The sequence below is a fragment of the Myxocyprinus asiaticus genome, chromosome 22, assembly GCF_019703515.2.
Source record: "Myxocyprinus asiaticus isolate MX2 ecotype Aquarium Trade chromosome 22, UBuf_Myxa_2, whole genome shotgun sequence".
Taxonomy (NCBI): domain Eukaryota; kingdom Metazoa; phylum Chordata; class Actinopteri; order Cypriniformes; family Catostomidae; genus Myxocyprinus; species Myxocyprinus asiaticus.
In genome coordinates, this window is record NC_059365.1 from 38,770,943 (window position 1) to 38,915,121 (window position 144,179).

Consider the following 144,179-nt stretch of genomic DNA (forward strand, 5'->3'; position numbering starts at 1 on the left):
ATTCAAACTTGTGATTCCAGGGGTGGTAGTGGCATTACATTATTCTGTCTGTCATTGACCTTTCTGAACTCTTTCCCCACCACCATGTAGGTGAGTATCTCTGTAAAATGTTTTACAACCTTGCATGACATGTCATTGTTATATTTCCTAACCATACATAGTTACTGAGTTTCTCTCTTTTCTTTCTTATTTTTCAATATACAGTATAAGGGAGACTATGTCAATGCCTATCAACTACCCTAATGGCTAGTAGGCATTGCCTTGTGCATGTGAATCAGTTGCATGGCCTTATGGTATCCCATTCCCATAGCATCAGCAACTGACGCAGCGTCAAAGTGACCAGCTTGAAAGGGAAAGTCTCGGTTGGCGACTGTGAACTTGGTTCCTTGAAAGGAGGGTACGAGACACTGCTTACTCTAGCCGCACAACTCATTTCTCGCAGTTAAGGGACAGAGAGATGCACTCTCTTCCCTTCAGTCGAAAAACCTTGATGAAATGGAGCTGTGCTCTGGTGTATATGCCTGCGATGATACACACATCAGGGGCGGAGAGATGTGTATGACCTTCTTTCTTCTGCTGAACACAAAGATTTTTTAGAAGCTCTTAAGGTCCATACAATGCAAGTCAACAGGGCCTAAAACACTGAAGCTCCAAAAAGCACATAAAGGCAGCATTAAAGTAAAAAGCAATACAAGAATACTTTGTGAATTGCTCAGCTCAGTGAGTGAAATTTTTTTAACAAGGTGAAATGTTCTTGACAAAAGTTTGAAATGGTAGATTTTTTTCATCAATGTTACACATGGGAAAGCCTTACCAATCCGTGATGTGGCTCTATTGAGGAGTTCATCTCTAAAGATAAAAGAAAAGACACATCACTGACACTGTTTTTCCAACAGCAGGTCTATAATATATTCCTAAAACATTTTTAGAAATATAATGTTTATCATTTTGAGAACTACACTCCCCCTAATGTTCATTTGAGTGAAACGCTGTGACGTTTAATGTGCGCGCCTGCTGCTGTTCAGTCACAGCCTCTTTCTCTCACCTCTACTGAAGCACCATGGCCGATAAAGCAGAGCTACAAGGTGCGATTAAAACACAGGGAGAGGTCGTCAGGAAGCTGAAAGCAGAGAAAGCAAGTAAAGAACAGGTTAGTGAGAGCTCTCTTGTGACCATAATTGTGTTTGGTAAAGCGTAGAGAAGTGAATACATGGTGTGATTAACAGCTACATGTTTCTTTCATATCAGACAACTAGATATCACTAATGTATTGATCTGAGCTGCATGGCATATTGCGGTGTGTTTTAGTGGATTTAATGGCTTGCAGTGTCATTATTGATGATTGAATTAGTTTTGTTTTATATTTCACATGTTGAATGATGCTAACTGTTAGCCATCTGATGCAACCTGTCAAGTCATGGTGGAAATCAGTACGGCATATACACCAAATCTGTACTGATCACTGGATCTTATGAAAGTGGTATTATTAGTGTTCGGTGACATCAATGAATGAAACCATATTTACTCATCCCGGATGACCATTTTATTTAATCCATGTGACTCTACCCTCCCTAGCAACCGGGCCAATTTGGTTGCTTAGGAGACCTGGAAAAAGTGAGTTTAAATTACCCTTATTTATTACCAATTAATCAGCCGATAGTTTTTAAAATCAATAATATGAATGAAAACATTCAACTGCAAAAATGTAAACTTTATTGCAAAATTAATAATGACTTAACCATGCAAATGAAAAAACCTAGATATACATCAAAACTTAACCAAAAGTAACACTTCAAATAACATAAACTCCAAATAGCATAAATATAAATTGTTATATACAAAATTAACCAAAGAATGCTCCAAATAGCATCATTGTAAATTTTAAGATTAATTTAAGAATTGAACAGGTGAAACTTGAACAGTCTAGTAAAAACTGCTACTTAACAACAAATGTATAACATTTCTGTAACAAATTACACCCACTTAACCCCTGAAAATAAAAACTTTAATGCATTGAATTGTCCTAAAACAGACAAAATACCTTAAAAAAAAAGAGAAGATTATCAGTAACTTTCGGCATTGATTTTTGCCATTAATAATAGTTACAAAAGCAACTAGAAGCACAGATTAATCGGTAAAACAGATATATCGGTCAACTGTTAGTCAGTAATAACATCCCTACATCTAATAATAATGATATTTTATATACTAAACAGTAATAAAATATTTTCTTTTGAGGAAAAAAAAAAATATATAAGATAATTTTCAACCGATTCACTCTGATGCTCGCAAGAGTATCAAAAGTCATTGTCACAATCTTAACAAATCCTCATTATACTCTCTTAACAATGACTTACTGTTCAGACGATTGCATTCTTGGGCTTAAACAGATGCAGTGCAATGCATAAAACAGAACGTCTCAAAACGCGTTTAAATGTTAAATATATTTTTTTTAATTGACACAGTGTCTAAAAAAATGCATCGTTGTTATACGAGACGCTAAAAAAAACAGTGAGACACGATGCAATGGTCAAAGACGTCCCTATAGCGCATGCTTATAGAAAAAGATAGTCACATTTCGCTGCAACAACTATATTTAATGAAAAACACTGAGGTACCACCAGTATTATGAAGCGAGAGTCCGAGGTAGTACTATGGCACTTTTATAGGCTAATGTGCAACACTAAGTTAACATTGAAGCTTTTCTTTTTTCGTTTAACTTTTTTTCTTAAGATTTGAGAATATGAACTGGCTAGACTAAATCTTTTGACGTTATCATTTTACACACATTTGTTAATAGCCAGATATTTTCTTTGCAATAAACAATCGCTACAACATGGTGCCGATTGGTTTATATTGACTCGTTGCATCCATTTGTGGATGTAGGAGACAATGTTGATTTAAAAATCAGGGCCCGTATTCACAAAATCTTAAGGCTAAAAGTCTCTCCTTATGTGGAAATGTAGGATATTTATAGAGATCTATACATGCACTCACTGGGTACTTTATTAGGAACACCTGTACACTTACTTACTCATGCGATTATCTAATCAGCCAATCATGTGGCTGCAGTGCATAAAATCATAAAGACACGGGTCAGGAGCTTCAGTTAATGTTCACAACAACCATCAGAATGGGGAAAAAATGTGATCTCTGTGATTTGGACCGTGGCATGATTGTTGGTGCCAGACGGGCTGGTTTGAGTATTTCTGTAACTGCTGATCTCCTGGGATTTTCACACACAACAGTCACTAGAATTTACTCAGAATGGTGCCAAAAACAAAAAACATCCAGTGAGTGGCGGTTCTACATATGGAAATGCCTTGTTGATGAGAGAGGTCAACAGAGAACGGCCAGACTGGTTTGAGCTGACAGAAAGGCTACAGTAACTCAGATGACTGCTCTGTACAATTGTAGTGAGAAGAATAGCATCTCAGAATGCACAACATTTTGAACGGCGGAAGGGCTTCAATAGTAGAAGACCATGTTGGGCACTTAATTAGGATCATAGTGTTCCTAATAAAGTGCTCAGTATATAAACTCAGCAAAAAAAAGAAACGTCCCTTTTTCAGGACACTGTATTTTAAAGATAATTTTGTAAAAATTCACATAACTTTACAGATCTTTATTGTAAAGGGTTTAAACAATGTTTTCCATGCTTTTTCAATGAACCATAAACAATTAATGAACATGCACCTGTGGAACGGTCGTTAAGACACTAACAGCCTACAGATGGTAGGCAATTAAGATCACAGTTATAAAAACTTAGGACACTAAAGAGTCCTTTCTACTGATGCCCAGGGTCCCTGCTCATCTGCGTGAACATGCCTTAGGCATGCTGCATGGAGGCATGAGGACTACAGATGTGGCCAGGGCAATAAATTGCAATGTCCGTACTGTGATACGCCTAAGACAGCACTACAGGGAGACAGGAAGGACAGCTGATCATCCTCACAGTGGCAGACCACGTGTAACAACACCTGCACAGGATCGGTACATCCAAATATCACACCTGCGGGACAGGTACAGGATGGCAACAACAACTGCCCGAGTTACACCAGTAATGCACAATCCCTCCATCAGTGCTCAGACTGTCTGCAGTAGGCTGAGAGAGGCTGGACTGAGGGCTTGTAGGCCTGTTGTAAAGCAGGTCCTTACCAGACATCACCAGCAACAACGTCGCCTATGGGCACAAATCCACCTTCGCTGGACCAGACAGGACTGGCAAAAAGTGCTCTTTACTGATGAGTCACAGTTTTGTCTCACCAGGGGTGATGGTCGGACTCGCGTTTATCGTCGAAGGAGTGAGTGTTACACCGAGGCCTGTACTCTGGAGCGGGATCGATTTGGAGGTGGAGGGTCCGTCATGGTCTGGGGCGATGTGTCACAGCATCATTGGACTGAGCTTGTTGTCTTTGCAGGCAATCTCAATGCTCTGCGTTACAGGGAAGACATCCTCCTCCCTCATGTGGTACCCTTCCTGCAGACTCATCCTGACATGACCCTCCAGCATGACAATGCCACCAGCCATACTGCTCGTTCTGTGCGTGATTTCCTGCAAGACAGGAATGTCGGTGTTCTGCCATGGCCAGCGAAGAGCCCGAATCTCAATCCCATTGAGCACGTCTGGGACCTGTTGTATCGGAGGGTGAGGCCTAGGGCCATTCCCCCCAGAAATGTCCAGGAACTTGCAAGTGCCTTGGTGGAAGAGTGGGGTAACATCTCACAGCAAGAACTGGCAAATCTGGTGCAGTCCATGAGGAGGAGATGCACTGCAGTACTTAATGCAGCTGGTGGCCACACCAGATACTGACTGTTACTTTTGATTTTGACCCCCCCTTTGTTCAGGGACACATTATTCCATTTCTGTTAGTCACATGTCTGTGAAACTTGTTCAGTTTATGTCTTAATTGTTGAATCTTTTTATGTTCATACAAATATTTACACATGTTAAGTTTGCTGAAAATAAAAGCAGTTGAAAGTGAGAGGACGTTTCTTTTTTGCTGAGTTTATATATCGTTGTCTGTCTTCACTGACAAATAGCGGGACTCTTTCTACCAATCATTGTGGCCTATTTAAAAGAGCACACCCGTAAAACGTGATGTCATCCATAGCAACGGGGTCAACTCCGCCTTAATCTTATATTAAGATTTCCTTAGTAAAACTTGCTCTAACTAAGGAACTCATTGGAAAACTCCTAGTGGTAAGGTAAAAATCTTTGTGAATACAGGCTCTGATTTCTTGCAGATTTTTCCTCCTACCTGAAATAATGTCTTTAAAATTTATATATATATAATATACTTTTCACTGAAATATTACCAACATTGAATTTAGTTTCTAAGCCCTGTTGGCACCCTAACAACAATGTTACATAGCAGAAATCTAAATGTTTGCGTTTGGAAGGCATGAAAACACATTGGATGTAGGATGCAGTGACAACACAGTACTGACCCTAAATGGGTTTGATCTGCTTTACTAAGAGGTGTGCTGTGAGATATCCATCATTTAGGGGATGCTGGTTGATTTTGACGGCCTCCTCTCATGTTTTGCCTCCTCGTTGCTGTGATGCCTCTCTTGTGGTGCCATAGTGACAGGGTTGCTCATCACTTTTCTCCTGTTCTTCCTGCTTGTTGCCACGGATACCACCATCCTCTTCATCATTTTCCCATCATTGCACACCTGGAATATTGCTCCTGTTCGTGGGATGTCATTGGATGATTCCCTTATGGTCATGTGGATGCACTATTGGACTCTTTTGGACTGTGTGGTATTGTGACCTTGAACTTTTCTGTGTGTGTGTTGGGATTGGACTCTGATTGCATAATGAACACTTTGGGGCTGGTCTTCATGCGATTTTGTGCTGGAATCCGCACTACTCTACATCTGCGATCACTGCGCTGCTCTTCTGGGATGTCTTTATCACAGGTAAAAAAGGTCATTTTTTTATTTTGAACACAGTCCAGTTACTGCTTATCTTCTGTCTTTTCGCTTTTCTTTTGCTTAGCAATCCATCAAGTGTTCTTATACTGTCGTAAAAAATAAATGGCTTATTTAGAAAACATAAAAACTTATTAAACACAAAAGGAATTGGAATAGCAATTTAGTAAATGCTGAGATTCTGAGAAATGTAATTTCGTATATTAGGGATGATTAATCGTGCAGTTTTCTGTCATTAATCGTGTTTAATCATGGTACATTGTACATTACAACAAACATTAAAAATATATAATCATAAATATATTTACTTTATACTGTCTCAAAGAAATCAGTCATCATTTATTTAATTATTTAAATATGAACATGAAATTAGTGCTGTCAGCCGATTAAAGTCGCATAATTTTTCATAGTTAATCACGATTAATTGCAGATTTTGAAAGTGCTGAAATTTGACAATATATACTTTTATTTTTGTCAAAATGCATCATTCCTTTTTTAGGGAAGAAAACAAAAAATATGTAGCAATATAATGCTTTCTTAACATTTTCCAGCTTCCACAGTATAAAGATAGAAATGCACTAAAATTAAATTCAAGATACATTAAACGTTTCCCAAAGTCTAAGTGTTTCACTAATTGAAAGAACTATTCCCCACATAGGTTGCATATTCAACCTATATTCAATGGGCATTAAATCTCTTAAACTGTCATTCTCCACAATATTAATCTGCTGGTAGATTGTGTCTATCCGCTTTGTTACAGCAATCGTGCAGCTGTGTTCATGATTCGTGTCAGGGCGTTTAAAGATGGATTCAGTAACTTTTTGTTTGCATCATCTAAAGGGGGTCGCACAATGGATGCGTCTGGTAGACAACATGGTGCGTTCTAAAATTCTAAATATAAAATTTCTATGAATGTACGCACACCGCCGCCACCACTCAGCGTCTGTTGGCGGAGCCCACCTACAACTCCGGAGGCTGTTAAAATTTCAGCCGCACCACAGAGCGCAACTCGAAAATCTTCCATTTAAATTCAACCCAAATCATTATCAATGAACATATAGTATTTACTTTAGCCTTGTTCATTCTTTAAGAAGGGAAAAACCATGCTAAATTTTGTGTGTACTGTCTTCCACGTGAACCTCATCGACATACCCTGTGTTTGATACCTGTGTCATTTCCTAGCCGTGATGCAGCGTGGTGCTTCTCGTCTGGTGTGCGACTGCCTTTAGACTTACACTGACCCCTAGTGGTATGGATGCTGCATCATTCAAAATCAAAACTTTTCCATTACAAATGCCACTGTAGAAATTCACTATTCAGAGTCAGCCATGAATAATTAAATCCAAGAAGGAAAGTGTCCAATAACTGGGTGGTGACTGAGATTAAGTGAGTAGTATTCGGCTGGTCATGTGATCTGAACATGGCAGCCCCCATGAGGGGACCCTCTCTATGTAAAATAAAACAGCTTTTATTAGGTTACTGATATGACTGGAGTCTTCATCTCATGTGAGTGGTCAAAATTTTAAACATTTTTCAAAATTACAATTCATTTCTTTCAAGTCAATTCTAATAAGGAAAAAAGCTTGCCTGTATCTCTCCCACACCTGTCTCACCACTTGCGGGTGAAGTCTCCATTCTTTGCTCCAGTGTTTATTATGCCCGGGACATGCGCCACACGTAATAAGCGTGCACTGTGCCACACAATCAGTTTCTGTGCTAGTATGTGCAGTCGAGTCGAGCATGTACCTCCAGGAAATGTATATATGCCAATTTTAGCCTCAGGAAGTGGGGGGGAAAAAACTTAAGTGAAGTGCAAAAAACATATACTGCATTAATTGCTTAAATTGTTTTTAACACATTAAATGGAGAACTATTAATCACAGAAATTAAAACATTACATTTCTCAGCCCATATGTAAAGAAAATCAAACAGATTTTTTTGGACCATTATAAGAATATTCTGGTTTCAATACAAGTGAAGCTAAATTAACAGTATGTGTGGCCTAATGTTTTACTAAATTGATTACTACAAAAAAGAATGGACTTAACCTTCATTTCTTAAAAGAGTTTACAGTAAAACAATTACAGTGGTAGTAAATGGGGCCAGTCTATAAACATGAAAATACACACCATTTCAAAAATATAGCAACATGACAGATATTATAAATGTTTTCATTGTCAAGGCAGCGAAGTTGTAATATTGAATTCAACTTTACACAGATAAGATCATACATGCCAACACTCCCGATTTTACCAGTTTTCTCCCGTTTTTCCACCCCTCCTCCCACTGTAATCCCGATTTACAATTTCTCCCGATAAACTCACGATTTTCCGCATCCACACTTTGCTTATGAGAATTTATTAGACCTCCAGGTAGAGTTGGTTGCCACCCATCCCGTAAAATACAGGATCAACCCGTATTTATATTTGAAATTATGCGTCCTGTAATCTACAGGAAGCTGGTCAGTCCCGTAAGCTGGTCAGATAGCGTCACGCCGGAATTGTTCCAGGTTGTTAAATTAACATTGATATAAGTTGGACATTTTTCATACGTTGAGAAAGGGACTGTCTGAAAAGTCCACACATTGTGCTGAAATGGTGTTTTTATTGAAAAAGGTTAAATGTTCAATAAGATGTACAAAATTACACAGATCCAACAATGTCTCAATACAATCACTAAGTCATAAAGACAAGAAATACAGATGAAGGTAAATAATCGAAGAAATAAAAATAATTGGTATTTTGTAAAAGTCACTGGTCAGGACCGTTCTCAGCATATAAGAAAGGATATACACTTTTTATAATTAATAACTCAAAAAGCATTTATTGCGAAAACTGTCAAGGATGTGGAAAGGGACTATCTGAATACATTTCTTAGTATTATTCATCTTCAATGTGGTATTACTGACTGGTACTGCCACTTCCTATGTGCATATTACGCAGTATGCATAGTGCACCTACTCCCTACAGTATGTAATACGATGTTGGCAGGTATGGATAAGATTTGTAAGCAATTTTATAATGGCAAAATCATGTGAACATATATTGTTTACGTCTTGTGGCTACACTTTTAAAACCATGTGTATTTTAATGTTTATGGATTGGCCCCATTCACTTCCATTGTAAGTACCTCACTGTAACCGCAATTTAGCTTTCTTTTTTTTTATAAATGAGGAACAAGTCTAAATAATTTTTTGTGGTAATCAACATTATGCCACAAATGCTGTTAATTGAACTTCACTTGTATTGAACCCAGAATATTCCTTTAAGATTTTTTCGCACTGTGACATTTTCCCAAAAATTCACATTACTGTGATGCTTAAGTGTTACTGTAACACAGGATAAAACAATGACCAGACAAAATGTTTTTAAAAAATAAAAATAAAATCAGCATAACTAAAATTTTGTACAACAAATATTACCATAATGTAATTCTGTTATTTTTTTAATTTTTAGATTGATGAGGAAGTTGCCAAATTGTTGGAGCTCAAAGCTCAGCTGGGAGGAGATGAGGGCAAACACACATTTGTCCTCAAAACAGCCAAGGTAATGCAAAAAAAGCAAATTTTTGGGACATTTCAAACACACAAGTTTGTTTAGTAAAACAGGTGCTTGTATTACCATGTAGTGACCTGTTTCCATCTCTCTCCCTCCATAGGGGACCAGGGACTATAACCCCAAGCAGATGGCTATAAGAGAAAAGGTTTTCAACATCATCATCAACTGTTTTAAACGCCATGGTGCTGAAACCATCGATACCCCCGTCTTTGAACTGAAGGTCTTTTGCAGAGTTTATGTATTACATAATTTCTACTTTAGTTAACTAGTAGGGAACAGTGATTAATAAGTCTGTTTATTTGGGCTTGTGTAGGACACATTGACAGGGAAGTATGGAGAGGACTCCAAACTCATCTACGATCTGAAGGACCAGGGTGGAGAACTTTTGTCGCTGAGATATGATCTCACTGTATCCATGATGACAACTGCATTTTTTCATTAGTTTTACTCTGTACCTGTTGGGTTGATTTACTGTTAGTTTGCTTGATTTAAATCTATATTTATATTCTGAGCTGTCGCCAAAGTGAAGGTCATGGTCAAATGAAGGGGCATGTAATTATACCGGCCTGTAGTATCATGCAAGGACAGTTAGAAATGAAAGAATCCTATGGACAGTCTCATCAAATATGCAAATAATATTTTTGGGTGATTTTTTCACTTCTGACAATGTATAGATTACTGTTTGCAGTTCCTTCCTTGACTTGTTACTCCTAAGGTCCCATTTGCTCGTTATCTTGCAATGAACAAAATCACCAACATCAAACGTTACCACATCGCCAAAGTGTACCGCAGAGACAACCCAGCCATGACGCGCGGTCGATACAGGGAGTTCTACCAGTGTGTGAGTACATCTCTTGATTCGTCAGTGTCTGTCAATGGCAAAAAGAAATGTCAATTTAAAACGTCTAAAAAAACACTTGTTTTGTGTTGCTGCAGGATTTTGACATTGCAGGTCAGTTTGATGCCATGATCCCTGACGCGGAGTGTCTGAAGATCGTCTACGAGATCCTGAGCGAATTAGATCTTGGAGATTTTCTTATCAAGGTTGGTTGCTGGTCAACACTGATTTTTACCAGAAAGTCGCAGTGAACGTTTGTGTATCGTGTTGCATTTTATCAGTTTGAGATGGTATAGTGTAGTCACACTGCTGTGCGGTTTCAGGTGAATGACAGACGCATTCTAGATGGAATGTTTGCCGTGTGCGGCGTTCCAGATGAGAAGTTCCGCACAATCTGTTCCACAGTGGACAAACTGGACAAGGTAAGAGACTTGAGCGATGTATTCGTTTGCAGTTATTTATTTAGCCGAAGCTTTTGTCCAGCGCGACTTGCGATACAACACAAGTCCATCCTGGGATGACGGTATCATGAGAAGTACTGCAATGCAAAGTTCTGAGAATGTTGACAAATGTATAAACTAGTGCAGAGATGTAGTTGTGACAGGCCCTGTTTACACCTAGTATTAAAGGGGTAGTTCACCAAAAACATTTTTATTATTTATTTGCATTTTTCGTGCATATCGCCACCTACTGGGCAGGGAGGAGAATTTATAACATGTAAAAATATATACTGATCAAAATATAGTCAAAATATTGATAACTACAGTCTTGACCAACACAAAATAGGTATCGTCTTAAAGCTTAGAAGCCTGCCGGCATTATGACCAAAACTAAACAAGTGCTTTGAAATTTGCAGACAAATCAAAAGTGTTTTCCGTTTGCGCTTTGGCTTATAACTTCACGAAAAATAAATCGAACATAAAATGTCACATACCATTACTTAGAGGAGGTGATTATCTCTCAAACGAACCCACACACAAGGTAATTGGATTCATAGATAATTCACACAAAGCACAGTGTGTACACAGCATCTGGCATCTTGCAATCTGGTTGAAAACCTGTTAGCTTTCCTGGTTCAGATGATGCCATCGGAAATTGTGTAGTGTCATGGAATGCTATAATCATCCATATTTGGGCAAAGAGACATGTGATTAGTCACTGTTACATATGGCCAACAGGAGATGGTGCCAAGTACATGACACAGACTTAATTTGGTGACTCAGATGGCACAGAATGAAACTCATGTGTAATTAGTTCTTCTGGACAGTTATGTTTTATTTGTTTGGAGAGGGGTTTTTCAGACTTTGAGACATTTTTGTGCACTAGGATAAATCATTTTTGTAGTGCTATAACAATTACAGTTGACATGATTGGAAACAAAACAAAAGCAGTTTTTCTGAGCCACCTTATTTATACCCTGAGGTATATAATGTCAAATCAGAAAAAAGTAAAAAGAAAAAAAAAATTCAGCAGTTTCTTAGGCTGATAGTCCCAGAATGTATTATAATTAGAGCTGTCAGAATTAAAGCGTTAATACATGCGATTAATTAAAAAAAAGTTTAACATTAATTTTTCTTAATTGCGATTAATGCATTTACCGTTACAGCATAAACGCTGGTGTGAAGGGCAGAACCTTTGTAATGTGTCCGCCCGTAGTCATTACACTGGCGCACGCACCAGAGCCCTTCTACCAAATGCAGCCTACAAGCTAAGCATAAAATAGCATTCTATGGGCGGTACTGTCGTAACCATGGAGCTAAAAAATACCGTCGTAACACGCTAGTTGACCGTTGTGCTCTTCTGTGATAGAGCCGTGGAGGTTGTTATCTCAGTAAATAAAAGAATCTCTGACAGCGCTTCCCTGTCAGTGATAAAATGACGGAGGAAGGAGCTCTTAACACTATTTGATGTACAAAACAAGTCCAGATGGGACTTGTGATTTAAATCAAGTATTTTTCAGCCTATGTAAGGCATGTTTTAATAACGACAGAAGCACATCAAATCTTAACTATCACCAAAACACAGAATGAGACCTTTTTGTTTGCAAGCGATTTTCATGGTGAGTTCAAAGTGGCACTGGCGTTGCTGCCCTGATGCAAATCATGAACGCTGTAACGAAGCGGAAAGCCACAGTCCACCGGCAGATTAACATTGTCGAGGATAAGAGATTAAGGGATTTAATGCCCATTGCAATGAATATGCAACCTATGTGGAGACTAGTTCTTTCAATTAGTCAAACTCCACTTAGACATTGGGAAATATTTAATATTACTTGAATTGGTGATATTTTAGTGCATTGTCTTATACAATGGAAGGCTTTGTTTGGAAATTGCATTATATTGCTACATATTATTTTGATTTCTTTCCTAAAATGGAAATAAATGAATTTTGACAAGAAAGGTAGATATAGTGTCACATTTTAGCACTTTTAAAATCTTTAATTAATCCTGATTATCTACAAAAAAATTATGCGATTAATCATGATTAAAAATTTTCAGCGACTGACAGCACTAATCATAATCTATATCATTAAAAAAATTTGAAAAGTTTTCTTTAAAATGATACCAAACACTTGACCCTCCTTGTTTTTTGTCTAGTTGTAAGCCTTTAATGTAGGTATGCAACTGAAACAGGAAATCTTTAAAAACACCCTCAGAGCTTAAAGGAATAAGATGCATTTTGAGAAACCACACCATGTATTGTAATATGTGTCTTTTTTTGGCCACTTGTGTTTGGATTTTGAGGGGAATACGTGTGATTTCACGATGGCAGTCATCAGTTACCATGTCAGTGTATTAAGGCATGATAATGAAGCACAAAAATTTGGCCGGAGAGGTGAAAGAGATTCGGCATGAATTGCTGAACATATCAGCAATGCTGGCAAAGATCGTTGCTGACTTGGAGGATCTTGCTGCAATACGTCAATCGATCACTGCCATGGAGACGAAATTCACTGATCTTGTGTTACGTGAGGCGAGGAGTAAAGGAAGGCTTTCTTGGAAGAACCACAACATTTTCTTGTTCCCAGGCTTTGCGAATTCGACGAGAGAAACACGATCGATTCAAGGAATGTAAGAAACTCTTACATCAACGGATGGTCGCTTTTGCACTGATGTTCCCGGCCAAATTGAGAATAGAAGCTAAGGATGACCGCAAAGTATTTACTTGTCCTCAACAAGCATTGTCCTTCATAAAGTCAATGGAGAAAGTCATTGTATGATTCTCACGTTGCAGCCGAGTGGGCCTGACTCGCTGAACATTCACTTGACAGTCCGAGCAATCTGGGCACCTTTTTGTTTGTTTTTGCATTGTCCTTCATAAAGTCAATGGAGTGAGTAAGTCATTGTGCGATTCTCACGTTGCAGCCGGAGTTTGTTTTGTATAGTAACGCTCCTTTGGGACAGTATTGTGGATGAATCTCCACGTTCTTTGTGTTTAACCCACAGTTGGCTGGAGTTTGTTTAATAGATTTTCTTCAGCTATGTAATTCTGTCTCAAATTTTTATAGAAACACCGGACTTGAGAAATCCAACAGCAAAGTTGTCGCGTGGGCTCTCGTAGGCGTACGTGGACTGTTTGAGTTTTGAGGGATGGACACCGGTTGGTGCTGTCGCGTGCGGGGTAAATGCGCACATTTTTCTTTTTTCTGTTTTTTTTTGGGGGGGGGGGGGGGGGGTCGTGGTTTGATTGTTGCACCAATGTTGGAATGTGGTCTTTATCATTTTGTTTTTGACACACAATCTATTTTTTCTCATGTCAAATGTTAACATGAGTGGATTGTCTCTCTCCACGTGGAATATGAATGGGTTGGGGCACCCCATATAAAGGTTATTTCTTTTCTTAAACATAAGAAATATGATATAGTGTTTCTTGAAGAAACGCATCTTTCCCTGCAGGAAGCAGAAAAATTTGTGAAGATATGGGGTGGACATGTTTTCTTTAGTGCTGGCTCAAGTAAGAGCAGGGGAGTCATTAGATTGATAAGTAAACATCTACAATTCAAATGTCTCAAACAGAGTAAAGATAAATTAGGAAGAGTCATTATAGTTTTTGCTGAAATTCAGGGACAAAGTCTTATTTTGGTAATATTTATGCACCTAACGCTGATGATCAGGGCTTTTTTATTGATCTTGAAGGGAAGCTGCAAGCCGCTGGCACCCCTCATGGTATAGTATTGGGAGGAGACTTTAATCTGTTGATTGACTCAGTCCTTGATCATAGTGAAGCAAAAGTGTGTAAGCTCCCTATAGCAACATTGACGCTTCACAGGATGTGTAAAAATCTGGATCTTACAGATATTTAGAGACTTTTGAACCTATCTGGTAGGGACTATAAAAAATTTCATCAGTTCATAAGATTTATTCTAGAATATATATAATTTATTTATTTATTTTTTGTATATCTAAGTCCCTCATTTCATCTGTTGTTGATTGCTCAGTTGGAAACATCTTAGTCTCAGATCACACCCTGGTGAGTTTAGAGGTGTTGACACATACGAAGAAAAGAAATCATTAAGTTGGTGTTTTAATGTATCCCTTTTGCAAAATCCTGAATTCCAACAAATGTTAAAGGCTGAAATCAGTGTTTATATGGAGACCAACTGGTCCTCAGTATCCTCTGTGGGCGTGGCTTGGGATGCACTTAAGGCGGTTCTTAGGGGTCAGATCATACAGTATGCCTCATTCACCAAAAAATCCAAAGCACGAGAACTCGTGGAATTGGAAGGGAATATTAAAAGTGCCGAGGCAGAGCTGAAGCGTCGAATGTTGTCTGATGGCCTCAGAGAATTGACACGATTGAAATACAGATATAATACTATTTTGTCACGGAAGGTGGAGTTTTTGCTATTCAGGGCAAGACTTTTGGGGAAGCTTTTGGCTAGATACAGCGGCTTGCAAAAGTTTGGGCACCCCTGGTTAAAATTTCTGTTGCTGTGAATAGTTGAGTAGAAGATGAACTGATCTCCAAAAGGCATAAAGTTAAAGATGAAACATTCTTTTCAACATTTTAAGCAATATTAGTGTATTATTTTTATTTTGTACAATTTTAGAATGAAAAAAAGGAAAGGAACACCATGCAAAAGTTTGGGCACCCCAAGAGATTTGAGCTCTCGGATAACTTTTACCAAGGTCTCAGACCTTAATTAGCTTGTTAGGGCTATGGCTTGTTCACAATCATTGTTTGGAAAGGCCAGGTGATGTAAATTTCAAGACTTTATACATACTCTGACTCCTCAAATCTTGTCCCAACAATCAGCAGCCATGGGCTCCTCTAAGCAGCTGCCTAGCACTCTGAAAATTAAAATAATTGATGCCCACAAAGCAGGAGAAGGTTATAAGAAGATAGCAAAGCATTTTCAGGTAGCCGTTTCCTCAGTTCGTAATGTAATTAAGAAATGGCAGTTAACAGGAATGATGGAGTTCAAGTTGAGGTCTGGAAGACCAAGAAAACTTTCAGAGAGAACTCCTCGTAGGATTGCTATAAAGGCAAATTAAAACCCCTGTTTGACTGCAAAAGACCTTAAGGAAGATTTAGCAGACTCTGGAGTAGTGGTGCACTGTTCTACTGTGCAGCGACACCTGCACAAATATGACCTTCATGGAAAAAACCTTTCCTGCATCCTCACCACAAATTTCAGCGTCAGAAGTTTGCAAATGAACGTCTAAACAAGCCTGATGTATTTTGGAAACAAGTCCTGCAGACTGATGAAGTTAAAATATAACTTTTTGGCCGCAGTGAGCAAAGGTATGTTTGGAGAAAAAAGGGTGCAGAATTTCATGAAAAGAACACCTCTCCAACTGTTAAGCACAGGGGTGGATCGATCATCCTTTGGGCTTGTGTTGATGCCAGTGGCACAGGGGAACATTTCACTGGTAGAGGAAAGAATGGATTAAATTAAATACTAGCAAATTCTGGAAGCAAACATCACACCATCTGTAAAAAAAAAAAAGCTGAAGATGAAAAGAGGATTGCTTCTGCAACAGGATAATGATCCTAAACACACCTCAAAATCCACAATGGACTACCTCAAGTGCCGCAAGCTGAAGGTTGTGCCATGGCCCTCACAGTCCCCTGACCTAAACATCATCGAAAGTCTCTGGATAGACCTCAAAAGAGCAGTGCATGCAAGACGGCCCAAGAATCTCACAGAACTAGAAGCCTTTTGCAAGGAAGAATGGGCGAAAATCCCCCAAACAAAAATTGAAAGACACTTAGCTGGCTACAAAAAGCTTTTAGAAGCTATGATACTTGCCAGGGGGTGTTACTAAGTACTGACCATGCAGGGTGCCCAAACTTTTGCTTCGGACACTTTTCCTTTTTTGTTATTTTGAAACTGTAAAAGATGAATATAAAAAAGTAAAATTGCTTAAAATATGAAAGAAATGTGTCATCTTTAACTTTAAGCCTTTTGTAAATCAGGCCATCTTTTGCTCACTTAACTATTCACAGCAACAGAAATTTTGATCAGGGGTGCCCAAACTTTTGCATGCCAATCTATATAAAGCAGAGAGAGTCTTTTTCTACCATTCCCTCAGTGAAATCTGCTGGTGGTGAAATATTTACCTCGGCCATTGATATGAATTAATGCTTTTAATAATAATAAAACTTTATTTTCTATAGCGCCTTTAAAAGTTGCATCTCAAAGCGCTTTACAACAGAAAAATAAAAATACATTGAAAATAATTAAAATACAAAAAAGAAAACATGCAATCAGAACAATTTAAAAAGAATACAATAATAATCACAGAAAAGCAACCCTAAAAAAGTTAGTGATTTTAAAGAATTCTATCTTGATCTCTATAGTTCCATGTCTTCGTCTACTGATGAAGATATTAGAAACTTTGTGGAACTATTAGAACTCCCTAAATTGACGACTGAGCAAAAAAATTATCTTGATTCTGAGATAACCTTGGAGGAGCTTGGCGAGGTAATTAAGGCCTTGCCTACAGGCAAGGCTCCAGGGCCAGACGGCTTTGCCACAAATTTTTTTAGATCTTATGCTACAGAACTGGCTCCACTTTTGTTCGAAATTTATACGGAATCATTAAAGAATGGAAAGCTTCTGCCAACCATGACACAAGCCCGGATCAGTCTGATTCTTAAAAAGGACAAAGATCAAAGCGAGTGTAAGAGTTACCGTCCAATTTCCCTGATCCAGCTTGATGTTAAAATATTGTCAAAAACTCTGGCTAACCGATTAAGTTATGACATCTCTAATACATATAGATCAGGTGGGGTTTATTTGGGGCCGCAGCTCTTCTGATAACATTAGGCATTTCATCAATATTATGTGGTCAGTGGGGAACGATCAGACTCCAGTCACTGCCATCTCACTTGAAGGCAAAAAGGTGTTTGATATGGTAGAATGGGATTATCTTTTTAAGATTTTGGAAATATACGGGTTCGGGAATACTTTTATCGGATGGATTAAGTTACTTTATAGACACCCGATAGCGGTGGTACAAACAAATGGATTAATTTCAGATTATTTTACTCTGGATAGGGACACCTAGCAGGGTTGCCCTCTTTCCCCATTATTGTTCTGTCTTGCCCTGGAACCATTAGCAGTTGCGATAAGAAAGGAAGATGATTTTCCAGGGGTGGTGTTGGCAGGAGGTATGGCGCATAAGCTTTTGCTTTACGCAGATGATATTTTATTATTCGTCTCCGACCCCACTAGATCTATGCCTTCCCTCCACAGAATTATTAATTCCTTTTCTAAGTTCTTAGGATACAGAGTCAATTGGTCTAAGCCAGGTGCCTTCAAGTGGCTCAAACAGGGCATTAAATATTTGGGCATTTTTTTCCCAGCAAATTTGTGTGATTTAGTTAGTTAATATTGACCCCTTAATAAAAAGGTTTGAGCGACGTGGGCAGGTGGGCTTCATTACATTTATCTATGATTGGGAAGGTTAATGTTATTAAAATGAATTGTATTCCAGATTCCAACTACCTGCTACAATGTCTCCCTGTAGATGTCCCCCTCTCTTATTTCAAGCAATTTGATAGCATAGCAAAGTCCTTCATTTGGAATGGTAAGCTTCCAAGATTACATTTCAGTAAGTTACATAGGCCGATAGACAAAGGTGGGCTAGGCCTACCCAAGATTTTGTTTATTATTATGCATTCAGTATCAGACATTTGGCTCATTGGTCGCTTCCATCTGAGAGAGCTCCTCCCTGGTTTTGTATTGAACAGGAAGTTCTTGCCCTTATTTTGCCATTGCAAAGCCTTTCTATTAAACTAATCAGAGAAGTTAAGTCACACGCGGTATGGACAAAAGTGTCTAGCGTGTTTAATTCGTACATTTATTTAAATGTTGCCTTGAGCATATGGCTGAATCCAAAATTACATATAAGTCCCCTTGAATAAGTGTTGAGATCTTTTGAAAATATGGTTCAGCATTTTAGGATTCCCAGATCTCAGTTGTTTAGGTATTTACAGCTGAGCCACCTGCTCTGTACTATTTTTGGGAGTAGCATACACCCCCCTAAAACGGCAGATATTCTGGTAGTGGTGATTATTGCTTTTGGAAAAGGTCATGAGGCATCTGTGTATTACTCCCTGCTGATTCAGAGTCTGGGGGATGGAGCTTTAACTTCTATCAAAAGATTATGGGAGAAAGATTTAAACTTGGTATTGGAGGAAGGAGTGTGGGCTAGGATTCTAAAAAATGTCGTCTACATCTAGAGATGCAAGGGTGCGCCTCATGCAATTCAAGATTTTACATTGATTCTATTGGACCCCCTCTAGATTGTATAGGCTTGGTCTTAAAGACACACCCACCTGCTGGCGATGTCAATTGGAAGATAGAGACACAACCCATGTCTTTTGGTGGTGTTAAGATCCAAGAGTTTTGGTTGAAGGTTCAGAGTATCATGTGTGACTTATTGGGATGTATTAGTGGGGGTTAAGTATTGATTCTGTTTGTATATGTTTCTTTGTTTAATGTATGAATCAATAAAAAAAAAAATTGCAAACAATTGGGTGCATGTTTCTCTTAATTATACTTCAATGTAATCTAGGCACAAGCTTGATGTTTAGAGCAGAATTCGCCATTATTTTAGTAGATCACCTCTTCTAACTGAGCTCTGCGTTTGTGTGCACTTCTCATCTGTTGATATCAAACACTAAAGAAGTGTTGTGGAGTTCTTATGAATGCACATCTATTTGCTTTTTCAAAAGTGTTTCCTTTTAAATCTGCATTTAACCAGCAAAGAACTCTTGTTTGACTTACAGGTGAATAGACAGGGCTTAGCTGATGGAAATCTGAGTTGTGTTTGTGTTTGCAGATGGCCTGGGAGGACGTGAAAAAGGAGATGATAAATGAAAAAGGTCTTTCGGAGGACATGGCGGATCAGATCGGGGAGTATGTCTGTATGCAGGGTGAGTGAACAGCAATCACACCCACATTTCACAATGAACTACAATCAATTTAGCAAAACATTTTGGATACATTGCCTGTGGCGTATTCAAATTCACCCCATCTGCTGATATTGGATCAGTTTGTCTCTCTTTAATGACATTTTTGACCTCTAGGTGGTATGGACCTGGCTGATTGTCTGCTTCAGGACCCCAAACTGTCCCAGAGCAAACAGGCGTGTGCTGGACTCACAGATATAAAACAACTCTTCAGCTATTTGCAGATCTTACAGGTCACAGACAAGGTGAGGTCAAAGGCAAAGGTCTTAAAGGTCAAAGGTTGGTATTAAAGGGAAAGTTCACCCAAAAATTAAAATTCTGTCATTTAAGGCCTTTTCACACAAGAGGTGACTCGATAATGCGAAACAAATGGCCCTTTCACATTAAAAGCAAGGCGAATGATTGCCATTAGCATGTTCACGACTTTACAAAAGGCGGCATTAATCGACAACCAATCGATTTTACCCCGGTATAGTGGCCTGCCCTCCGCTCATCGCGGATGAGAAGAACTTCTTGACAATAAACAACAAAGCAAATGAGTTCTCTAACAAGCATATCGAAAAAATAAAACAGAATTTTCTACAAACTGCAGCAGCGATGAAGAGTTTGTTGTTGATTTGCACAACGAGAAGGAAAACATTCGAAACTCTTCACAAGCTATTGCAATTCGCCTGCTAGATAAGTTGACTGACCATGTATACGGTCTGAGTAGTGATTAAAAAGAATCAAGTGTAAAAAAATAAAAATAATAATTATATTATCGACACAATTAAAAAATAAAAAAAACTCACTTTGTCGGCACACGGCTTCATAGGAATCCATTGTTTTTATTCAAAATGTTAATTGCGGCAAGAAATCACTGCAAAAATTCATATTTGGTGTGCAAAGACCTTTACTGACAATATTGTTTAATTCTGTGGTGGAAATGATGGTGAAGGGAAAGATATTTCAGTAAAATAAAAATGGATGACTCCTTTGACTTGAGACTAATTTCATAGCTAACAATTTTTGCATCCTAAATACACATGATTAAATAATATTTTCTCTAGAACTGTTGAAATTAACACATTAACACATGCGATTAAAAAAAAAAAAAAAGAAGTTAAACATTTGAATGAATTGTATTCAGCTCTGTGTGGGTGCTAAGAACTGGTTCAATAGGGGGAATATTTGCGATGTTTCCGGGACATTACATTGACGCACACACCTCAAACACACAACAGTGATTCAATGATCAAGTGATGGAGAAAGGACCTCTTAGTTGTAATTTTTTTTTGTATAAAACACACCCAGATGTGACTTGTAATAAGCCGAATTCAAACAACCCGCTTAAGTGAAGCATCAGCATTTCCCCATCATCGCGTTCCAGACAATTCGAATGAAGTATGATTAGACAGTGTCAGCGTTAAAGCAAAACAAGCTGTTCTCTGCAAGTGCTCTTCATGTGGAGTTCAAAGTGGCAAATCATGTAAATGTGGCTTCACGATTGCTTTAGGAAAGTGGATAGCCACTATTAAAATTGTGGAGGATGAGAGTTTAAGAGATTTGCTGCCCGTCGCAATGAAACCGCAAACTAGATATTTTAATTCGTTAACCTCCCACTTAGACTTTTTGAAACATTTAATGTTACTTAAATTGGTGCTATTTTAATTTATATCTGTCTTTATACTGTGGAATGCTTTGTTTGGAAAATGTAAATAAAACATTATTGTTACATATTCTTTTCTAAGAAGGAACTAAATGCATTGACAGAAAAAAATTATATATACAGTCAAATTTCAACACTTTCAAAATAATAAAAAATGTAATGGAAAGGTATGCAAAAAAATGTCCTACTCCCTGAAAGATGTTAATGACGTAAGTGTTGTGAGATATCTCACTGGTCTCCGTGTCAGCTCTAAACTCTGTAAACAGCAAACAAATATGCGTCCACGGACAATGATGCTTTCTCCCTGTCAATCATTTTGCGTGTTTTCATAGTATTGTAGTTTCAGCGAATTATTGAGGTATAATGCATTTTTATGCCATGTTGTTCATAACAGTTGTCAGTTGAGGGCACTATTTTACTACTGTTGTTTTTAACAACTGTTTCTGCTCAAAGCTCATGTTGGTATTTTTGGAGTTCGGGGTTTTTGGAAAGAGGGGGCATGGCTAATCCAACATCTCAGTCATGAAAGTAGAATGGCTGAAATCGCTTACGGCACCTTTAACTATGAAAATTAATGCGATTAATTACGATTAAATATTTTAATCAGATTACAGCAGTAATTTTCACACTTTTGTGTAATTTGGCAAATGTATAGCTTTATTGGAAATGACTCCCAAGAAAAATTTTCTGCTGACAAGTGATATTTACCTTGATTTTTCTGTTTTCTTTAAAAATCACTTGTCTTATATTTCATCTCAAGCATGCTCTTCACTGACACTTTTGTCGACTCAGTTAAAAAGTTCACAAAAAAATTATTCGGGGCAAATCTGTTTGGTTTATTTGTATTGTTTATTTGTTGTGAAATTATTGTAATTTCTGTAAAAAATGTATTGAAATTATTTTCACACAGTAAATGTTCAAATGGTATATACACTCACCGGCCACTTTATTAGCTTTATGCGCTTCTACTTATTCATGCGATTTATCTAATCAGCCAATCATGTGGCAGCAGTGTAATGTATAAAATCATGCAGATATGGGACAGGAGCTTCAATTAATGTTCACATCAACCATCAGAATGGGGAAAAATTTGATCTCAGTGATTTTGATTGTGGTATGATTGTTGGTGTCAGACGGGCTGGTTTGAGTATTTGTGCAACTGCTGATCTCCTGGGATTTTCACACACGACAGTCACTAGAGTGTAAAGAGATTGGTGCCAAAAACAAAAAACATCCAGTGAGCGGCAGTTCTGTGGGCGAAAACAGCTTGTTAATGACAGAGGTCAGAGGAGAATGGCCAGACTGGTCCAAGCTGACAGGAAGGTCACTGTAACACAAATAAACACGTGTTACAACAGTTCTATGCAGAAAAGCATTTCTGAACACACAACATGTCAAACATTGAGGCGGATGAGCTACAGCAGCAGAAGACCCCTACGGGTACCACTACTGTCAGCTTAGAACAGGAAACTGAGGCTGCAGTGGGCACAGGCTCACCAAAACTGGACAGTAGACGACTGTAAAAACATCGCCTGGTCTGACAAATCTGGATTTCTGTTGAGGTACACAAATGGTAGGCACACTGCAGCCTCAGTTTTCTGTTCCTGGCTGACAGAAGTGGAACCCAACATGGTCTTCTGCTGTTTTTGCCCATCCGCCTCAAGGTTTGACGTGTTATGCATTCTGAGATGCTATTCTGATCACTACAATTGTGCAGAGGGGTTATCTGAGTTACCGCAGACTTTCTGTCAGCTCAAACCAGTCTGATCTCTCTCATCAACAAGGCGGTTCCATCCACAGAACTGCTGCTCACTGGATGTTTTTTGTTTTTGGCACTATTCTGAGTAAATTCTAGAGACTGTTGTGTGTGAAAATCCCAGGAGATCAGCAGTTACAGAAATACTCAAACCAGCCCATCTGGCACCAACAATCATGCCACGGTCCAAATCACAGAGATCACATTTTTCCCCATTCTGATGGTTGTCAACATTAACTGAAGCTCCTGACCCATATCTGCATGATTTTATACATTACACTGCTGCCACACGATTGGCTGATTTGATAATCACATGAATAAGTATATGTACAGGTGTACCTAATAATGTGCCGGTGAGTGTATGTATTTTACTCTGTTTAGAATATCATAGTTTGACATGTAGTAATTAATATTTTCTAATGGATTTTTTTTAGAATTTAATATTGAAAGTCTGGGTCCAGGACAAGACTGACACAATAAAATCTATACATAAAAGGCATTTTAAAAAAGTACCAAGAATTATTGAAGGCCTGGTAAAAAGTTTTCAGGTCTGTTTTAATGAGACCTTCATATAACAAAAATAAAAATAGACATGAAAATGGGAAACAGGATTTTAGACCTACCAATCAAGGAAACTGTTTGTAACACAATGCTATTGATTGTTGTGGTAAGGTCAAAAAAATTGAAAGAGATGTGATTAATCACTTGTCATTTTATCATGTCATGACTGGTTATTTTTTATGCTTCAGTCTTGTTTTCTTAAATTTTATGATCAGTTGGATAAGAATTGCAGATAATATAGAACTTATTAGTACAGTTATGATTTCATGTTCATTATTTATTTAACACTCCTTGTTCTTTCTGTTTGCTCTCATTAATTTGAACCTTTTCTTTGTCTAGGTTGTGTTTGATCTGAGTCTGGCTCGAGGACTGGACTACTACACTGGAGTGATATTTGAAGCGTTGCTCTCCCAGACGGTTCCAGCACCAGTGTCCACACGCGTAGAGCAGAACATGGCTGCAGCGGGTGATGAGGCAGGTGTGAGTGTTGGCAGTGTGGCTGGTGGAGGGCGATACGATGGTTTGGTGGGCATGTTTGACCCCAAGGGCAGGAAAGTGCCTTGTGTGGGTGTCAGCATCGGCATCGAGAGAATCTTCTCCATCATGGAGCAGAAGGCAGAGGTGAGGGAAAAAGAGGGGCAGTTTGGTGGAAAAAGGGAAAAAAGATAAAAACATCGAGGGGTGGGACAATTGATCTATGATTAAAGCTGAAGTGTGTTATTGCTGTGCCATGAGTGCCATTTAAATGGAATTGCAAAAATAATCATAATTTAAAACTGATTTCCGGAATACAACATCTGTCTTCCATTGGTCGACAAACAGATAGTCCTGCCCCAAACATCATTGCTTGAGAGCCACAGTGTTTTCACTCTTCAGGGAAATCAACCTACAAATGGATTACTTCAACTTCTTGAAAATGTTACACACTTCAGATTTAACCAAAGCCTATTTTTGAAGCTTTTATTCTGTAATATTGTTAACAGAGTACAGTATTCACAACAAGTAGTGTGATATATTTGAGTGAAGGAGTAGAATATTTAGTGGAAATTAATGTATGGTGGGATATGATTGGATTGTAAAAAGCGGGCAATGGTATTATTGGTTAATATTATTTTTCCTAACCTGCATGGCCTTTGTTACATCAGCAGAAAAAAGGTCATTTTAGAGGCTTCAGAGAGAGTTATTGCATTTTAATGGAAAAATATATATTTATTCAAATTTGATCTCAAGAATGACCAATCATGCTTAATAAAACCAAGGACGTTTTTGTTGTCTTTATCACAGGAGGTTTGCGTTGTAGTTGAGTTCTCTTTTATTTTTTGCAATGTCTTTGTCTACATTGAGAAAATGTTTAGTACAGTGTCTTTGTGTTTTACTATGAAAAGTGTCTATATATTTATTATGGTCTGTCTCCTCCAGGCATCTTTAGAAAAGGTGCGTACGACTGAAACACAAGTGCTGGTCGCCTCCGCTCAGAAGAACCTTCTAGAAGAGAGATTCAAACTGATCAGCGAACTTTGGAACGCAGGAATCAAGGTGTGTGTGTGTGTGTGTGTGTGTGTGTGTGTGTGTGTGTGTGTGTGTGTGTGTGTGTGTGTGTGTGTGTGTGTGTGTGTGTGTGTGGGTGGCTCTACAAAGTTAGTAGATATGAAATACTTTTGGGAAGTGGACATGTCCTGCGGTGTGACATGCTCCACCTAAAATAACGAAGTTATTTATTATTCTCATAATTTACTCACCCTCGTGCCATGCCAGATGTGTATGACTTTCTTCTGCTGAACACAAACTTTTGGATTTTTAGAAGAATATTTCAGCTCTGTTGGCTATAAAATGCAAGTGAATGGTGACCAGAACGTTGAAGCTCCAATAAGCACATAAAGGCAGCATAAAAGTAATCCACAAAACTCTGTTAAATCTATATCTTCAGAAGCTATATGATAGGTGTGAGTGAGAAATACATCAATATTTAAGTCCTTTTTTACTATAAATTCTCCTCCTTGCCCAGTTGGTGGCGATATGCACAGAGAATGTGAAATGCCAAAAACAAAAGAAGAATGTGAAAGTGGAGATTTAGAGTAAAAAAGGACTTAAATATTGATCTGTTTCTCACCCACACCTATCATGTTGCATCTGAAGACATGGATCAATACACTGGAGTCGTATGGATTACTTTTATGCTGTCTTTATGTGATTTTGGAGCTTCAAAGTTTTGGTCACCATTTACTTGCATTGTATGGACCAACAGAGCTAAAATATTCCAAATGAAATATTAATGCTTTAAAAAATGTATTTATCAAACTGCAGAACTATTAAAAATTAACTAGTGAAGGTAAAATGGTGAGAAATGGTAAACAATCAGAGAACCTACCGTAAAAGCACATCAGCACGATTTTATGCATCAACTACTCGTACGTTTAGATGACTCGCACCAAGCTGTATCTTCCCACCTACAAAATGAAAGCAAGTTATCAGTAGTTTTGTTCTTTTTGACCTTGTGTGCTGTGGTTCTCTGACCTTTGTGCTGTAGGCCGAATTTTTATATAAGAAAAATCCTAAGCTGTTGAACCAGCTGCAGCAATGTGAGGAGAAGGGCATTCCACTGGTGGCCATTCTAGGAGAGCAGGAACTGAAAGATGGAGTTGTCAAACTGCGCAACGTCACCAGCCGAGAAGAGGTAAGACTACACTTTTTTGGTCTCTCTGATTCGGGATGCTGATTGGTAAATACAGCGTTCCAGCTGTGCTAAAAACAGCTATGACAGCTGCATGTTGCTTCTATTACTCACTATATTCACAGTTTAGCATGGCCTCTTGCACCATATTGCTTCAAAGAAAATAATGTGTCCATTAGAGGTAGACAGATATATCTTTTTTTTTTTTTTTTTTTTTATTAATCAGTGCCAATAGTTGCTTTTTGGAATCTGTCAGTAGTTGCCGATAGCTTTTCATCATTTAGTGATTTCAAAATAAGAGTCCCCAGTGTGTTTCGGGCTTGTTTATTCTTAAAAGTCCTGCATTTTTCTGGTTATTATTAAGATTTTGGTTGAACTATAAACTGCTTTTGGGATTTTATTCATTTTGGACTCTGTCTTTGCCCACCATAATAAAGAAAGAATAAGATTTTTTTTTTAAATTATATAGATCAATTTTAAAAACTATTGGCTGATAAATCTGTTATTGGCCTTTCCCACTACCTTAGTTATACGTATCGCAAAATCCATAATCAACCTCTAGTGTCCATAGAGATTTGATTAGATCACAAAGTTAGTCATTATTGATAAATGTTTCTCCCACACACATGGCCTTAATTATGTTAGCAGAAATGTTGTTTCAGAAGTGAAGAAAATCATTATGTTTTGATTTCATGTTGTCTTTAATCATAAAACACTGCTAGGAAATAATAGCACAGCATTTGTCATGTTTAATGTTTCTAAAGGAATAGTTCACACAAAAATGTATTCTGTAAGTTACTCGCCCTAATGTTGCTCTAAACCCGAATGACTTTTTTTTTTTTTTTTTCGTAGAACACAAATAGAAAACTTTGAAAATCTTCATGCAGCACTTTGCTATATAATGAAAGTAGAGAGTAGACTCTGGTCTGCTCCATAAAAGACAAAAAAAAAAAAAAACCCCGTAAAAATAGTAGTAAACTCCTGTTTTCAGAGCGCAAATCAAGCCTGCTGCGTAGTTGATATATTTGATCTGGCGGCTGAAAACAAGTGATCTTGTGGCTTCAGAAGACTTGGAATATAGGTCAACTATTACTGTAGTTTCTGTTTTAATTTGTTTTTGGATTTTGCAGCTGAGGGTTACTATTCACTTTCACAAGATTTTCAAACTTTCCTACTGTGTTGCACAGAAGTCATAAAGGTTTGGAGTGACATTAGTCTGGGTAAATAATTACTTTATTTTGGTTGAACTATTCCTCAAACATTCACAACTGGTCAATTGTCATTTTTATCATTGTAAACCATATTTGTGCAGAATATTTTTTTATTCCAAAATTGAAGCAAACCGATGTATTTTTGTGCTTTCCTATAGGTAGACGTGCCCAGAGCAGATCTGGTTGATGAGATCAAGAAACGAACCTTGTAGTCTTAATAGTCACCATTCAGGCGGAGAAGAGTGGACCCGTTTACCACACGCCAGTCAAAGTTGTCTGTCTGTCAAAAATGTATGTTAAGGAATAATATTCAACTCATTGCCTGCACTTTTAAAATGTGATTGGATTATATCAGCCCTCTCAATAAATATGAATAACTCTACCAAATACTTTTGGTTTTGTGTCAGTTTACTTAGTAAACACATGAATTAAACACATTAATCTTGAATTTTATAATAAATGACAGGGACATTAAAGACAATGCTGGTTTACTTTCCTGATAAGATATTCAATAAGAGAGACTTTAGGGTGGCAACTGATTCTATCCATCAGGAATTGATTGGATTGTGAAACATAGGCATTCCATACCTGAATGAGAATTTGTAGTCTATTTTTGGACTAATTGCAGTGTCAACTTATGGCACGATTTTAAAAAGGATAAATTACCTACAACAGTAGTCTAAATAGCTGTTTTGGCTATTTAGGTTAGATTAGCCAATAGTAATGTCACCTGAAAAGGAAAGTTGTTTCAGACTTGGAGCAAGAGACTTGGGGTAGGATCTCAGCATTCTAATGACACTTCTAGTCTTCTATATTGAGCTTCTAGTCCACTCAGAGGCCGAGATATTCGATGAAACAATGGGAGTGGTGCATGAACTGAAAATTAGACAATGTCTATGGACGAGCACATCTGTGAGGGCTAAAATGCGTTAGAGCGCCACCTACGTTTCAGATCGACATTTTGTGACAGAAGGTGATAGAGGAAACAAATCTTTTTTTCTAGTTCTTGCTCCCATCAAGTGGAATAAAATAAGACTGTTTGGAGGAAGATGGAGTGAACAGAACCACAATTACATGCTTACAAATTTAAGACAACAACAAAAGTTCTATTCATCATAAGATTGTAAACATACAATATTATATATGAATAATTGGAAAAACATAATCATGGTTACAGTGAGGCATTTACAATGGAAGTGAATGGGGCCAGTTAATATTAAGGTACACACCGTTTAAAAATTTTAGCCACAAGACAGTATATATAGTATATATGCTAATGTGATTCTAGTGTGTTATAAAGAAGAAAAAAAAAAAAAATCGCTTGGAGAGTATACAATTGGAAACAAATTTGTAATATTGGAAATAGCTTTACGCAGATAAGCGGTTTTATCACACTAAAATCATGTTTACTTGGATAATGTTTATGTCTTGTGCCTATACAGTTGAAGTCAGAAGTTCACATACACCTTAGCCAAATACATTTAAACTTTTTCACAATTCCTGACGTTTAATCAAAGAAATTATTCCCTGTCTTAGGTCAGTTAGGATCACTATTTTAAGAATGTGAAATGTCAGAATAATAGTAGAGAGAATGATTTATTTCAGCTTTTATTTCTTTCATCAAATTTCCAGTGGGTCAGAAGTTTACATACACTTTGTTAGTATTTGGTAGCATTGCCTTTAAATTGTTTAACTTGGGTCAAACTTTTTGGGTAGCCTTCCAAAAGCTTCTCGCAATAAGTTGCTGAACTTTGGTCCATTCCTCCAGACAGAACTGGTGTAACTGAGTCAGGTTTATAGGCCTCCTTACACACGCCATTTCAGTTCTGCCCACAAATTTTCTGGCGGATTGAGGTATGGGCTTTGAGATGGCCACTCCAATATCTTGACTTTGTTGCCCTTAAGCCATTTTGCCACAACTTTGGAGGTATGCTTGGGGTCATTGTCCATTTGGAAGACCCATTTTCGACCGAGCTTTAACTTCCTGGCTGATGTCTTGAGATGTTGCTTAAATATATCCACATAATTTTCCTTCCTCATGATGCCATCTATTTTGTGAAGTGCACCAGTCCCACCTGCAGCAAAGCACCCCCACAACATGATGCTGCCACCCCCATGCTTCACGGTTGGGATGGTGATCTTCGGCTTTTTCCTCCAAACATAACAACAGTCATTATGGCCAAACAGTTCAATTTTTGTTTAATCAGACAAGAGGACATTTCTCCAAAAAGTAATATCTTTGTCCCCATGTGCACTTGCAAACTGTAGTCTGGCTTTTTTTTATGGTGGTTTTGGAGCAGTGGCTTGCTGAGCTGCCTTTCAGGTTATGTCGATATAGGACTCCTTTTACTGTGGATATAGATACTTGTCTACCTGTTTCCTCTAGCATCTTCACAAGATCTTTCCCATGATGTCAAGCCAAGAGGCACTGAGTTTGAAGGTAGGCCTTAAAATACATCCACATGTACACCTCCAATTGCCTCCAATTAGCCTATCAGAAGCTAATTGGCTAATTGCGTAAAGGCTTGACATCATTTTCTGGAATTTTCCAAGCTGCTTAAAGGCACAGTTACCTTAGTGTATGAAAACTTCTGACCCACTGGAATTGTCATATAGTCAATTAAAAGTGAAACAATCTTTCTGTAAACAATTGTTGGAAATATTACTCGTGTCATGCACAAAGTAGATCTTAATATGAAATCTGTGTTTTAATGATTTCAACATAAGTGTATGTAAATTTCTGACTTCAACTGTAGGTTATAGCATTTAGATACGGATATTATGCATGTAAACTTCTGACTTCAACTATAGGTCTTAAACGGTGTGTACGGATGCATGTTTACGGTTTGGCCCCATTCACTTCCATTGTAAGTGCCTTATGTTAACCGTGTTTTTTTTTTTTCTTTTTAAGACAGGGATGTTTCTTTGGAGAAAGCCTGATATTATAGCCAAAGAGACGGAAGAAATAGCCTGCACACATATTTTTTGAACCAAAACATTCATCACTTATTTACTGCACAGAAGTTATTTATAGTCAATACAACCCATCAAACAAGGAAATACAGAGCACACCATGCAAATTCAAAAATTGTGAGAATCACACATCGTGAAAACAAACAGATCAAACATCACAAAAAACATGCAAATTAATACATTGCGAAAAACATGCAAGTCATCCAAATGTGATGGGGCTGACTGAAAAAAATAACATACAAATAAAATAGTTAAAATATTATAAAACATTATATCAAAAGAATAAGAGAACATAAGACTTCAAACCACTTTCATACCACTGAATTTAAGACTTTCATTCAGTCTTTACTGGTAAAATTAAATAATGGCAGGTTACATATCACTCCTTTTTTTTTCTCTAACAGTAAACAATACTTTCCGTTTAATACAAATTTCCACTCCTAAAACTGTAACCATTTCAACAGTACATGCTTTCAAACTGTAATACTGAACGTAAAACTGATAACATTTGCAATGGCAGCTCATACTTTAGAAAGGTAAACCGAAGACCTTGCAGATGGTTTTAATGACCTGCTCAGCAGTGGCCCGATAAACTTCCCCCTTCATTGCATGGGCGCTGGTGCCCGGCAGGATCTGGACGAATCCCTGCAGGGGCAAAGGGAGGCCTGGGATCAGCACTTTGTAGGTGAAGTACAGGAAGCCATCAGGACCGGTGTGATGGTAACATGCTTCGTATTGCGGAACGCCAAGTCTGTTGAGCTCGCAAAACCACTGCAGTTGAGACTCGACGTCGGGGGAAATGGGGGCTTGGGACATGACACCTTCACTCAACTGGGCAGTGGAGCCCCCTATAGACCGGGAGAAGGGCTGAAAGGGGGAGTTGCCTGGGATGTCATGACGGGACGGCTGAGGATGCAGGTGGGTAGGAGGGAGGGAGGGTTTGGGAGGGGGTTTCAGGCCTGGGGGGGAAAAGGGACCATGTTCTTGTCTTGTCTCCTCTACATGCTTGGATTTTGAGGTAAAGGACGTCCATCTTACAGTAACAGACATTCCGTACTGCTTCCTGAATGCTGACAAGATATCACAGCAATTAGCCACTTACAGAACTCTCAATTTAACTTGTTAATTTTAGCGCAATTGTTAAATTGACCTAAATTAATCATGCCCTGTGATCGCACATAAATCAGCACAAATTGTACTTGAAGTACCAGCACAGCCTCAGCTTACAGAGAGCAGGCATTCTCATAAGATGTATTCTAGCTTTCAAAACAGCTTAACAGAGTGCAATAGAATGAAACAATGCAGGGGTCTCCAGACAAGTTTTTTCGAAATTTACATGGCATCTTAAAAACACACCGTTCATAGCGTGAGACGCCAATAGTCCACTAGTAGAGCCGAAATGCTGAAAAACTGCAAGACATGATGCAACTGCCAGACATTTGCCTGATGCATGTGTACATACCACTTTTTCTCTCCCGATCCGATTCCAGTACCTGATCTCTCGGTATCGGCCGATACTGATCCAATACAAGTGTTCTATTTTTCTTAATCAGTTTAGAATATCTATACCTCACTGTGTTGAACTGATTGGGAGTTTTTTTATATGTAAAGAATCAAACAAACAAAAACAATTACATAAAAACTAGAGCTATCAATCGATAAAATTAAATTGAATTAACTGCATTATGTGCTGATTGATTTATGAAATTAAATCAATTAAAATTCGCAATAATAAATGCATACCACTATAAACGGTGGCGGGCCATGATGGAGCACGGCAGGCGCTGAATCAGCTGATCAGCGGGAGAGAGAGATAAAGGGCAGCTGGAGATGCCAGTTCGAGAGAGAGAGAGACACATGCGGCCGCGCTGCATGTGTTTTTTTTTTTTATGTTGAGTTTTACATTAAACATTGTTGACTGTTCAGCCGGTTCCCGCCTCCTCCTTGCCCGTCCTTTACCTGTTACAAATGCGTTAAATTTTCTTAATTGTGATTAACTCATTTACCATTAATTCAGCATAAACCAGCATAAACAGTGGTTGGGAGGGCGGAACTTTGTGATATGTCCGACCGGAGTCATTACACTGCACACCACAACAAACACATACACACAACAGCGCTTCCCTGTCAGTGATAAAGTGATGGAGAAAGGAGCTCTTAACACTATTCAATGTACAAAACAAGCCCAGATGGGACTTGTGATAGAAATCAAGTAATTTTAATTACCACAGAAGCAAGTCAAGTCTTAACTATCACCAAAACGCAGATTGAGACGATTTTGTCTACAAACGTGGAGTTCAAAGTGCCGTTTGATGATCAGTCCCTGTATCTTCCATTCATTCCATTTCCATTTTGAAATCAAAAAACGGATAACAAAAAAACAGGTGTTTTCATTAAGCATGTTTAACAATTTCTGGTGTCTTCTCTTGGCCAACATCCTCTTCAGACACTTGAATAACTTGTGAAACAACGAATGTTAAAGGGTTCACAGGTTGGACAGTGCAGATTCACTGGCTTTTTTACCAGCATGTCAGTTTGCACAGGATTATAACCAGGGGTTATTTTTACTGGGCGTTTTATAGAAGGTAAAATAGCCTACACTATAATCTTTATCCGTGCGGGAACGTGCAGTCCGTAAAAAATTACTGGCATGACCAATTCGCATTGGATTAAAATCAGGGTGAAACTCTGGTAATTATTACATTACCCCACGTCCCCATATAAAACTACGTTTCAGCATCTATGATCCTCACAGGAACAGTAGAACATAAAGTAAGTTAAAGGGTCAATCCTTGTTAGCCTTTACGCAAACTTCTGTGGGCATTTTCGGGAAATAACAGCCTATAAATGAGTTACAGATAATTGGAAAAACAAATGTACTAATTCAGTATTAAGGCCATGTTTCTAGAACTTAATTTTCCGAATGCATAATGCATTTTTTTTACCAAGGCATATCATTGCTAAATAATATAAATAATATTTTCTGTTTTTTTTTATTTCAAAATGGATATGGAATGAACAGAAGATACAGTACTGTGCAAAAGTTTTAGGCACTTGTAAAAAATGTTGCATAGTGAGGATGTCTTTAAAAATAATGCCATAAATAGTTTTCATTTATCACTTAATGTCATACAAAGTCCAGTAAACATAAAAAAGCTAAATCAATATTCGGTGTGACCAACTTTGCCTTCAAAACAGCCCCAATTCTCCTAGGTACACCTGGACACAGTTTTTCTTGGTTGTTGGCAGATAGGATGTTCCAAGCTTCTTGGAGAATTCACCACAGTTCTTCTATCTATTTAGGCTGTCTCAGTTACTTCTGTCTCTTCATGTAATCTCAGACTGACTCGATGTTCAGTGGGGGGCTCTGTGGGGGCCATGACATCTGTTGCAGGGCTCCCTGTTCTTCTATTCTAATCTTTTCTATTTGCAAAAGTAGTGTTTGGGAGTCTAACATTTATATTTCCTATCGACACACTAAAGCTGAAGATATAAATAACCATCTTAAGACAAATGTTTTTGTTAAACATCTTATGTGCCTAAGACTTTTGCACAGTACTGTACATGGATTACGCTCTGACGCGAATCATGAACGCAGTTTCTCGATTGCAGTAGCAAAGCAGATAGCCACTGTCTTCCGGCAGATTAATATTGTGGAGGATGACAGTTTAAGAGATTTAATGAGCATTGCAATGAAAATGCAACCTATGTGGGTACTAGTTCTTTCAATTAGTTAACCTCCTAGACTTTGGGAAACATTTAATGGTACTTGAATTGGTGATATTTTAGTGCACTTCTATCTTTATACTGTGGAAGGCTTTTTCTTTTTGGAGGGGGGGTGGGGGTGTTAATAAAGCATTATATTGTTACATATAGTTTTTCCTTTTCTAATTTGGAAATAAGTGAATTTTGACAGGAAAAGTATAGAGTACAATTTCAGCATTTCCAAAATCTGCGATTAATCACAATTAACTACAAAAAATTATTACATTTTAATTGACAGACAGCACTAGTTATACTTTAAAATGTCGAGAGCACATGCATGTCATGAGAGTGCATCCATTTACTGCTTGCACGATTCTATTCACTTTCACACAGACTTCCGTCGCTCTTGCACAAAACTGGACGTACTCTCTCAAATATACACTGCTCCCTTATGAAATCTCCCTGCTATCACTCTGAGAAGGTGTGTGTGTGTGCACTCAAAGTTTCCTGTGAATTCACAAATCTATTTAAACGCCATATAGCAATTTGCAAATTTCTTAACTCTGAAACCTGGGTCTTTTATTCTGATGGAACACTCAAGACCGACTTCTGTTTGTGAGCTAGTTCACAATAGTTTAATTCACTTCTCATTAAAAATCTGATGAAATGCTCCTTCTATGCATCCTATGCCATTGTCAAAGCATGTTATAGGCCAACCGAACTATCAAGCATCTACATCTGAGATGGACTTCCAATTCCCGATCTGTTTAAAAATGTCAGAATTGGAGCAGATATCGATCTAGGTATCAGATCGGTGTCAATGATATGTTCGATGATATTTCTTTAATCTGTGAGGGAGGGAGCAGGGAAAAACAAGAGTGGAATGTAAGAGTATGTTGTGTGTAACGAAAAACATTTCAATCAGTAGAATGCTACATCGTAACATGACCTCACTTCATTCAAGGTTCCCAAACTTTTTGACCAATGAATTTCCATGACTTTCAGTCATTTGTCATATCTGCAAAGTGAATTTAAAAAAAAATCATTTTGATAAGATGCTTCAGAACGATTTGTGAACCATTTCAACCAACAGACTCAAATTAAAGATGCACTCAGTAATTTGTTCCTTATTAAATAGTTTAGCTCAAAGACTTGAATTGTAATTTTGCAATATATGTATGAAATCATGAGCACTCGCATTGAAATGAAGACTCCAGTCATATCAGTAACCGTATAAAAGCTGTTTTATTCTACATGGAGAGGGTCCGCACATGGGGGCTGCCATGTTAGAATCACATGACCAGCCGAATACTACTCGCTTAATCTCAGTAACCGTCCTGTTGTTTGACACTTTCACTCATTGATTAAAGTAATCATGGCTGACTGTGAATACTACATTTCTACAGTGACATCTGAAACTGAAAACTATTGATTTTAAATGATGCTGCATCCAAACCACTAGGTGTCACTGTTAGACCAAGATGGCATCAACTAAAAAAAAAAGTTACTGAGTGCACCTTTAAGGATTCATTAACAGATCAGACATCAGAATGGCTTGCGAGCATGTTCTACTCTACACAAGCTTGAACCAAGAGCCATTTTTAGGTGATGAAATATTTGAGAGCAGAGTGTAACTAGAAACATTTATATTCAGTGTAGAAATTTCCATGACTTTTAAGATTTTGTTCATTTGCATGACTTTTCCAGACCAGGAAAACACAATTTTAAAATACCCTGATATTTTCAGGTTTTCCATGACAGTGGGAACCCTGTTCATTCCATGTGTAATTCAGCAAATGGCGCTACACTTATCTCAGAATAACTATAAAAAATTGGATTATAAAAATGCAAAATACACATGAAAATCATATCTTGTGGCAGTCTGATCACATAGTGTGTCAAATAAGAGATGTTAAAAGAGGTTGCAGTTTATACTGCTTCATTGGTTCAATCGTAACAATTATTTTAACCCATTACTTATATAATTAATTGCCCTAAATTAAAACATTAAAATCAACTGCCCTAATTTTTCCAGAGAATAGAATAAAAAATGCAAACTATATATATATATATATATTTAAATAGTAAGTAGTATGCCATTCCACAGAAATAAATATCCCAGCATACCTTGCACCAGAACTTTCTTTGCCATGGATGCAGCATAGTGGGAGGAGTAGTTCACTAGAGCCACGACCTCCCTCCCTTTAGGCCCAGCCAACTTCAGCATGACATCCTCCACCCCCTCCGAGAGCAGGCGGAGAACCATCAGAAGTTCTCCCTGTTTCACGTTGGTCGGCAGGTCACCAAGGCGCAACTGCCTTTTCTCCGTGCTCCTGCGTACGGTCAGTCGAATCCCCTCCGGCAGCCGGTACTGGTGGAGGGTCATTACGGCAGTGGAGGCAGTGACAGGGTCGCCGTACTTGGCGTAGGCGAAGCCGCGGTTCTGCCCGCTGAAGTTCATCATGAGTCGAAATTCGTACAGAGTGCCGATGCCCTGGAAGAGCGGGATCAGACGATCCTCAAACACATCTCGTGGGATCTGACAGATGAAGACCTCACAGCCGGGGCCAGGAGCAGGACCTTGCCAGCCTGGAGAAGGAGAAGAAACGATGAAGGAGATCAAAATGGAAAGAGAGATGGATGTGTTTTATCTTTGCTGAAAAAAATGAGGGCTGCATCACGAGGAATCAAATTGCCTCCGAATTTTAAAGGAATATTTCACCTAAAATTATAATTCTCTCCTAATTTACATACTCGTAAGACTTTCTTCTGCGGAACACAAACAAAGGTATTTTGATGGAGATGAGGCGATTATATCCATACAATGCAAGTCAATGGGGTCCAACACTTCTGAGCTCCAAAAGGACATAAAGTAAAGCACTCTGTGCATGTGTCAAGCGCAAGGAAGTGTATTTGAACTTCAAATCATGATTGCACTAAGGAGATTGCAGATGGCAAGATTTATAGTCAAAAAGGAGTTACATTTTAGTCTGTTGCTCACCCCAAACTGATTGTATCACTTCAGAAGAAATGAATTAAACCACTCGAGTCGTATTGGTTACCTATATGCTGCATTTATGTTCTTTTTGGAGCTTGAAAGTGTTAAACCCCATTGACTTGCAATTAGTTATCATTTTTGGGTGAACTATTCCTTTAAGCAATCCTAGCTGCGCTCCAATGTAATGGTTATTCTAAAATGTAGGCAACTTCATAGGCAGCATTTTATGTATCCTCAGCAGAATATAATCCCAGAATGCATTGTCATAACATACAACTTTTTGATTATAAATGTAATCAATTTATTCAATACCGATAATTATTATTTTAACATTTTCTATAAAAAAAATAGCACTATAGTTGCACTATACTAATAAAGGTACTCTTACTATACTATCTAAATACTGCTAGTATTTTACCCAAAATGTATTTGCCATGTATATTTTTGAGTCGGAGTTGTCATTTTTCAAGTCACCTGTATTAAAATTAACTGTGAGCGGATCAACAGAGTGCAACGGTCACATTTGAGGTTCCAGTTCAGTTAGGATTCTGCCATAGAAGGCAGAATGCAGCGCACTAGGTTTAAGAACAGACCCACTACTGTAATATACTGTAATCCTGCTTTATCCTTATTACCTCACCATGACTGGGCAGGCCAAGTTTCTGAACACCCAATAAGCATCATAGACGTGTAAACATGTATGGTCATGTGTTGATGCATTCATCCGTGTGACATCAAAGTTCAGAACGAGTCGTTTTTGCAGCTTAGTTTCAATAAATGCTCTTTTCGGACAGAGGAGAAAGTTTTGAGTTCTTAAAGATACAATATGTTTTCATAGTACAAGCTCTTTAATCTTAAAAAAAAAAAAAAAAATCAAGAAAATGTATTCCTCACATTTTTACCCCTTTAAAAAGTTGTATGGACTGAGCAATATTTAAGCAAAACTACTGAGGCGGCACTGAGAGCACACGATTTTTGCACTTTTAAAACAAAATCACATTTTACATATTTTATTAGACATAAAACAAGTATTTGTAATATAAAACAAATCCAACAAATATGCAACAAATATTTGTTTTATGTGCATGAGTGGAGACCAGGGCTAGTTCCTCAAATGAGTAAGTTGTCAAGGCTAACTGAACAAATTCCTGTTTTCTCTAGCAGAGATGTTAGATTCAAAATGGTCATAAATGGGTTAGTTTTTGTAAATTCTGTCCTCCAAAGTAAAATTCTATTAAATATTTTTGTAATAGTTGTTGGGTAAACAAGAAACACAATAACACCACAGAGGAATACAGATTAAACTATTGTCAAGTTTGTGTTTTACATGTGTTTTATATGTATATATTGGTCACTGGGCCTGTTTACCTGCACACCAATATGCTGATAACTCCCAAAAAAAATCAGCTTATTTAAGAAGTCCAACAAAACAAGATAGCCACATATACCTGAGATTTGAAATAATGGGGTGATTCTCTGCTTTGACGTTAAAAATTTAACCAGGCATGCGCACAACACTAGCGTACATTGAATAAACCAGTAAGAACGCCAGTAAAGATGTTTACATGCAATGCGAAATTGGGGTAATGGGCAAAAATCTACCAGTGTCAATCGGTTTACTCTTAAACTGTTTATGACCTTAAACTGATAAAGGACAGCCGTTTAATGCGTTTACATGAACACACACATTGTCAGCTTATTAAGGCCACTTCCACATTAATCTGGATACATTTGAAAATGCCGTTTTTGTTTTCGAAATGCTCTCAGTCCACACTGCCATTTTCAAACGTTTTACAGCAGTTGCTGGTCCACACTGAAACATACGAAAACGCTTAAATCCCCTTACTGCACATGCAAAACAAGCATAAGAAGCATGTCCCTGCGTCATTTACATTTATGGTCTGAAATGCGATTGTCCTTGTGTTCCGCCGCCGGACAGCCATTCCGAGTAAACTTCCGGTCACCTTTGAAGGAATGCAATGTGACGGTTTTACAAAGTAACATTTATCTTTAACAATGCTATCAAAGTACATAGCAGGCAAAACAACGCCGCTACAACATCTTGATTGTTTTGGGTTGAACGTAACACATGGCTGCGTCACATCACAAATAATACATCATCGTTTTCAGATATCTCCATTTCCCTGTCCACACTACAACGCGAAGACTGCATTTTCAAATTATCCACTTAATTTTAGAAAAGCTTAGTTTTCACTGGACAAAAACACTGTCTCAGTGTGGATGGAAGGCCAAAATGTTGCAACATTAATGCATTTTCAAACAAAAACTTAAGTGTGGACGTGGCCTAAGCATAATCGGTATAAGAATGTGCATGTAAACGCTCAATGACAAGACATTCATTTTTTGTAGAGATCTGTTATTAAAAAACAAATTGGCATTTTTATATTTTTCTGGGGCTAAATAGTGTAACCATCTGTAGACAGTCTAAAAAAATAAAAATAAGTCTGAAGTATGCCATTCTGAACTCAACCCATGAAACACACTTCATCGTTATCATCGGAAAGACTAGTCAATTACAAATAAACTGTTGTCATCAGAGCTTGTGCAGCTGCTTTGGGGCAACTGTCTGCTCCGGCTGTTCGCTTTAATGGCATACTTATGAAGGTAAATCTGTTGCAGAACTCGAGAGCTTGTAGATTTGAATTTGAGCTTGTACAATAAATATTTGTACTTGTAAGATGAAATTTACACTCTCAGCCCAATGTGAAAACTTGTAATATAAAAATCTGAAGTTGAATGTTGCAATCTACACTCATAGACGGTAATCAAAAACCTGTGTTCTGAATTCAAAAGTTGCAGACAAATAGTCACAAATGTGTAAAATGACATTTACATTAATACAACTACAGACACAAACTTGTATTACATATTTACTTTTGTACTTTAATTCATTTTCGCACTTACAACCTCTCAAATCTGCCAATGCAACTTTAAATTGTTGTGAAAAACCTGTAGCAAAACTCACTTGTGCATTTGTAAATCAAGATGTGAGAGAGCGGGGTCAATGAAGTTGTGACCAATCACAAGAGCTGGAACAACTGATGCCGGTCCAATCAAAATGGATCATCAATGATGTCACGCAACAGCACCAGTGCCGTTTTTGTAAGCAAAACAAGTCCAGCGGTGGCAATAGCTGGCTGATGCAGTGGCAGGATAAGTTAAATAACTTGACAATTAAATGATTAAGAGTGAGTTTATCACGTAACAAATAAAATTAGACTATTTGATCACATTGATCAACACAGAATTTGGCGTCAACAGACCACACATGTAATGTCTAAGGATGGCAATGAGAAATTCTCTGAGGAAATGTTTCTGCAGGATGTTTGTGTTCGGTAAAACTACATTGGATGCGTCAATCCAGCCAGCTGTCATATGCCACGAGTTCCATATTTCCATGAAAACATGAAATAGAGGTTAAATATAGGTTAGGTATAAGAGTGAAGAAAGAAAAATCTCTATCACCAGAAAACTGTGACAACAGATAAAATACAGTGAATTATTGACCACACCAGAGACATGATAGCTGGCAAATCCTTAAACTGTCAGAGTGCAGCATTTTGCTGTATTTCAAGTCATTTTCTGACATTTATCTATCTTCTGTATTATTCACATTTTTAAGTGAAAAACACAACTTGAGTGTTATTATTTTCACATGAATGGATAACTTTATTAATCACGCTTGCTGACTGTACTATCTATAGAAGATTAAATATCATGCCTTTATTATTTCATTATTAAATGACTTGCTTTAATCATGATTATTTGAGATTTCCCATCTAAATAAGGGAAAATAGCGAACACTAAAAACACCAGAAAATGCATATTTCTATATCTCTAGTTCAGGTGCAGTGGGAGCATATATTCAGCCAACAAGTAAGTACAATGATCCATTTTGATTGGTTCAGCATCAGTTGTTCCAGCTCTTGTGATTGGTCATGACTTCATTGGTCTCGCATCTTGATTTACAAGTGTACAAGTGAGTTTTGCTACAAGTTTATTGCAAAAGTATTTGCAAAAGTCAAGACGGGAAGATTTAAAGTTGCATTGGCAGGTTTGAGAGGTTGTAAGTGCCAATTTGTGGTTGTAATGCGAAAGTGAATTAAAGTACAAAAGTAAATATGTAATACAAGTTTGTCTCTGTCGTTGTATTTATGTAAATGTCATTTTACACATTTGTGACTATTTGTCTGCAACTTTGAATTCAAAACACAGGTTTTTGATTACTGTCTGTGAGTTTAGATTGCAACAGTCAACTTCAGATTTTTATTTTACAAGTTTTCACATCGGGCTGAGAGTGTAAATTTCAACTTACGAATACAAAAATGTATTGCACGAGTTCTCAAATTCAAATCTACAAGCACTTGAGTTTCGCAACATATGTACCTTCATACAAACTGTACGTCACGGTGACATGGCGATGGCGCTGACTTAAGCCGGACAAAATTTCTAACTGGCATGCGCCAATTGGTCCATGCAGCACTGCATGAAGTCGAACCCATATTCTGTTGTCATATGATACAATAAATAATAAAATAAATATAAAACAGAGAGGACTCCTTTAGATTCTCATGACAGTGTGCAAATTTCAGACATAGTGACATTTTTATTAAAAGGTACATTTTGTTCAGGTGATGTGGTGTAACCCTGAGAACACTTCTGGATATTTGTGACTCAAATTCATGATATTTGCAAACAAATATTTTTTACATTGAAAAAAATAAATAAAAAAAAAGTTATCAATGATTAAGTTATGTGCACTCTGAAGTATTCAAGGTGCAAGGAAAGTATTTTAATTCTTGATGGTTACACCAATTTTTTAAAGTCCTAATATATATATATATATATATATATATATATATATATATATATATATATATATATATTGTAATATTATACTATACTGCTAAAAAAAGTTCTTCAGAATTGTAGGAAGGATTACATTACTGTTAACTTGATACATGCGTATTAAACTAGATTTTTAAAAGTCTTTTTTTTTTTTTTTTTTTTTTATGATCTCAGACAACATTTTGCAACATCCCATATATCATGTTTGAATATTTTTGTTTTCATAATCGTTTAATTATTTTGCTAAACAGTCACTTAAAACATTTTAAATGCAGATGTTGTGGAAGATCTCTTATTTTAGCTACTTTAAAATAGTAAAACAAATCCACATATCTGAGCATTAACTTACTAAATTAGACTTGAAACCTGCCTCACTTAGACAATCAGTCACTTTAATAATCAGCCAATAAGCTCAAACTATCCAATAACAACAGACTGAACATTTGCAGACTGATTCATCTCCAGGTGTGCGTGTTTTACCAGAGGCTACAAGGTTTCATAAGATGGCTACAATGTACCATTCCCATGTGACAAGTTATTTTAAACCAACAATTAACGATCAAGTGATGGCGATTGATGAACGACTGCTTTCATCGATATGATATTTGTATCTCATACAAGAACAGTCCCGGGTTGTTCTAGGTGTGATCTCAGAGGGGATACAGTTCAACTCGAGTGCCTACCCGGAGGGGGACCTCCATATTTCCTCTGACCATTGACCTGTGTTAAAGTGATGGAGGTTTTCTGTAACCATTCCTCCAGTGACTTCAGCCTTTGAGGGTTCAAAACCTGCGAACAATAAAGTTAGTAGAGGTGATGTAATGTGTGTAAAAAAGACTTGAAACCGTTTACTTCATAGGGTAGAGTGCACATAAACTGACTTGCAGAGAAATACATTGTGTGTGAATGTGTCTTTTTATATATATATATATATATATATATATATATATATATATATATATAATAAAATTACACACATACACACAATTAAACGTGGGTAACATGCGAAAAAAGTCAAATCTTAAAAGCGCACGGTTTACGTTTCAGTAAACACAATGCGAGGAGAAACGAACTGTGTGAGGGTTTAAATGCTGTTTACAAATGTAATTTGTAAACTAAAACGGTCCATATCGCTCACCTGTCGCCGTTCCGCTTCCATTTCGTAGTCCATGTTGGCACACCTGCAAATTAGTGGAAAAGTCAAGCAGAGGTCATTAAGATAAACCTCATGATTTCTTTATAGAGGCCTATTGGACAATTTTAAGGAAAGTGGGCGTACTCCGCGAAAAGCACTCGAATTTCAGCCCCAAGAATGAGCAAAACAACAAATGAAACTGGGATACCAAAGAACAGGCCAACATGACATTTCATAAAGGGCAGATGTGTGTGTGTTTTTTTTTTTTTTTTAAACATTTATCTAGAGGAATCTGTTCCTGTTGTAAAACGGAATGGGCAGCTTCATCTTCCTTGCTTCTGCTTCTTGTTAATTGAGGGTCATAATTGGAGAAGTTTCACTTTTCACCAGCAGATGGCAGCATTGCATATGATTAGAATGTAAGGAGATCTGTTTATTTATTTATCCTACTGAAAAACAGTTAAATACTGTATATTACGTGTCCTACTACTATTTTCCACTGGTCATGACCCCTGTCTAATAAAGCTGTCTACTAAGAAAAACAGCAGTCAATTTTTGATTTTTGTTGGTTTTGGACTTTGGTTTTCTGTGTGTTTGTTATTTCCCTGCATGTTTATTATTCGTTTTGCATGTTTGTTTGTCTTTTGAAGGGGGTGGGGGTCAGGGTGATATTTTTATTTACACTTTATTCTAAGCTTTCAAATGTGAACAAATAATCAGATATCTGAAGATATTATGTACACTCCACCAGTAACAACACTTCAAAGGCCTAAGGCCACACTTGTCGCATGTGCATTTAAATAAAAAAAAAAAAATTAAAATAATTCAAAACAATGTACGTTAGCATGAATCATTGGTCTTTAACGTCTTCATCTCTTTTCTTTAGTTTTTGGGCTGCCGCCTGCAATTTTTCACACTCAAATTTAAAAGCTCACCATTTACGCACACTGTGGACTACTTGTCAAAACATTGTCTAATTTGTTCACAATGTAGCGCCACCTTTTGGACCCGAAGGTGTGTCCGCAGAGTTGAAGAGTACAGTTGATGTCAGAAGTTTGCATACACTTAGGTTGAAGTCATTAAAACTATTTTTGTTTTTAACCACTACACAGATTTAATATTAGCAAACTATAGTTTTGGCAGGTCGTTTAGGACATCTACTTTGTGCATGACACGAGTAATTTATTTCTTTATTTATTGTAAGTTTACAGACAGACTGTTCCACTTTTAATTGAGTATATCACAGTTCCAGTGGGTCAGACGTTTACATACACTAAGTTAACTGTGCCTTTAAACAGCTTGGAAAATTCCAGAAAATGATGTCAAGCCTTTAGACAATTAGCCAATTAGCTTCTGAAAGGAGGTGTACTGAATTGGAGGTGTACCTGTGGATGTATTTTGAGGCCTACCTTCAAACTCAGTGGCTCACTGCTTGACGTCATCGGAAAATCAAAAGAAATCAGCCAAGACCTCAGAAAAAAAAATTGTGGACCTCCACAAGTCTGGTTCATCCTTGGGAGCAATTTCCAAATGCCTGAAGGTACCATGTTCATCTGTACAAACAATAGTATGCAAGTATACACACCATGGGACCACGCAGCTATCATACCGCTCAGGAAGGAGAGGCATTCTGTCTCCTAGATATGAACATAGTTTGGTCCGAAAAGTGCAAATCAATCCCAGAACAACAGCAAAGGACCTTGTGAAGATGCTGGAGGAAACAGGTAGACAAGTATCTATATCCACAGTAAAACAAATCTTATATCGACATAACCTGAAAGGCTTCTCAGCAAGGAAGAAACCACTGCTCCAAAACTGCCATAAAAAGCCAGAATACAGTTTGCAAGTGCACATAGGGACAAAGATCTTACTTTTTTGGAGAAATGTCCTCTGGTCTGATGAAACAAAAATTGAACTGTTTGGCCATAATGACCATTGTTATGTTTGGAGGAAAAAGGGTGAGGCTTGCAAGTCGAAGAACACCATCCCAACTGTGAAGCATGGGGGTGGCAGCATCATGTTGTGGAGGTGCTTTGCTGCAGGAGGGACTGGTGCACTTCACAAAATAGATGGCATCATAAGGAAGGAAAAATATGTGGATATATTGAAGCAACATCTCAAGACATCAGCCAGGAAGTTAAAGCTTGATCACAAATGGGTCTTCCAAATGGACAATGACCCCAAGCATACCTCCAAAGTTGTAGCAAAATGGCTTAAGGACAACAAAGGTATTGGAGTGACCATCACAAAGCCCTGACCTCAATCTGATAGAAAATTTGTGGACAGAACTGAAAAAGCGTGTGCGAGCAAGGAGGCCTACCAACCTGACTCAGTTACACCAGTTCTGTCTGGAGGAATGGACCAAAATTCCAGCAGCTTATTGTGAGAAGCTTGTGGAAGGCTACCCGAAATGTTTGACCGAAGTTAAACAATTTAAAGGCAATGCAACCAAATACTAACAAAGTGTATGTAAACTTCTGACCAGCTGGGAATGTGATGAAAGACATAAAAGCCGAAATAAATCATTCTCTCTACTATTATTCTGACATTTCACATTCTTAAAATAAAGTAGTGATCCTAACTGAAGGGAATGTTTTCTATGATTAAATGTCAGGAATTGTGAAAAACTGAGTTTAAATTTATTTTGTTAAGGTGTATGTAAACTTCTGACCTCAGCTGTGCTTTGGATATGTCTAATTTAGATAAACACCATCTAAGTTTTTATTTATTTATTTTACAGTTGTGGCTAGGGAATTAAAAAAGTTCAGTGTCATACAGCTCTGACCAAGTGACAATATCATGTATGTTTGCAGAGATAAAATTGATTAAAGACAGTGTAAATTAACAGTAAATGCATGAGGTACACAGTTTATAGTTGTATAATGATGCTGTGCAGGATGAAAGGCAAAACCTGGCTTTACTGGTAACACTTTACAATAAGGTTCCATTCGATTACATAAATTAATGCATTAGGTATCATGAACAATACATTTTTACTGCACTGATTAATCTTGGTTAGTGTTAGTTAATAAAAATACAATAGTTCATTGTTAGTTCATTGTACATTAACTAATGTTTTAACTTTTGATTTTAAAAATGTATTACTATATGTTGAAATTAACATTAACCAAGATGTTGTAAAAGTATTGTTCATTGTTAGTTCATGTTAACAACTGGGACCTTGTCAAATGTTACTGCTTCATTCTCAGTGTGGCCTGAAGCTCGGACCTTTGCAGTAGAAAATTTCTCCTCTGCCTTCAGTAACAGCAAAGCATTTTAATTCCCTGAAAAGAAAAACATAATAGAACAGTGGTTTTGTTCGGGACACAGATTTGACATTGGACTCAGGAATTGACAAATAGCAAATTGCTGTTTAATGTTTACTTATGTTTATTGAAAGGAGCATTAATTGGCACTTAATACACTCAAAATTAATGCTTTAAACTTGGAATGAGCAATCCAAAAGTAATCAGATTAGATTACTTTTATAAATGTAATCTAAAAGACTACGTTACTGAATTAAGTTATTTAATTTGTAATTAAATTAAATTTGTAATTTGTAATCAGTACCAGATTACATCTCAGAAGTAATCTACCCTATTACCATGAACTGCATATAGGCCCAAAAATTATATTGTAAAATTATTAACTGATTTCCCAGTTTTACAGTGTCTTTATAGTTTGACTGTTTGATTTCTAACTGTCTCTTGAATTTCAGCTGTATTTTATAAATACATTTCGGTCAGCACAAAAAATGCTTATCAGCATTGCAAATGGAACCACATTTAATATATTGTGAGTCCTGTTTTTGTTTTTCAGGATAAGGGCATGTCACGCAACCTGTCCATGTTGGTATCTACATAATTTGGCTAGCTTCTACCAAGTGACAGATGCATTTGTGCCACAATTCCATAGAGTTTAATGGAACAAAATTGAAGCTACTGTATGGGAGCTATAGTTTTCTCCTCCTTTTTAAATGTTTGTAAACGTATTTATTTTGCTATTCCAATTCTATATGATTATATGGTTTATAATATGGTTTTCCCTGCTGTCATCGACCCTATCAGAAAAGACCTGAAACCCACTTTTAGGTGACGACCCACCAGTTGAGAACCACTGTAATAGACAATTGACATCTTTTTCTCACTCTCTTTCTTCACCTTTCATCCCTTGCATCTTTCCATTTCCTGTATGTGAGATGTGTGATATGTGTTTTTACTGTTGTGCAATTACTGTTTGTTTGCGAGGAAATGCACACACATCAACGCCACCTAATCTAGAGAAGGTCACTAAGCCACATCACACTGTCACATATACTGCAGTCCCGATGATAAGTGTATGAAACACTCCATTTGATTTAGTGTCACTGCTTACGTGTGTATGCAAATCACACGCACAAACTGGACTACCTGATCTGTTAGCAAATGTGACCTGCTTGTGAGGTTACTTGTGGATTGATGGTCTTATTCAACTCTGAAAAAGAAACATATACTTGTGTGAATTAATTAACTGATCATGAGCATAATTAAGTTGTGTTTCTTGTTTAGTCTGTCTTTGGCTAATTAACTTATGACCTTTTACATCTAAATATTAAAATCGGTCATATCTAACTGATGTTACCCGGTTGCTATGCAATGTGTGCTGCATAGTGACAGCAGCTCCGTTGCCGTGGGGTCGTCACGCACATCTGTGAGCCTGCCCTGAAACAGACACACACACACACTCATACCCCACCCATCCCACCTCAGGATGAGGCTGACTTGTCGCACTGCCTCCCCAGGGCTTACCGAAGGAAACACAGTCTGTCTAATGTCAAAACTCATACCCTCAGTGCTGTCACTCACCCTATAAACACACTCATCCTAACTTTTAGGGCATCTCAGTGAACTATAATCTTCTTTTGGCATTTAGCAGTAGTGATCAACCGATATCAATATTTTAATGGCCGATGCCAATACTGATATTTACAGAAATGAGTGGCTGATACAGTTACCCTATAAAGTATTTGGATACTTATGCAACATTTTCTGAAATACAGGATATTATCATATTGTTAGCCAAAATACGGGATGCACCGGCTAACATGGGACTGTTGGCAACCCTACTTAATCCCTAACCCGAAGTACACACAATAAAAACGGTGACGCTTGCCTTATAAACACCACTATTTCCATAAGCAGTGTATAGTTTCTGATGAGAGAATCAAGTTTGAGTGCAGCCAGAGGGATGCGCACAGAAATTATAGACATGTTTTTAGGGGTTAAAACATCAGGCAGCCTCGAAGCTACAAGCAATCTGTTCACTCTCTAACACAACAACTGTTCACTATTTATCGTGGCACTGATAGGCTTTTTAGAAATGATAGCTGTTGCCTCTTCCTGCACTTAAGATGGAAGTTGCTTTATTACCTCATAAATGAATGAATGAATGAATAAATAAATAAATTGCTAGACAAATGAACAAATTAAGAAAACTCCATGTGGTATACAGGAAAGACAAATCGGTTGAGCTGTCCAAATGTACATCTTTTTTTCTTTATGCAAAACAGATTTCGCTAAAGTTTTAAAGTAAATCTCCTAAATGACTGATACTGTATCAGCTTATATTTGTCCATTTTGAGATGATCAGCATCAGAGGATAACTGTTCCTCATTTGACTAATTGAAATATGTGTAACCTGCCTCCAATGATGGCTATGCTTTTTTTTTTTTTTTTTTTTTTTTAAAGCAGTCCACAACAGATGACTAATTACTTGTCTAAATTGTAATCAGATTACGGTAACACTTCACAATAAGGTTCCATTCGTTAACATTAGTTAATGCATAAGGTATCATGAACTAACAATGAACATGTTTGTGTGTTTCTAAATTTGTTAGGTCTAAGGGGGGTTAGGTATGCCCCCCCCCCCCCCCCGAAATGTACCTGGACCAATGCCGAAACATGATCAAGGGGGACCGACCCAAAATAAATTATCATGAAGGAGCAGTGTACAGTGTGTTGTCTTTAGGTTTTTGTTGTGTGCATTTGTGTGTATGTGCTTGTGGACTCATACCTGCTGAGAAGTGGTTTTTATGTGTTTTTTATGCCACATGCTCTTCTTTGCTGGCTGGTTGCATGTGTAGTGTATGTATGTGTGTGTGTGTGTGTGTGTGAATGTGTGTGTGTGCTCAAGTCAAATATATGAACACTGTAGCAATCAAGGTGAACAGACGTATCTAATTCTGGTTGTTGATAAAACGTGTCGATGGCCCATTGTGGCTCTTTCATTACTGTGGCAGAGCCATGCGCCTGTGTTTTGTGAAGCGTGCTGGTCAATATTAGTACTAGAGTCTATCTCAAAAAGACATGTTTGCTCTTCTTCCACCCCACCCTCCTCCTTTTTTTTTTTTTTTTTTAACTCTCACTCGCTCTCTCTCGCTCCAGCTCTCTCACTCTCTGTTTGTGATGGGTCTGATCACAGACAGTGATGAGAAGGTCTTTTGAGAGGAAGTTGAGGTAGGGAACCTGACATTGTCAAGGACAATGAATGTCAGGCAGTGGACTTCAGAAGAAAACAGTGCAGGATACAACCCAATCATGATCATAAACCTGAAACCAAACCGCCACTGAACTACTGAATATAATCACCAGAGACGAACTTAAAAGGCAAAGACTTTTATCTTTATTAGTGGTGACTTAGGGTCAGGAATTTGAACAAACCCCTACCCCTATGTTAACACTAGAGGCGCTACAACAACAATGACTTCACTTTCACACAAATCACGAGGAAAATGGCAAATAATCAGATTAACACAATGCTATCTTATAACATCTTAACACTTTTACTATAGCGCATGACTTGAAAGGCGATACATTTTAATATTTGTTAAACATAAATTACATAACCAACTACATTTATAAGCTTATTAGGATGCGATCAAGTTGTGCGGTAGCTCTAGTGTTGAGTGTTGCACTTGCGATGAAAAGGGGTCGAGTCCCGAAGAGCATGCGAGTCGACACGTAAGCCAAAAGTGTCATAGCAGCACCACAAAATGTTGTGGTTGCATCAGCAATTGTGTTTATCATCCCACGTTCGCTTTAATGACATTATCAGTTAGGTTTAGGTTTAAGGTTTAGGGTAGGGAGGTAGGTTTTGTTGATTTAAAACTCAATAAAGCATTAACCTTAAAAACCTAATCTGTTTAGGAGAACATTTAACTCACTTTTAGCGCCACACAGTGGACATTTCACCTCAGAACTGCCGTGATACGTGTAATGAACAATGTAATTTCATTTTACAAAAATGTCGCCACAGTCATGTAATTTTGTTGAGATCAGGCTCAAAAATCTAGCCTTAAAAAAACAAAACAAAAAACCAACCACATTTCACTGTTTTTGTGATGCCCTGCCTGCAGGACATGTAAGCATCTAAGCAGGATTATGGCAAGAAAAATCACTAAGGATTTCAGCCACACTGCTGTGGTCAGATAAACGCTTCTACAGCCTTAGGGCCAGCAGGACGAACTACTTCCTCCAAGCCCCCCGGATCCTTCATCAGGATGCTGTCAGGGGCCCACAGCAACAAACATACAGATGGATAGCATCATGCATAACTTACCAAGCATATATAAACATCTTCAAACATATGCACATCTAGATCTTCATTTGCATGTCACATATTTTTTATTTTATAATTGCACATTAGTCTAATAGATATTTATTTGTGTATTTTATTGTTACCCTCTGTCAGTTTTGTCTTTGTTCTCTTATGCACAACGAAAAAAAGCAAAAAAGCAAACAATCTGGTAATGCTGTAGCAGATGAGCATGAAATAGAACTTTTAACTTTGTTATTTACTCTTTTTCTTCTCTATTTCTTCTCTATTTTATTTTAAAAAGTTACAGGTTTACTTCATGCTACAGTATGCTTTTTGCATTTGTATAATTTACTAACAGTGTGTGAAAGAGATACAAACAAATGGAAATATATTAAGATTTATTAAAATGTATCATTTTTTTGTAAATGTTCAACTGCTTCACACATTGCGTACAAATTAAATGGATAGTTCACCCAAAAATGAAAATTCTCTCATCATTTACTCTACATCACAGATGTGCATGACTTTCTCTCTTCTGCTGAACACAAACAGATTTTTAGAAGAATATCTCATCTCTGTAGGTCCATACAATGCAAGTGAATGTTGACCAGATCTTTGAAGGTCCAAAAAAACACATAAAGGCAGCATAAAAGTAATCCATACGACTCCAGTGGTTTAATCCATGCCTTCAGAAGTGAAATGATTGGTGTGGGTGTGGCTGAGGGTTTCAGACGGTCCCTTACCACAACCACCACAGTTGTATTCCATTTTAGCACAGTGTGAGGACTTTCCAGACGGTCCCTTATCCACCGTAGGAACAATTTCCAATGAATATCAAGGTTAAATCAATAATCTTGAATGATTTCGAAGTGACGCCATCGGATCAGCTTAAACATGGGACAAATCGCGTCCCGTATTGATTCGATACAGGAGGCATCATTTAATTTTAAATACGGGATGATCCCGTAATTTATGGAATGGGTGGCAACCCTAGGCTAGGTGGTTACTTATTGGCCCAAGTCAAAAAAGCCCACCCACAAATATATATGATATTCATGGCTTGGTCTCTCCTTTAATGTAAGTCAATGGGATTTTTTGCCTGCGTTATCATTCACAAGACGCACATGGGTAATTCTGTGAAATCTGTGCCTTTTCCATTTCAAAAAGGTGATTTTTAAACAAAATGTTTGTAAGAAACTTTAACTTTAATTGTTAAACATTTTAAGTGTTAATAAATTGCACGGTACCATCTCAAACTAAATTATACTTTATATTTTCAAAGGTATAGCAATATATATATATATATATATATATATATATATTGCTATACCTTTGAAAATGTTAATAGAATTGGTGGTAACAGGACTGACAGTTTTACAGTTCATTCAGCTACTACTAGATTCATGCTCAAGGTCAAGTTGTTTATTAGAAAGAGAATTGAATGCTGATATTTCTACAAATATCTACTTTTTAATTATCAGTTGTTTTCAGCACAAAATCATGGTAACAGGGTTGATATTTTAAGATAATCCCCTACTGACAAACCTAACACAATATAAGATAAAGTGATAAAAGAAAGAGACTCTTGTACTTGTAGAGTTCACATCCAGAGACGATGACAGTTTTATTTTGACAGAGTTTTATTTATTTCTGGAATTGTAAATTATTTAAATAAAGGGGAGATAAGATGGTAACAGAGTTGACATAACTTTAGGGCACAACTTTAAGTCTTTAAAAAAAATTATTATAGTCCTCTAAATCATTTATTATAGAGAGAATAAATACAGGGCTGGAGACAGGCTAAAAGGCATAAAGAAAGAAAAAAAAATGCTGATATGTTAAGAAAATTGGCTATAATATCATGTAGTAAAAGCTATTAATTGTTTACACATATGTTTATGAGGGACACAAAGTGTACTGATTTAATGGAATGACCCTCATGCAAGTCCAGTTGTTTAGAAATGTAATATCCTACTGTTCCTCTCCTCAACAATCCGCACAGTTTGAGGTATCAGTCATGTTCATAGCACAAACAGCATAAGTTACAAGTTTAATACTTAGGGTTAGGGGTTTTGAAAAAGTATGAGCAATAGTAATAGTGATGATTTTCTTACCAAGCACCACTAATTATTTTAAGTAAAGCTTTGCCTATCAAGAGTGGTGAATAGAGCTTTTTTTTTTTTTTTTTTTTTTTTTGCATGTACAGGTGAATATGTGTGTGTGTATTTGTGTAGCAGAGAGGCATAAAGTTGTTCTGTCTTTGAAAGCCAGACATTCAAACGGGCCGTAAACTACCCACATCTGCCAACTTCCTCTTTTGGCCTGCGGTTATTAAAGCCCTGCGCATCAAGTGATGTATAAAAAATCAGCTCAGAGATTTTCTCCACCTTGGTCTTCTTTCTGTAGCACGTCAGGAGAAAAATCTGAGTAACCTTGGAGATGAGAAAATATTTTATTCAGTGGATTTAGTCGTTTTAATATACCGTGTATGTCCCCGTTGCTCCAGTGTGTGCGTGTGTTTATGTATATGAGTATATATGTGTGTGTGTTAGTCTGCATGTCAAAAATAGATTGCAAAGGATGAGAATAATGTTTATAATTGTAAAAGGCCTTGTGTTTATCTGTGTGTGCGAGTGTGTGTTTAACATGGGGAACTGGTGTAGTGTGAATTGCAGTAATTGCCTTGTTTGTTTTGGCTGGTTCTGTGAGCTGGTAAGCCACTGCTTCACTGCCTCTGATTGTTTGTCATTTGCCATTTCAAGTGGAACTAACAAGCATACAGACCGAGTGGGATTCAGAAATTGTGTGTGTGCGTTTGTAATACTCTGAAGGAAATATATTGTCTAATTTTTCCCTCTTCTCTGTCATCAAGCAACATATTCCTTCCACCTATGGACATTTTAATTTGTTACAACGTCCACATCTCTGTCATGTACGGTGTGTGTATGTGTGTGTGTGCATGCATTTGCTTTAGTGTGACACCTGAGTCACTGGAAGTACATTATCACTAATGTCCACTTCTGTGAAGTGACCTCATGAATGACCGCTCGGCTGTACTGGCAGTGAGATAAGAGTCTGATAGTTGAGTGCCACTGAAAAAGGTCACAGCCATCATAAAGCAATGATGAGCTGATAGAGGGTTTGGAGAAGAAGGGAAAAAGAGAGTAAGAGAGGAATGGCCAGAAAGATCAATGGACAAAGTCTTTGTGATGAGGAAAGAATGGAATTGAAAATGTTGCAGCACTTTACATAAATGCTCCCTTTGTTAAGGGTTTATAAAGAGGTTTATTAATGACTAATAAGGCATTGCATAATAAATCATCGATATGCGGTTATAACAATATGAATAAAAATGGAGACTTTCAGGCAATACTTGCCAAAAAGTGAGCATTTTAACTTACATGTTACAAATGCTTAATAACACGTATTCAACATGATAAACCTTTAAAAGTGTACCTTAATGTAAAGTGGACACTTATGAAGCATTTATTAAAGAGTTGCCAACATTTGAAACATATGTACATAAAGTTCAGAATGGTTTAATGATCATCAGACTTTATTATATGATATATGCTGTGAATGAGCATGCAATGACCTGAAAAGTGTTTCTGTAGAGGACTTTAATAAACTAGGACTAGATAATTTGTAATGGAGTAGTACTATTCTTTTGACATCAATGTGACAAGAAAAGTGACAACACAAGTGAGTCAAGACATAACAGTAATTAATAAACAGTAAACACAAAAAGGACTGTAGCAAAATGACAAAACGCCTCCTTTTAATTTCACTATAATATTCCTATTTTGCTGCATTGAGATTTAAATAATGACTTATGGCATTTTATGTTTTTATTAATATAAGTATGAATAAGCATATTTATAAAGCATGTATAACACGTACGGTATACATGGTTAAATCCATATCTTCATAAGCGATATGATAAGTGTGGGTGAGAAAGAGATCAATATTTAAGTCCTTTTTTACTTTAAATCTCCACTTTCACTTTCACTTTCTTCTTCTTTTGTTTTTGGCGATTCACATTCTTTGTGAATATCACCACCTACTGGGCAATAAGGAGAATTAACAGTAAAAAAGGACTTAAATATTGATCTGTTTCTCACCCACACCATCATATCGCTTCTGAAAATATGGATTTAAACATTGGAGTCTTATGGATTACTTTTATGCTGCCTTTATGTGCTTTTTAAGCTTCAAAGTTTTGGTCACCATTCACTTGCATTGTATGGACCAACAGAGCTGAAATATTCTTCTAAATATCTTCATTTGTGTTCAGCTGAAGAAAGAAAGTCATACACATCTGGGATGGCATGAGTGTGAGTAAATGATGAGATAATTTTCATTTTTGGGTGAACTATTTCTTTAACGGTGCTGTAAGCATTTTTAGACATTTTGCTCACTTCCACCAATTAGACATGCCCATTGTTAGCAAACCCAAATGTGCAAAATGTTTGACAGGCAGAGAGCATTTGTGATTTAGCTAAGTTTTCTGATTCGCTAAAAAAAAGGTGGCCGCTCTCCTGAGAGTTGTTTGCTGCTCCATACAGCACTTTTTATTATGAGCTGTAGTAATAGAGATGCTTGATGCTTCGCAAACACCAGTAATGATAAAACAGCATCTTGTATTTAAAAATAGGACAAAAAGAGTAGCCAGATTGCTTGAAAATGAGAGAGGACAACGAAAAAGTGAAGTGTGTGGCACTCCGGCCCCATAAAAGCCCCACCAGATGGAAGCACTCAAAGTGACGTCTCAAGAGCTGTGACATCATCAGGGCAATGGCTCATGGCATTTACTCTGATTAGTTAAATAGCTGTGTTTGTCTGTCCAACAAACCACTCATACACACACACGCAGATGACCAGGCTGTTGTACTGCAGTAATCAGTAGAATGTGTATCTACATAAGCCTCATGATTATGGCCCCCAGGTGTTGGACCAAGTCAAACCCTCTTGGACAAATCAAATTCTCATTAAAGTTTCAGTCACTAATCCTGAAATTGGAACCAACATATAGGCTTGTCATCTCTGTGTTATCCTGCCAACAGAAGTTTTAAATCGAACATTTGTTCTTTTCACAGTATCCACTGTCTGGACGCCTTGTGGCCCGTTTGGGATTTCTCAATATGGAGTTTTGTAAACAAAAGGAAACTGAATACCCTGTGAACTCTACTGCTGAAATCTTGGCTGTTCCCATCTTCCTGTTGGGATGCACTGTTATAATTGTGCTTCAGGTGATAGCATCTAAATGAATTGATTTATTCAAATCATTTACATTAATATTTAAATTTATTCATTTGGCAGAAGCTTTTATCCAAAGCGACTAACAAAAAGAGGAAGGATAACAACATAAGTGATTCATCTTAAAGGAGGTTGTAGATCAAAAAGTGCTGCATTACAACGTTTCAATTGAATTAGAAAAGTAGTTGTATTAAATCTTTTATTAAATCTATATTAAATCATATTAAATCTGATTTAATATGACTGAATCAACTTGAGTGAGTACATTGGGTTATACAAACGAAAGTCATTTTGAAGGGTCAGATCAGGTAGAAATAGCTCCTTATAATAACATTTGCTAATGTTTTTTTTTTTTTCTTTTACTGTATAGGCTAAAGTTGTAGAGTAATGTTTTGTTACTCAACAAAGGAGACCAAGGTAATGTTCACTTTTTGTCATGGTTTGTGTCTATGCATGTATTTTTATTATTTTTGATACTGAATATCTTCTATTATTTTTCAAAAAATTTTCGGTAACACCAAATGATGTTCGGTTTACAATGATGTTCACTTTGTTAAGAGTTTATAAAGGCGTGCATTGAAGACTAAGTCATTTACAGATGCATTATAAACAGTGTAGGGTAAGTTACAAATATAAAAATAAAATAGAAATCCACTACAAATTAAAATTATTTCTCTAAATATGTAATCAGATTACTTTATGGATTACTTAATTGAGAAAGTAATCACATTACTAATTACGTTACTTTTAAGTTACTCTCTAAACCACTTTCCGCTCAACAAATTCAAAATAATGTCTATATTTCTATCTTGTTCATTGTAACACAAGTCATACACTCAGCGCATCATATTTCTCCTTCACAAAGATTTGTTACGGGGCCATAATTCATATATTCTACATAAATAATTTATTAGAAATAAGAATATCTCTACAATATACTTAAAAGTAATTAAATTAATTGAAAATCATTAACTGTAATCTGATTACATGAATTTTAATTGTAATGCATAACACTACTTTTTTACGAAAAGTAATTTGACTACAGTAACTAATTACTTTGTAATTGGATTACACCCAACATTGATTATAAAGTATTTACACTAAGTTATAGCAACATGCATAAAAAGAGTAACTTTCATCCCATACTTGCTAAATAGTAAACATTTTAATTTAATTTAAGTTATAAATGCTTAATAAAAACACAGTAACACTTTATTCTAGGGATCAGAAAGTAGACAGTAAATAATGACTAATAATTGGACTTGTAAGGGACTAGTTACGGACTTGTTTTGAATTATAAGGTATTTATAAAGCCTTTTTTTACCCTTGCTTAATAGCCTCTTTACATTTTCTTTCTCTTTACAATGAACTTTTAGGTAACAACAAAAGATACCAACAGCTAGTAAGGTACAAAATACATCCTTTATTACATGTTCTCATTACACTGTGTGAATGTGCAGCTTATAAGTATAAAATAAATATAGAAGGCAGAGACTTTTGTTGCTTAGCGTAAATAGCATCAACAAGCATCTTTTTGCACTAAGTGCAAATAGTATTAGATGCTAATTGCACCCCTAAATAAATACTACCATACAGTATAGGGGCATCAACATGTTTACTGTGTTGATTTAGAGTCACACAGGCACCCTACACCAACCCCTAAACCTAAACCTAACCCTAACCCTAACCTTCCCTGCTTTGTTGAAATACTCCATGTATTCTACATGTATTTTATACATATAATCTGCACATTCACACAGAGCATTGAGAACCCATAAAGGATGTTATCTGCATCATACTAGCTACTGATATGTTTTGTTTTTAGCTAAGAAATTCATTGTTATGACAAAAGCAAATGCAAGAACAAGAAATCAGCCAATAAAGGTTTAATAAATAATTTATAATGCCAAACAATTCCATAACTAGTCACTTACAAGTGTAATTATTAGTCATGAATTAATGTCTAATTTCTGATCCTAAAAATAAAGTGTTACCAAAAACATTTATGTAAACTTATATTATTCAAAAATAAAAATGAAATTATTCATAAAATGCCCTAATTCATGATTTATGTCACAATGCAGCAAAACTAGACTACAGTGAGATTGAAAAGAGGGATCATGTCATTTATATATATATATATATATATATATATATATATATATATATATATATATATATATATATATATATATAATGCATTTGTAAATGATTTATTAGTCATTAATAATCCCCTTTATAAACCGTTAATAAAGGAAAATTTAATGTAATGTATTGCCCCTTTTTCTTTTAAATTGGTTGGTTAAACCTGGTTTTGATTTGGTTCAATTTGTTTCAACGGTTGATGAAAGAATCACAATCCAATCACAATAAGCTTCACATTTCTGCCTTTAAACCCTCTAAAAATGGGCCCCATTCACTTCCATTGTAAATGCCTCACTGTAACCTCAATTTTTGCTTTTTCAAAGAAAAGGATGGAAAAGTCGAAATATTTTTTATTTTATTTTTGGTAATCAACATCATGCCACAAATGTTATTGACTGACCTTGTATTGAACCCATAATATTCCTTTAACAAGCTTCACTCTTTAGGGTTTTCACTGAGTTGGCTATATGGTTCTTCCGAGATTAAAAAAGTTCTTGATGTTACATTATATGTTCTTTAGATCAGTGAATTGATTTTGGGCTCTTTAAAGCACCAGCACATGGTTTTCTAAAGAACTCAATAATAAGTCCTTTTTTGAGCTTAAAAATGATCTCCTATGGCATTAGGCTTTTTTCCCCCCTTCAAATTGCAATCTTTATTTTTATGAGTTTAGGAGCATCAGCACCCTCGGAGACTGGCCAAAGATTTTGCATGGATGCGCCTGAGAATGCCCGAGCCAATCACAGGGAGGCAGATGCATGTAAAATTCGCCGCTGAGTTTGAGGACTGGATTAAGCACATTGTGCTGTGGGACAGCTCGGAAACAAGCATCTGGGGTCGAGCGCTCACATACATTTACGCGATCCAATGCGCACATTGGCACATCTAATGCGCGCATTTCTTCACGCGCCTGTCATGGTGCTAGGTGTTTGTTTCGAGGATTAATATTTCAGAAAGACTCCGATCGTGATAGGACATCTTAATGCTTGTTCATATGACAGTTTGTCATTTTTGGGTTGCTTGTTGTAGCTCTCAGGACACATTTTAGGGAATAGAAAACGTCTGATATTGAAGTGTTTAGTTGGAATTTGATTCTCGGCCACATCATTTTGGAGATTTATCTGCGAGACTCTCTGTCGGACGGTGGTCCCCGTGTATGGATGTAGAGGGTGACGGGGTGTCGGTCTGAGGGGTCGATACGGAGCGATCCGGGGGTTCCAGACGCGCTTCCCCGAGATTCTCCAGCAGCAGCAGAAGCATCACCGTATTCAGCAGCAGACGAGATGATTCTTTTGGGAATTCTTCTAAATCTGTTCTTCATTAAGGGTAAGACACGCTGAGAAACAACATCCATGACTTATATTGACACATCAGGGTCACACTTTGCATTACAGTGTTCATATTACATACACAAGTGAGTACTGAGTTATAGCCCATTAATGAACAACATGTGCATAATACGTATTAACTGGTATAATAACTATGGTAATCGATTATATTTACAAATGTGTAACATGAACACTGTCATTTATGATCAGTATTTCAGGGTGACCACTGTGCCATGTGCTGAAACAAAGAAAGAGCTTCATTTTCTTGATTGCTGTACACTGGAACAGATGTGTTTCTCACTCCCTACACAACACTTATGGTGTTTTAACAACCATATAACTCTTATACAAATAGCTCTAAATGTAGGGTTTATTTGGCTTGTAACTGAAGAGGTGCTAAATATCATTTTTTGCTATTTTTAGGTTAGGTTTTTAGGTTCCACAAAGAACCATGTTCTGAAAGTGCCGTAAACTTCATCATACTGACCCATTTCAGCATAAAAGTTTTTTTATTTTTTTGTAATTTTTTTTTTTAGGTTTATACAGTTTAAAACTGAACTGTTATTATTTTTAAAATCCTTTAAGGATCCTTCCTTTATCTGGTTAAATGAATTTAAATGAACTATTTTGGCTATGCTCTACCAGACCATTGCATATCAGGCCTTCTTTATATATATATATATTGCACTATAATATTTTTTTGTGGCGATTAATTTATTGTAATTACATTTCATTGATGTGGCACTTTTAACAGACAAATAAGTCTTTGGGATCTTATCTCGTAAGTAAAATGACGTATTTTTTGTTGTCCTGTTTGAAATGTGTTTATTTTGTATAGCTTTTATTAACACTCACACCTTTGAATCAAGACAGCATACTAGTTTTAATATCCCAGACATTACAGGAGCTCCTCCAAGCGCGCTAATCCTTACAGGCCAGGTCTAAAAATATAATTCCGTCGACAAATAACAGTATGTTATGAGACATCTGTCACAGTCAATATTTTCCTAATTATGTGATGGCAAGGAGACACACGCGCGCGCGCGCACACACACACACAGGCGGATTAGTGTTAAAGGGCAGCTCCACGGTGTTTTCTTAACATAGCAACCGGTATTTGAGGGGATCACTTTCTTTTCACACCTGGGACGACACGATGCAATATTGCGAGTGTCTTTGTGCAAGTGTTTTGTAGTCCATTGCACAAGTGGCATTCATCATCGTGAGTGGTGTTTGTTGCACCCCGGTGCCTCGAGAACACGCTGTAATGCGCGCGCTGATCGACAGGTTTATTTATTAGCTGTGTTAATGATTGCAGATTTGATGTGCTCGCTCGTGCTGTGCGTTTCCCCCCGGGGGTCGGATCGTATATCAGTCGCACGAAACGCGAGGAGACCCCCTGACGGAGAGACCGCGAAAAAAAAAAAAAAAAAGATTTAATTTCCACTTTTGCACCGAGTGTATTTGCATTGCCGTTTGGATGCTTGATTTACATGATTTCAAGAGGGGACATGAGGCGCTATGAACTTATAACTGTGTGCAAACATATGCAGCCTCAAGCTGACGGCTCTAATGGGCCTTTGGGCAGGTGTGGATGCGTGTGTGCGCTCGCCAATCGTGTGCCCAGGTGTGTTTCCGCTCTTCGAACTCAGGACTTTGGCAGCTTTCACTCATTTTCCCAGCGACAGATGCTGACAGGTCTAGAAGGTCTTAGAAAAACATGCCTGGCATGCTTACCTAATGCTTTTCCCTTATTTTTGCTTTTACCCAAATGCGTTCTCTCAAAAACACATGCTGCACAAGTGAAGAAATGTATCAGTAAATTCAGTCTAATATACACAGGTGGAACAGTGGCTTGTCAGCGCATCTGCTAATTACATGATGCTGCAAAAAAGCTATAATGGACACAGATGCATTCCTGTCCACGCTAGCCAAGGACATACCCAGGGACAGCCTAATTACACTGCAATTTTTTAGCAAATCAAAGCCAAATGATTCAATAAACCACACGGGATTTGTTAATAGAACGGAAATTTGCAAAGGTAATTTTCCCTTAGTCTTGTATTCTTTACATATGGGGTGATGAGGGGATGTTAGGGCCCTTTCAGGGTCATGTGTGTGTGTGTGTGTGTTTTGTTGATAACTAGGATTTGGAAAGGCAAACACGGTGATGGCAGATGGTGTTGGACTCTGTGTTGGAAGATTCAAGCCAAGCGACAGAATAAGTGTGTGTGTGTGTGTGTGTCCGTGTGTGTAAACCGAGTTCCTTTCACACACAGCTTTATGATGATGTTGTAGCCAATTTTCATTAAAGGTGCTGAGTGGTGTAATTTAGTGCCGAGGACGTCTCAGCGTCACGTCCCCGCAGTGAACTCGCTCTTTTCCTGGGGCGTTTGGATTGTCTAACGTTTCTCCTCACTGTCAATCAGAAGTGCCCATCCGAGCCAGTTCTTTTAATACCACCGCCATGCTTTGATGTGACGTGTCACCAATAGTGAACAGATACGGCGCTCTGACCCACATTTGACAAAGCCCTCAATGCAGCAAATAATAGTGTGCACTGAAAGTCTATAGTGCAAACGAGAGTGTACATTCGTAGTCGGACTGCAGCTGAACGACTTTAAATCTAGTTTTAAGGTTCCTTTTGTTTATTCTTTTACATTTGTGAGTCATTCTTCAGGCTGAAGTGCTGACAAAACCAACTTTTCAATGGATTTGAAGGGTTTGTTTGTTCACACTTTTGTCGAGTCATTTGCTGAAATGATTGGTTTCGGCCCTTGAGAGGTAGCACGCTGTAAATTAGCTGATGGATTCTTGCAGACGAGGCTTTGTGGGTTTCCTTGATACGTATCTTGATATAGTGGTGCTTGGTTTACCACAGAGGTTTAGACCGCTGTATGCATTGATTAGTTAATCATGTTAGATCCGCACATATCGACAGCTAGATTCAGAGTACTGTCGCTGACCATAAATACAACCACAGGATACTTCGATTTACAGTAGCTTGCATGCTCATGTACGTACACACTTTCTCCATTTCACCCAGTGTTTTATTTCTTTCACTCCCCTGTACAGCTGAAACTGTCTTTGTGTCTGTTTCTCTCTCAGTGTGTGCATGAGACATGAGCCTCAAGGTGTGTGTAAGTGCGTGTGTGGCACTGTCACTTGCTAAATGTGATTTTAGTGCACGCACACACACAGCTCGTTATACCCGGCCAGCATGTGTTTGATTGCTGTCAGCCTTCATACTGAGACTATTTCCTATTGTGTGAGGTGTCTGCTGTCTGTCATTCTGTTTACTTTCTTTTCAGTCTTTCTTTTTCTTTATGTGTCTTTCTCATTCCTTCTCTTACTTCCATAAACTCTGTGTGCTTGTCTTTATCTGAATCGCTCCATATTCTCTAAGCATAATCATTTTTATAACTCTTATTTAGTAAATAAATATGGTTATTTTTACATACTGTATGTATGTTTTGTATTGTATTTATGCATTTATCTATACATTTAGGACTCAAGTTATTTAATTCCATCTGTAAAGAGATTTATGAGGGGGATTCTCATGAAACCTGTCAAGAAAACAGCTCTTTTACTCCAAAATCAAAAGAAACAAATAAGAAGTTATATTTTCCATCAAGATTTAGGGCCATTAAAATGTTTTGCATTGTGACATTATTTTCATGGCGGTTAAGCACATTTCACCATGCGATTCTCATTACCGCAATGTGAAAAAGATGGCATTATAATATTCTTATTAATGCAACGTGAAAAATTGCTATATTTTTTAAATTGTAAAGTATTTATAGATTGCAGATGTACTCCATTGGTTTTGCTGATTTTAAAGCATAAAATCAATGTAAAAAATCATATTTTTTTAGTATAATACAGTAAAAAAAAAAAAAAAAAAGACTGTTACTGTAACGATAATGATTGAAAACATTGGAAAAAGTAAAATGAAATGTTTGGATGGGGGTAAAATGTGCTTAATGGTCCTGAAAATAATGTCACAAATCTTAAAAGTAGGCTTTTTTCGTCTTTCTTTTTGCAAAATATAATTTCAAATATTTTTCTGTATTGATTTGGGGTTAAATATGGACATTTTCATGAGAATCACCAATGTAGAATTTAACCAAGATTTGATACATTGTTAAGAGACAGTTAAAATAACAGATAATAACAGTAATAACAGATCAGACTATGTTTGTCTGGTATTAAAGGAATGTTCTGCACACCTGGAGTCGTGAGTTCGAATCCAGGGCATGCTGAGTGACTCCAGTCAGGCTTCCTAAGAGATCAATTGGCCCGGTTGCTAGGGAGGGTAGAGTCACATGGGGTAACCTCCTAGTGGTAATGTGGTTCTTGCTCTCAGTGTGGCGTGTGGTGAGTTGTGCATGGATGCCATGGAGAATAGCGTGAAGCCTCCACACGCGCTATAAGCCACGTGATAAGATGCACGGATTGACTGTCTCAGTCAAGATTCGTCCTCCGCCACCTGGATTGAGGTGTCACTTCACCACCACGAGGACTTGGAGCGCATTGGGAATTGGGCGTTCCAAATTGGAGAGAGAGAGAGAAAAAAAAGGAATGTTCTGGGTTCAATACAAGTTAAGCTCATTCGAAAAGCATTTGTGGCATAGTGTTGATTACCACAAAAAATAATTTTGACTCATTCCTCATTTTCTTAAAAAAAATCTGGGTTACAATGAGGCACTTACAATGGAAGTGAATGGGGCCAGTTTTTTTACGTTAAAATACTCACTAAAATACCACAAGACATAAAGGATATGCACGTAAACATGATTTTAGTGTGATAAAATCACTTATATTTACATTTGGCAGTGCCAAATTTGGCAGTGCCAAATGTGCCCTTACAGGGATTGAACCAACAACCTTCCACTTACCAGTTCAGTGCTTTAGTCCACTACACTTACTAACCTTTTCTGTGTAAAGTTATAGCCAATTTTACAACTTTGTTGCCATGACGATGTAATGTCAACTAACCCTAAAATGACTGTAAAAATGACTATTTAAACAACTTTACAACTCACTTTACAAAGTTTTAACAGAAGAAATAATGCAAGTGCTTTTATAAAATTATACGCTTCACATTTCTGTTTAAACCCTCCAAAAATTTGGCTATGTTCACTTTCATTGACCCCATTCACTTCCATTGCAAGTGCCTCAGTGAAACCTCAATTTTTTCTTTTTTAAAGGAAAGGAGGAACGAGTAGAAATTCATTTTTGTGGTAATAAACATTATGCCACAAATGCTGTCGATTTAGCTTCCCTTACAAAAAAATCGAAACTGGCCACGAACTTACTGCAAATTTGCCGCTTGTTATTTTCACATGCAAATTCGCTGCAGATGTTTGCCAGAAGTTTGCAGCTCTCCACCGGTAGTGGTGAACCTCCGGCAAACCTTTGGCAACAATGGGGAATTTGCCTCAAGTTTGCTGCAAAGCTCATTTGCATGTGAAAATTATCTGTGGCGAATTTGCTGCAAGTTTGCGGCAAATTTGCAGTGAACTCTCAATTTTTGTAAGGGTTAACTTGTATTGAACCTGGAACATTCCTTGTTCCAAACAAGTTGCAAACAAACTGCTAGTAGCTAACATACAACAAACAGCTCTAGTCAGCTGTAAAGTTATAGATTTCTGAAATATTCAACAATAATTTAATAAACTTTTAATTAAACAATAATAAAAACAGATTATGATTATGTAGACTTTGCTTATCTAATATTAACCAGAAATGTTACAAATAATCTACTAGTAGCTTTTGTTTCTGTAGCTCAACTGAAGCATGCCATTAATAATGCCAATATCATTGGTTTGATTCCCAGGAAACACACAAATGGATAAAATATACACAAAAAACCTGAATAAGTTGACTTTACTCAATTAATTGAGTAAACTCTTTCCCTCAATTGAATTAAGTAATGTTGTATCCAAAACTTGTGTTAAGTTCACTTAACTTTATGATCATATAGAATTAACTTAACTATTTATGTTTAAGTAGGTAACAAGAAGCAAGTAGACAACTCAGATCTGCTATTTAAATGTTTTTGTTTCTACCTAATAGTTTGAATTAAATGGACTCAAATTTAGGTCAGACAATAACACAGCTTAAATAAAGAAGATTAAAACTATATTCTAGGTCAGTTATTAAATAAACTTATTTCTCCACAGAAATGCATAGACACCTGTACTTCAGTTGCACATGCACAAGGAGAACTGAGATAGTGCTAACAGGGTCCAACTTGACCAAAGGGGACACAGGTCACCTTAATGGTAACATCACACAAAACAACTATTTGCAATAAAACAACATAAATATGACTATAAAAGAGCTAAAATGTCTATAAATTCTTAATAACAACCATTTAAATGCCTCCGTAAGTTCCCTTTGATCAAGGAAACATAATTAATTAATTCAAGTGCAATGCATTATGAGTTTTCCCAATTTTGTACTCGATAGTTTGCGTTTTTAACACTTAAAATCTTACGTCTATGGATTTTTAAGAAAAATAAGTTCAAGGAACATAGATATTTGAGTTTGAGCTCAAAACTTGACATTTCAAGTTTAATTAAGACAACTTGATTTTTCCAGTAATGACAACATTAGGGTTTACAGTGTACATTTACAAGATTTAACAGTAATTTTTTACAGTAAAATAAGAAATGTAATGTTTTCAGTATTTTATTGGAAAATCAATGCAGGCTAGGTCATTTTCTATCACAACACAACAAATGATCATGATAAGATAAATTCTAATATCGCATTGCATTATGGGAAAATGGGGAAAATGGGGCCACTAATAAATTTTCTCCCAGTTGGTGCAATTGTGTTTAACAACACAATTTATTGTATTGTGATGTATGGAGAAAATGAGTCAATTCAGTTGTTGACTTATATGTATAAACTACACCATATGATGCATTTGAAAGTAAAGAAATAGTATCATTTTACATTACAGTAATTTCTTGGTCCTGTTCACTGTGAAGTCGCAGAATACCGTTGTCTTTTAATTTGAATAAATTGTAGAAATACTGCTGTAAAATATACCGTAAATGTCATGCAACTGGTAGCCAGGAAATTTTTTACACTGTATATCTTAAATGCACTGTAAGTCACTTTGAATAAATTCATCTGTGAGCTGCATTAATATAATGTAATGCAGTGTAAATACATATTAAAAATGTAAGCTCTAGTCAGGTTTTCCTTTTAGTATTGTCCACTATGAATTTTTAGAGTTGCAATTGTAAAAGCAGAAAAAGTAGAAAGTAGTGTCCGAACACCATTCACAAACACCTTTCTTTGTAGTCTTTGTAGTAAAACAAGCACTGTTACTGTATCTCAATATTGAAGAAATTAACAAGAAACTGTTTGTCAAATGTGTGTGTGATCAAAGTGCACTTATTTGTCATTTTAATTCGGGCTGCTGCGGTAGATGGTCTTTCACGCATGGATCATCTCTCTGAGAGCTGTTGACTGAGGTGCCATTTTGTGATGGCATAGTCCAAAGCCATGACCAACGTTTAGTCTGCCGTCCACAGCCGTGGCTTCTCAATCACCACACGCTTTAAAATGAGGCCCTGTGCAATTACAGTCCCTGCCGCTGTACATAAAGCGAGACACAAAGGGGGATGGGGTCAGAGGGGGTGAAATACAAGAAAGAGAAACACAGGTCTCATGCTTCTACAGGAGTGCAAGGGTTTTTCGGTTGCTTAATGAAAAACAGGGAAAACGTGGCTTTGAAATTACACAGGCCTGTCACAGTTCCCCCTCAGGTCACCCTGAAACCTTGGCTGACAGCAGGGGTCTCTAGAGTTGAGAACATCTGTCAGGACTGGGTTTGAGAATGGACCCTAAACACATTGGGAAGGTTCACACAGCACCTGAATATGAATGTTAGTCCAGTTTAAGAGTGCTAAATAACGGTACATTCACACACAGTTCGGTTACAGTCAAGCTTGACAGCTGTAGTTTATAAATGAACTCACTCCCTTGAATTTTCTGGACTCACACCTACATTTTGAGCATGAGTTTGGTAAACCACATCGGTTAATGAAGATTTGCACTTGTGCCTCGATCGGAATTGTTAATTAAATAGCATTGTGTCAGTTGTAATAAGACTTTGAGGTGTTAGTTGCCATCTTTGATATTTACTTCAGTCACTGTCACTGTGGTTACAAGTGCTATTTATAGCTCTTGCAAGAATAGGAAAGGGCCTTGACTTCAGTAATTAATTCATTCAGACAGTATTCATGGAAGCTGTTGTATGAACAAGTCAGTTGATGAGTTACACCTGTTAGTAAATACGGTTGTCAATCCCAAACACTGACTGTGTGAACGCAGCCAAAGTGTTGGTCATCAAAGACTAGGGTTGGAATCAGGGTCTTGATGCATTATCTTCATGAATGGCAAGTTTCTACTCATTTAAGTTATCTGTCCTTCAATAATGTCAACTTCGGTAAAAATAGGTTTATACTTTTTACATTTATGAACACTTTTTTCTTTCTCTGAAATTTTTGACAGACCCTCTAGCACCCCCTCATGCTCCCCTGCAGATCCCCGGACCTCAGTTTGAAAGCCCTTGGCTAACAGACCATAGTCCAGCTTAATTAAGCGTACCTCTATGGCGTTATAATACTGTCAAATGTCGAGAACGAGAGCGCATCCATGCACATCCATGTTTGTGTTCAATACTAGTTAAGCTCAATCAACAACATTTGTGGCATAATGTTGATTATCACAAAAATGTATTTTGACTCAAAAATTGAGGTTTCACTTACAATGGAAGTGAATGGGGCCAATCCGTTAGCATTAAAATACTCACTATTTCAAAAGTAAAGCTATGCTGTTAGTCAGAATGTAGTGTAATGCATTGCATTTTAAATTCTTATAATCAGACAATACAGTGCATCCAGAAAGTATTCACAGCGCTTCACTTTTTCCACATTCTGTTATGTTACAGCCTTATTCCAAACTGGATTAAATTCATTATTTTCCTCAAAATTCTACAAACAATACCCCATAATGACAATGTGAAATAAGTTTTTGAAATCTTTGCAATTTTATTAAAAATAAAAAACGAAAAAAATCACATGTACATTTTAATACATTTGCAAAGATTTCAAACAAACTTCATTCACGTTGTCATTATGGGGTATTGTTTGTAGAATTTTGAGGAAAATAATTAATTTAATCCATTTTGGAATAAGGCTGTAACATAACAAAATGGGGAAAAAGTGAAGCGCTGTGAATACTTTCTGGATGCACTGTACGTGTTTTAGTACATAATGTAAAAGTAAATTAATTAGTAATGTGATTACTTTTCATTTAAGTAATCATAAAGTAATCTGGTTACAATTTTAGAGAAGTAATTAGTAATTCGTAGTGGGTTACTTTGTTGTATCACTTACTCAACACTGCGTAACATATTTATTTCAGCTTTCATAATAGGATATTATGCGTATTTTGTTGCAAAAGTAGTTTTGAGCTTAAATATTTTTTATTAAGAAAAGTTTGAGCAGCTTTTGGGAGCAACATTGTAGATAACAAAAACAATAATCTGTGCTTACCCACTTTTCAAAAGCACCAACTGCCTCTGGAACACATATTTGGTGAAATTTAAAAAAGCTTTTTTTATTCAATTTGTCCAAAAGCCGAAAAACGCTGTCCTCGCAGGCTGTATGTGGAGGCAGGAAGGAAACAAGACACGTCTGAATCGAACACCTTCATCTGGTCGTTTTTTGAAAGCAGCATTGATGGTTCCTTCACTGTTTTTGAGTCAATTTATGTAGAGGAAATTAAATGTCAGTTTTATATTTGTTTTCCAAGAAATAATCATTGTACTCACTACATAAAGTATTCAGACCCCTTCATTGTTTTCACATTTTGTTATGTTGCAGCCATAAATTATTATATATATATATATATTTTTTTTTTTTTTTTTTTTTTTTTTTTTTCACACCAGTCTACATCATATCCCATAATGACAAAGCAAAAACCAGATTTTTTATAACTTTGCAAATTTATTAAAAAGAAAAAAAACTGAAATATCACATTGACATAAATATTCAGACCCTTTGCAATGACACTTGAAATTTAGCTCAGGTGCATCCAATTTCTCTGGATCATCTTTGAGATGTTTCTACACTTTGATTGGAGTCCACCAGTGGCAAATTTAATTGATTGGACATGATTTGGAAAGGCACTCACCTGTCTATATAAGGTCTCACAGCTGAAAATGCATATCAGAGCAAAAACCAAGCCATGAAGTCAAAGGAACTGCTTGCAGAACTCAGAGACAGGATTGTGTCGAGGCACAGATCTGGGGAAGAATGCAACTACATTTCTGCTGCATTGAAGGTTCCCAACAGCACAGTGGCCTCCATAATTCTTAAATGGAAGAAGTTTGGAACAACCAGGACTCTTCCTAGTGCCTGGCCAAACTGAGCAATCAGGGGAGACTGGCCTTGGTAAGAGAGGTGACCAAGAACCCTCTGGTTCACTCTGGTTGAGCTCGAGAGATCATGTGTGGAGATGGGAGAAACTTGCAGAAGGACAACCATCATTGCAACACTCCACAGATCTGGGCTTTATGGCAGAGTGGCCAGACGGAAGCCTCTCCTCAGTGCAAGACACATAAAAAAGCACCTAAACGACTCTCAGATTGTGAGAAACAAGATTCTCTGGTCTGATGAAATGAAGATTGAACTGTTTGGCCTCAATACCAAGAGTCATGTCTGGAGGAAACCAGGCACCGCTCATCACCTGTGTAATACCATCCCAACGGGGAAGCATGGTGCTGGTAGCATCATGCTGTGGGGGTGTTATTCAGCGGCAGGGACTGGGGGACTGGTCAGGGTTGAAGGAAAGCTGAACACAGCAAAATACAGAGATATCCTTAATGAAACCTGGTCCAGAGTGCTCAGGACCTCAGACTGGGCTGAAGGTTCATATTCCAACAGGACAATGACCCTAAGTACACAGCCAAGACAATGCAAGAGTGGCCCAGCCAGAGCCTGGACTTGAACCCAATCGAACACCTCTGGAGAGACCTGAAAATGGCTGTCCACCGATGGTCCCATCCAACCTGACAGAGCTTGAGAGGAACTGCAGAGAAGAAATGGCAGAAAATCCCCAAAGCCAGGTGTGCAAAGCTTGTCGCATCACACCCAAAAAGATTTGAGGCTGTAATCGCTGCCAAAGGTGCTTCAACTAAGTACTGGGTTAAGGGTCTGAATACTTCAAGTCAAGTCATTTTTATTTGTATAGTGCTTTTCACAGCACACATCGTTTCAAAGCAGCTTTACAGAAAATCATACTTATGTCAATGTGATATAAAAAAAATTTCAATTTACATTTGCAAAGTTATCAAAAATCAGTTTTTTGTTTTGTCATAATGGGGTATGGAGTGTAGATTGATGTGAGAATAAATAATGTAAAGCGTAAGCGTAAAATGTGTAGCATAAGGCTACAACATAACAAAATGTGAAAAAAAATAAAGGGGTCTGAATACTTTCTGATTGCACTGTATTTGCCTAGTTATGTCTAAAAAGCTTACTTTAATTGGTTTTAGATTATTAGACACGGCATTATGGTGCCTTAGAAATCTGTCTGAAACCAGCTTCTTTTATACACAAAATGCTGCCTGTTTAGTCCTTGACTGACTAAGTAGTGAGGCATCAAGGCAGCTGCCTTAGGTTTCAGACACAACCAATATTTTCCCCACATTTTCCATTATCCACTGACTAGGCTGTTGGTAGATCTTGAAACCTTACACAAGGGAGAGCTAACGCAAATATGGCCAAATATGAGCTGATTTATCAGTCTGACTTCTACAGGTATATCGGTCTATCATTACTTAGAATTGCCATAACTTTTCTGTCAAGCCAACACTGTCTTTCACTTAACTCATTGGTAAAGCAGGTTGTTTATAAATATTATTTAATTAATTTCTTTAGTCTTTTCTTTAAACTGTTTTTACCAACACTCCTTCTCCCCCCAGGTTCTTTTCCCTTTGTGGTGCCAGTGTTCCCCGGGACTTTAGACTGCATTGCTGCAGTACAGAAATGTGTGTTGGATCCAGAATGTAAGAGACAGTTCCGACACCTGGAGTACTGTGTGGATGAGGAGGCGGTGGCCCCTCAGAGCCTGGAGGCGCGGCAGGCCTGCATCGACGTCCAGAACAGCCTCATGCACTATCAGCCCCTGCAACAATGCAAGTGCCAGCGCGGTTCGCGAACGGAGCAGCACTGCCTGAGTGTTTACTGGACCGTCCGCTTTCCACAGGGTAAGGGGTTTTAAGGGTGTGTGTTTACATTTAGACTAATGCTGTGTAAACCCACATGGAGACTGTCATCAACTACTGTCCCAGTTTAATTTGCCTTTGATGAATTAAACTGCAGGGAATGTCCACTGTCTTTCTGTTTTTAGACATGAGTGTGTGTGGGTGTGTATGTGTATTTATAGTCTACACGAAAACAAAATTGACCCCTATTTACTTTCTTAATGCATGTTCCTGTTCTTGTAGAGTAGAACAGTCAGGTTCTGGAAGAAAAAACCCCATTCAATTTCACCATAGGAGAATTGATTTTTAATGATAACCTATAAACCTTTAAAGAAAGACCTACCATGAGCTCCGAGGTTGTCAATTGATGGTATATGATTCTGTTGAACCCATCAGTCTGCTTTAATTTAACTTTATTGTTTAGAAAACTTGTTTAATAGTGGAATTCCTGGTGAAGTACTACACAGCCCATGATCCTGAAGAGAAAAATCCACCAATCAAAGAATAGTGGCCAACAAAGCACGCCAAAAGTGCTCTGCAGTGACCGCCCACTTCCATGACATTCTTGAATGATGCATTCGAGTCGGTCTCCCTACACTCTTTTATATATTTGCAAATATCTAAATATTTTGTAAAACATTTAACATACACTGATGAGCCAAAACATTATGACCACCTGCCTAATATGCCGTTAGTCCTCCTCGTGCCACCGAAACAGCACCGGCCCACCGAGGCATGGACTCTACAAGACCCCTGAAGGTGTCCTGTGGTATCTGGCACCAAGACATTAGCAGCAGATCCTTCAAGTCCTGTAAGTTGTGAGGTGGAGCCGCCGTGGATCGGACTTATTGGTCCAGCACATCCCACAGGGAATACCATTGCCATGAAGGGGTGTACCTTGTCTGCAACGATGTTTAGGTTGATGGCACGTGTCAAATTGACGTCCACATGAATGGCCGGACCCAGGATTTCCCAGCAGAACATTGCCCAGAGCATCACACTCCCTCCACCGGCTTGTCGTCTTCCAACAGTGCATCCTGGTGACATCACTTTCCCAGGTAAACGGCGAACACGTACACGGCCGTCCATGTGATGTAAAAGAAAACGGAACTCATCGGACCAGGCGGCCTTCTTCCACCGCTTCAAGGTCCAGTTCCGACACTCGCGTTTCCATTGTGGACAAGGCTCATCATGGGCGCTCTGACTGGTTGGCGGCTACGCAGCCCCACACGCAGCAGGTTGCATGTTGTGACACATTCCTCCTGTAACCATAATTACAATTTTCTGTGACTTGTGCCACAGTAGACCTTCTGTCGGTTCGGACCAGATGGGATAGCCTTCGCTGCCCTCGCGCATCGATGAGCCTTTGGCACCCATCAACCTGTCGCCTGTTTGTGGTTTGTCCCTCCTCGGACCACTGTCGGTAGGTACTCACCACTGCTGACCAGGAGCACCCCACAAGCCTTGCCATTTCAGAGATGCTCTGACCTAGTTTTCTGGCCATAACAATTTGGCCCTTGTCAAAGTTGCTCAGGTCTTTACTCCTGCCCATTTCTCCTGCATTCAACACGTTGACTAAGATAACTGATTGTTCACTTATCATCTAATCTACCCAGACCTTGACATGTGGCCTTGTTAGGAGATGATCAACATTATTCACTTCACCTGTGAGTGGCCATAATGTTTGGCTCATCAGTGTATATTGTTTCTGTACTTATAATCAACAATTTTAAATCGATAGTTTTATATTTTTCCATAGTTTTAATTTTGTTATGTCATTCGCAATGCTTCATGGGATTGTAGTTCATTCCCTTATTAAAGATGGTAAGTACACAGTCCTTTGTCTTTTTATCCAATTTTCAAAAACATTTTTCTTAAAATGTAAGTATGTAATGATGTGATTCACCTCAAAGCTGGTTGGTTTGTTTCATGACTTAGAACTCTTTGACGAAGAAAATATGAAAACCTTATGGAAACAACTAAGTAAATGGGAAAAATACTTCCGTAACCAAGATGACTAAAAAGGTGGGCGGGTACTTAGTAAATAAATATCCTGGGTATTCAGGTATCAAGATTTCACACTGTACATTTGTAAACCCAGGGTAAACATTCTTATCTGCATATTTACGAGGTCAATTATATTGTTTTTGATATTGACATATTGAAATATAAATTTCCATAGTGGAAAAAAATCATGGAAATTTCTATAGAGAATACAAAGTTTTGTATAGTCATGTTGTGCTCTAAAGTATTTAATTGGCTACAAACTGGTCTTTGCAAGTGCAGTGTCTATTAAATTATGTTTAAAAATACTTATCCAGTAATCATGTAAATGTAATGGAAATATAATGGAAATTAATTGGTCCAAAAGTGTGAGAACCGCCATGTAATGTAATTTTATGTCTAAGTCATCTGAAACGTGCAAAACTCTGCATCACTCGAGTTACCGTATCGCTGTTCAACATTTTTATATTTCTCTCAAATGCTGAAACTTTAAAGGTACAATGCAATGTAAACTGACCCTACTTTCCCTGGTCTTGTTGTGCATGATTCTAAAAGTGGCAAATACTCTAAAATTAATTAATTAAATATATATTTAAGTAAATGATTAAATACATGATGAAATCGTAAAAAAAAAAAAAAAAAAAAAAAAAAAAATCTAAATAAATCCATTTTGAGGAATTTGTCCCTCCATATGATTCATCAGTGCATGTTATTTTAAAGAAAACAATCTTTAAAATAATCATTATTTTTCATCAAAATGTAATAAATCTCTCCACCTCTGAATGACTTTTCACTTCTGCTGATGTAACCAAGGCATCTTTCACAATCCAATCAGATGTCAATGTATAAAATGAAGTCATGCCCCACATTATTTCCCCTGAATATTTTGTTCACCAGGAATTATTTTACATCACAGAAATGAACATCGTGAATGCCGTTTCATGTTTCTTTAAGACTCCCAAGAAGATTGTGTGACAGAACTGCAATATCCAGCAATTCCCAAAAACAAGATTGTCATGATGAAAGGGAAAAGTATAAAGAAAAAGAATAAGAAACTACAGTATATGAGTGAGTCAGCTACAGAGAAAACACAAGCATAAAAAATTCAGTGAAATCATTTTCGGTATAATTGCCTTTGTTTTGCCTTTCATGACTGTAAGTCATAAACAGTGCACTCATGGATCACAGTGGAAGTCATTTGTTATGTTCTTTCAGGACATGCCAAAATGCCTTAATGAGAGTGTTGAGTGAGCTACCAAAGGATTTAGATTTAGTCAGTAATAGCATTTAATGACTGCTCTGTAAACTGGCAAGCAGGCATAAAACCCAGTCAGACACTAAACAAGCGACTGGTTCACTGACAGTGCTATTGTGATTAATCTCGGCCATTGCTTCATCTGTTCATTATGCTCAGCAGGACAGATGAATACAAGCAGGAACCACAGTTTGTTTTGTATATCATTGAGAGTGTCTGGTTCTGACTCATGCAGAACTTGTGTACATGTGTGTGCCCAGAGGAACATTTCATTTCTCATAGGTTGCTTTTTCAAAGGAGACTTAAAGACCCCATGAAATTGGTTGATGTGCTCAGTTTTCTTTCCTGTCCTGTCATATTTCCTTTGAAACAGGAAGTCGATATGATAAGTGGACAGATTGCAGGACTCATCCCTTTCTTAAAAACAGGCAATAGCCTGTACTTTATGTCACAGTTATGAACCTTGATTTGCTACTTGCTAGTCGGTTGCTGGTGGTATTAGAGGGAGGGACATTCTAAGCATTTGACTGGACAAAAATCAGTAACACTTTACATTAATGTTCCCTTTGTTAAGGGTTTATAAAGGGGTTTATTAATTAATAATAAGTCATTAACGCATTATAAATCACTGATATGTAGTTATAACAACACACATAAAAAGAGTGAATTTCATGCAATACTTGCCAAATAGTGAGCTATTTTACCTGTAAACCCTAGTGCTCAAAATAATTAATTGTTTTGAGTATGGAAAATTTAAATCATACAAATTAGTAAAAATAAATTAACCTTGATGTGTATTTAGAACTTTCTCTTTCTTTTGAGTGCACGCAACTGATACCTTTTAAGTAACCTGAATTGTTTTATTGTTTTGAGTTTAATGAACTCATCTCTCAATTTACAGAAACTTAAATTTAACTGAAACTGGGAAGGGGATTTCTATTTCCTAGCATGCTTTGCATGGCACTCCACAGGAAGAGTAAATGTTAAAATTAAGTTTTATATAAAGTGTCTTTTTGCAAGGGGAGACTTGTTTGTGTTTAATGTTTTGTTGTGTTATTTTGAAGAGTTTCTGTTATGTTAAAGTTTTTGCGGGTTTCCATTATGGTGAAGAGTGGAGCTTGAGCTTAGGTTGAGGACAGTTACAATGTAAGGTTGTTCTACAGTATAATGCTTTACTTGTTGAATAATCAAAGCATAGTGTTTGCAATGAGCATGCGTACAGCATGCTAGCATTCACTGTACTAGCTAGTTCTAGCTAGTTAGGTTCCCTCTTCTTGAAGTTTTTAAGTTGAGCTTACATGGTAATTTTAAGTTCAGCCACTTTTAAAGTCAAGTGCTATTAAAATGTATGAGTTAAGGCCTTTCAACACCAAACTCAATGCGATTATGAGAGGTGGATTGTCGGCGAATGGCCATTTCCCATAGAAAGCTAAGCGGATGTTCGCCGTTAGCATGTTCAAGACTTTGAAATAGACAAGCAATTTTACCCTGGTATGGTAGGTGACTCAATGCACCTTTGAGCTGGTCCACAATTCACGGAAATAGTTTAATAAGATCTGATCATTTTTAAAGGGGATGCAAGACAGTGATGCAGCAATATCATTTACATGTTAAGAGAACCCATAAGATTTATTTTTTATTTTATTTTTTTCAGTTTTCAAGGTATTTAATGCAAATGAAATACACATATACACTGCTGTTTCAGGATTTCTTCCTCGAGTTCCTTCAGCGTTTAAAGCTGTTGGTCAAAAAAGCTTTCTGTGCTTTAGTGCCACCAGTTGCTCTAGTTCTGGTAAAAGCAACGGCTTCTGATACGTGATCTAAAGCGTATATATTATTGGTCAGGGCATTTCTTCATCTGGGTGGAGAAAATAAAATTGACACACTCACAAAAAAGCTTCGATTTGTCGCTGTGTGATTGGGTGTGAATATTCGCTCCAGGTGAAAATGTCTCGTTTGGAATCTATTGTTTAGATTCAAAATGTTAAACGTGGTGAGAAATCGCGCCGAACATTCACGTTTAGTGTGCAAAGACCTTTAGCCTACTCAATATTTCAAGTTAAGAGCATGCATGCATGTGTTGGTCACAATCTAAATCTGAAAGTTCTATTAACTTAAACTTGGGGGTTTGTTAACTAAAAAAAAATATGTAACCGATTGCCTCAATTATTTGGAGTTCTGCTAACTTATTAAGGTTTACTGTGTGTTATAAATGCTTAGTAACACTTCTTCAACATTAGTAACCTTTACAATTTTACGTTAATATAAAATTGATACATATGAAGCATTTCTTAATGAGTTACTAACATTACAACATAAAGTTAATAAATGGACTTAAAGTTCAGTATGGTTTAATGGTCATCAGGCTTTATTAAATGACATTTGCTATGAATGAGCATGAAGACCTGGAAAGTGTTTCTGCAGAGGATTTTAGGTAACTAGATCTAGGTAAGTTGGGACAGCACTTGGAGTAGTACCGTTCTTTTGACATCAGTGTGACAAGAAAATTGACAACACAAGTGAGCCAAGACATTACAGTAATAAATATAAACACAAAAATGACATAATCCCCATTATTAAAAATAATGTTTTTATTAATATAAGTATGAATAAATGTATTTATTAAGCATTTAATAAATTTTACAAGGTAAATGCGGCAAGTATTCCATGAAAGTTTCCCTTTTATTCATGCTGCTATAACTGCATATCAATGAATTATAATGCATTTATAAATGACATATTAGTCAATAAATAACCCCTTTGTAAACCCTTAACAAAGGGAACATTAATGTACAGTGTTACTCCTAAATATGCGTAGTGCAAGATGAGTCATCAATATATTTGGTTTGTTTTCCCAGAAGAGAAAGACTGTAAATTACAACTTTTGGGAGTACACTAGTATACAGATTGCTTCAAAGCTAAAAGATATGGACTAAATTTTGATCTCATGGATCTTTAGAGGTGAAATGTGCCATTTCTGCCCCAATAATGTCACCAATGGAATTGCAAACAAAAATAATGATTGTTTTCAAACAAGTTTCCCCCCATCTTCCATTGGTCAGACTAACAGAGAGCCCCGTCCCAAACTAACACCATTAAAATTCCTCTGAAATTTTTTATTATTGAAATTTTTGACTTTTGGCTGTAGCATCTAGGTGAATTTGAGCCTCATCATCTTGAGTTGAGACATTATTGAGATCTCTTCTGAAACTCTAGAGGAGACACATGTGAAATTACTTTGGTTGTTTTGCTTAAGAGAAAAATGTTAGAAGCAGGAGACTTTAAAAGAAAAAGAGGCAAGACTTTTACAAAGAACAGGCAAACATCTTGATTTGCTGTCCATTTAATTCCATTGCTGTCTAGGAGAAACAATTGAGATGTCAAAGATAATCAATGCCTGCATATAGAGTAAGCAAAAGTGTGTGTGTTTGTCTTTTAGGTTTTTGCCTACATTGTGGGGACCAAATGTCTGTTCTTTGTGTGTTTGCTCATGGGCAACAGAGATTACGGTATGCCAGTGAATGACGTCAGTCGGACCATCAAGGCACGACTGCAAAATTGATTGATTTTGCATCCACATTCCCACCCAATGGCTTATTAATATTAGATCTTATGAAACAGTTGATGGATTCCCACAGTGACTCATCAAGAGCTGTTGTAAATGCTGACTAATCCCAGGCTTCTTCGAGAACAAAACTCATCTTGCATTTGAGTTCAGCACAGGGCACGCCCGGGCTGGTCTTATCGACAGTCTCAGAAATGAGTGCTTTTAAAGTACGGCATATGAAAATGTCAAGTGTGCTTCTCTTGTGCGGTGCAAATCAAAAATGTCTCATGCAGAATAAGCAGACGTAAAATTGTGAATGTATCACACTTGGTGTGGCATCTCTGTAGATTGAATTGTGATGTATGTGTCAATTTGAGCAAGAGTTTGAGTGTGTAGCACATTTTTCCCAATAAATTGAACAATTTGAGGTATCAGTAATGTCTGTAGCACAAATGGCTGCGCTAAAATGTTATACTTAGTGTAAGGGGTTTGTTCAAATCATCTTGGCATGCAAGGTCTCCAGGTTTCTAAAATACAAATAGACTCGTCCTTATTTTAACTTCTTTGATCCAGACCCCTGAAAATGTGAAATGACACTTTCAGCCAATGCACAAACCACAAACACTGTCCTCTCCTTCTAAGTTCTGCAAGAGCTACAGTATCAATGAATTCAGTTATTGTGAATCAAAGACACATCATATAATCCCTGTAATTTGATTATCTGCAGTGCCGTTAATTAGGCGTAATGATATGGTAATGGAACAGTTTGGTGATCTTAATTAATCCCTAACAATCTGGTGTCTATCTGCTTTCACAAGATTGTATTGTGTGTTACAGGTTATGATGACATTGAGACATCCCCATATGAAGACATTGAACTGGAACTGGTGAGAAACACGGAAACATCAAAACTGGCTTCAATAGTTTCAGGTACAGCACACGCATCAGTGAAATGATGGAATAAGATGTGTTTTCCTCCACAGCTGAATGCACTGTGATGATGGATGCAGTGTGATGTTTGCATGTTGGTGTTTGATGGTGTTTTCCTTGTTGTGTTTCAATTGTATTTCTATCTGAAATTAGAAAGGCCTACTGGCTTATACAGTGGCCCCAAAACATATTTGGACACTTTATGCCACACTAATCCATTGCATTTGACAACAAAATATCAAACCAAGTGGCATGTACAAACAAATGATGCTAGACTATTCAGAGTAGCCATTTTGGCAGTTACTTTTAACCAACTTGTCCATTAACTGCGTTAACATGTTGATAACCATAAGTGTCCATTTTGAACAGTATATCTTATCATGTAAAATATAACAAGCCTCTTTTTGTGAGATGTTTTGCTTGAAAAGTGTTTTTGTGTTATTTTCCTTTAACCCTTGTGCTGTTAATAAATCTCTCATATTGCATATATTATCCCAAGATATTGCATTAGATCTTTTTGTCAACTTCTTTTTTAATAATTATGACAGCTATTGTACTTATTGTTTGAGCATATATATATATATATATATATATATATATATATATATATATATATATATATATATATACTGTATATTGATAGGATTAAAAAATAAATATATGTAATAAATGAATAACCACTTGCTTGATCTTTACAAAATAGGTGTCATTTTAAAGCTTAGAATCTGGACTTTACAATGCATATAGCTGATCCTACCAATTCTTAAATAATTCTATTTAATTTGTTGACAAATTTCAACTGTTTTGTTCTCATCATTTGCTAATTTGTTATTACAACAATTATATTCAGTGTTTGTAAAAAAACATAAAAAAGATGAGATAGCCATGTGTTATATATTGTTGGAAAGGTCTCAATTAGTAAAATGCAATGAGCAAATTTGTTTCACTCAGAGGCCAATCTGCAGTGAGTTTCAGTGTATGTAATTTCCACTGACACACATAAATATAGTAAACAGGAGTCTTTTTGTCATGTTTTTCCTTATTACTCCCTGAAACATACATATAACATAGACAATGACATATTGTAACTTGCAGCAGACTATCCCGATTCAAATGAGACAAAACACAACATAATATGATGAGTAGATCTTGAAATATTCCTCAAAAATTGTACATGGAAAGACAATGCACAAAAGGGCATTCAACACACGTTGTGTGTGTGTGCACATGTCCAAGGATTTTGTGTGTGCAAACACACATCCACATATGTGCTCATCTAATGGACTGGGATGCTTCTGAACATTTCATATTTCTGTATTTTGTAGTCTAATTTCCAGTTTCCGGTCATTTTAGACCAGGAACACCACAGATGTAACAAAGTGAAATAAAACCAATAAAATTTGATGAAAATGATCAGTCAGTTTTGACCGGAACACAATATAAGGCTTATTATAAATGTCACTTGTTTTCATATTTTGCCACATTATGACATTCATATATTTTTAAGTGTTCTCTTAAGTGTCCTTAATATTATTTTGTCTTAATTTTTAAGTTGAATTACATGTTAAACCTAACAAAGTAACTTTTGTGAAATGTTTGTATCTGCTACCTCTCTTTAAAAAATGCAAATAAATAAATGTGGTCTTATATTTTATCTGATGCATTTACATTTATACAGTGTAGCCTAAGTGTCCTGTTATCTGGGGCCACTATAGATTCATCAATGATGAGGAACAATTTAAATTATAACTTTCTAAAAGAAATTTTCATCAAAGAACCCTCTTCTAAATCAAAAACGTTCAATTCAAGAAACTAAAAAATTTTTTGTTGTAAAGGTTTTTTGAGTTTTTGAATATGGTTCATTGGAAATTAAAAAAGTGATGTGTAATGTTTGCTGGGTTCATTAGAGCACCAGTACAAAGGTCTATTAATGAACTAAAGAAAAAACAAACAAACAAAAGAATAAAAAGTCATGTCCACACTAATACATTTTCATTTGGAAATGTTTTGATTTTGCTATGTTTACACTATGTTTATGCCTCTCATCCACGCAGAATAGCGTTTTCATTCTCCGCAAATGGAGACTTTCGAAAAATGCTCTCCATAGACCTTATTCACAGTAGCGCCATATTTGATTTTTAAAGTGAGTGAAAATGAGACTGTGAGGGATAGACATACAGTCTCTTCAATGACATTCACTGTATAAAGCCATATAAAGGTCTTAGATCACATCTAATTTCCACAACTTGTGTTTTATAAAGTTTGTTGTCTACTGATTTTTTTTGTGGAAAGATGCTTTTTCAATGTTTTGTCCACGGAATGATCAACACCAACTTAAACAACAGTACAACCTATTAAAAAGATGGTAAGTCTATCCCTCACAGCCTCATTTTCATCCATGTCAAGAATCAAACATTGCGCTACTGTTAATTAGGTCCAAAATTGTTTGAAAAATGATGACTTTACGAAGTGTTCAAACTGGATGTGCTCTAAAGTATGAAAAGTTCTTTGTGGATCTTAAAAAGGTTTACTCTCTCTTTCTCAGTGTCGTCTCTTCCTCTGACGGATCAGAACCAGTGTCTCAAAGCAGCTCAGGACTGTGGCTTGTATGAGAAGTGCGGTTCTTTGCGTTCTGAGTATGCGTTGGCTTGTACTAAGATCATACCGGGCACAAACCACTGTAACAGGCACAAATGTCACCGTGCTCTACGGAGGTTCCTGGAGCGCGTTCCAGAGGAATACAGCTTTGGTGTCTTGTTTTGCCCCTGCTCAGACACTCTGTGTGGGGAGAGGAGAAGGAAAACCATCGTCCCCTCCTGCTCCTATGAAGAACGAGACGGACAACCCAACTGCCTCCATCTGGAGAGCTACTGTCTCAAAGACAACCTGTGCAGGTGAGATACGTGTTTGTTAGCAGAGGTACAAAGCAGATGCTATTAAAGACCCCATGAAACTGCGTGACGAGCACAGTTTTCTATCCGTGTTGATATCAATTTCACACTTTTAAAGAAACCTACAAAACCAAAAAAGGTCACTATAGCAAAACATCTCCTATAATATAATTAAATACTTTTTTGTATGATTTGTTATTCGATTTATATGTCGCTTATGAAAAATATTATTTTGTCAGAAAACACGGCTACTTTTGAATTGCAGATCGTGACCCCTTGAACAAACCATTTGATACCCTTATGATCTAACAGCATGATCATAAAATCATACAGTATTTTCCACTCGAGGAACGAGTATTTTTTTTAATCTTTTTCTAGAAACAGATGTCTCTGGCAGTTCTGCTTATCTTAGCAACATTAATAGCAGAAGAACATGCTGAGTAGGATGAAAGAAAGGACAGCAGGTCACATATATGATTAGCCACGTCTACTGTGTATTTAAATAAGGATAAAAACTACAAATGTTTTCAGCAAACTTCATGTGTTCATGTGATGAACTAAAAAATGTGGTTACACTGCCTTCAAATCACATCTGAATGATCATATTATAAGAGATGAGCGCACTTGAATGCCACCACATTATCATAATTATAACTTGATCTCATGGAAATTACGTGACTGTGGCGACATTTTTGCAAAATGATACTACGTGGTTCATTACACATTTCGCTGCAGTTGTGAGGTGAAATGTCCACTGTGTGGTACTAAATGCGAGTTACATTTTCTCCCAAACAAATGTGGTTTGTAAGGTTAATACTCTATCGAGTTTTAAACCAACAAAAATGACGTCATTACCTTACACTTTAAATCTAAACCTAACCGATAATGTCATAAATGTCAAATGTGAGATGAAAAACACAGTTGCTGAAGCAGCCACTTCGTTTTGTGGTTCTTTTATGTCACTTTTGGCTCTTGAGTCGACTTTCACTATTGTTCACCGTCTTGTGCTTATATCAGTGTCTTCAGCTGAACGTGTTTATATGTGTGCTCCTCCCATGAATGTCAACGGGGGAGAATAGGGTGACGGACGCTGCGAATAGGGCTCCCCTGGGAATTATGGGCCCCAGGGCTTCAGTCCGTGTAAGCCCGTGCATTAATGCACCCCTGTTCCAGGTCTGCAGACAGATCTCATGGCATTGGATGAGCCAATGTTAAAAATCTCTGATAAAGCTTCCTGTGTTTATTATTCCAATGTCTTTTTAATTCTGATGAAAAACACTTGAATGAACATCATATAGTACTTACGACTTCCAAATTTGCATAGGAACTTCTCAGAAGGACTTGAAGGCAACATTACTTTGATAGGTTGCCTGTGTGAACTAAAAATGACTTTGGCAGCAGTTGGTTAAAAGTAACTTTTTTTGTTTGGCTTAATTGTCCAAATACATTTTGTGGCCTCCATATCTGTGTATGTAGAGCAGGTGTTCCCAACCTTTTACCTGAAATCCCCCCTTAAATTTTAAGTAATGCTAACCTTACAATAACTATTCACAATATCTTCAAAATTATTTAAGAATTTTGATAACACAAGTGCAAGTGTTCTGTTTTGATTGGGGCTGTCAATCAATTAAAATGATTTTTTTTGCCAATTATGTAATCCAATTAATCTCAATTAATTGCATAAAATATTACATATTTACTGAGAAAGGCCCCCAAATAAAGGTAATTTAGAATATAATAATTAAAATAAATATTATTAACTATTTAAAGTCAAAATATTGTTTGATTTATTTATATAATTTCTATAAAATTAACAAATTTAAATATAAACAAATAAAATATATAATTTGTATATAAATTATATTAATATATAATTTATATATTTGTATTAAAATATATAATTATAACTTTTTTATTTAATTCAGCATCTATCACAATCATGCGAACCTCCGGTTTCAAAACCCTGACGTAGTGTATCACAACAAAAATTTTATAAACTACAAAGTACAAAAGTACATGGCTTGGAGCAACTCACCATAAAATAGAAAATTATAAATCAGGAAAAATCTCAAATTCTGATCCTGCATTCTGTATGTATTTCCCCTGTCAGAATATGAGGTACGTATTCTGTTCTAATCATGCCCGTGTCCATATTCAAATTTGTCTGGTGTGTCAGGTCGAGATTGGCTGATTTCCAGCAGAACTGTCAACCGTCTTCTCTCTCCCCCTCCGGCTGTCTCCGGGAAAGTGGAGCTGTGTGTCTCAAGGCCTACGCTGGACTCATCGGTGAGAAACCACCTCAGATGACCTTGAAAAATGGCCGCAAACTTAATGAAGAGTATAAAAAACACCAATCGATACATTACAGCACAATCTGTACTTAAATAATATTACATTTTTAATGACAATATTTTCTGCATCCTGTGCACTAAAACAGTAAATGATCAAGCAGTTGACCATAGTGGTTTGGGATCAACTTCATGTTGTGATTTACTTAAAAGAAATAGTTTTTCCAAAAATGAAGATTCTGTCATCATTTACTCACCCTCATGTCCTTCTGTGTTCCATGGAAAAATTACAGCATAGGGTTTTGTAACCACAATGATGAGTAAATAATGACAGAATTATAATTTTTTGGGTGAACTATTCCTTTAAGACACTAGACAGTTAAATTAAATTTGCAGGACAAAGCTGAGACAATATAATTAAACCGGAGGGGAGTGGAAAGACCGTACTGGTTAAAGGTTCTCCCAGATGGATGTTCAGGCTGACTGGCAAGAGATCTTTTCGTTGGGCTCTCTCTCATCCTGTCTTTCTTTCTCCATCCCTCCCTCTGCAGGCACCATCATGACTCCAAACTACGTGAGTAACAGCAGTACAGAGGTTTCGCAATGGTGTCATTGTGAAGGCAGCGGGAACCAGTGGCAGGACTGCCTGCGTATCCTGCACATGTTCAACAGCAACACCTGCCTGCGTGAGTATGAGAATATAATTTACAGATTAGCATAAAGTCAACAGGAGATCAAAAGTGACCCTATTTACTTTCTTAATGCATGTTCCTGGTATTAAAAGATTTTTCAACCCCTCGCCTTCAACCTGAGGGGCACTACTTTTTTTTTAAAAGTAATATCCTGCTTTACTCTGAAATGAATCACAGTAAATATGAGTTGTGAATATTGTTTCAAGTTGACTTTAATGTTTGGGTGTAAATATGGCACTGTTCTAACATATTTGTTAAAGACCCCATGAAATGTGTTGACTGAAACAGGAAGTTGGGGCTGGATGTCCAAAAGGGCTTGTCCATTTTCTAAATGGCAAATACCATTTAGTTTAAACCATGATTTGCTACTTGTCATTGCTGATGGCAGGTGCAATTAAAAAAAAAACAATTATGCATTTCAAGTTCATAATAAATTTCCAACAAATTTTATTGAGTAATCTTTACCAGAATAAAATAATAAGAAATAAAAAGCTAAATATTTGAAGTTGTATTAATTTAATTTTGTTGGGATTACAAAAATAAAATTTGATGGAAATTTGTAATGAAATTGAAATGTCTTTTTCGTCAATTTTGTCAGATGGCTTCACAGCTGACAGACATGGACTAAAATTATTATTATTTTAATTTATTACATTTAATATATATTGTTATGTATATTTTATTTATAATTTTTTATAAACTTTTATTTATTTTAATGCAGTCAATTTCTTCGACTTAATTTCTGATATGTGAAGCATTTTGAGCTGCACTTGATTTATGAAAGGTGCTGTACAAATAAAAAGAATTATTATTATTATAATTATTATTATAAAAGCCACAAATGTTTTTTTTAAGTATTTTGTGTAAATGTCACAAACATGTCCGGGTCATATTTCACCCCAGGACCACAAAAATAAGAAATTATATTTTGTTCAAAGGCAATTATGCTTATATTTAGGACCATTGTGCCATTATTTAGATATTTAGATATATTGTGCAAGGACAGGACATTTTTGTAAGATTCCACCTTTTATGTTCTAGATCATAATCCTTTCTTTTCCTCTGCTTTGGAAGTAAAAACTTTCAGTACTGCAATCTAAAATGTACCCCGCCTCTTTACCTGACAGGTAATGCAATTGATAGCATGGGAAGCTCCACCCCTCGTCCAGTCGAGGGCACGCCCTTTCCTCCTCCTCGCCCCTCCCCCCAGGTCCAGCGTTATGAGCTGAACATTAACCTGCTGCCTGAACCCAAAACAGTGAGTCTTAAAAACTTTTCATAAAAATAAAAATACTCTTTATTAGCTTAACCCTCTATATTTCCTTGGGCAACTAGCTTCACCAGAAAGACATGTTAGTCAATTAGCTTCACCATGTTTTGATGGCAAACAACATGGCTGTGTTGGTCCACCACCTAGACCAGCTCCAAACCAGAACTAACCAACCTGTAAATTCAGTGCTCGAAACAAACAGGATTTTAATTCTTGTTGTGGTTCGGCCTTGTGGCTAATTTTGCCCCTTTGCTACATCAACTACTTAAAACATCTCATCCAGCTCGTCTGACTGCACCAAGAGCTGATGGGCCGAACAAACCCGCAGTCCTGCCACTTGTAGCATACTGATGGATCTCAGGAAGAGAACTGAACCTCTTAATGCGCAGCTGATCATGTCACTGCGGAAACACACGGTCACACGCCATCGCCCCTGCAGTCGCTACAGTAAGCACAAAAACCCTTGTTCAGAATCCCTCCCACTGCATTTCGTTTGGTTTTCTGTGTGTGTGTGGTGGGATGTGTCTAAACTTCCTCGCTAATTTACTGCATTGATTTTGGATTAGACGCAGGGGTCATCAACATGTATGTACACAGACAAATGTGTCTGTGGCATGATTAGCATATGTTCGTGGCAAAACTATTTATAGGAAAAAGTATATTAAATTAAAATGTATAATGCTTGGTAAAGTTATTTCTGACTAATTAGCCACACTGTATATCTATCTATAAGAGAATTTTAAGGTTGCACTATATTGCGTGAATTCTCAGGGTTCAGAGCCCGAGCTTTAATCAAACAAGACATTTATTTCCAGTTAGTTGCTCTAGCTAGCTAACTGTGAAATTTCAGGCAAAATGTTAGTGAAATGCACTTTTAATCCATTGTGGGATAAAAGAGTTTTTTGTTTTTTGTGAGAGAAAATGGGTTAATCAGGAAAAACAGATGGCATGTTTTCTGTTGAACAGAAGCAGTTTGCTAACAAGGCAAAGTAGGCAAGAACAGGGGAAAGTTTACCTCACGTCTAGTTTTGTTAGCCAAGGGAAAGTTGAACATGAACAAAGTACCTCACATTAGTATTTGGACTTGTCAAAGCAAAACTACCATTTACCACAAGAGATACCTTCAAAGAAATTGTAAGTAAGATCGACCCCAAATTCACACTTCCGTGCTGGTAATATAATTGAAAATGTCAATATTTTATGTTTCAGTGCTAAAAATAGCATTTTAACCAAAATGTCTGTCACACATTTACATTATAGCGATGACCCCTGGTTGGACACATTTTGGTAAAAGGGAGTGAACACTGATCTCTCATAGCATCTCATCTATGTGATGAATAAGAGTTTTAGTTTTTGTTAATGCAATGTCTCTTTACCGTCTTTTAAAGAGAACCATCTCTTCCATCAAATCAATGGGCTTAAAGTTCATGACCCTTTGACCTAAAGGTTTATCCTTTGACTTCTACATGGATGACCTTGTTTTGACACCTTAGCTGGTCTTTGTCGTACTTTAATATATTATTTTCCTGGATTACATGATGTCATGTTTTTAATACACAAATGTCACATGTATCTAAACTTCTAAAGAGATCACTGTAGGATCGGAATCCAACAGCTAGAACTGCCACCTTCAATTCATTCAGAAATAATCACAGAACCCACAGGCCCCAAAGAACACAATCATGGTGAGGAATTAAATCTCTATCGATTTGCTCTTCCATTTAGTCAGATTATATTGTGCTTTGTAATGAGGGTGTCAGCTTTATTTTCCTTTCATTATGGCCGACCGGCAAAGTTTAACTGACTCAATAAGTCTTAGTAGGCAGCTTCACCGAATTAGTTCTTTCATTTGTCGTCAATCCTGTGGCAGCCTGGTCTCGTGAACCAGGCTGGTCTTACGTGACCATGGCAACATTTTTGCAAAAGAATTTACGTGTGTTATTACACGTTTTGCTGCAGTTTCCTATTGAAATTTCCAGCGGGGGATGCTAAAAGCAAGTGAAATGGTGTCGTAATCATGGAGTTTTAAAGGAATAGTTTACCCAGATATTACAATTCTCTCATCATTTATTCACCCTTATGCCATCCTGGATGTTTATGACTTTCTTTCTTCAGCAGACCACAAATGAAGATTTTTAGTAGAATATTTCAGCTCTGTATGTCATTACAATGCAAGTAAATGGGTGACAAAATGTTGAAGCTCCAAAAATCACATAGGTCAACATAAAAGTAAACCATATGACTCCATTGGTTAAATCAATGTCTTCAGAAGTGATTTGATAGGTGTGGGTGAGAAACAGATAAATATTTTGTCCATTTTTACTATAAATTCTCCTCCCTGCTCAGTCAATCTCCACTTTAACTTTCACTTTCACATTCTTCTTCTTGTGTTTTTGGTGATTCACATTTTTTTTTATGCATACGCCCCCTACTGGCAGGACCTCGCAACTTACAGGACTTAAAGGATCTGCTGCTGATGTCTTGGTGTCAGATACCACAGGACACCTTTAGAGCTCTTGTGGAGTCCACGCCTTGATGGGTCAGAGCTGTTTTGGCAGCACAAGGGGTACCTACACGATGTTAGGCAGGTGGTTTTAATGTTGTGGCTGATCAGTGTATATACTGTATATCTGATACAGTGGCTGGTGAATGCCTAATTTTACAGGCGTGGGTAGAATAACCAGGGCAACCAACAATATCAGAGACAGGGCAGTAAACGTAGTCAAACAGGCAGAGGATCGCAGCAGGCAGCAAAACAGCAATAGAGATAGTCCAGGCAAACACAGTGATTGGCAGGCAGCAGAGAATCGTACAGGGTAAATCCAAAGCAGAGTCAAACACGGGCAGATCAACACAGTAAGTAATAATGCTCAGAAATATAGCCAGGGCAATCAAGACTTTGCAACGAACAAACACACACACCGGGCTTAAATAGTCTGAGTGATATGCGGCAGGTGTGGGGTACTCAGTCCAGGCATGTGGGCACTTGGGAAATGTAATCCAATATTAATATTCAGGTGAGTGAGACCTCCAGTGGTCGATTGAGGAATCTTCACCGGTGATCGTGAGAGAGACACCCCCCCCCATGAGCGGATCCTGACGCGAGAGCAGATCCGACGTCGAGGTGTTCCTCGAGGTCAAGGGGCCGGTTTCTCCGGGTGAGTCCTATGAAATTCTGCGATGAGATTGGGGTCGAGGATATCATCCGCCTTGACCCAGGACCTCTCCACCGGACCGTACCCCTCCCAATCTACCAGATATTGGATCTGGCTTTCCCGACGTCTGGAATCTAGCAGATCTTGCACTAGAAATGCCTCTTCGCCATCCACGATCAAGGGTGAGGGGCCTGCACCACTGCCTTCCTCTTCCACCCTCGGACCACTGGCAGGTTTCAGCAGAGAGACATGGAAAGTGGGAGAAATACGATAATTAGCAGGTAATTGGAGGCAATATGACACAGGATTGATTTGTCTTAGAATTTTGAATGGACCCACATACCTGGGACTGAGCTTCTCGCGGGGTAGATGGAGACGAAGGTCCCGGGTTTAAAGCCACACCCACTGTCCTGGAATGTAGTTGGGACTGGGGCGACAATGGCGGTCAGCTTGTTCTTTTCCCTGGTTTATGGCATGCTGTAGATGGACATGAGCTTGAACCCAAACAGCCTCACTTCATTGAAACCAGTCATTAACAGCAGGTACATCAGACGGTTCACCAGACCATGGAAATAGAGGGAGTTGGAACCCCAGAACATACTGAAAGGGCGTCAGTTTTGTGGAGGGTTTGAGGATCGAGTTCTGTGCGTATTCTTCCCAGGGAACAAAGCAGCTCCAGTCAGCTTGATTCTGTTGACAATACATGCGAAGGAATTTGGTGAGTTCTTGATTCAGATGTTCCATCTGGCCATTAGACTGGGGGTGGTAACCTGAAGTGAGACTTATATTGACATTAAGTAGTCGAAAGAAAGCTGTCCAAACCCTTGATGTAAACTGAGGCCCTGGTCAGAGACAATGTCTTCAGGAAGACCATAGTAGCGGAACACATAATGGAAAAGATGTTCTGCTGTTTCAAAGGCTGATGGAAGCTTAGACAGGGGTATTAGTTGACATGCCTTAGAAAAACGATCAATGACAGTTAATATGGTGGTGTTACCTTGAGAGATGGGTAGATCAGTGAAAAAATCAATGGCTATGTGGGACCAAGGAACCGATTTCTTAGTAATTGTAATGTGGTAGTAATACCTAGATTGCTAGAGCTTGTGGAGGAGTGCACCCAGCGGATGACTTTTATCGTAGACTAGGTGGCACAAACGTTCGGTTGGGCAGACATTCTGGAGGGGCCGGGTTCTGTGCATGTGCCTAGGAGATTTCGGACATGATGTCCCACTGGACCAGAGCTAGGATCAGAGAGGATGAGATGATGGGTTCTGGAGAGGGATTCTGAGGAGTGGAGTCAAATTGACGGGATAGTGATTTGGCCTTGATGTTTTTTGATCCTGGATGATAAGTGATTGAAAAGTTAAAACGAGTGAAAAATAGTGCCCATCTGGCTTGTCTGGGGTTAGTCGTTTGGCTGAGCGCAGGTATTCGAGGTTGCAATGATCTGTTAATACCAGAAATGGATGTCTGGCCCCCTCCAGCCAGTGTCGCCATTCTTCAAATGCTGCTTTCATGGCTAACAGTTCATGATTGCCCACATCATAAATCTGTTCAGCAGAGGAGAGTTTACTTGAGTAGTATGCACAAGGGAAAAGCTTAGGAGGATTACCTAGGCGTTGAGAGAGGGTATCGCCAATACCGGTGTTTGATGTGTCTACTTCAACCATGAAAGGTACGATGCGATCAGGATGATGCAGAATAGGAGCAGAAGTGAAGCGACTTTTCAATTCATTAAAGGCTTGGATGGCGTCCGTAGACCAGTGAAGCTTGGTGTTACCTCCCTTTATCATGGCGGTGAGTGGAGCGGCGACAGTGCTGAAGTTTCGGATGAATCTTCTGTAAAAATTGCCAAATCCTAAGAATTGTTATAGTTCCTTTACTGTAGTGGGTTGAGGCCAGTTTAGAACTGCCCGTACCTTGTCCTCATCCATAGACACCCCTTCTGGACTGATGATGTAACCGAGGAAGGAGATTGAGGTTTGGTGGAATTCACATTTCTCTGCTTTGGCATACAATTGGTGTTCCATGAGACGCTTCAGGACTGCCTGGACCTGCTTGATGTGTTCCTCCAGGGTGTCTGAATAAATCAAGATGTCATCTATATATACAATTAAGCCCTGGTTAAGCATGTCTCTGAATACATCATTTATGAAAGACTGGAACACAGATGGACTATTGGACAGTCCAAATGGCATAACGAGATATTCATAGTGCTCGCTGCTGGTAGAAAAGGCAGTTTTCCATTCATCCCCCTCTCGAATGCGAATGAGGTTGTATGCGCAGTGTAGATCAAGCTTAGTGTAAAACTTAGCAGTTCTTAGTTGTTCCAACGCTGCGGGGACCAGAGGTAAGGGATATCTAAATTTAACCATTATATCATTTAGACCACGATAATCATTACAAGGACGAAGACCCCCATCCTTCTTTCCCAAGTAGAAGAATCCTGCTGCTACCGGTGAAGTGGATGGACAAATGAAACCCTTGGCCAGTTATTCTTCAATGTGCGATTTCGTGGCTTGAGACTCAGGTTCTGACAGGGGAAAGATTCTACCTCTACGTGGTGAGGTACCAGGTAACAGATCAATGGCGCAGTCACTAGATCGATGCGGTGGTAGTTGCGAGGCTTTGGTTTTAATGAAGGCTTCAAACAGATCAGCATTCTCAGAAGGTATATGTGGTGCTATGTTGGACTCGTTAGTCACCATAGTGGTACTCACAGACATAGGGATGATTGATTTTAGACACTTTGATGAGCAGCTGGGATCCCATCGCATTATCTGCTTCTCAATGCCATGAAATTTGTGGGTTATGATCCTGCAGCCAGGGTAAACCGAAGATAACTGGGTTGTGTGGAGAGTGGATGATGAAGAGGCGTGTTGTTTCAGTGTGTAAAATTCCAACTTGCAGAATGAGGTCAGTGGTTGTGTACAGTACCTGGCTGGTCCCCAGGGGACGCCCATCTAGCGCTGCCACTGCCAGAGGAGAGTCACAAGGAATTAGTGGTATCTTATTCTGTCGGGCTAAACATTCATCAATAAAGTTGCCCGCTACCCCCGAATCTAACAAGGCCTTAGTGATAATAGTATCTGATAGGAACGTTAATTTTACTGGCACTTCAATACAAGCAGTGGTTTGGATAGAGGAAAACAACACACTTACCCTGTGATTGTGTGTTTGAGTGAGAGGGCTGGTAAATCGATTAGATCTCCTGGAGCAAATGAGACTGTCAATACAAATAGCGAGGTCAATGAATTGGTCCAGGGTTCTGCCTTCATCACGGCAGGCCAGCTCCGATTGCACGTCATTGTTTAATCCTTGACGAAACAGCAGTTTTAATGTGTCTTCCACCCACACAGTTTGCGCATCGAGAGTGTGAAAAGACAGAGCGAATTCAGCTGCAGTATTACTTCCCTGACGAAGTGCAAGCAGTTGTTCCCCAGCACTCCTTCCTCCCTCAGAATGTTTGAAAACCTCACACAGATGTTGAATAAATTCATTGAAAGTGGTGTGGTTTAGTCCTTGATTGGCCCAGACAGCTGTTGCCCATTCCAACGCCTTACCGGTGAGCAGTGAACACACAAGAGAGATCTTACTATCATCAGTCGGGTATAATGAGGGCTGTTGAGCCAGGAACATAGAGCATTGCATGAGGAAGCCTTTACACTTGGTTGGGGTGCCGTCAAATTTTACTGGAAAGGCTAAACTTGGGTTAGCAGTTACTGTACTGTGAGGCATTGAGACTGGTACCTGATTTGCTTGAGGTGCTGGGGAACAGGTGCGGGCTGATGGAGACTCTGCACAGATTTCACTAACTCTTCCGTTAGTGTGCTGAGTCGGCATAGTTGTTGTTGGTGAGATGCCAGTAAGTTAGCTTGGGTAGAGAGTTCACTGGACAGATGCAAGAGGACCGCTGGATCGTTAGATGGCGAAGTCTTCTATAACAAAGACCCAGGCTGAGTGGGATCCATGTGCGGTTTATTAAAACACAACAAGTTCAGGGTACAAACAGGCGGGGGTAGAATAACCAGGGTAACCAACAATATCAGAGACAGGGCAGTAAACGTAGTCAAAGGCAGAGGAACGGGGCAGGCAGCAAAACTGTACTTGGGGCAAACAAGACTTCGCAATGAACGAACACACACACCGGGCTTAAATAGTCTGAGTGATATGCGGCAGGTGTGGGGTACTCAGTCCAGGCATGTGGGCACTTGGGAAATGTAGTCCAATATTAATATTCAGGTGAGTGAGACCTCCGGTGATCCATTGAGGAATCTTCACCGGCGATCGTGACATATATATACATACACACGATCAGCCACAACATTAAAACCACCTGCCTAATACTGTGTAGGTCCCCTCGTGCCACCAAAACAGTGCCAACCCGCATCTCAGAATAGCATTCTTCTCACCACAATTGTACAGAGTGTTTATCTGAGTTATAGTAGACTTTGTCATTTCAAACCAGTCTGGCCATTCTTTGTTGATCTCTCTCATCAACAAGGCATATCCGTCCACAGAACTGCCGCTCACTGGATGTTTTTTGTTTTTGGCACCATTCTGAGTAAATTCTAGAGACTGTTGTGTATGAAAATCCCAGAAGATCAGCAGTTACAGAAACAGTCAAACCAGCCCTTCTGGTACCAAAAATCATGCCACAGTCCAAATCACTGAGATCACATTTTTCCCCCATTCTGATGGTTGATGTGAACATTAACTCCTGACCAGTATCTACATGATTTTATGCACTGCACTGCTAACACATGATTGGCTGATTAGAAATCACATGGATGATTGTTGGTGCCAGATGGGCTGGTTTGAGTATTTCTGTAACTTCTGATCTCCTGGGATTTTCACACACAACAGTCTCTAGTATTTACTCAGAATGGTGCCAAAAACAAAAATAAATGCAGTGAGGGGCAGTTCTGCGGATGGAAATGCCTTGTTGATAAGAGAGGTCAACAGAGAATGGGCAGACCGGTTTGAACTGACAAAGTCTACGGTAACTCAGATAACCGCTCTGTACAATTGTGGTGAGAAGAATATAATCTCAGAATGCTATTCTGAGATGCGGGTTGGCGATGTTTTGGCGGCACAAGGGGGACCTACACAATATTAGGCAGGTGGTTTTAATGTTGTGGCTGATCGTGTGTATATATATATATATATATACTCTATATACAGTACTGTATATCGGCATTATATCTGCCTATCGGCCACCTTGCTCTCTAGATATCAGCACTGGCCATTAAAAAAACCATATTAGTTGATCACTAATCATAATTATAAAAAATTTATTTGATCAGAATACATGGCTACTTTTGAATGGCCGTCAATGGAGAATTATGCTTTTTATCAGTATAATGGTATACTTAGGACTTCCTAAAAGCTACAAAAAATGGTCACTGGTGAAACATCTATTATAATCTAATTAACTATTTGTGATTTATGTTATTTGTTTATATGTTGCTTGCAAAAAAAAAAAAAAAAAATTTATCAGAATGCATCACTACTTTTGAATGGCCGTCTGTGGAGACACATCTACCATTAGAGGCTAACTGCCAAAGCTAACCAGCCAAACCTTGACCCTCTAGCCAAGTTAGTAGCATTAGCATAATATCCCACCAATGTCATTTCTAGATAGCCAGTCAGCCTTTAGGGCTTCAGGGAGTGAGGGCATCCATGATACCAATGCTTACTTGACTATCTATTGTAAAATGGATTGTATATTTGCTTCCCACATAAAAGAGAACCAAATAATCCAGCTGTGTCCATAGGCGTCCTGACTTTATCAAAAAAAATATTCTCTGATCTGTGTGTTTGTGTGTTTTCTCGTTTGGACACCGTTCACATCCTCTGTTCTCACAGCACACCACAGCATTCAGTTTAGAGATAATCTGGGCCCGCAGACAAAAAGGATTCAATTCTGTTGTCATTTATTTATTTCCTACACTGTCTCACTCACTTGTGTTCTCCTCCAAATCTCTCCTCTCCAAATGTCCCTGTCTCTCCTGATCTGTCTCTCTTGTTGTGCTTCTCAGTTTCTTGATCTCTCTCTCTCTCTCTCTCTCTCTCTGAAAGGATTAGCTAAAGGTGTTTGCAAGCAGCAGTGCATCAGTCAAACTTCATTAATATTAATGTATTCGTACCCATCTGTCTGTCTCTCTCTCTCACGCTCTCTTTTTCTCTTTCTCTTTATCGTTTATTCCTAATCCCTCTCCCTCTCAATCTCTCCGTCACTCCCACTGACAAATGCTCAACATCCTACCGTTCCAACTTCCCAGAGGAAAGTTGTGTTGACCTTTCATAGCTCAGGAGACTCAGGAGATTAATCAGTTATGATTCATTCAAGTATCAACTGTGTCTCAGATGTTTCTCATAAGGTCATCTTTTGACACAAACAGGTAGACAAGTATCTATATCCACAGTAAAACGAGTCCTATATCGACATAATCGGAAAGACTGCTCAGCAAGGAAGAAGCCACTGCTCCATAACTGAAATAAGAAAGCCAGACAACAGTTTGCAAGTGCACATGGAGACAAAGATCTTACTTTTTGGAGAAATGTCCTCTGGTCTAATGAAACAAAAAGTGAACTGTCTGGCCATAATGACCATCATTATGTTTGGAGTAAAAAGGGTGGAGCTTGCAAGCCAAAGAACACCATCCCAACTGTGAAGCATGGGGGTGGCAGCATCATGCTGTGAGGGTGCTTTGCTGCAGGAGGGACTGGTGCACTTCACAAAATAGATGGCATCATGAGGAAGGAAAATTATGTGGATATATTGAAGCAACATCTGAAGACATCAGCCAAGAAGTTAAAGCTCAGTCGCAAATGCGTCTTCCAAATGGACAATAACCACAAGCATACCTCCAAAGTTGTGGCAAAATGGCTTAAGGACAAAGTCTAGGTATTGGAGTGGCCATCACAAAGCCCTGACCTCAATCCAATAGAAATTTTTTGTGCAGAACTGAAAAAGCATGTGCGAGCAATGAGGCTTACAAACCTGACTCAGTTACACCAGTTCTGTCTGGAGGAATGGGCCAAAATTCCAGCAACATATTGTGAGAAGCTTGTGGAAGGCTACCCAAAATGTTCGACCCAAGTTAAACAATTTAATGGAAATGCTACCAAATACTAACAAAGTGTATGTAAACTTCTGACCCACTGGGAATGTGATGAAAGAAATAAAAGCTGAAATAAATCATTCTCTCTACTATTATTCTGACATTTCACATTCTTAAAATAAAGCAGTGATCCTAACTGACCTAAGACAGGGAATGTTTTCTACGAATAAATGTCAGGAATTGTGAAAAACTGAGTTTAAATGTATTTGGCTAAGGTGTATGTAAACTTCTGACTTCAACTATATATACCTGTATATATATATATATATATATATATATATATATATATATATATATTAGGGCTGTCAATATGTATTCCTTCTTGAAAGTGTTTTTAAATGAACGTTTTCATGCAAAATTGCATGATGGCCAATTAGGTTTGTAAAATTTCACTACTGTTTTAGACAGTAAGTGGAAGGTTTAACTTGACAACAAATTGTAATACTGACTTTTAATCTCACAGTTATGACTTTATTTTTCATAGTTCAATAGTCGCAAGTGTGAGAAACAAAGTTGCAATGGCAAGATGTCAACTCACAACTGCAAATTTGTATTGTAAATTGCAGTTTATATCTTGCAATTGTGACTTTCTATCTCACAATTACAAGTTAATTTGTTTACAAGTTTATAACTCGCAATTATGAGAAAAAAGTCAACTTTTGAGAAATAATGTCAGACATAATTATGTTTTAATCAAGGAACCATAATTCAACACAAAAAAGTGAAAACATAATGTATTGCAAGCAGTATTACAAGTTTATGAACATTTAAGAAATATAACCATTTAAAACTAACGAGGTCTTTTGTCTTTTATGATATATTTGCTAGTGTAATAAAAAAAAACTCTCTATGTAATGTAGAATATTTAATGTAGTATGAATAGGCTACCATAAAACAAAGATTTATTTATTTATTTATTTATTTATTATGACAGAACAGCACAGAAAACAGCCGAATATCATTTGGAGTAGTTTATCTATGATTTGCTGAATAGGCTGCATTGTGTGAATATAGAAAAAGTTTAAGCACTAATTCACAAGTTGCATTTTTGCTACACTTACATCAACTGTATCAAATTTACCAAAGTTGATATTTTTGGGGGATGTAATAATTTTTCAATCAGTAAATATGTTGGGAATTAGGGAAAAAATTTACAGGTTAAATACTTACTCAGGAAATTGCTTAATTTGTTCACATTTTTTTAGCATTGTGTCAGCTAGCTATGACCTTTTGTGAGACTTTAGCAATCTGTGACAATTAATCCCTGTTGATGAAACTGTTGTTGTGATACAGTTCAGCTATTGTTATGTGTAGTTTAATTTAATACAAATTAAACATTATTTCAATGCTTCAAACAAACGTTGCAATTCTGCTGCGCTAGATCTCCGAGGGTTAAACTTGGAAAGAGAAAGTATTTAAACATCGAAAAAATGACATCCTTCACCATTAAGCCAAGACGTCCATTTGTCTCCATTTAATTTGATCGCTGTCTAAGAGAAATATTTGAGACATTAAAAAGATATTATTTGTGATTTTTCTGTCATACAGCTTTCTCTAACACTCTCTCGATTGCTTTCTTTCCTAAAGGTGGTAGAAAGTGAAGAAGAGGAAGAAGAAGAGGAGGAAGAAGACGAAACTGCAGGAGGCTTCAACGTGATCCCTCCGTTCTCAGAGAAAGCGACAGTCACTAACCTGGGTTCCGAGGCCGACCGGATCCACAGCCCAGCCTCCACCCTCTCCACCCCTCACTTCCTGCTCTCAGTTGTGCTGCTGATTGCCCTCAGCTGGGGGTAGACACCCCACTCACACACACACTCTTATACACACACATACACACACAAACACACTGTACTAAAGTACATACATCCAGACTCTAAGACCTCTTATAGATGGATGACAAGAACAACTTATTAGAGGGTGGAGGAGAGCAAAACAAGAGGAAAACTGTTCTATCCCTCTTTCCTTTTCATTCATTCTGTTTCTCCTTCTAGGGAAGAGGGTCTGCTATAGATATAGCTGCTTGCTCATTAGGGAATTACTTTCGAAATCTGATTCCCCACCTGAATCATTTGAATCACAAGTCATGACTCCTAGGACTAACTGGCGTTGATTACAGCCTATGGTAATCAAGTGATTTGATCGTACTTTGTATCTATTGTATGATGTCAGTGTGCTTCAGATATGAAATGAAAAAGTGGGTTAAACTAGGCAACATTGCTGCTTAAGACTCGCTACATGGCTTTCCCTAAATGCCCAAACGTGTTCTGCACCGCAGCCTGCATTCAGAACCCCGCTGTGTTTATTGTTGCTGAACTTGTATGAAATGAGACAAAATGTATGTGTATGTGTGTGTGTTCATGTAAGTTTGATTTGCTTGACATCGCTGCTCGTTGACATCGGAAAAAAACTTGTCGAGCACGATTCCTGAATCTTTCATTTTTCACACCTCTATGTCTCACAAGCCAGGTCACACACCTAATCACACACGCAGACACACACACACGCACGCCTCTGCCCTGCTGCAGAGCCGATCGCGCAGATGCAAGCGTTTTTCATTTATTGCTCTATCTGCGATGTGCTTTCATTTTTGACTCAGCGCAGACTGTGCACTAACCAGGGGCATAAATAGAACCTTGAACAGAAAAAACATAAGTAATAAAGCCGAAATAAAGAAATAAACAAGCAAAATAAATAAATATATTGTCGCACTGCAGGTGTCGGAGTCCGGTCTGGGTTTAGAACTCGAGGGGAAAAAAACAGGAAGTCATTTTCCAGCCGCCTGTCGCCCCTGTACCTTCTCTTGGTGCCTGTTGTTTTACTTTCACAGAGATAATGACTTACAACACAAACTGTTTATCTTGTTGTGTGTTCACGGCAAAGAATTACTTGTGATGGGAAAGAAACAGAAATAGATCTTGGGGGGAAAAAAACGAGAGACAGAGAGAGACTTAAACCCTCCAGAAAAAAGAAACATGCAGTCTGGAATCACATGCTTTTTCTCTTATAAATCTTTTGCTGACACTGATGCTTTTTTCTCAGTCTCGTTTCTTCTCGTCCCACCCTCTCTCCATTCGTTCTCGTGTATATCCATGGAAGTAAAAGACAGCATCTCTGCTTCCCTCCAGAAGGGTTTTTCTTTGGGCACTTTCAAACTAGAGTCATGGGGCACGATGTTTGATGTCAGAGTTTGGTTTGTTTGGTGTGAAGGCTTTTTCCAAACTTTGCTGTGCACCACCAAGCCACACCCAAGTCCACTTGAAAGGTGGTACAGTTCGTAACTGAAACGCAGCAGATTAGAAGCATAATGCAGGTGTTTTAAGCAACCCATCTATATATGCCGCTGTGCTTCAAAGACAATGAATTTAAAGACGCAACTTTTACGAGAGGATTTCCATGCATTACTTACAGCTAAGCACAGCACACATAGCTGTTAGCATATTAAATTAAAGCATTGCCAATGAAAAAGTTAAAATATATATCCTCGTGTGATCTCGCATACACATGCGTGGACGTTGTATTTTGGATTTGCTATACGCAAATGCATAATTTAAATTAATTTAAACTGACTGATCTCAGTTCAGGAGACTCTGTGATGTCAGTAAAGGGTTAAACTTTTGACGCATTGAGTCTTGTGACCAAACAACATGGCGCTGACCACAGCAGAGTTTGTCTTTTGGAGAAACAGCAACAAAACTACATCTGGTAAGAAACCTAATAACCTTTTTACAGTGAAAACTGTTTGAGTCAAAAGATTAGAGTCTCTAGTTTCATCCGATATGCCATTTTTTAAATTTGAGCAATTTATCGCAAAGCGCCATGCTGCTAAACACAATGTACACTAATGTGTACTTTAGATAATTTTTTCCTTAGAAATCCTGAAATTATAGTGCATTTTCACATAGAGAATCAATGAGTTCATCCAAAACCTGAAAAATGTTGCTTTCAGAGGCTTTATACGGAGTTAGGATGAAAATAAGGTGCATTTTGAACTTTCTGAGACCAGTGCAGGCAGACAACACACTGGAGGTTAAGTAATTCAATAAATAGGGAGCAAGGGAACATCCTATATCTTTCCTATGCAGCTAAGTGCATTCACTCCTAAAATCCGGTCAAAAGTTCAGTTTCAGGCTGCAGATGATGTTTGGACCACTCAACATGTTTGGCAGATATGAAACAATGGTAAATAGTACTTAGATTCAGAATTGATAATGTATAATTATTTATTTTATCATGCTTGGCCGTAATTGAATGATGCTGGCCATTACTTTGAATCAGAATTAATTATGCTAATTTCTGATGTAATGTCTGTAACATAATAAACATAATGAAACATAATAAACAATTTGATTAAAAAATATGTAAAATTGTACAACATTTGTGGACATCAATTTTTAGGAAAATTATTTAGAAAATTATTTAGAAAATGCACACAGCAGTCACACTCGGATCTCAGGAGGTTAAATTAAAGCAATGCCATTGAAAATGTCTGAAATTATATAATTATATTTATATAAATATAACACAGAAAGTGTTTTTTAAGATGCCATGTCAGTTTTTAATAGTCCAACTTTTAAAACGCATTTCCAAACCAACATATTTTGTCTGATGACAACTCATAATAATTAGTATGATATGGCGAAATTGTAAGAAATCATATGTAGGAAATGGAGTTGGCTTGTACAAAAACGTTCAACTTTTACTCCCATAGAGAAAAGTAAAAGAAACAACAAACAATATTATTACGACTTTTCCGAACTCAAAAATTAAACCTTAAATCTAACCATAAAGTCTAAAGCCTGACACAACTGACAGCGACCTCTGGTGACTAGATGTGGGTGTGACCAGTTACTTAAGAAAGTTGATAAAAGTTACAATTTATGCAAATGAGGAACAACTTTTGGGAGTGACAACCAATAAAACCAATCAGGCAGCTATTTTTCTATGTAAACAAGCAGCATACAAGTGCAACTCCTATCTACTTAAATGGGGAAAGACCGAAATGTCAAAAACAGTTGGTCAAAATTATGATCAAAGAACATATTTCAAATCAGCAGTAAAATCTGATAACAATGGTATCATACATTGTGCTTCTTTAGCTCAATTTACACAAAAAATTTACTCTTTTACTTGTAAGGCGGGACTTCCTTTCTACATCCATTGACCATTTGGTGTTCCAGTTCTCCCATTCATTTGAACAGAAGTGGCCCATCTCTGCTAAATAGTCTCTGGTTGAAGTTTCTGTGAGCGATTTCTGGGTTATATGATTCGTCTGCAACAACATTTATGGATATATTTTAAAAAAAATGTTGCCTGGAAAAGAAATTATCAGCAGTCTGAGTGAGTTTGATTCCAACATTGATAGATTGTTCGTCTTGTTAATGATATGATGCAATGAGCACTGCTGCAGTTCATATTAAAACACTCTCCCCTGCAGAATGTTCATTTTTGGCTTTTTTGGATTCCTTTACAAATTAGAATGATATCTTAGTTTTACTGGCAATATGTCTCATTTTTGAGGCATTCCATTTCAGATTTTTAAGAGAAATGACCACCAGACATGCAGGCTACCAATAATGTTAGTGCGAAAGCAGAAGGAACGCCCACTAGCGACTTCACAGTACAGGGACTGGAGACATCAAGCGATAAAGTCCCTCCATGTGTGTACAGGGCTTAACCATTTTCCAAACAGTAAACTTAACAATTTTTTAAATAGTAAACAAACTTTTGTGTGCAGTGGAAGAAAGAAGACTTTGTGGTTGGAATGGGATGAGGGAAACGTATTACAGGTTATTGACATACCTGTACATCAGTCATTTGTACTGCATACATATGGAATAAGTAACCAAATTTGTTCACAGATGTTTACTTTCTTAAAATAAAGTGTTGGATAGGAGGCTAGCTAAAATTTGATACCTGTATTGTATCAGTTTGTAATTCTGTTTGCTGATTGATTGGTCTCTATGTGAATAAATGTCGTACCATTTCGTACGAACCAAGTCATACGATATCTTAAGATTTCACCATCTCGTACAAATTATTACAAGTTGTGATGAGACTGTGTTGGTTTTGAGGCAATTTTTAACTTGACGCATCATCTTAAAAATGCAAAAATCACAGTGGGGGTAAAAAAAAACAAAAAAAAAAACAGCTTAAGACACGACCGTGGCCAAAGATGTGGGTGTGAATGTGTGTGGCTGTGTATGCTTCAAATAGCAATGAATTTAAAGACACATCTTTTACAATGCTAAGCTTTTAGTATGTTAAATTAAAGAATTGCCACTAAAAATATAATAATTAGAGGAGAAGAATCTTGGGTTAGGACAAACTATTGAAACCAAGTGTGAAAACAGCCTTAAGGCCAAAGTATACATTGTTTTCCTTGCGCACAGTGCGTGTGATGTAAATTTCATCAGCACAGTTCACATTAAGTGTCCGCGCACAGCCCAATTTTTCTAGACATGCGGACTTCCCGGTCTGTGTGTTTTGATTGCGTATGCAACCGCAGCTGACTGTACTAAAGATATCACAAAGCAGTTGTAGTTCCCATGTGTTGTATACGTTCGTATGGGCTCGCAGTTAAAACAGTATAGCTTGATCTAGACCGTACCAGACGTAAAGACACGTGGAAAAATGAATTATGTGTGGGCTATGTGAGAAATTCGCCTCCCTCCTTCTCCTCTCCAGAAGAAAATAAAGCTTAGCTAAAGTGCTCATATCTCATCTCGCATTCACATGAAGCACCTTAGATTACACTGACACGACTTAATCAGATTGTGAACTGATCTATTATGCTGAGGAACGTAGAGGGGAACACTCTGGTTGAACAGACGTCATGCTTTTCAGCGTCTTCTCCTCTGTGGCAAGGTCAGCGAGGCATGCAGCATGCCCGTTCAATCAGTAGGGTTAATTAAGAGAAGAAACGCGTGCGCCTCTGGACTGATGCACCTGTCAAAATAGCGGGCAGCCTTTATGATGGCTGTTGTTATTTTTTAATTGTTATCGGGGACCAGTGTCATCTGCCCAGCCATAACGGAGGGAGGCAGAGAATGAGTGACAACAGAGGAGGAAAGGGAAGGCATGGGTGTCAGTAATTCACATTAAAAATTTTCTAAAAAAAAAAAATGAAAAAGCCATGCTTAATAAATGCTCACTGCAGGAAAGTTTGGGGAGTAAGAGAAAAAGGGGGTAATTCACTAAGAATTAATTGCGCCTGGTAAAAGCGGAGGAATTATGCAGATCAGGCAATGGCGTAACACACCCACAAAATTGTTGCTGAACACAATTTGCATGGGCAATTCTGATATTGCAGGCCGATTCTGAGCGCTATATACTGTAGCGGAGAATGCAGTGGACCACCATAATCTGACACACTCTACCTGGACTGTACAGTATCACCTGAATCATCTCTTAAGCATGCCAAAAGTGCACTTGACTCAGGTTATAATGCTCTTCTCCATCATTTGATCATTATTTAATACATTTCTGCTAATATAATTGAAAGAAAATGTACACAAACTCTTTTAAATAAAATTCATTTTAACGTATGCTTTCAACTGGTGGTAATATTGCGATGTAAATTGCACCAGGCAATTTTTGTTAGTGAAGCTCAATCTATAATGAGCCTAATTTACATAGAAAGGAAAGGAATGACAATGACTTAATTTACATACTCAAGACGCAGCACATATTCAGAGCTGACTGCACCTGCTTAAACTTGATTGCGGGTGGTTAGTGAATAAGATGTGCTGAAATACCACACGCTAAAGTTGCACACTGTTTAGTGAATTCAAAGTGTTAGGATATGACAGAAGTTAGTGAAACTTAGTGAGCTGCCTGTCTACATAGCAATTTAAGGCCACATCCAAAATAACCCTTTTTTTATTTAAGAACTCTGTTTTCAGAGTTTCAAATGGCCTTGTTTCCAAAGTATGTGGTAATGCAGAGCATTTTTTAAACACTCCATTTTTGGTGGAGGACAACACAGGTCAATGTGGATGAGAGGCATAAACGTAGAAAAAATCAATACGCTTTCAAAAATGTAATGTGGACTTGGCCTTAGACATCATAGCCACCCTCCTGATGCATAGGCTGTTTCGAAAGATAGGAAGCCAACTTTTGATGCCTTTAAGATACCTTGTTTTGGCCAAATTTGAAAGCAATATACAGTACCATGTACAGTATGCACTGTGACAAGATCCATGAAAAAATTAATCCAAGATGGAGTACTAAGTGAAAGAAATGTTGACTAAAAATATATTTAATTCATTACTGAAAAGTATCAATAAAAATATTTAAGTCTAATTAAAAATTGACTATTTTATCCAATATTTGTATGTGCTAAACATTTTTATGGGTAGCTAATGCATTATGTGTATGTGGAAAATGTATGTCTTAGGTCCTCTAACTGGAAGGAATGTCTTTTAAGTTTTTCACCATTTTAAAATCCTTTTTGCCTTCACTAGTTCACTTAAAATGGTTGTATATGAAGTAGGGCTGGGCGATATGGCCAAAAAAATTATCACGATATTTTTTCATATCATTCGATATCGATATTTATCATGATAACATTTCATACCATTAATGGGGATGGAACTGCATTACACATGTTTGATAGACCTCATGAATGAATTAAACATAACGAGTAAAATCCATAGGGTACGCTACCTTTAAAGTGCACTCAGTTTAGGATTTTATCCTACATAAATAAGGTGTGTGACCTCTTTATAATGAAATTTTGCCAATTTCATCATCTTCAGCTGATGTTTGACTCCACTGAAAGACTTTCTTGTGACGCTCCACACTCCAGTTCAGTAGGTGGTGGTAATTCAACAAAAGCTGGATTGCAACCACCAAAAACATCACAAGAAGAAGAAACACTTTCTTGCTATTGACAGCACTACTGTATGAATCATGAAAAATTGTTCAACTAAATAGTACATAAATAAACAGCAATGGTGTTGATGGAGTTGTTGTTGGGTTCAGTTGATAGCTGTTGTACTGCATTGTCAGTGTTGTCTTGTTGGTACACAATGATGTTAAATTAGCCGGAGAGCTAACTGCTAGCTAGTGGCTACCAAGCCTCATTGCCAGTTTCCATGCCTGCTAATACTTCCTAACAGGCTTATTTCATGACCGTGATTCAGTTAAAGCTTGTTGTGTGTGTATAACTTTACCGAACTGCTTGCATTTTTAGCGACACGTACCTAATCCGATTGTCTAGGTGTAGAACACAGGCTAAATATTGAAAATTACTCAAAAGTTCATCATCGATATAGAAAATATGTTTTTTTCCCGATAAATATCTATATTGTTTTATCACCCCGCCCTAATATGAAGTATAGCATCTCACACCACAGGACATGTCAACTTTCCAAAATTATTTTATGTCAGCTAGCATGCTTATTGGAGAATCGTGTTTTTAGCTTAGCATACTAATGTCAAACTCTATAGAGTGTAACAGTGCCCGCCCATCTTTTCAGCTGTCTTGATTCTGGAAGTATTTTCCCCATTTATTTTTTCCATTGGGATTTCATAAAATCCTTCATAAAAAAGTTGTAAGCCATGAACCAAACCAACCAACCAGCTTTGAGGTGAATCACAACATTACAAACTTTGAAGCAAAAATGTATTTGAAAATCGGACAATATAACAAAGGTACAAGACTATGTTCTTAACGTCTTTTATGAGGGAATGAACTACAATCCCATGAAGCATTGCAAATGACGTATTCAAATGAAAAATGATGCATAAATATAAAACCATTGATTTAAAGTTGTTAATTATAAGTATAGAAACAATATCTTTTAATTTTATTGCAAAATATTAAGATATATAAAAATATATAAGTAGTTTGAGAGTGTAGAGCGACAGACTCGATTACATCATTCGCAGTATGTCATGGGTGGTCACTGCAGAGCTGGTTTGGGACAGTTTATTTGCCGCGATTCTCTGATTGGTGGATCTTTTCTCTTCAGGACCATGGGTAGTATAGTCCTTTACCACAAATTCCACTATTAAAGAGCACCTATTATGGTTTTTCAAACATTACTTTTCATGTAGTGTGTTATATAGCTGTTTGTGAATGTAAAAAAGTCTGCAAAGTTTCAAAAATCAAAGTGCACGACAAATGGAGTTATTGACTCCCAAAAGAAAGAACCGATTCTGAACACCTGAAACGAGTCGTTAATAATTCCAGACCTACTTCCTGTACTAACTTACGTAATTTGGTAACAAAAACCCGCCTCTGGTCTTCATTGGCTGCTCGCGAACAGCTTTGACCCGCCCACAAACACTACACTAAGCAGTAGACCAATCACAACAGACTGGGACATCTGACCAATCAGAGCAGAGTAGGCTCTCTGAAAGGAGGAGTTTAGAATGAATCCTTTAGAACAGATCATTGAACGAGTCGTTTTTGACACTGGGAAAAAAGGTAATGCTGCAATTTAAATTATGAGCAAACTAAAGTGTTTTTTGACCTTGGATGCATGTAAATGTGTTGTATGAGACCTTAAAAACAAAATTAGGCACATTTAAAAACCATAATAGGTGCTCTTTAAACATGATTAAAAACATTTTTTTTAAATATGTTGAAATAACGCAGACTGAAAGCTTCTGAAGAGCACGCAGCAGGTCTGGCTTTAAAGTTTTATAAGTTATTGTTAAAAAATAAGTCACCTATAGAAAAAAAATTATGGAATTTACTTCTAGAACCATACCGTTGCGCTTTATTGGAATCAATTGTGTACTGAGCATTATTTATATGGCATGCAAAGTTGCTGCCTATCAAGCACTATACAAATCAGTCGTTTCATTTCTTTTAGGAAGCTGCCTTAGAAGGCAGCTGTCTATGTTGGCAGTAGACAACAAGGCAGCTCACTAGGTTTTGGAACAGAGCAATAGAGACAGGACCCACACTAAATTAGCCGTAGCAATTTTCGCTGTTTATGTTTATTTGTGTGTGCGGCATTACATCCACGTTTTGGCACATACACAGATTTGCTTAATATAAATCTGCCGTTTCCTCCGCATCCATCTGTGCCGTATGTACACAGGAGAAACCCGCCACCGCAAATCGTCTGCGCAGAGCACTAGATTGCAGGGAGCATAAGAACGGCAAAGAGATAAACACACAATATGGGATAAAGGGATGGAGAAAGTGGAGGAGAGCAAGAGTATGGGTTAGAGAAAAAAGCACCCTAGTGAGAGAGCTGGTAGCTTGATGGAGCGAGGGGGGGGGATTGCATGAGGGCGAAACACAGGAAAGAGAGAGAGAGAGTAGTTTACCCTGTAGGCTCATAGCTTTATTATTATAGTATGCGAACACTGATTTATTTGGCAGCTGCAGGCACTCGTACTGAAACTCATTTCAGCGGTACTGATGTTGACTCTCTCTCTCTCTCTCTCTCTCCTCTGGCTCTGCATTGTGAGCGCACTGGACTGTGTGTCACTGTTTTTCATCCCACAATGCACCATCAATTGCATGAACATAATCACCACTGCTAATGTATTTCTAATGAAGACGCCCAAAATAGTGTCTGTATTTAATCCTCTTTAATGGAGTGCAGTTATGCCTTTTTTGTCATAACTCTATTTTCACTTTTAATAACGACTTTATGGATTTGTTTTGTCTTTTCTTGAGTTAATTTTAATGAAACTATTAACACTGTACACTCTGCCTTTAGTCTATCTGATCTTGTGCAGGCCCACACAGAAAGCTCAGCAGATTTCCAAAGCTGTACACTTCTTCCCGCTGCTTGCATGTTCATTTATTTAATATTTTGGGTAATTTACGCTTTCAAAAGTGTACTACTTCAACTCTGTTTAACACATCTTATCATGTTTAAACACATTCTTCAGAATACCATTAGGGTACAATGGGGCTAAACGCACGCCTTATGGAAAATTTGCTTTTTCTAGTTGCAAAATGTATCAAGACTGAAAAAATAAATGACGTTTTATTGAATACTAATGGAGCAACATAATTTATGTGAATAGAAATAATAACAAACGTTTTTTTTTTTTTAAAAATAAAACGTTTGTTAAATTAAAATTCAATTTATAAAAAAAGGAGGTGAGGGGCCCTTTTACGCCACAGGGTCATAGTGATATAATGATATAGGTCAACCTATGCAAATACTTTTGAGGCATGCAAATTACCACTTCAGAAAAGGGTGCACTATTTCCTGTTAATTTCAGTTGCGCTTGGTGAAGGATTCTATAAACGGAATCTCAATTGTGATTGGATCAGACAATGTGAGCCCACTTGGAACATTTTTCATGAAAAAAAAAATTTAAAAAAATCTTTTATTGAAGTTTGATTTAATCACCTTGAACAAAACTGAAAATGATAAGTATTTTGTCTCAAAATAAATGTGATAATTTAAAGGGTTAGTTCACCCAAAAATGAAAATTTTCTCACCATTTACTCACTCTCATGCCATCCCAGATGTGTTTGGCTTTTCTGTTAATGAAGATTTTTAGAAGAATATCTCGGGTCCATACATTGTAAGTAAATGGTGACCAAAACTTCGAAGCTCCAAAATCACATAAAGGCAGCATAAAAGTAATCCTTACGACTCCAATAGTTAAATCAATGTCTTCAGAAGCAATATAATAGGTGTGGGTGAGAAACAAATAAATATTTAAGTCCTTTTTTACTATAAATCTCCATTTTCACTTTCACATTCTTCTTTTGCTTTTGGCGATTTGCATTCTTTGTGCATTTCACCACCTACTTGGCAAGGAGAAGAATTTTTTGTAAAAAAAAAAAAGGACTTAAATATATTGATCTGTTTCTCACCCACACCTATCATATCGCTTCTGAAGACATAGATTTAGTTGTATGGATTGCTTTTATGCTGCCTTTTATGTGCTTTTTGGAGCTTCAAAGTTCTGGCTGCCATTCACTTGCATTGTATAGACCTACAGAGCTGATATTTTCTTCTAAAAATCAGGTTTTTGTTGCAATTAAGTTTTTTGGGAGAAAATAAAATCAAAAGTTTTTTCCTGGGGGTAGGGGGTTGGGGCATTAGCCCTGTTGTACCCTATCCCTCAAATTGGAAAATCAAAATGCTAAAATTCCTTCTGGGTCGAATTGTTTGTTTCAGTTTTGCTTTTAATGGTCATGTTTTCAGCCAGCCAATCAGATTGCCTCATTGCTTTACATGCTCATTCACTGTCAATGTTTAATGTGACATAACATCATAAAGTTGAAGTGGGGAAAAAATAGCACACAAGATAAATTTTGGATTGTCATTTTACTAGATGGGTTGAGTGGTCAAGTTGAGTTTGCTGTGGTCTGAGCATGTCTCTCCTTACCATGTTGGATCTGCATTTAACAACCCCAACACATCTGCCCCTCCTCAACCACTGCCTTCTGGGTCACACTTCGGACCTGTTTCACTGCACCGGTTCCTCACCGGTTCTTTCTCTCTGCTCATCTTCAGAAGTCTGGTTCTATTTTGTGCCCTGTTTCCCATCAGGTGTAAAAACTGATTTCACTGTTTCTGTGACCCATGATAATATACCATCTGAAATAAAAGAATACAACTGTACTCATCTATCGTTTATGTTTTCTGCCTCTGGTATTAGTCTGAAAGATGGAGTGTGTGTGTGTGTGTGTGTGTGTGTGTGTGTGTGTGTGTGTGTGTGTGTGTGTGTGTGTGTGTGTGTGTGTGTGTGTGTGTGTGTGTGTGTGTGTGTGTGTGTGTGTGTGTGTGTGTGTGTGTGTGTGTGTGTGAGAACAAGTATTCCTGTAGCTAAACTGGTAGTGCATGGTGCAGCAAACGGAAGGTTATGAGTTTGATTTCCAGGCAATCCACGTCCTTATAACAAGTAAACATTGAATGTGCTGTAAGTTGCTTTGGACAAAAGCATCTGTCAAATGAATAAGAATGAATCAGCAGTGAGAATAAATGGAAACAAACTGAGTAATCTCTCGTATCTTCCTCCTAAAGAGAAACAGTGCCTGGTAATCTCACGTGTCTCCTCTATTGTTTCAAAAGAGATTTCTCAAAATGTGCTCAGATTTGCCAAGTCTGTAATGAAAAGTCAGCGATTTCAATATGAACTGAAACATTTATTTTACAGTACCAAATTCTTCCAAGACAAATTATCTGAGCTATTACTTTTCTAAGTGAACGGACTTACAATTTTTGCCTGGCAGTCTATAAAACAGGTAAAAACAAATCTCATAGACTTGCATTGATGCATATCTAGGGCCCAGACTATCATAGAGATTAGTGGGCTCTTTTGACTTGGGTTATTAAGTGACCACCTACTGTAGCAACCACCCAGAACATCCTGAAATGGTGGCAATGAGCTTTGCTCGGTCAAGCACCACACACAATTTCTTGAAACAAAATTTGGACTCAATTTATATTAGGTGGCCTTAATCACTGCATACTTAACCATTTTATACTTATTATGTACATACATGTTAATGCATTGAAATTACATTTAAAGTACTTGCATTTATTTATATTTGTTGTTACACTGTTAATTTTACCCCTAACCCAACCCTTACCCCAAAACCTAACTCTAAACCCTAATCTTAAGTCTAACCCTACCCTTACTACTAAACCTACCTGTACCTCAACCTCAGTAGCAGCAAATGTGGGCATTTTGCAGAACAGTGTAGATACACAGTAAATACATAGTCTTGTATGTATTTAATGTTAGTACATAGTAGTTAAGGCCACCTAATATAAAGTGTGACCCAAATTTTCGTAGAGAAATATTACACAAAATTGTTACTTAAATGAACCATAACTGAGAAATCCATTAAATCTCACTAGCTGTGAGGGATCAATCTTTGAGTAACAACATTTTCCTTTAGGTGTGTAAAGTATGTGTGTGTGCACACGTTTTATTTTTTGCATATAACAACTCTGATACATTAGCATACACTCTCTGAACTAAAGTTTAAGACTGTAAAGTGCATTGTTTGAATGCAGTGTGTGTGTGTAGTTGGTGATCCCCCCTGGGTGTGAGATTGTTCTAATTGCATCTGGGTTAATCAGAGCATCATTGCGTCTGATAAAGAAAGTCGAGGTGCTGGTAGAGTCTCACTGGCATATGGAAGCTGGTGAGAAACAGTTTGTTTATTAATCAGATTTCTCTCTGTCCCACCGAGTTCAATCACACAGTCTGCGATCTCTGCCTTTCTTCTTCCAGAATACATCTCTTCACTGTCTACAGATACAAACACACACAGGCCCTGTGAACTTATTGTCTTATAAGTTAAAGCTGAAGTGTGTAATTTCTTCGACACTAGTGTCACCAAACGGAAGTGCAAAAATAAACATTGTGTTCAGACAGATTTCTGAATACACCCTCTGTCTTCCATTGGTCGAACAAAAAGATAGTCATGCCCAAAACTCACGCTATTGGTCAAGCCAATGTTTCTGTGTCAGACTAGATGGGCAGCTCAAATAAACAGATCAATGATTAATAGTGCCACAGTGGTACAGTGTTTACACTTTCCGTATAAATCAACCTGCAAATTGCTTATTTATAGTTGTTTCTGCACATTAAGCTGGCATAGGAGAAAGAATTTTAACATCCAAAAATGACACATATCAGCTTAAAAAAATAAAATAAAAAAATCTGTCATTATTTTCTCATCCTTATGTTGTTCCAACCCTGTATAATTTTCTTTTATCTAGGGATGCCACAATACCATTTTTTTGAGTACGAGAACAAGTACCGATACTTCATTTTTGGTACCCGCAGATACTGAGTCCTACAGCTGTTTTTTTGAAACTCCATATCAAGAGTTTACTTAAATTTTATCATCTAAATGGTGTTAAAATAAATGAATTCATTAAAACTTTAATCAAATGTAAATAGAACTATTAATTTTCAACATAATATTGTATTTGTTTTATCAAATGAAGTGCTTATATACAGAACCTCACAGCACAGTCCAAAATATTTTGTCAAATAAAGTGCTGCACTATAGAGCATCACAGATGAGAGATATTGCTTAAATATAACACAAGTATTTGACTAACTGGGGCCCAGGTCAGGAAGCAGACAAACTGGTTAATCTGAACATCTGGTTGCTGCCTCGAGATGTCACACAGGTCACATAAACTACAACACATAGAGACTATATCACCTAGATATCATATAGAGACTGTGTCTGTTCCCCAAACTACCAAACACAAACCCCTCACTAAATAATTTATAAAAACTGTGATTACGGTCGAACTTGAATTTATTATATATATATATATATATATATATATATATATATATATATATATATATATATATACATATACATCATATAAAGGTATGACTACTAAATTTATATCTCTTTTAACCAAAGTACTAATTGTAAATGAAATTATTACAGATCATAGTTTGGATGCGCTCTGTTTGACTGAAACCTGGCTTAAACCGGATGAATATATTAGTTTAAATGAATCTACTCCCCCAGGTTATTGTTACAAACATGAGCCTCGTCTGAAGGGTCGAGGAGGAGGTGTTGCTACAATTTACAGTGACGTGTTTGGTATTACTCAGAGGACAGGATAGAAGTTTAAGTCTTTTGATCTAATAATGCTTAATGTGACACTGTCAGATATAAATAAAAAATCTCTGTCATCTTTTGCCCTTGCTACAGTATTTAGATCACCTGGGCCATATTCTGATTTCCTTGGTTAATTTGCAAATTTCCTATCAGATTTAGTAGTTACTGTAGATAAAGCATAAAGAATTGTTGGTGATTCAACATTCATATAGATAGTGAAAATGACACATTGGGATTAGCATTTATCGATATTCTCAACTCTCTTGCAGTCAGACAAAATGTGACAGGACCAACTCATCGCCATAATCATACGCTAGATTTAATTCTGTCATATTTAGTTGATGTTGATACTATAGAAATTCTACCGCAGAGCGATGACATCTCAGATCAGTACCTCATCTCTTGTTTGCTGCGATCAGCTAATGTCACTCAATCTACACCACGCTATCGTTCAGGTAGAACTATTCTTTCGACCACTACAGATATAAACACAGTCTTCTCTAGCACTCCTGATAGTGTCACCCCCCCTTCGATTAAAGAAAGTTAAAGAAAATAGCCCCGCACCATGGTACAATGATCACATTCATGCTCACAAGAGAGCAGCTCGGAAAATGGAGTGCAAGTGGAAGAATACAAAATGAGAGGTATTTCGTGGTGCATGGAAGGATAGTCTTTTACAGACAGGAAGTAAAAGCTGCCAGGTCAGCATATTTTAACAAACTCATAGAAAATAACCACAACAATCCTAGGTGTTTATTCAGTCTGTAGCTCAATTGGTTAGGAATAAAGCCTCGACTAAACCAGATATTCCATCATAGCACAATAGCAATGACATAATGAATTTATTTACTGATAAAATAGAAATCATCAGAAATAAAATTGGAATCACAGCACCTCAGAAAACAGTGTCTCATATATTTCCTCACAAGCAACTTCAATCCTTCGCTGTCATAGATCATGAAGAGCTAACAAATCTTTTCAAAAAATCAAAAGCCACAACATGTATGTTAGATCCAATACCAACTAAGCTCTTAAAAGAGGTATTCCCTGTAATCTCAGAACCTCTTCTTAATATTATTAACTCCTCGCTATCCTTAGGACATGTCCCAAGAAACTTTAAAATGGCAGTTATCAAACCGCTTATTAAGAAGCCACAGCTTGATCCTGGCGAATTGGCTAATTATAGACCGATTTCAAATCTCCCATTTATTAAAGGTAGTGTCCTCCCAATTACATTAATTTCTACAGAGAAATTGTATATATGAACAATTTCAGTCAGGATTTAGGCCCATCACAGTACAGAGACTGCACATATCAGAGTTACAAATAACTTGCTCTTATCATCTGATCGTGGCTGCATTTCTCTTCTAGTGCTTTTAGATCTTAGTGCTGCCTTCGACACCATAGATCACGTCATTCTCTTGAATAGGCTGGAATATTATGTTGGCATTAGTAGACTTGCATTAGCATGGTTCAGGTCCTATTTATCAGACCGCTACCACTTTGTATGTGTAAACAAGGATGTAGAGGTTCAGAGGGTTGGAGGAAAGAAGGAAGCGGGAGTCCACGTGAGTGTTCTTTTTATTCTCAGGGTTTTTACTCAAAATATGCTTTTCTGCAATAACTTCTGATCAATGATAAAAGTCAACATAAACTCGAGAGATGCAATAATATAAACAGCTTTTCAGTGTTCAGCTCCAGTCTGGGTGAGTGTGCGACTCGGCCTCTCTCTCCTGGTCTTGCGATCCGCCGGCCATTTAAAGCCCATCTCCGCCGTCACTGAAATGAGACACAGGTGTTTAGAGTCAGTAATCACCAGGTGATGGCTCTTACCGCTTCCTCTCTCCCCACTGACAGACACATGACTACGTTACCATCTCCACAGAGGAATTGTCAAATTAAAAAAAATTATGTATGGAGTGCCACAGGGATCAGTTTTAGGGCCTCTGCTTTTCTCCTTATATGTGCTTCCCCTGGGAGATATAATCAGGAATCGTGGAATAAGTTTCCACTGTTACGCCGACAATACCCAACTTTATATTTCTTCTAAACCTGACGAAATTTCACAATTCTCCAAATTAGCAGAGTGTATCAATGAAATCAAAGATTGGATGGCCAGAGTCCAATTAAATTTCATATTCATTTTAAAATTCTTTTAACTACATAAAAAATTTGAATGTTCTAGCTCCACAGTACATAAGTGACCTTCTACCATGCTATATTCCATCATGTTAATTATGATCACAAAATTCTGGCCTGTTAATAATTCCTAGAAAAGGTACATCCTTTTCATATTTGGCTCCAAAACTGTGGAACAGTCTCCCTAACACTGTTCGGGACACAGACACACTCGCTCAGTTTAAGTCAAGACTAAAGACACATCTATTTAGCCAGGCATATACCTAATTTATCCATCAACTCACAATTAGGCTGCTTTAATTAGGTCTGCCAGAACCAGAAATATTTCTCATAATCTATAACTCTGCAATAAACTGAATGGCATCTACGCTAATATTATTCTATTTGTTTCCCTGTCTCAACCTTGGGATTCATATCCCAAGGTTATCAGGGCCAGCCAGAATCAGCTCCGTTCCTGCTTGGTATCGGACTCCACTGCTACGTGTCGCTGAATGATGACGACAAACTACAGCCGGTGCTAGCCAGACATCACTTCAGTCTTTTATGATAGACTTCAGAGGATAAACTGATGCCAACTCCAACTGTAAGACATCGGATACTTCATATGCCACTGCCTGAACCTTGGGCTTAGTGTGGACCCCACCGAACCTCACCGAAATGACCTGCCGGTTGAACTGCGATGCACCTCATTGATCTCTGCCTGCATCACCTTTGTTTTTTGATGGACTACACTCTTGAAATGGAATACATAGACTATTAATTAATTGCGAACAAAAGCCTTCATCAGCCAACTAGCAAAGGACAATGCATCTATTTGAACTTCTGCAGTTAATCCAGGATGGACTTCAAAGACATTAGTCATTAATCTTACAGTTCATACAAAATCTTTGTTTAAACACTAGCCCTTATCATGTAATTAGTTTACAAATTTTAAACCATGACTTGCACTGCACACAAATAACTAATATTGGCATTATATTCATTCTGTTTAGCCAGAGGGGAACTGGCCTCCACAGTGAGCCTGGTTTCTCCCAAGGTTATTTTTCTCCATTAACCAACATCTTATGGAGTTTTGTGTTCCTTGCCACAATTGCCATCAGCTTGCTCACTGGGGTTCTAAATACAATTATTATTTAGCTATTGAATTATTTATTTTTATACACAATTTACAATTACACAATGATGACTCAAAGACTTTATAGATATTACAGTTTAATTTTCTGTTAAACCATGATTTTCTTTAAAGCTGCTTGGAAACAACGTGTGTTGTGAAATGCGCTATACAAATAAAAATGACTTGACTTATCATTGATTTATTAGGGCCCAAGCACTGAAAGTGCGGAGGACCTATTGTTCTTCAAATTATTATTATTAGGGCCCAAGCACAGAAAGTGCGGAGACCCTATTGTTCTTCTAAGGATTATTATTATTAGGGCCCAAGCATTGAAAGTGCGGAGGACCTATTGTTCTTCTAAGGATTATTATTATATTATTAGGGCCCAAGCACTGAAAGTGTGGAAGCCCTATTGTTCTTCTTAGGATTGTTATTATTATTATTAAGGCCCAAGCACTGAAAGTGTGGAGGCCCTATTGTTCTTCAAAGGATTATTATTAGGGCCCAAGCACTGACAGTCCGGAGACCCTATTGTTCTACAAAGGATTATTATTAGGGCCCAATTACTGAAAGTGCAGAGGTCCTATTGTTCTTCTAAGGATTATTAGGGGCCAAGCACTGAAAGTTCGGAGGCCCTATTGTTCTTCTAAGGATTCTTTTTCCTCTTCTTTTCAAGGTTTTCGGTACTTTTGGGGTACTTAACATGTGTGAAAACTCTTGAAAGTTTGCACAAACATTGGAGACGCTGGCCATTAGGGCTGGGCAAAGTTGGGGGGGGGGCGTGCAGGGCATGAAAATGGGCATGTATGGCGGGCTCTGTAGCACCCCCATTTTCACCTACAGTCATATATAGCTCTCATCAAGCCAGACAACTTTCGTACTGACAGTCATAAGCTCTGCCCAACAGGAAGTCAGCCATTTTGGATTCTTTGAAAAATGCATGCTCTGGAATTTTAATGCATTCTCTGAATTTCATGTTGCAGGTACCAAGGCAATATCATGCCAAGACACTGATGATGCTACATTGAGAACATATTTTTGATATATCGAATGGTGTTGCCATGGCGATGCAATAAAATAACATCAAAAAATGGGAAACAGAAAGTGTCTCATGTCTTCTGCGTGCATCTTGTGATTTACATCAGAATTGAGCCATATGTTTGGACTTGCAGGCAAACCACATTGATGTGGCTATTGTCGGTCATAATTCTACCAACTGGCGGAAAGAAGTGTGGCACTTTTAACAGACTTTTAAATATCCCACTTATGTTTACCTGAATTGCTTCAAATTTTTTTAGAATAATGTCAAGACAATGCAAATGTAAAATTCTGAAAGGATTAAATAGTGTTGCCATGGCAATGCATTAAATGTCATTTTTCATTGTTATGTATATTCACATGTTTTTGAGGTACTTGGCATGATTGAATTTTCATGATATTTTGCACACACATCAGAGCTGTCGGCCATTAGGCCTGGGCAAAAGTTAACACATGGGTGTGGCTGGGGAGCTCTGTAACGCCACCTTTTAAAAAAATGGTGGGGTCAGTTTCTTCTATGGTCACCAAACTTGCTACATACTGTATATTGTTCTCATCAAGCTGGACAACTTTAAAAATTACAGTCATTAGCTCCACCCAACAGGAAGTCGGCCATTTTGGATTGAATGTGCATTTTTTGAAAATTGCAGACCCTGAACTTTTAAATACTCCTCCTAGGGGATTCATGTGACTGCCACCAAACTTAGGCAATATTACGCCAAGACATTGAAGATGCGAAATTGCAAACAGATTTTTTTTAATATATTTAATGGGGAAGAAGCTATCATGGAGTCGGCTGGTGCGGGTCCTGATGCTGCGATACCACCTGCCTGATGGTAGCAGTGAGAACAGCCCCAGTCTCCGATGATCCTCTGAGCTTTTTTCACACACCGCCTTGCATATATTTCCTGGAGGGAGGGAAGCTCACCTCCGATGATGTGTCTGGCAGTTCGCACCACCCTTTGCAGTGCTTTGCGGTTGTGGGCTGTGCTATTGCCATACCAGGCGGAGATGCAGTCAGTCAGGATGCTCTCTACAGTGCAGGTGTAGAACCGTGTGAGGATGTGGTGGTTCATTCCAAACTTTCTCAGCTGTCTCAGGAAGAAGAGGCGCTGATGAGCCTTCTTCACAATGACTTCAGTGTGGATGGACCATGTGAGTTCCTCAGTGATGTGGACACCCAGGAACTTGAAGCTGCTGACTCTCCACTGGTGCTCCATTGATGGTGATGGGACTGTGTTCTCTGTCTTTTCTTCTGAAGTCCACCACAAGCTCCTTTGTCTTACTGACGTTGAGGGAGAGGTTGTGCTCCTGACACCAGTGTGTCAGAGTGTGCACCTCCTCTCTGTAGGCTGTTTCATCATTGTCAGTGATCAGACCTACCATTGTCGTGTCATCAGCAAACTTAATGATGGCATTGGAACTATGTGTTGCCACACAGTCATGTGTGTACAAGGAATACAAGAGTGGGCTGAGAACACAGCCCTGTGGGGCTCCAGTGTTGAGGGTCAGTGATGAGGAGATGTTGCTGCCTATTCTAACCACCTGGCGTCTGCTTGACAGGAAGTCCAGGATCCAGCTGCACAGCGAGCTGTTTAAGCCCAGAGCCCGGAGTTTCACATCTAGCTTGGAGGGCACTATGGTGTTGAATGCTGAGCTGTAGTCTACAAACAGCATTCTCACATAAGTGTTCTTTTTTTCCAGGTGGGAGAGAGCAGTGTGTATTGTAGATGCAATGGCATCATCAGTGGAGCGGTTGTTGCGGTAAGCAAACTGCAGCGGGTCAAGATTGAGTGGCAATACAGAGCAGATGTAATCTCTGATTAGTCTCTCAAAACATTTGCTGATGATGGGGGTCAGAGCAACAGGACGCCAGTCATTTAAACAAGTTATTTTTGATTGCTTTGGTACAGGCACAATGGTGGATGTTTTAAAGCATGTGGGGACTACAGACAAAGAGAGGGAAAGGTTGAAAATGTCCGTAAAAACACCAGCCAGCTGGTTCACGCACGCTCTGATGACGCGGCCCGGAATGCCGTCTGGGCCCGCGGCTTTGCGGATATTCACCCGTCGGAAGGATCAGGTTACATCCGCTACAGAGACGGAGAGTGAACTAACCTCTGTAGCTTCAGCCGCGAGAGCTCTCTCCGCGAGGGTGGTGTTATTTCCCTCGAAACAAGCATAAAAAGTATTTAGCTCATCTATTAAAGTCCCTGGTCACAATAAACGCTGCCTCAGGGTGCGCGGTTTCCTGCTCACTTATACTCCCATACTGTTCCTTGATTGCCCGGTCTGTGTCAGCTTGTGGCGGGATGTACACAGCAGTGATAATGACCACTGTGAATTCCCTCGGTAGCCAGAATGGTTGACACAGAAGCATGAGAAATTCCAGATCAGGAGAGCAGAAAGACTTGATAGAATGTACGTTCCTCTGATCACACCAGGATTTGTTGATCATAAAACATACACCACCACCTCTGCTTTTACCTGAGAGGTCTTTCACTCTGTCCGCTCGGTGCACTGAGAACCCCACGGATTCGATGGCTGAGTCTGGAATCTCTGCAGACATCCAAGTTTCTGTTAGGCAGATAATGCAGCAGTCCCTCGTCTCTTGTTGGAAAGAGATCCGCGCTTTCAGCTCGCAGAGCTTGTTATCCAGAGACTGAACATTTGCCAGTAGAATACTGGGTAGCGGGGGTCGATTTTCGCGGCGTCTTACACTGATGAGAACGCCGGCTCTCTTTCCCCTTTTCCTCCTGCATTTCCGCGTTCGTGCTGCCCAGACAAAGGGCTCCGCTTGCGTGTTTGTAAACAGTGGGTCGGCATTGAGGAATTTGAAATCCAGTTTACGGTGTGAAATTGCTGAACCAATGTCCAAAAGTGTTTGTCTGTCGTAGACAATAAGGCAGACAACATCCAAGACAAAAAACATAAAAAATTGTGAACAAAACAAACAAAACACTACCATGTTGTGTCGGAGCTCGCAACAAAGCAGCCATACTTGGCGCCATTTTGAGTCCATAAATGGTGGATGTTTTAAAGCATGTGGGGACTACAGACAAAGAGAGGGAAAGGTTGAAAATGTCTGTAAAAACACCAGCCAGCTGGTTCGCGCACGCTCTGATGTCACGGCCCGGAATGCTGTCTGGGCCCGCGGCTTTGCGGATATTCACCCGTCGAAATGATCGGGTACAAACTGCACCGCAATTTGAGGACCAAACATTCATCGTGGCAATGTAACTGATTACGTTGTGACAACCGGAAAATTTAAATTCTTGGATTCGTAGCCAACGTAACTTTGGAACTGTGCCAGTCTGTCATGATGACGTTGTGGCAACGTTGAGGAAAACAAGTTGTTTGTTGGTTACCATTGGTAATTTTCGCTTTTAATGATTATTCTATGGGTGAACATGCAGTATTCTAACCTAATGTATGTCCTTATTTTCCCAACATAATTTAAAGGCTATTTAAACAGTTGTGTGTATGAATAATGAATGAACACTAAATGTTAATTTACTTCATTTATTTTGGCAGAGAACAAAGAAAAAATTACAAGGCTAAATGACTTCTGCGCTCATATTAAACTCTACCTAGACCAACTTAACACATAATGTATTGAATTACATTTGTTAATTTAATTTAAAGCAATTTTAAGGATATATAAAAATGGTAAATGACTTCATTATAACATAATCTTCAAAGCTACAAATTTTTCAATAAATACTTATATTAAATTATAGCAAAAATGTCAAATTAATCAGTTAGCAATAAAATTAAAAATTAAAAATGAATATATATATATATATATATATATATATATATATATATATATATATATATATATATATATATATATAAACTCAGCAAAAAAAGAAATGTCCCTTTTTCAGGACACTGTTTTTTAAAGATAATTTTGGAATGGTCGTTAAGACACTAACAGCTTACAGACGGTAGGCAATTAAGGTCACAGTTATAAAAACTTAGGACACTAAAGAGACCTTTCTACTGACTCACCAAAAAAAAAACACCAAAAGAAAGATGCCCAGGGTCCCTGCTCATTTGCATGAATGTGCCTTAGGCATGCTGCATGGAGGCATGAGGACTGCAGATGTGGCCAGGCCAATAAATTGCAATGTCCGTATTGTGAGACACCTCAGACAGCGCTACAGGGTGACAGGAAGGACAGCTGATCATCCTCGCAGTGGCAGACCACATGTAACAACACTTGCCCAAGATCGGTACATCCAAATATAACACCTGCGAGACAGGTACAGGATGGCAACAACAACTGCCCGAGTTACACCAGGAATGCACAATCCCTCCATCAGTGCTCAGACTGTCCGCAACAGGCTGAGACAAGCTGGACTGAGGGCTTGTAGGCCTGTTGTAAGGCAGGTCCTTACCAGACATCACTGGCAACAATGTCGCCTATGGCCACAAACCCACCTTCGCTGGACCAGACAGGACTGGCATAAAGTGCTCTTCACTGACGAGTCGTGGTTTTGCCTCACCAGGGGTGATGGTTGGACTCGCGTTTGTCATCGAAGGAATGAGCATTACACCAAGGCCTGTACTCTGGAGTGGGATTGATTTGGAGGTGGAGGGTCCGTCATGGTCTGGGGCAGTGTGTCACAGCATCATCGGACTAAGCTTGTTGTCATTGCAGGCAATCCCAGTGCTGTGCGTTACAGGGAAGACATTCTCCTCCCTCATGTGGTACCCTTCCTGCAGGCTCATCCTGACATGACCCTCCAGCATGACAATGCCACCAGCCATACTGCTCGTTCTGTGCGTGATTTCCTGCAAGACAGGAATGTCAGTGTTCTGCCATGGCCAGCGAAGAGCCCAGATCTCAATCCCATTGAGCACGTCTGGAACCTGAGTTGTATGTTTTTTCTTGGGGGCTAATCACATGGATGTGGCTATTATGGGTCACGGTCATAGCACCACCAACTGGCAGCAGGAAGTGTGGCACTTACAACAGACTTTGAAATAGTCCTCTTACATTTACCCAAATTGCTTCAAAATTGTTTAGACACCGCTGATGAATGCTTGATAGCTTTAATAGTGTTGTCATGACAACTGATTAAATTACATGAAGTTGTAGTCAAACTGGAATGGTGGCATATATCTATTACACATTGTATGATTAGGGTCAAAGTTTACATTAATGTTGAGTTGTTGCAGTGTCCATCATGCATTGTTTTCCGAAAGCTACCAAGTGGAAATGTATCTATGGTGCTTGGGCCCGTCATCGCTGCTTACAGCTATCTTTATTATTATTATCATTCTTTTCAAGGTTTTCGGTACTTTTGGGGTACTAAACATGCATGAACACTCTTGAAATATTGCACACACATCAGAGTCGTCGGCCATTAGGGCTGCGCAAAAGTTTCAGAGGGGTTGTGCAGGGGGGCTCTGTAATGCCCCCTTGAACATGGGCATGCAAGTGGGGCCTCTGTAGCACCCCCTTCTTCACCTACAGACACCAAACTTGGTACATATATTGTTTTCATCAAGCTGGACAACTTTCATACAGTCATTTTCTCTGCCCAACAGGAAGTCGGCCATTTTGGATTTTTTAAAGATCGCAGGCTCTGAACTTTTAAACACTCCTCCCAGGGGATTCATGTGACAGTCACCACATTAGGCAACGTATGCCAAGGCTTTGTAGATGCTAAATTGTGAATGGATTTTTTATATTTTGAATGGTGTCGCCATGGCGAAGCAACAAATTTATGGCGAAAAATGGAAAACAGGAAGTGCCTTATATTTTCTGTGTGCAATGTGTAATTTTGATGAAAATTCAGCTGTATGTTTGGTAATGAGGGCTGATCACATTGATGTGGCTATTATGGGTCACGGTCATAGCGCCACCAACTGGCAGCAGGAAGTATGGCACTTATTTTTGTGATTAACATTTTTTATTGATTCATATATTAAACAAATAAAAGCAAAACATATACAAACAGGTTCAATACTTAACCCCCTATATTAACCCCCCAATCCCCAACCCCCAACCCCACCCCCAAGAACACCCCAGTGGTCCCACATGATTATAGACACACAAAAACAAATAAAAAGAAGAAAAATAAAATAAAATAAATGAATAAAATATAATAGTCACACACAACAACTACACCTCTCTCTCCACTGTACCTCTCCAAGAGCCCTCCAAAAACGGCAGATATTTGCCCCACTTTCCCACAAACAAGTACAAATTTCCCAGTCTTCTAGATAACCCTTCTTCAAAAGCCGCCACCCACCCCATCTCCGAGCACCACTCCTGAAATGGAGGCACTCCAGCCGACTTCCATCCCCTTAAAACTAGGGATGGGCATTCATCAATGATTTGGTATTCGAATATTTAAGCACATAAAAAACAAATATTCGAATATTCTATTATTTAAATGAAGGTAATTAATGACAAAGAGAGGTTTTAAAATTATTTTTTTAGTCATAAAGTTTGAATCACCATAAAAAAAATAAAAACAAGCTCCTAATTATATCGAAAACCAGCTTATATTATGTCCTGTGTTTTTAAAAAAAAATGTATATTTAAACAAGCAATGCGTGAAAACAAAAAAGCATAGAATTAAAGCATTTAAGCTCATGCAAAGTGAAGAAAAAGAAACCGCTAATGAAGTAGACTGACACAGTTAATGTACAGGATGAATATAAACACTTGACATATAATAGTTATGTTTATAATGTATCTCATGTTTTTGTTGAGACAAACAAGCATATCCACATGCTCAGTAAACTATACTCATTTATACAAACCAGTTTAAATGATGGAATGTCCCTTACCTCAGTTAGCAAAGTTTCTCGAATGCCATGTTTGTTGTTTAAAGAAGCGTCGCAGGGATTACATTGTTACGGGGACGCTGCTTTCTGACAAGCTGCACATACAGTATATGGGAGTAAAGTGTACACCGCTTATCCAGTACATTTAAACAGGAACCCAGCTCTCTCGCAGTAAGCCACATTCTCACAGTAACCCGCTTTTTTGGTGTCCATCTAAACGTACTGACAGAACGGTTTGCTCATCAAATATGAACAACTTGTGTCCACACTCAACAGCGCCACCCAGTGCATTCTGTTATAACTGCCAGTTTTAGTTTGTGTGTTCAGGATTTAACATACATCTCACTGTATATATGGCCAGCAAAGCAAAACTTTGTGAAATTCGAATAGTATTTTTACTTTTCGAATAATTATTGCAGAACAAATACTCGAGTATTCGACTACTCGTGCACATCCCTACTTAAAACTACTTGTCTGGTGTTCATGACGCTGGTTAGGATCCACTTTTTTACTTGCTTATTTTCCACATTGATGACCGCCCCATCACCCAAAATACAGAATCTGGGTCAGAATAAAATTTGAGTGCCCAATACATCACACACAAAACTCTGAACATTCAACCAAAATTCTTGGATCTTAACACACCACCAAAAAAATATGGGTTGTGTCTCTATCTTCTGATTGACATCTCCAGCAGGTGGGTGTGTCTTTAAGACCAAGCCTATACAATCTAGAGGGGGTCCAATAGAATCAATGTAAAATCTTAAATTGCATAAGGCGAACCTTTGCATCTCTAGATGCAGACTTGATGTTTTTTAAAATCCTAGCCCGTATTCCCAACTCCAAATTTAAATCTTTCTCCCATAATCTTTTGATAGAAGTTAAAGCTCCATCCACCAGACTCTGAATTAGTAGGGAGTAATATACTGATGCCTCATGTCCTTTTCCAAAAGCAGTAATCACCACTCCCATAGTATCTGCTGCTTTAGGGAGGGGATGCTACTCCCAAAAATAGTATAGAGCAGGTGGCACAGCTGTAAATACCTAAAAAACTGATATCTTGGAATACCAAAATGTTGAACCAAATTTCCAAAGAATCTCAGCACTCCACTCTCATATAGGTCACTGAGTGTAGTAACCATCCACTCTGACCAGCAGAAAGGGGACTTATCAATTAATAATTTTGGGTTCAGCCATATGCTCGAGGCAACATTTAAATAAATGTCCGAATTAAACACTCTGGACACTTTTGTCTATACCGAGTGCAAATGCGAGATAACGGGGTGTAACTTAACTACTCCGGTTAGTTTAATAGAAAGGCATTGCAATGGTGAAATAGGGGCAAGAACTTCCTGTTCAATACAAAACCAGGGAGGGGCTCTCTCAGGTGGAAGCAACCAATGCGACAAATGTCTGAGACCAAATGCATAATAATAAAACAAAATCTTGTGTAGGCCTAGCCCACCTTTGTCAATCGGCCTATGTAGCTTACTGAAATGTAATCTGGGACGTTTACCATTCCAAATGAAGGACTTCACTATGCTATCAAATTGCTTGAAATAAGAGAGAGGGACATCTATAGGGAGAGACTGTAGCAGGTAGTTGAAGTTTGCAATACAATTCATTTTAATAACATTAACCTTCCCAATCATAGATAAATGTAATGAAGCCCACCTGCCCACATCGCTCGAAAACCTTTTTATTAAAGGGTCAAAATTAACTCTAACTAAATCACACAAATTTGCTGGGAATACAATACCCAAATACTTAATGCATGTCACGTCTAGATGTGTTTTGTTCATGTTTTTTCATGTCTTTTATTTTCAAGTTTAGTTCCTGTTCCTGTCATGTCATGTGATTTCCTGTTCCCTCATGTGATCTTGTCATGTGTTTTCCCCTGTTCATGTGTTTTGTTTCCATTGGTTCATTGTTTGCTTACTTTGTTATCAGTTCTAGTTTGTCATTGGTTTAAGTTTATTAGTCTTGCTATATTGTTTATAGTTCTGTCTGTTCATTGGTTGTCTTGTTACCCATGTCTGTGTATTTAAGCCCTCATGTTTGCCATTGTCTCTCGTCAGGTATTGTGTTTGTAACATTGTTTAATTCAAGCCAAGCCAAGCCAAGCCAAGATTAGTTTAGTTTAGTTTATATTTATGTTAAGTCAAGTCTAGTCGAGTCAAGTATAGTCAAGTCAAGTTTATGTACATCGCCTCAATCCAGGTGGCGGAGGACAAATCTCAGTTGCCTCTGCATCTGAGACCGTCAATCCACGCATCTAATCACATGGCTTATTGAGAGCGTTACCTCGGAGACCTAGCGCATGTGGAGGCTTAATGCTATTTTCCACGGCATCCACGCACAACTCACCATGCACCCCACTAAGAGTGAGAACCACACATTATAGTGACCTTGAGGAGGTTACTCCATGTGACTCTACCCTCCCTAGCAACTGGGCCAATTTGGTTGCTTAGGAGACCTGGCTGGATTCACTCAGCATGCCCTGAATTCGAACTTGCGACTCCAGGGGTGGTAGTCAGCGTCAATACTCACTGAGCTACCCAGGCCCCCCTTAAAGTGGATAAATAAATTGGATTTTTATTTTATTTTATAATGTTCCTTGAGGTCCAGTTAGTGTGACTTTTTCATTAAAAGTAGTCATAATTTAGGAATAATTGGTCATTTTCTATCCAGTTTCTGTGCCTCTGATTCAAACGCTCTGTTTTTTGGGGCGTGTGTTCTTAAAGACTTCAGTGTAAACGGCCACTGCTGTGATTGGGTAACATCTTTACATGTGGATAAGTGTAAACGCCCCCGCCATTACGCGCATGTGGTGTGGTTTTGAAAACTTCGGATGGTTAAAAAAATGACAACCGGAGGAATTCATCCATACATGTTTGAGCCAGAGTCTGATCCCGAATTAAGCCCCTACACAAACACCACGGATACTACAGTCTGTGACAGTGTGGTAAGTAATCGCTGTAATTTACTTGTCTATTTGTGTAATAGGTATTACTTTTATTGTTGTTTATACCAAGACGCGATACAACGGTGTGTATCTTGTTACATAGTTGGGGCATTTTCCAACGGAGTAACGCATGACAATACCAAATAAAGTGTAAATACATGGTGCTATCTGTGGTATTATAACTGTGAAAGGATACACTTACTGTGCAACATGTAAACGTATACAGTATACATTCAGTCTGTCGTTCGTCATATAATCATCTTTCATCATATATTCAGTGTAGTGACAAACACAAATGTTGTTCATTACAATGGGTCATGTTTTCATTAAAAAGGAAAGAGATTGTCTAAATCTATTGATATCAATACTCTTTAGGTGCATCTGTGGCAATTGTGCCATCATGCCAACAGAACAAGAAAATATATGCTGCTTAGAGATCCCTGTGCATTAAAACTAATACATGAGCGTCTAAAGTCACTAGGATCAAATCAAATACTCAGTACACATCTAACAGTCTGTAACATACGAAGCAAAACATTAACATGGATACTCACACTTGTTTGTTGCGACATCACTGTCAATGTAGTTGGTACTGCATCAACTTTTAATTAAAGTCTCTCTGCAAAGCCTGCTTCGAACTGTTTCTTGTTTGTGAAAGAATCATCGGTAAAATGAAGCAAGCAAACAAACACATTCTTACCAAAAGGATCCGGGACTTCATTAAAAATAAAGTCAGCCACTCTTTCTTAATGTTGGGATCCTTGCAAAGCAAATGCAAGAAATCTTGTTTCCCACAACCTGGCACTGCACAATGTCTTGACAGCTTCGTGGCCATCGTGACACCTCCTGTTGCTCCAAAAATAATCTCACTGCTCTACTCTAACCGCAAGACCGGTGGGCGGGCCTAAGCAGTGTCGACGACAAAGTAGGCATTGATCTGTTTATGCAGAGGCTGGCTTTTGCTGATGTAATACCTCACTATGAGGTATTAGTGAGGAGGAAGTAGAGAACAAATCATTTTGGCGCCTTGGTTTCAATAAAGCCTTTTTTTGGACTAACGAAGAAGTTCGGTTCTGAAATTTACAGTATGTTTTTATAGTGCAATGAACTCTTATATGTCAAGATCTCATGGTAAGTTTGATTTTCCAATTCATGACCCCTTTAAAAGCATTATTAATATCAATGGCCGAGGTAAAAATTTCACCACCAACAGATTTCACTGAGGGAATGGTAGAAAAGGACTCTCTGCTTCATATATCTAGCCAGAAGTTTTCTTGCTTTGCCCCCCGAATCAAAGTATGACTGTCTTGCCCTGAATAGCCAAAACTCCACCTTCCGTGACAGAATAGTGTTATATCTGTATTTCAATCGGGTCAATTCTCTGAGGCCATCAGATGACATCTGGCGCTTCAGCTCTGCCTCGGCACTTTTAATATTCCCTTCCAACTCCACCTCTAAACTCACCAGGGTGTGATCTGAGACTAAGATGTTTCCAATTGAGCAATCCACAACAGATGAAATGAGGGACTTCTCTCTCTCTCTCTCTCTCTCTCTCTCTCTCTCTCTCTCTATATATATATATATATATATAAATCTATTCTAGAATAAATCTTATGGACTGATGAAAAAAATTATAGTCTCATCCATATAGATTCATCCATATAACTGTCCCGAAGCTCTGTTCCTCCACTAAACATGCTCCAGCCACTAGTGGAACCAGCACAGAAAATAAATAAATAAATGTTCAGTTTCATCGGGCAGTCAAATGAATGATCAGTGAGCTGGCCCATTTGGCTGTTACATGACTGTAACAAATGCCCTAATCACTCTAATGATTTGCAAGAAATATTCCACAAAACAAATTCCATCCAATAGGAGTCATAAGCACAAAGAACGTGCAGATTCATCCACAACTCTGTCCTGAAGGAGTGTTATTCCACAAAACAAACTCAAGCTGCTAGGCGGAACCAGCACAAAAAGAAACAAAAAAGGTGCTCAGTTTCTTCAGACGGTCAAGTGAATGTTCAGTGAGTCAGGCCCACTCGGCTGTAACATGAGAACCACACAATGACCCACTCCAATGTTTGCAAGAAATATTCCACAAACTCCATCAAACAGGAGGTATAAGCACAAAGGATGTGCAGATTCATCAACAAACTGTCCCGAAGGAGTGTTATTCCACAAAACAATCTCCAGCCACTAGGCGGAACCAACACAAAAAGAAACAAAAAAGGCGCTCAGTCCCTTGGACAGTCAAGTGAATGTTCAGCGAGTCAGGTCCACTCGGCTGTAACATGAGAACCACAGATAACTTACTCAGTTATTGATTTTATGAAGGACATCGCTTGTTATGGGCATGTAAATATTTTGCGGACATCCTTAGTATCTATTCTCAATTTAGCCAGGAACATCAGTGCAAAAGTGACCTTCCATTGATGTAAGAGTTTCTTGCATTCCTTGAATCGATCACATTTCTCTCGTCGAATATGCAAAGTCTGGGAACAAGAAAATGCTGTGGTTCTTCCAAGAAAGCCTTCCATTACTCGCCTCGTGTAACACGAGATCTTTATCGGATGATCACAGAAATTTGGCCAGAATTGATTGGGGCCTGTCTTGCTCCAAGCCAGGACTCTGTGAGCTCGCTCAATTTCCAGCTTCTGGCCTGTTATGTCGAGCAGACTCGGGAAGAGCTCGTCTAGGAATTTCACCTTATCTTCTTCGTCTTCAGGAATTCCAACAATTCGGACATTGTTTCACCGGTTACGATTCTCAAGGTCTTCCAGCCTTTCCCAAATGCACTCTAGGTCCGTCTTGGTCGCTAGTGGGTGCGAATGGATTTTTGATGTTTTGAACGGTGTCACCATGGCATAGCAATACATTTATGGCTAAAAATGTGGAACAGGAAGTTCCTTATATCTTCTGTATACATTGTATGATTTTGATGAAAATTCAGCTGTTTGTTTTGTAATGGAGGCTGATCAAATTTATGTGGCTATTATGGGTCACAGTCATAGCGCCACCAACTGGCAGCAGGAAGTATGACACTTTTAACAGACTTTGAAAAAGCCCTCTTGTGTTTATGTGAATTGCTTCAAAATTCTTTAGAATAATGTCAAGACACTGCTGATGTAAAATTGTAAAGGAATATTTGATATCTTAAATACTGTTGCCATGGCAATGTATTAATTGATATTATTCCTTTCTTCCTATATTTGGGTGTTTTTGAGGCACTTGACATGCTTAAAATTTCATGAAATTTTACACACAAATCAGAGTCGTCGCCCATTAGGGTTGGGAAAAAGTTCATGCATGATCGTGTTGGGGGGTGTGTTGGGGGCTCTGTAGTGACCCCTTTAAAATTGCCATGGCGAGGCATTAATGTCGAAAAATGGGAAACAGGAAATTTTCCATATCTTCTGTGTGCAATGTGTGATTTGTCTTGGGGGCTAATCACATGGATTTGACTATTTTGGGTCACGGTCTTAGCGCCACCACCTGGCAGCAGGAAGTGTGGCTCTTACAACAGACTTTAAAATAGTCCTCTTATATTTACCCAAATTGCTTAGAATAATGTCAAATGCATGTGTCCAACTTGCACTGTTTTCCGAAAGCCACCAGGTGGAAATGGACTAGTTGTGCTTGGGCCCATCATCGCTGCTTGCAGCTATATTTATTATTATTATTATTAGTAGTAGTAGTAATACAGTAAATATTACATAATTATACAGTAGTGATATATTTCTTCATACCTTTTTCATTTAAATTGAGCTTTTATTTCGACAGAGCTTTTATTTTGAAGTGTTTCTGTGTGATGTCAGCAATTTTCAGTCTGGAAAAGCTGGAACTATGTGACTGAAAAGGCTGCTATTTAACAAAAAAATTTACTCTATTTGTGCCTCACACTACAACTTGAATTTGCACTGTGTTCACTGTCATCTTCTACAAACAGAGCGTGTGATGCTCATGATGGTGTTTTCCGTATATGAGCCATGGAGGAGCTTTAAACGGTACGTGCAGCTGGCACATTTGAAGCACGCTGCACATGCAAATTATATTTTTATCTCATTAAATCACTGCTTTTGCGGTTAAATAATCTCAATAGGACATCATGTGATTTTAATTTGTGAGCCGATGTTTATGTAATTACATTCGTATGTCAGATGGTATCGTTTTTTGGTATTGGAGCATTTTTCCGAGCATGAGTACATGAGAACGGTATCCGACCCGATTACGATACCAGTATTGGTATAGGGACATCCCTACTTTTTTCCATGAAACATACAAGGAGATATTAGGCAGAGCCTAATACACTAACACTATACAAATTTACAGGTCAGAAATAACCAAATAATAACCAAATATGAACTTTGGGACACAGTGAAAGAAAAAAATATACACATATAAGCCATATATAAGCCACTGGAATTGCCTTTAAATTTTAGGAATTTAAGTAAATTTTTTGCTAATTTAAAAAGTTTTACACACATTGAGATGAATAGTGCTTTTGACAAGACCAGCCGAATACTACTCACTTTATTGAGGCCTTCAAATGGAGTCAGATATATCGTAATTATGAGTTCCGAACACATGAATGTATTTACCAGTGTGAAACTTGATGATACCCTAGTTGCTGAGTTGTGATAAAAAATTATGGAAAGCAACAATTTTACAAAATGATTTACATTTCAGTGCTTTATTTCAATAATTTATTATATATGACAGAGATAATAGTCAAATAATGTAAAGTTAATGACTCACCAATAGTGATTTTTTTTTTAACGAAAATGTATTAATAATTTGTAGGGCTGTCCATTTAATGCGTTAATTTAATGCAATTAATTATATGAAAAATAACACTTAAAAAAAATTACATAATTAATCATGGCCCGATCCGTAATTAAATTCTCTAATAAGGAATGTTCCAACCATCGGAGCAATCCAAGCTTGATGTAGGCCTACCACCTTGTTTTTTAAAAATCTGTGGCAGTAGGGAGCAGTCAGCACAACTCCAGCTTTACAGGAACAACGCGATCACTCGCGAAGTCAGCATGTTGTTTCTGAGAGTTCCAGTAACCTAGGATCAGACACATCACTGACAAGCGGCATCTCCCATTAAACATTTTTGCAGTGACTCAGCAGCGTGCGTCTGCAGCATGGGAGACCCAGGTTCAGATCCCATTTTCACATAATCAATGACGAGCGCAGTTTGTAGGTTGCTGTAAACTAGTGAGAAGTGATGCAACCAAAGTGAGATGCTCCAAAAGCGTCCGTCTGCACACGAGAAAATAGACCAACAATTAAAAACAGAGTAGAGGGAAGTTGGCCAAAATTAGAGCTATGATCAATTATATGGAAATGAACCAAACAATATTCTGAATTTAAAGCGACTTTTTGTATTATGTAAATGTTTTACTTGTGTGTTTCCACAATATATAGTATGTATATTATGTAATGTAATTAAATTATCTGAATTATAATATTTATTATATATTTATAATTTTTTCAATTAGTATAGTCTATACTAAATTTACTTTATTTGGGGAAGTTTCACAGTAAATATTGATATATGCGAATAATTGCGATTAAAACCTTTGGCTTTTTTCTCATTCACAGTAAAGTGACCAATCACTGCTTCCATTAAGAGTAAACTGACCAATCGCTGCTTACATACACAGTTAACTGGCCAATCTTTGCTCACATTCATGGTAACTGACCAAACTCACTTCTTACATTGTGCTCTTCACTGTCTGTGAGATCAAACACTCAGGCCACATGAACGCACCCCTGCCTTCCACATTCTCGCAAAGAGAATCATAATTCTAAGAAGAGAAGGCGACTTTTACACGGGAATGTTTGGGTTTTGTCTTCATGAGGATTTGTCTCTGTCTGATGGCTTGAGAAATCCACCGCACTTCCTCTGCTTCTCAGTCTTCTTCTTTTTTTCACATATAATTGAGTGGCGTCTCCCTCTCTGGCCAGAAGGCAGGCTTGATCGTTTTATCATTTAATAAGGCAATCGTCTAAATCAGCTGTCAGACCTTCTCTGAGACTCTTTTTCTTTCTTTCTCTGTGGCTCTGTTCCAAACTCTAGTAATCTGCCTTCCTGTCTACTGCCTACATGGGCATCTGCCTTTTACGGCAGCATCCTAACCGAAAGGAACCTTGTACAGGAAGTCAATGATTTAGAACTCTCTACATAGGTAGCAACTTAGTCTGTCATACAAATATAGCACTCCTCACATAAAGCACACAGGAGATTCGACTCACAATTGATTTCAATAGAGATGTTATGTTATGTTTTTCTGAGACTATTATCTGTCCTGTGACAGATGGGTTTGGCTCAACTATGCTAAGGTCAGAGAAAACTGAGTGGGAAAATCACATTTAAAAATATTTTGCCAAACATAAAAAAAAAACTTTGAAGATATTTTTTCTGATTTCTCTCGCCTGGTCTGCCATCTTGTATTTTTTCTCTGAGCTCATCGTAGTGCATTATGCAATTATATGTGATACGTGCAAAGAATTAATGCGATACAGTCTTAGAATTTGGCCAAAAGAACGCATTAAAATTGTGCTGCCTACGTTTTGAAACCACCTTTGTTCTGGGCCCATATCTATGAAGCCTAAAACACTGCCAACCTAGACAGCTCAGTTTTAGATTTTGGAACAGAGCCTGTCTCTTTCTCTCTCTCTCTATCTCTCTTTAGGCATTGGAGTGATCCAGTACTTAGATTCTCCGTCTAACCAGCCATGGTCCCTGGGGAAGCTTTATTCTACTCCGTTCTATCCACGGTCAGTTAAAAACTGATAAATGTAGGAGGGAGAGAGAGAGAGAGAGAGAGAGAGAGAGAGAGAGAGAGAGAGAGAGAGAGAGAGAGAGAGAGAGAGGCAGGCAGAGATGGAGAACAGAAGGAGACAATATAAAGCTTTTAATCTGTTAATGGAGGGATGGTCTGATTCATTTAAGAGCTTAAGCACAGATATTGTTTGTGTTTATATTAAACATTTATGTTGCTAATGTTGCGGAAGACGATAGGCACTTTCAAAGCCAAAATACCAGGGCCCATTGGGGGGGGGGGGGGGGGTTAGGGCACCCTGTAATACTAGACTGCATGCCGGCTAACTGCTGCTTACATTTACGGTAACCAATCAATCACTGCTCACATTTAAATTAAACTGACCAATCATTGCTAATATTCACAGTAACCAACAAATCACTGCTCACATTCACTGTTAACTGGCCAATTATGGCTCAAATTCACAGTAAACTGACAGATAACTGCTCACTTTCACATTTAACTGACCAATGGTGTAAAAAAACAATAGTGAGACAAACAGACCCAAGAGCAGAGGAACAGTTCAAAGGATTTATTAACCATAATAATGAGAAGTCACTGGGTTGACGAATGTAGAAAATCCAGTGGAGGTCTCGACCTAAAAACATCGAGATAGGGAGTCAGGCTTGATGTTTTTAGAGCCCGGGTGAGAAGACAGCACAAAGTTGAAACGTGTGAAAAATAGTGCCCAGCGAGCCTGTCTAGAGTTGAGGAGTTTGCCGCCACAAATATACTCTAGGTTCTTATGATCTGTCCAGACCACAAAGATACCCCTGAACCCTCTAACCAATGATGCCACTCGCCCAACCGGACAGCCAATAATTATCGGTTGCCAACATCGTAATTCTGTTCAGCTGGTGTTAAACAGTGCTAAAAAAAGCAAACCGATGCATATTTCTGTCCGAGGGGGAGTGCTGCGACAAGACTGCTCCGACACAAACTCAGATGCATCCACCTCCACCATGAACTGACTTGCAGGATCAGGAGTAATGAGGATGTGTGTGGTAGAAAACCATTCCTTTAATTTAGAAAATGCAACCTCAGCTCACAAGGACCAACAAAAGTCAGTGCGTGTGGAGGTGAGGTCCGTCAGAGGTGCGGCGAGCTGACTGTAGTTCCTTATAAACCTCTGATAAAAATGAGTGAAACCCAGAAACCTCTGCAATGCCTTGCGAGAATGTGGGGTTGGCCAATCGGGGATGGCTTTAACCTTAGTTGGGTCAATGCGCACTCCCTTGGACGAATGATGAACCCTAGGAACGGAACCGACTGTGCATGAAAAGTGCACTTCTCCACTTTGACGAACAGCCGATTCTCTAACAGTCACTGAAGCAACTGCCTGACATGCTGCACATGGTCCTGGATATTCTGGGAGAAGATCAGAATATCATCAAGATAGACAAACACAAAACGATCATGTCTCTAAGCACATCATTCACGAGCCCCTGGAAGATGGCGGGGGTGCTGACCAATCCGAAAGGCATAACCAAGTATTCAAAGTGCCTCATATGGGTGTTAAAAGCCGTCTTCCAGTCATCCTCCTTTCCTAATCCGGACAAGGTGATAAGCCTTGCATAAATCCAATTTAGTAAAGACGGACGCTCCCTGCAAGAGTTTGAAGGCTGAGGACATCAACAGTAAAGGATAGCGATTCTTCACCATGATGTCATTCACGTATAAGTCCACCGGTTCATCCTGCAACAAAACACAATACTGGACAGGGGAAACAGCAGAGTTAAGACATTACGACAAAAAATAAGGACTCCAAGCACGAATAGTACTGGTTGACCAATCTATGTGTGGGTTGTGCATTACCAACCAAGGATGCCCCGACACTACCTGTGCCGATGGAGATTGGATAAGGTAGAAAGACAACTGCTCCGTATGATTCCCAGAGATGAAGGTGACTGGCTTTGTGGATTGAGTGATGACGGACAGCGGCATGACACTTAGGGTGTGGGCGGTGATGGGTCTTCCCAACTGGACTATAGGAAGTCACCACTTAGAAGCCAATTTGAAATCCATAAAGTTCCCTTCAGCTCTGGAATCAACCAAGGCGGAAACCATGTTACAGGCAGATCCATTCTGCAGCCAGGCCGGGAGAAGTGTCTGAAGTCCAGGGGTTTTGACCTAAGATGTTGTGCTCGCCAGTAACCCCTCTCCTACTGACGAGCGATGTCTTTTACCAGACAGGAAGCAGAGAGATGATCAGAAGCAGCACAGTAAAAACACAGTCCATTAACGAGACGTTGCTATTTCTCCCTGTGTGAGATTTGAGTTCTAGCAACTTGTATAGGCTCAGTGTAGGGCCGTGATACTGGCGAGTTGGCTGGAGAGGCAGAACAGGTAGGAGGATCAGCCACCATGGTAGGTGAAAAGTGGTGTCATGGTGGCGACGGCATAGTGTCAGGCATTGATCGACTCGGATAACCAAATCCACCAAGTCATCGAAGTACGGAGGCAAATCCAAAGAATAAATCTTGTCCAGAATGTCATCAGAAAGACCATACAAAAATCGATCCCACTTAGCATGGTCATTCCACTCACAAGAAGCAGCTAGGGTGCGAAATTCAATCGCATAATCTTAATAACACAGGCCACCTTCATTGTATCGAAAGGAAAAATAGAGGGCTGTAACATGAAGAACAGGGAACATTACGAAAGGAATGTGCTGCAGGATTCAGCCTCACCTGAATACGGGGCTGGAGGAGGAATGTGGGCTTCAAAGCGTCCAGGAGCCAGAGGAACCGCAGGAGCTGGTAAGGAAGTTCCTGAGATGGGCCAGCATCAGGAGATAGGCAGAGCTGCTGAACAAAGGAGGTGAGCTTGACGAGCTACGAAGCCATCATCTCCAAAGCCCAGTTCGAGGCAGCAATTTGATCCTGCTGATGTCCCAACAAGACTCCCTGCTGAGAGAGGGAGGAGCGAAGAGTGGATTCCTCTGCTGGGTCCATACTTGGCTAGATTGTTCTGTAACAAAGGATAGTGAGACAAACAGACCCAAGAGCAGAGGAACAGTTCAAAGTATTTATTAACAGTAATAATGAGCAGTCACTGGGTTGACGAATGTAGAAAATCCTGACACTGTCTGCAGCAGCGGGAAGCAATCTCCAATAGTATATGCGTCGAAGTCGTGCAAGGGGCAATCCATGAAGAGTGTGTTTGTAGGATGAGTGTGTGCACTGGAACAGATTCGTAGAATCCTCCATTGAAGCTTAGTGAGATGTAGAACAATGCCCAGCAGATATGAGCAAACTTAACTCCCCACACGCGGGCAGAGACGAGGTATCCTCCATTGAAGACCAGCTGACATGCAGCAATACTATAAGGCAACCACACACCCGACACGCAGGCAACCAACAGATACACGAGACAGGACCAACTAGGCAGAGAGAGTGAGGTTAGTACTCAACATTAAACAACAATCTAGCCAAGATACTGAGAACACGACGGCTTAAGAAGGGAATGAATTAGGGGAGAACAGATGTTGCTCAGCACGCTAATCAGTGGCATGATCAGCATTTCCCCGGGAACAATCAGTGTTCCCATGGAGACGCCGATCACATGAGGGAGAGAAAATGACAAAACATACAAAACAAACCGACAAACTCACTAGAGCCATGACAAATGACTACTTACATTCACAATAAACCATCCAATCGCTGCTCACTTTCACAATAAATTAACTACTGCTCACATTCAACTGACCAATGACTGCTCGCATCCACTGTTAATTTGGCTCATATTCACAGTAAACTGACTGATAACTTTTAACTTTCACATTTAACTGACCAATGACTGCTCACATTCATGTTAAACCATCCAGTCGCTGCTTACATTCACAGTAACCTGACCAATTCAGGCTCACTTTCACAGTAAACTGACTACTGCTCACACTGACAGTAAACTGACCAATGACCGGTCACATTCACAGTTAACTGGCCAATGACTGCTTACATTTACAGTAAACCATCCAATTGCTGCTCACATTCACAGTAACCTGACCAATCACCGCTCACTTTCACATTTAACTGACCAATGACTGCTTACATTTACAGTAAACCATCCAATTACTGCTCACATTCAAAGTAACCTGACCAATCACTGCTCACTTTCACATTTAACTGACCAATGACTGCTTAAATTTACAGTAAACCATCCAATTGCTGCTTACATTCACAGTAACCTGACCAATCACTGCTCACTTTTACAGTGAACTAACCAAACACTGCTCACTTTCACAGTAAATCGACTACTGCGCACAGTCACAGTGAATTGACCAATGACTGGTCACATTCACTGATAACTGGCCAATCGTGGCTCACATTTACCTTAAACTGACTGATAACTGCTCACTTTCACATTTAACTGACCAATGACTGCTTACATTTACAGTAAACCATCCAATCGCTGCTCACATTCACAGTAAACCATCAAATCGCTGCTCACATTCACAGTAACCTAACCAATCACTGCTAACTTTCACAGTTAACTGACTATTGCTCACATTCAACCGACCAGTGACTGCTCACATTCACATTTAACTGACCAATGACTGCTCAAATTTACAGTGAACCATCCAGTCGCTGCTTACATTCTAGGGATGAGCAGGAGTACTTGAGTACCCAAGTACTCGGAAGTGACAGCAATGATTGATCATGAAAACAATGATCAAAAATGAAAATGCTTGACGTGACTTTTCACTGAATTTTAAATTCAGTGACAATTACCTGACAACTATACACTACGTATCAAAGAGAGACCTTATTTTTAATTTTGAAATTGATTACATTGTCATTTTCAGCAGTACCTTGATTGTCAACTGAGACATCTCATAGCAACCAAACTGATAAACGATACTGCAGTGCTAACATTTGTTCTACAGGTTTACGATAATCAAAAGAAAGTATAATCCACTGTGTTTTGAACATCTGTCTCTGCACACATTTGCTAAACAGGTTTAGCAAACTTTGATTCATTAATATATATATATATATTATTTAATAAAATTGAAGGTTTATCATTGACTATAAATCTCGCTCGGTGCCAACATGTTTGCGTTCCGCATTAATGTTGTAAGTCTAACTTAAAGTGCCGTTCCATTGCAGTTTTCCCAGTATGAAGTTTAAAATTCCAAGTTAAATGGGAGTAAGCATGAATCATCACAGCAACAAACTCCAACAGAGCACAGCATGACTTTCTGTCCATTACAGTGACGGCGCTCTACACTCTGGAGAAGCGTGCACACACACAAGGCTACATTTTTCTTTCAAACATCTAGATGAAGCACAGCTGAATGTAACAGAATGCAGGGTCTTCAAAACTATTTTCAACTTAACACTGTGTTTTAAAAACGCAATGATTATGGCATCATGGAAACCACAGTTTGAAGATACACTGTTCAGAAACAGTGGTGCACACTTACTAAGCTTATTACGGTAACCTGAAGGAAGAACAGGGATGCATGTTCTGAGCATTGTTTCATTGAATTGACCAGCGAGTCTTCACATAATGACAAAATATTATGCATTATATTTAGATTATGCCCTCTTTTGTACTTATTGTAACAGACTACATTATAACAGGCTATGTTAATGAATAGACATTGTAACAATGAGACACAATGCAGCAGCCAAAAACGTATGACATATATATACATACTGTATTTGTACATCTATGTAATTACATAGAGTAATTACTTAGGGTACTCGAGTAGACAAAATGACCAAAATGCCCATTCCTATTACATTCACAGTAACCTGGCCAATCACTGTTCAATTTTAAGTGAACTGACCAATCACTGCTCACTTTCACATTTAACTGACCAATGACTGCTTATATTTACAGTAAAACATTCAATCGCTACTTACATTCATTTTAACCTGACCAATCACTACTCAATTTTACAGTGAACTGACACATCACTGCTCACTTTCACATTTAACTGACGAATGACTGCTTAAATTTACAGTAAACCATCCAATTGCTGCTTACATTCACAGTAGACTGACTACTGCTCACATTCATAGTAAACTGACCAATGACTGGTCGAATTCACTGTTAAATGGCCAATAGTGGCTCACATTTACAATAAATTAACCAATCACTGCTCACTTTCACTGTTAACTGGACAAACATGGCTCAAATTGACCTTAATCTGACCGATAACTGCTCACTTTCACATTTAACTAACCAATGACTGCTTACATTTACAGTAAACCATCCAATCACTGCTCACATTCACAGTAAACCATCCAGTCGCTGCTAACTTTCACAGTAAACTATGACTATTTCTCATGTTCAGCCGACCAATGACTGCCCATATTCACTGTTAACTGGTCAACCATGGCTCAAATGTACAGTAAACGGACTGATAACTGCTCACTTTCACATTTAACTGACCAATGACTGCTTAAATTCACAATAAACCATCCAATCATGGCTCACATTCACAGTAACCTGACCAATCATTGCTCAATTTTACAGTGAACTGACCAATCACTGCTCACATTTACAGTTAACTGGTCAATCATGGCTCACATGAGATGACTGTATTTGCCCACGAAATTCTGCTGTGCGAAGGTAAATGTGATTACACTTTTAAGTGGCCAATCATGGCTCGTATTTACAGTAAATCGACCAGTTGCTGCTTACATTCAAAGCAACCAACAAATCACTGCACACATTCACAGTAAACCAACCAATTGCTGTTCACATTCACAGCAAACTGTGAAATCACTGTTCACATTAATGAGCCGAGTAAATATGTTTCTATCTGCGATTGAATCAACAGGTTTTTCTAATAGAACAGACACTTGCTTTTGTCCAAGACAAACTTTTGTGCTATTCTGGAAAAAAGGTCCATTTTCACTTAATAACCCATAAAAATATCCCAGAACTCATTAGTTTTCTTGAATAAGTGATTTTGTTCCATTTTTCCTGAGGACGCTGTTTTCATTCTTCTCACACAAGGATATTTTTAGAAAATGCTGAAACTGGAACAGTTGGGCTGTTACAGAAATGACTTGCTGAAAAATTGGTGCTGGCTTATGTAAAAAATGGACTCTGATTAGTTCCATATCCATCACAAATCTTAAGAGTCAAAAGGTCAATTGGAGTCTCCTAAAACTCATACAGGAAGTCCATTTACCTCCCTCAGGTGAATTTTTAGGTGTTCTCTGTTGGCTTTTTGCATGTAGCAAAATGTTCCCATTCCATTTTCTCCTGCCCCATGAAATTAACTAACACATATCATCCCCCCCCCCCGGTATCACATTACCCAAAGCCTTAAAGTCTGAGAAATTTATCTATTATCATAAGCAAGGCTTTACCTTCAGCAAAAAGCCTTTGTTGTGGAGTGGTGGCCATCTCTTGGGCAGAGGATTATGAGGTGGGAGTACTCTCTGGATTGTTGAGTCATGCTTTTTGAAAGCAGAGCTGGAGGCTGCCATGCATTTCCATGGCTCATAGATTTGAGTACACTGATAGGTTGTCACAGAAAGCACAGAATACTGCACTGCAGAGTTGTGTTATCAATACTGTCTACTGAAGCATATCATAATGTGTTCTTTTATGGTACTTTCTATATTAAAACCCTTAATTAAGTCACAATGGAAATGATGCACAATTTCTCGCTTGACAGAGGTCAAAGTGAAGCATTTCAAGGAACACAATGAGACCAATGAAATACAGAGATGTAGATAGTTAGATCACAGACTGAATCCATTTGTCTCTTCTGCTGAGGGTAGACAGTTTAGTAAGTTATTTCATCTTAGTTCAGTATGACCCGGTCCAGTCAGGGAGGTATGTTTGTGAGGTTCTTTTTCTATATGGTTTGGCCAGAGACAAGGTGTAGTCACACCATGGAGGTCTATAATATCTGGAGAAAGCTCGCTGTTCCTGTTAATTTCAATGGCAGTTATTCGGCAGGTGCAAAAATGTTCAATTCATACTTTTTAGAGCCATCCAAAAAAAAAAAAATAAATAAAAATATAGCACTGGCAAATCATCTACATTATATAATTAACCCTGCGTTTCATTCTGTCAGAATATATACTGTACTTGATGAAGGACGCACTTCTCAGCCGATGAAACAGTATGTTCTCTATGAATGCATGTGAGTAGTATGATTGGATTTCGGACATACTTCATGTATGAATATAATTTACTCTAGTTTTGTTAAACAAGCACCATTTAAGCACAAGGAACAACTTTCTTTGTTGAGAGGAGCCAGTGCGGCTCACGGTTCACCGCTGTTCTTTTAAATTTCGCATTTTGAACATGACGTTTCCTCAGCTCCCGAGGGATTATGGGATTGTAAAGTGTCCAGTCGATCCACTTTTACTCATCCAGGTATTTCTCACTTACTGTTTAATGAATACTGATGGTTCGGACATACTTCATTGGCATACTGTTTTTTGCCTACTACAGAGTATAGTAGGGAAGTATTGATATTTGGACGCAGTGTAAATATTTGCGATTTATATGTTGCTTGCAAACAATGTTATTTTGTCAGAATACATGGCTACTTTCGAATGATCATCAATGGAGAAAGATGCTTTCAGGTCTAAAATGTGTAGTTACGGCATCTGCCATAAGGGGCTAACTGGGCCATGCTAACCAGCCAATTCAGTAGTCATTAAAGGGGTTAATTATTGACTAAAAAGTATTTTACAAATGCATTATAAGTCATTGATTTTACATATGAGGTTAGAACAACATGCATAAAAAGGTGACTCATGGAATACTTGCCATAATGAGCCATTTTACCTCACATGTTATAAATGCTTAATAACACTTATTTAACATTAGTAACCTCTGAAAATGTACCTTAATGAAATTTGGACACATATTAAGGAGTTGCCAACATTAAAAAGTTCAGTATGGTTTAATGGTCATCAGGCTTTGTTATATGTATAAGTATTTGCCCCATCCTGATTTCTTCTGTTTTTGTGTATATCTCATACTAAATTGTTAAAAAATTCAAACAAAATCTAACATAAAACAAAGGAAATCTGAGTAAACACAAAATACAGTTTTTAAAAGGTAACGTTATTTATTGAAGCAAAAAGTTATCCAATACCAACAGGGTCTGTGTGAAAAAATATTTGTCCCCGTAGTTACTAAATCCCCAAATCTATGAAACTGCATTCATAATGGGGTTCAGCTGGACTAGACACACCCAGGCCTGATTACTGCCAGCACTGTTCAATCAAATCAACACCTAAATAGAAGTTTTTCAGCAGCATGAAGTTGGCTAAAAGGTCACACCCAGTAGCACACTATGCCAAGTTCAAAAGAAATTCCAGAAATGATGAGGGAAAAATGTGATTGAAATACATGAGTCTGGGAAGGGTTACTAAGCTATTTCAAAGGCTCTGGGACTGCAAAGAACCACAGTGAGAGCCATTATCTCCAAATGGAGAAAACTTGGCACAGTAGTGAACCTTCCCAGAAGTGGACGACCTCCCAAAATTCCTCCAAGAGCACAGCAACGACTCATCCAGGAAGTCACAAAAAAAAGCCAAGGACAACATCCAAGGAACAGCAGGCCTCTCTCGCATCAATAATGGTCACTGTTCATGACTCCACTATCAGAAAGACACCGGCCAAAAATACCATCCATGGAAGAGAGGCGAGATGAAAACCATTGCTAGCCCAGAAGAACATTAAGGCTCATCTGAATTTTGCCAAAACACAC

At 38.1% G+C, this 144,179-nt stretch overlaps 3 protein-coding genes across 4 annotated transcripts; 2 read left to right on the top strand and 1 right to left on the bottom strand.

Moving 5' to 3' along the window:
- The first annotated feature begins 1,005 nt into the window (after positions 1-1,005).
- On the top strand, positions 1,006-27,989 carry hars (histidyl-tRNA synthetase). Of its 2 annotated transcripts, XM_051649321.1 has the most exons (14): positions 1,025-1,150; positions 5,589-5,925; positions 9,393-9,482; positions 9,595-9,714; positions 9,808-9,903; positions 10,210-10,335; positions 10,431-10,538; positions 10,656-10,754; positions 19,626-19,719; positions 19,873-20,000; positions 24,060-24,341; positions 25,140-25,256; positions 26,248-26,394; positions 27,761-27,989. In XM_051649321.1, the coding sequence occupies exons 2-14, from the start codon at positions 5,824-5,826 to the stop codon at positions 27,812-27,814; spliced, it is 1,563 nt and encodes a 520-aa protein (XP_051505281.1). In that variant the 5' UTR covers positions 1,025-1,150; positions 5,589-5,823; the 3' UTR covers positions 27,815-27,989. The 2 variants fall into 2 exon arrangements, with proteins under 2 accessions (XP_051505282.1, XP_051505281.1); XM_051649322.1 differs by lacking the exon at positions 5,589-5,925 and having other exon boundaries at positions 1,006-1,150.
- Positions 27,990-31,103: 3,114 nt separating this feature from the next.
- On the bottom strand, positions 31,104-43,306 carry dnd1 (DND microRNA-mediated repression inhibitor 1). The gene is made up of 4 exons (XM_051649331.1): positions 43,286-43,306; positions 42,831-42,936; positions 36,408-36,869; positions 31,104-31,645 (listed from the first exon to the last, which is right to left on the bottom strand). Exons 1-4 carry the CDS (start codon positions 43,304-43,306, stop codon positions 31,104-31,106), a joined length of 1,131 nt encoding a protein of 376 aa, XP_051505291.1.
- Positions 43,307-59,082: 15,776 nt separating this feature from the next.
- On the top strand, positions 59,083-103,042 carry LOC127412722 (GDNF family receptor alpha-4-like). The gene is made up of 8 exons (XM_051649326.1): positions 59,083-59,584; positions 71,600-71,884; positions 79,525-79,617; positions 82,163-82,511; positions 84,685-84,794; positions 85,348-85,482; positions 86,616-86,746; positions 98,628-103,042. Exons 1-8 carry the CDS (start codon positions 59,542-59,544, stop codon positions 98,832-98,834), a joined length of 1,353 nt encoding a protein of 450 aa, XP_051505286.1. The 5' UTR covers positions 59,083-59,541; the 3' UTR covers positions 98,835-103,042.
- The last annotated feature ends 41,137 nt before the right edge of the window (positions 103,043-144,179 follow it).

Bases quoted from the DNA above. Each gene is read 5' to 3' on its own strand.
- hars (XM_051649321.1), top strand. From the start codon at position 5,824: ATGAACACTTTGGGGCTGGTCTTCATGCGATTTTGTGCTGGAATCCGC. The intron at 10,539-10,655 runs GTTGGTTGCTGG...GTGCGGTTTCAG, and splicing joins TTGGAGATTTTCTTATCAAG to GTGAATGACAGACGCATTCT. The intron at 10,755-19,625 runs GTAAGAGACTTG...TTGTGTTTGCAG, and splicing joins CAGTGGACAAACTGGACAAG to ATGGCCTGGGAGGACGTGAA.
- dnd1 (XM_051649331.1), bottom strand. From the start codon at position 43,306: ATGGAAGCGGAACGGCGACAG. The intron at 36,870-42,830 runs GTAGGCACTCGA...CTCCTTCTCCAG, and splicing joins ATATGGAGGTCCCCCTCCGG to GCTGGCAAGGTCCTGCTCCT. The intron at 31,646-36,407 runs GTATGCTGGGAT...ATATCTTGTCAG, and splicing joins AAAGAAAGTTCTGGTGCAAG to CATTCAGGAAGCAGTACGGA.
- LOC127412722 (XM_051649326.1), top strand. From the start codon at position 59,542: ATGATTCTTTTGGGAATTCTTCTAAATCTGTTCTTCATTAAGG. The intron at 71,885-79,524 runs GTAAGGGGTTTT...TGTGTGTTACAG, and splicing joins GACCGTCCGCTTTCCACAGG to GTTATGATGACATTGAGACA. The intron at 85,483-86,615 runs GTGAGTATGAGA...TTTACCTGACAG, and splicing joins CAACAGCAACACCTGCCTGC to GTAATGCAATTGATAGCATG.